The 144,179-nt window shown below is 38.7% G+C and overlaps 1 long non-coding RNA gene across 1 annotated transcript; it reads right to left on the bottom strand.

Moving 5' to 3' along the window:
* Positions 1–39,395: 39,395 nt before the first annotated feature.
* Positions 39,396–110,044, bottom strand: LOC141585287 (uncharacterized). Its single transcript, XR_012518687.1, has 3 exons — positions 109,947–110,044; positions 109,764–109,826; positions 39,396–41,742 (listed from the first exon to the last, which is right to left on the bottom strand). It is a non-coding gene; the product is annotated as an uncharacterized LOC141585287 (long non-coding RNA).
* Between the last annotated feature and the right edge of the window lie 34,135 nt (positions 110,045–144,179).

Here is a 144,179-nt window from a genome sequence, read left to right as displayed (position 1 = left end):
CACACCACCGGAACCTCTATTTTCTTCTTTAGAAATTCCAGTTTGACTTATGTTAACGATTCTCAAAGTAATCAGTACGTCTCTAAAGGTCCACCCTACTTTCTATTTCTTGAGTGCACTGTGATTTGTCCTTGGTAACTTCTTCAGATTTGTCTAGATTCTCTAGTTTTCTAATTCTACTTTCAGGTCTAATTTGTTATCTAGGTCATTCATTTCATTTAAAAAAAATCAATTTATTATAATTATTATATTTTTTATTTTTCAGATTTTTTTGTTCTTAAGTTCTATTTTGTTCAGTTACGTTTTCCAGTTTTATGTTGCTCTATATTATCCAGAACTGTGTGATTAGATTTATATTTATATTTATATTTTATCACCTCTTTATTTTATTTTTATATTTTTATTTCAAAACATATATTTTGAATATTTTTATTTCAAAACATATATATTGTATACACACTTTTCTGGAATTTTGACTGTTTTAATATCAGTAGTTATGGGAGGAGGGTCCATTTATAATGTTTTACTCTCTGCTCTGTTTTTTGCTTTTTTTTTTAAGATGGAGTTTTGCTTTGTCACCCAGGCTGGAGTGTAGTGGCAGGATCCCAGCTCTTACTGCAACCTCTGCCTCCCAGGTTCAAGCAATTTGCCTGCCTCAACCTCCCAAGTAGCTGGGATTACAAGCACTTACCACCACACCCATCTTATTTTTGTATTTTAGTAGAGATGGGGTTTCCCCATGTTGGCCAGGCTGGTCTCAAACTCCTGACTTCAAGTAATCCACCCACCTCAGCCTTCCAAAGTGCTGAGATTATAGGTGTGAACCTCCGTGCCCAGCCTGCTGACTTATTTATATTGTCTTGTGTGCTCATGTTCTTTGTAATTTTTCTAAGAAACTTCTTAAGATGATTGATGGTGGTGATATTGTCCTCATGGTAGTTGCTACTGTAATACTAGATTTGTAGTAGTGTACAAGGAAATATTAGAACGGTGGTAGTAGTAAGACTCAGTGTTGTAGCTGTGGTCATAGTAGCGACAGCATTAATGGCAGTGTTTATTTGCTTTACTTTAGGTCAGAGAAAACTTGATTTCCATTACTCTTTCTACAGAGATTTTTCTCTCACCCCAACTTCACTGAGAATGTAGACATTTCAAGAATCCCAGCTTTATGTAGGATCCTCCAGCCCTGAGTTCCCGTGTTGCACATGCATGAGGTCTGGATGTCCATTTTCTTCAATCTTTGTTAAGCCCTCACAATAGTCATTTATGGTACCGTATTTTGCGCTAGAGACAGCAATAGTTTCATTGTTTGTGTTTGTGCTGATGTCATTTTGTGACATCAGTGTATTTTTTTATCTATTTTTAACCCTTAGGTTCTTCTCCTGCTTGTGAGCCCTAAAACTCTATTTTAAAGTATGTCTATTTACAGTATTAAATATATTTGACTTTAAAGTATGCTTGCTGAAATTTATCAGGCATCTGGCTTGATAATGTGGTAGCACATTTTGCTTTGGGAATCCACCATTTTGCTGGATTCTTTGTAAATCTAACGTATTTTATATTAGAGAAGAACATTAGATTAAAAAGAAATTCAGAAATATTTTGTAGGTTCTTTGATGAAATCAAAATTCATAAAATGTTACTATTACTTCATAAAAATATTATTGCAGCAGAAGGCAGAAAATCTAAGAAACTTTTAAGGTCTACATAAAAATAATATACTGATTCTTACGTGTGGGACTGTGTATAAAGCACACAGAGAGAATATCATATGAAAACAACAACAACAATATTTCTAATGTTTGGGAATTAGTGCTTGTGAATCAGGGTGCAATTTTTAGAAATAAGCTTATGCAGTGTTAGAAAAGTGTTACATTTTGAACAATGAACATATAATTGACAGTGTTGGAGCAGGTAAAGCTATTAAATGACAAAAACTGGCTGCACGTCAGTGAGAACAGTGATATTGAAATGCACGTGAAAGCTTTGAAAACATTTGTTTTATACAGTGTAAGTGGGAAAGGCACTATTTTAATTACTTTACATCACATACTGTAAAATGTTAACAGGTAAATTTATTAAATAAATATTATAATTGAATAGTTGCCTTTTTTTTCAATGTACCAAATGGCTTATATTTCCAAGTAGGCAAAACTGTCTTTTATTGATCATATCACTGGGATGGTTATGTATTTAAAGATATGTAGAAAGATTTACATTAAGTTATTTTCTATGAAATATGAGTAGAAAATGTAATTTTCCCAAATTAATGTATTTGCGTAATATGTGATTTTAAGTATGCATGTGAAAAGTAATTAATTGATTGACTATGAATGGACAATCTTTTCAACATCCTTTAATGTTTGTATATTCAGATTGGCTAAAATATTCCCTGATTTTCCTTTTTGTTGGGGTCTCATTATGTCTGTGCACATATAGTATTTGTTTTAAAGTAATATTCAGGTTGTTTAATTAACTGCATATGATGAGAAAGGATTCTTCTCTTAATTGCTGATTTTCCTTTCTGTTAGTTTCTACCATTCACCTTAGGATTTTAGATTGAAATTCTTCTTTCAATTGACAAAGAAGTGCTTTCTTTCGCTATGCATTCACCATTTCCTAATAGGGTTTGGTTTCTTTTTTTTTTTTTTTTTTTTTTTTTTGAGACGGAGTTTCGCTCTTGTTACCCAGGCTGGAGTGCAATGGCGCGATCTCGGCTCACCGCAACCTCCGCCTCCTGGGTTCAGGCAATTCTCCTGCCTCAGCTTCCTGAGTAGTTGGGATTACAGGCACGCACCACCACGCCCAGCTAGTTTTTTGTATTTTTAGTAGAGACGGGGTTTCACCATGTTGACCAGGATGGTCTCGATCTCTCGACCTCGTGATCCACCCGCCTCGGCCTCCCAAAGTGCTGGGATTACAGGCTTGAGCCACCGCGCCCGGCCGGGTTTGGTTTCTTTACCCGGCCACCTGCAGCACACAAGGAGGCCAGTACAACACACCTGGGTTTCTGTGTGGTAGATACTTGATGAAGGTCACAGAGATGGTCACTGGGCATGGAAGGTGCATGGCTGAAGTGTTGTGGATTGGATGACGTTTCTGTGCCTCACAACTTTATCAACTCTACAGTGTAGAGGAGAAAGCACATACAATTTTGTGTTTGGGAGGTCAAGGCGGGCGATCACTTGAAGTCAGGAGTTTGCGACCAGCCTGGCCAACATGACAAAACCCCATCTCTATTAAAAATACAAAAATTGGCCAGGCGGGGTGGCTCATGCTTGTAATCCCAACACTTTGGGAGGCCGAGGCGGGCGGATCACCTGATGTCAGAAGTTCGAGACCAGCCAGGCCAGCATGGTGAAATCCTGTCTCTACTAAAAACACAAAAATTAGCTGGGCTTATTGGCAGGTGCCTGTAATCCCAGCTACTCGGAGGGCTGAGACAGGAGAATCACTTGAACCCAGAAGGCAGAGGTTGTAGTGAGCCGAGATCAGAACACTGCACTCTAGCCTGGGCAGCAAAGAGTGAAATGCCATCTCAAAAACAAAAATTGTGGTTTTTCAAGGCCTGGAAAGTTAACTTCAAACTCCTTATTTTGTGTGGTTGGTTTTCTTTGCCCTCTTTCCAACACCACAACTAGGGTACCTCCGGCTACGTTAGCTCTCCAGGAGGCGTATTATCGGCCTGCCTTTCTTGTTTCTAATTAGCTGCTCAAACTTAATGCCCCTTGTCTCCATGTAAACTTCTTTCACTTTTGATCCAAAGAGATCTTAATCTTATATTTATTTATTGTATGTCATTTCATTAAAAAAATATTCTACTTATCATTACTATGTATTCAGCACAGAGAAAAATTTTAAAACTAAACTTATACTTTTTTTTTTTAAGAGAAAAAGAATAATAAGAAAAAGAATAAAGAAGAGGAAGAAAGAGAAAGAGGAAGAGGGAGAGAGAATAGGGGTATTGCTTTGTCACCCGGGCTAGAATGCAGTCTAAACATGGGTATGCCTATAATTGTCCTTAATAATGGAGACATGAAAGAAAATGAGGGAAGAGAGTAACAAACAAGGAGCCGACCAACATTTCGTTTAAACTTCTAAGTTGATATGATGTGGTACTGATAAGAGTGTATATTTTGTGTAAAGTGGAGAGTTCTATAAATGTTAATTACGTTTACTTGTTCCAGATCTGAGTTCAAGTCCTGGATATCGTTGTTAATTTTCTGTCTCATTGATCTGTCTAATATTAATGTTGAAGTCTCCCACTATTATTATGTGGGAGTCTAAGTCTCTTTATAAGTCTTGTATGTCTGGGTATACCTATATTGGGTGTGTATATATTTAGGACCTTTAACTCTTCTTGTTGCATTGATTCTTTTATCATTATATAATGTCCTTCTTTGCTTCTTTTGATCTTTGTTGCTTTAAATACTATTTTATCAGAGGCAAAAATTGTAACTTCTGCTTTTTATTTATTTATTTTTGCTCTCTGGTTAGTTGGTAAGTCTCTCTCCATCCTTTGTTTTGAGTCTTTGTGTATCCTTGAATGTGAGATGGGTCTGGATGCAGCATACAGTTTTAGTTTTTTGTCCAAATTGGCTGTCTGTCTTTGAATTGGGGAATTTAGTCAATTTAAATTTAGAATTAATAATAATATATGTGAGTTTAATACTGCCATTTGCCCACTAGTTGATAAAAATTCTTCATTATATTAATGTTCTTTACTTTTTGGTATTTTTTAGAAAGGCTGATACTGTTTGTTCCTTTCTATGTGTAGTGGTTCTTTCAGAAGCTCTTGTAAAGCAGGCCTAGTGGTGATGAATTCTCTGAGTGCTTGCTTGTTTACAAAAAAACTTTATTTTTCCTTCACTTATGAAGCTTAGTTTGGCTGGATGTGAAATTCTTGGTTGAAAATTCTTTTCTTTAAGGATGTTGAATATTGGTCCCCACTCTCTTCTGGCTTGTAGGGTTTCTGCTGAGAGATCTGCTGTAAGTCTGATAGACTGGGTCTCACGATGTTGCCTAGGCTGTTCTTAAACTCCTAGACTCAAGCAATCTTCCTGGCTTGGCCTCCCAAAGTGCTAGGATTACAGGCATGAGCCACTGTGCCTGGCCTTTTGACAGCAGTGTGAGATATTTGAACATTTGGACTAAAATAATGAGATTTTGAAAATTTCGTGATTTTAATTCATTCTTATAGCCTTCATCAACAGATTATTTGGATTTGCAAAGCTTGTAACAGAAGGAGAATATTTGCTTCCCACTCTCAGAGAATGGCCTGAATTAAACTAAAATGGAGTGTTATTATTTCTTTATTGAACAAATGTTCTCTGTGTATTAAACTTTTCTTTAGTAATTTGAAAATACTGAAAACCAAAAAGAAAGAAAATAAATTCAGTATGTTCTTTCTCTATTGTATTTTATCTAACAATAAAGAAATGATGATACTTCAGATAGAAAGATACCATGTATTGGAAATAAGTAAATTGAATTACAAAATTCTCTACTTCAAGAATTCATTGGAAAATGGGTCATCAATCATGTTTTAAGATAGAAACTGGGCACAGAAAATGTTCTGGAGAAAATCTGTTTTTCCACATTATTGTTTTGTGTTTTACTGGTGGCATATTGCCTTTTATTCACTTTCATTTATAACCAAAAAATGTATCCTGCTAAAAGCAGGACCACTGTATTTTAACTGAGCATATATTGGATATCAGATAGCAGGCTACCAAGAACTCTGTTCAATATCTATATAGATGAAGACAGTAATGTTGTTTCCTATAGATTGCATTTTATCTATTTGTTTATTCATCCACTCATTTGTTTATTTAGTTTTCGGTGTAACAAGTATTTTCAGCTTTTACTTTGTGCCAGACTCTTGGTTAGGTACTGAGTATTGAAAGATGAATAAAATGCTACACTTTCTTCAGGGAGATTAAATTTTCCAATCCCAGTCACTTTTCATACAAAGGGCTATACCCAATGCCAAATGAAAAAGTTACCACAGTTCCAATTATCCATAAAGAACAACACGTTGCTATTCCCGCAATGTGTCTAACTTAATCGGCCCTGAAGTCTTAAAGCTGTCAGGCGATATTAATTTCAATGAGAGTTAAAAGGGGCATGGATCCAAAATCCTGCCGAATGTTAAAAATTCTGTATTTTGCCACTCTACTCTTGGAAACTGCTTTGTTATTGTTGGAAAATGCATTGGCCTCTTAAAAAAAAACAAACATCTATTGCCATTATGAAGCCCTAATGGGCTTTCCATTAATTCTCACTATGGACTCGTAATAAAATTAGGGGAAAAAGGACAGAGGTGAGTGGATGAGAACTGGGTTTTTGTCTTCTGATTGTCAAGGAGAAATGCTGTATTTTTGTTGGGGGACTATTTCTAAATCACAGGGCTATTTTGAAAGTATAACTGAGGCTGCAGCATGAGGTGATGCCAAGATTCTATGCTGGGCACACAGAGAAGAGTGACTTAGGTGGTTCTGTAGGTTTTTTTTTTTTTTCCCCCGAGACGGAGTTTCGCTCTTGTTACCCAGGCTGGAGTGCAATGGCGCGATCTTGGCTCACCGCAACCTCCGCCTCCTGGGTTCAGGCAATTCTCCTGCCTCAGCCTCCTGAGTAGCTGGGACTACAGGCACGCGCCACCATGCCCAGCTAATTTTTTGTATTTTTAGTAGAGACGGGGTGTCACCATGTTGACCAGGATGGTCTCGATCTCTTGACCTCGTGATCCACCCGCCTCAGCCCCCCAAAGCGCTGGGATTACAGGCTTGAGCCACCGCCCCCGGCCGGTTCTGTAGGTTTTTATTTCCTGGTTACCATGCATACATTTGGCACATTTCAGCAGATTTATTCTGAAGCATTGGGATACTCAGAAAAAAAGACCTTTGCACTACGCAAGATGGCCTAGTTAGTCGTAGGTATACTTTGAAATTGTGTCAAATATTTCTCTTTAACAAGTTGTGTTTCCTCTTGTGGAAATGCCATCAAGTCCTAATTATTGTCTACAAATAAGAGAGCAATGGTATTTAAAACATGCTATCTCTAGTCTGATAAACAGCTTTGGTCAAATGTGTAAGTCTAACTTTTGAACGGACTGAAGTAAATAACACTTTTTTAAATAAAGAATAATAGGAAGATGGTGAATATTAACAGACAAGGAAACAGTGATGGCAGAACTGAAAACCTACAAATAACATTTCCAACAAAACAAAACCCAGGTCACAAGTAGTTCCCAAATTATAAAGTACAAACAACCACAAGATCATTTAGTGTCACCATTTGTATGGGTGTGGGGGGAAAAAGTAGAAAAATTTTATTAAAATGCCTGTGTTTCCTATGGCTCGGGGAGTACAAGGGCAATAAAATTGCTAACATGTGTCACTGAAAAGCACAAAGAGCCAATCTGAAAACACAGCGAGAAGTAGAAGGGGCTTCAGTAGTATCTGAATTTCAGGTTAGGTTAAAGCAGCAGTGGTAGGATGCCTGATGTCGCTGGAGGAGTCTGGATTTAGAAATCCTCAAACTCAATCTCCCTTCCAAGACAATGCCATGCAATGAATAGAAACTGCTGAGAGCTGCATACACATTGCTCAAGATAGGAATGATATTCACAGGTAAAAGAAGTTTCAGATAAAAGTGTGACGATAGGAGTCAAATTTCACGAAGGCTGATGATGTATTTTCAACCCGTGTTTATAGAGAGAGCATTCGAAACATAAAGGTAGAAGATGCCTCTTGGCTCATTCCTGCTTTCCAAAAGTAGAGACGAATTCATTTCATTGAACAATGGTTCACAGTAAATTATCTCAGTTAAGTTCTGCTTAAAGTTATTATATAAGAAAAGAAAGCAAGGAGTGAAAGCATGTCTCTGTAGACAAACAAGAAAAGCATATTTTTAAAAAACGGTGAAAATTGTAACCAATGATTTTACAGTGATCTCAAAGAAATCAATAAAATGTTGGACTGCTAAAAATTACAATTAGAAATACTCATCAATAATCTGCTTTAACAGAAAGGAAACCTGTAAAAAATAGTAGCAAAATTAAGAAGTTCCAAGAATGGAAGGTAAAAATAAATTTGGAAACAGCGGCAGCAAAGCAAGAAAGGGCATATGAACAAATAACACAACACATAATACACTAAGAGAGACATAAAAAGAACGAAAAGTTTCAAAATTAAAATAACAAAGTTGATATAACAAAGCATTAGACATATAAGTTAGATTAAGAGGATTTTTCACATTAAGTAAGCAAAGTCTTCAGATAACATGTGATGGATGGAACAGCTTATGTAAAGTAGCAAAGTAACAGGAAAAGAATGTAAGTTACACAATGAGTGTGATTGTGGCAGCAAGATGAGCCCATCATTGCTGCTGGAGTAGTTGAGTCAAGATCACAAAAGGAATTGAGGATATTAAACACCAGGAGCAGTGGCTCATGTCTGTAATTCCAGTGACTCGGGAGGCTGAGACAGGAGGATCTCTTGAGGCCAGAAGTTCAAGAGAAGTTCAAGGCCAGCCTGGGCAAATAGTGAGACCCAATCTCTAAAATAATAATGGTGATATTAAAAATGTTTAGCTGGAAGAGGTTCCAGTGAGCCGTGATATTGCCACTGCAATCCAGCCCGGGTAGCAGAGGGAGATTCTGACTCTTAAAAAACAAAAGATATTAACCAAAATGCTTTGAAAAGTTTCCAAGCAGGACTGCTCAACCTATGGTCATCTTTTCAGGATGATCTTGACAACAGCACAAATGTCAGTCTTCAGGATGCTGGTGATTTTCAAATCTGTAATTCAATGTTAGACCTCTCCTAAATTCTAGATCCAAATGTCCCAACCCTCTACAAACATCTCCACTGGAATGTCCTGCAGGTGTCTTTGTGCTTTTTTTCTCCTGTTTTGTCAAATAACCACACAATTCTTACGTTCTAAGACGGAATACACTTCCTTAACATCTTTAAAATCTGTGCCTTCCTCTGTGCATGGTTTTCTGCACCAAAACAAAAAAATTAGAACTCTTGCTTAAGATATTATGGCGGTTTTCTTCTTGGCTTGTCTATGCCTAATGGTATCATTGTCAAGAAGTTAATGGAGCGATTCATCTAAAATCAAATGTGATGATGTACTCTTCTGCTTAAAAGTGTTTCAGAGTTCCCCACTATAGGATAAAGTCCAAATCTTATTATTTTTTATTTTTTGAGACCGAGTTTCACTCTTGTTACCCAGGCTGCAGTGCAATGTTGTGATCTGGGCTCACTGCAACCTCTGCCTCCTGAGTTCAAGCAATTCTCCTGCCTCAGCCTCCCAAGTAGCTGGGACTACAAGCGCGTGCCACTATGCCCACCTAATTTTTGCATTTTTAGTGCAGATGGGGTTTCACCATGTTGACCAGGATGGTCTCAATCTCTTGACCGTGTGATCCACCCACCTTGGCATCCCAAAGTGCTGGGATTATAGGCATGAGCCATTCCATCTGGCAGTCCAAATCTTATTTAAGTAATCGTAACCATAAGAGAGGAAATGGCCCCTTCCAACATGTTCAAATTATCTGTCATCGCAGACCCTCAGGTACTTGATGGTTCAATCATTTTGAACTATATGCTACTCTATTTGGTTTAAGCATACTCTTCCCAAATCCAAGCTTGCACTGATACTCTCCCTGAAGTACCTGAAATGTTCATCCCTTTTAAGCTCTGTGACCTTTTATATGCCCTTTAACACCTAGATCAATTATTTACTACTCTTTGCCAATGGAGAGGGGTTGATTGCTTTCTACTTGAGATCACATCTATAATTAGTGCATCTTTAAAATATTACACTGTAGTTCTATAACACTGAATTATACTTTCTCTTGCAGACTTCTCCCTGTCTACAGCAGAAGGATCTCAGTGCAGAGATTACATTTTTAAATATTTGCAATATGATGCAAATATTACCACTATATATATATATATATATATATATATATATATACACCAACCACTATATATGGTATATACATATACCATATATATAACCACTATATATATATAGCAAATATTACCACTATATATAGATACCATATATATATATATATACATACACACACCATATATATATATACATGCCATATATATATATAGTGGTAATATTTGCACTATATATATATGTATATATATACCACCATAGCTATATACCACTATATAAAATCACTTATGTAAAATGTGAAGCCATAAAAAATAACATTAAAATTGGAGTCATTTTTGCATTGGTGCTTATTAATCTTTATATTTTTAATTATGCTTGAAATATTTTTGAATACATTATTTAAAGGAATGTGAATGAAATCATATTAAAGTGACAATGTAATATAAATATCATTGTTTGGAATTATAACTTCACAGTATTTTTCAACCCTACCCCCATTTCACTCATTTGTCAGGGAGGAAAGCCAAGAAGCCAAGTCCAAAAGTTTAGTGTGACATCAGTGTCTAGGTCATCTAAATCTGGCCATCTTTCTACCATACCTGATCTAAGTCCTGTAGCAATTAACACAGCAGAGCTACATTGGCATAAGTAACTTTATGGTTTCTATGTATATACAGAGCAGAGCTTTTTCATTTCACACATCATTTGCAACTTATTACAGAACTCCTTCAATACTAATACCCGAACGTGTTGGACAAAGAAAAGAAGACAGACACTTTTGTTTGGTTGGTTGTTTTCTACTGATTTTGTAATACCGTATTTTCAACTTCTTAGTGACATTGGCCCCATATTTTTAATATATCACACACCCTGTTGTGAATAAAAAAGTTTTTTTTGTATAGTTTCCCTTGCAAAGATAAATTTCTATTTGCATTGAAAGTAATGTTATTGCCCTTTTCATATAAAATTGTACTCTTAGGTCATTTTAAAGTAACACTTTTTTTAAAAGAGATGAAATTGGAAAATAAAGTGGTAATAGTGTGTTTAATTTATAAGAAAACCCTGGGAACACAATTTATTTTGTTTTGTTATCACAAATAGTAAAAATGTATATTGTTTTTAACAGAATCCAATTATTAATAAATCCCATTTTTATCCTATTTATTTATTTGTCATATATGTGAAAATCCTTTTTCTTCATGCTAGAGACCTAAATTGTGATGATTTAATTGAACAGTACAAACAAGCAATTAGATGATTAATTTGCTACAACCTACTCTGAAATATGAGATCTATTTTATCCACTTATGTGTATTCAAGGCCAAGGTTATCAATAAAATATAGGCAGAAGTTACTCAAAATGATAAATAAGACATACACCTGTGTAATCCTCAAGTCGTTTTTCTTTTCTTCTTGTTTTCTCACATTACTGAAGTCACCAAAATTGTATTGCTTATTACCTGACAAGAAATATAATGTTAGACATAAAATGAATAAAGGAAAGTTTCTATCTTCAAGAAATTTACAATGTGAAGAAAAAGATGCGGTAATGTAACACTATAATGCAATACAGTCCAGTGAATACCATGTAGCGGAATGAATTCTATGAAAGATTTGTTAACAACGTGCTTGGGAAAACAGAGGAGGTGTAGTGACTCCTGATCCTGGCTTCTGGAGAAGACTAGGAAAGGGTAGAGAGGAGGAAACATATTTACTGACCTTGAGGAATAAGGAAGATACATTCTGTGGGAAAGAGGTGGGCTGCGTGCAGTGACTGACACCTGTAACCTCAGCACTTTGAGAAGCCAAGGCCATAGGATTGCTTGTGCCCAGGAGTTTGAGGCTGCAGTGAGTTATGATCACACCACTGCACTCCAGCCTGGGCAGTAGAGCAAGATCCCATCACTACCCACACCGACAAAAGTTGGGCATTTCACATAGACCGGGTGCAAAGGCAGAGGCGGAATTGAGTTTTGGGAGCCAAAGAGGATTTAGAAGAAACAGAATGTGTGACAAAAATTAGTGAGATAAAAGTCTGGAAGAAAAATTGGAGTCACCTTGCCAGAAATTCAGACATTATCATGAAGGCTTTAGGGAGTCATTGCCATTGCATACATTTAAATGGGGCTGTGGTAATAATTTTTTTCTAAAAAAAGGCAACACAACATAATTGAGAGCATTTTGGTAGTATAATTTGGGAATGGCAGAATCACCGTAAAGGTGGAAAATACTTATGTTAAACTAAATTGCTAATTGAGGTACGTTAAATAGCGAATTCATGAGTGGGTATGTTTTTTAATAGAGTTTAAGCTTCTTGAATTGTTATTCACTTTAGTTAGAATCACAGCAGTCCTGTGCATACAATTAAGAATTAAAGACAAAACATATGTTGAAAGTTAAGAGTATTGAACAAGTAGATAGGTCTATCCTTCCAGTGTTTTGTAGACTTCTCCAGATGATCAAGAAGTCTATGTGTTACTGTCAGTGCACAATATATGATATAATATACTAATGGTTCATAAATCCATGTAGATTTCAATAAAAATATATATAGTCTTAATTCATTTACAATTAACTCATAAACTATGGTCTTATAAGAAGTAACTGATATCCAGGATAGGTTCTGAACATTAATTCAGGAAATATCCTTTATTAACTTTTTATAGTTAGATTAGAATTTAAAGCAAATTTTTAAAAGAACAAAAGAGGTTATGTTGCTATGGAAAGATCTGAAGTTAATTCAAAACTTTAAATCCATTAATCATCATCAAACTTGGCAATAAGTGTCTATGAATCCTTCCTTGTAGGATCCAGGAAAGTTGCTTAAAGGTACACTAAAAAGCAGAAATTGTTTGGAATAGCTTATTCTTTCTTTACTATAGTGAGATAACAATGTCTAGAATACATGTGCTTCCAATGTTCAAATTATGTTGCCCAAATTATGTTGCATTGAAAATTATTAACAAATGAAGTTTAATGCAACATTTTGTTTATTTGTTTGTTTTTTGAGACGGAGTCTCTCTGTCACCCACACTGGAGTGCAGTGGTGTGATCTTGGCTCACTGCAACCTCCGCCTCCTAGATTCAAGGGATTCTGTTGCCTCAGCCTTCTGAGGAGCTGGAATTACAGGTGTGTGCCACAACATCTGGCTAATTTTTGTATTTTTAGTAGAGACAGGGTTTTGCCATGTTGGCTAGGTTGGTCTCGAACTCCGGACCTCAAGTGATCTGCCCACCTTGGCCTTCCAAAGTGATGGGATTACAGATATGAGCCACTGCACCCGGCCAATGCAATGGTTTTGACAGAAAGAAAAAAAAAATGTGCTGCTGGAGGATAGAGGTAAAATGGAAATAATAAAGTATTTTAATGAACAATCAAAAGTTTTTACAGAAAACACAGATTTCATTGTATTTAGAAAGTAAAAAAAAATGAGAATTTGGCATAAAATGATTATAAAGTCATATGAGCAAGTTCTTTGTGCATGCATGAGATGTTCCACCTAGTTATTTAACAAATCTGTTTGACTTTCGAAATAAGCATGAGTTTTACATTTCAAGTGTAGCAATAACAAAACACACAAACCACTTGGAAGCAAACTGCTTTAATCCAAACAAAGTAAACTGATTTTTAAACCACTAGTTATTTGTGTTGTCTATTAAATTGTTCTGTCAAGTGTATCAGTTTTCTAACAGCAGTGTGTTCATATAGCTATTTACACATCTGTGCACTCAAAAGCTGTGTATGAAGCATTTATTAGGTGCCAGGAATTGCACAATTCACCAGATACAATGGCAAGTAAGACAAGTTCTGATCTTGCCTTCATGGATTTCAGTCAAGTAAGCAAGGGAAGCCAGCAATGCAAATGAAGAAAACAGCCTGGCTGAACACATTATGACACCGATATTTACAGAATGGAGAGAAGTTGGATGTGATTAAGTTATAGCTTGTGGAGGAGACTGGCGGGACATGAAACTGAAAACGTAGAGTAATTCAATCATATTAACTGAGTGGCTCATATGTCCTGGGCACTGGGCTGAGATTATAGTGTATACCAATTAGGAGGTTATATTATTGGTCCTTGAGAGCTCTAAAGGTAAGCTGGGTGGTGGAAAAGGTGTGGAAAACAGAAGAGAGAGCAAACGTTTTTGATCATATTCTAGATTAAGAAATAATTTTTACATTTCAACCCAATGCAAGCTGGCTTGGGCACACAAGCAAACACACACACACACACACACACACACACACACAATTTATAATGAAAATAAATATTTTGTGATTCATAATACACTGTGTGTAATGAACTTTTATCGCTTTCATTTTCACTTTTGTTAAATTCATTTTCATTAAAAAAAAAATGATGGGCTGGGTGTGGTGGCTCAAGCCTATAATCCTAGCACTTTGGGAGGCCGAGGCGGGTGGATCACGAGGTCAAGAGATCGAGACCATCCTGGTCAACAAGGCGAAACCTCACTGCAACCTCTACCTCCCAGGTTCAAGCTATTCTCCTGCCTCAGCCTCCTGAGCAGCTGGGATTATAGGTGTACACCACCACACCCAGCTAATTATATGTATTTTTAGTAGAGTTTTGGTTTCACTATGTTGCCCAGGCTTATCTCGAACTCCTGACCTCCAGGGATCCACCCACCTCAGCCTCCCAAAGTGTTAGGATTGCAGCCTGAGCAACTGTGCCTGGCCCTTTATTGTTCTCTCTGTTTGACACTTGTCCTCTCATAGGAACATCTCAGCCAAAGGAAACCCCCTCTCCAACTCCCATTGCTTGTGTGCTGCTCAGGCACTACCACTGTCAGCTTCGATCCTTGGTAGGCTGACATGGCTTAGGATCATGTGGAAAACTTCAATAGCTTCTGTGGAAAACCCAAGATCTCCCCAAACTGTCTCCTTTAATACCTTTCTCTCCCATCCCCTCTGCTCCTTCCCCCCATCCCCTCTGCTCCTTCCCCCCCAATCCCCTCTCCTCCTTCCCCCATCCCCTCTCCTCCTTCCCCCCATCCCCTCTGCTCCTTCCCCCCATCCTCTCTGCTCCTTCCCCCCATCCCCTCTGCTCCTTCCCCCCATCCCCTCTCCTCCTTCCCCCCATCCCCTCTGCTCCTTCCCCCCATCCCCTCTGCTCCTTCCCCCCATCCCCTCTCCTTCCCCCCCATCCCCTCTGCTCCTTCCCCCATCCCCTCTGCTCCTTCCCCCCCATCCCCTCTGCTCCTTCCCCCATCCCCTCTGCTCCTTCCCCCCCAATCCCCTCTGCTCCTTTCCCCCCATCCCCTCTGCTCCTTCCCCCCCATCCCCTCTGCTCCTTCCCCGCCAATCCCCTCTCCTCCTTCCCCCCCATCCCCTCTGCTCCTTCCCCCCATCCCCTCTGCTCCTTCCCCCCATCCCCTCTGCTCCTTCCCCTCTCGTTGCCTTGATCGTTCCCCCAGCTCCCGCGGATCCTTTCACATGGCCCCGTTCAAGCCCCTTCCTCTTCTGCCCTTTGCCGATCCATGCCAGACAGTTTTCTTCTTACCCCAGCTCCTCACATTCTGCAGTCACTGGAACTTTAATTTCCCTAGCCTATCAGGGCTCTCAAGGGACTCAGGAACCCCATTCCCTCACCCCCCCCCCCCCAAAAAAAAAGCCACCTGAGGCTTCAAAGGAAAAAGGCTGATTTGAAGCAAACTGGGTATTTTATCCACTCAGATGAACTCTGGAGACACTCCGACAGCTTCTTGATGTCCCCTCCATCTCTTGTCTCCGTAAAATAACACATCAGGACCAAAGAAAAGCTTCCAAGTCTCCTTCAAATACGTTGGTAAAACTCACTAACCTGACATTCAGTAGATAACCTTAACTATGCTATAGTTTTTTAAATGAAAACCATAGTATCTCTATTTGCATCTGTCTTCCTGTTCAAGCATGTATACACATGTATTATATATAATAATAATTTCCTGTGATATAGTACTTTCCATACGTTATAAGGCCTGGATAGAATTACCAAACCAATTTATACTAATAAAGTTACTTTTTAAAGTTCTGTCCTAATTGGCTTAGAAATAAATAGGAACACAAAGAAATTAAATCTTCCTAAATTTCCACTCAACTATCTATCAAGTTCACATGGGTTGAATAAAGCTTTGATAAAATGCCTGCCTGAGAAACTCAGAGCTACAGAAATGATCTATTGTTGTTCTAGCCAACACCTGAAGATAGGGCCCCTGTCTTGTCTTCTAGTCTCTGTGGGAGGGTAGGTGTCCTAGTTAACCTCAGTAAGTGCTAGTTAACCCAGATGCTAGTTAACTCCACCTTCCTGCTTTTAGTGATTTTTGAATTCGCTGGTTCCACTGAGCCCCACCCATTCCCCTCATAATTCCTTCATTCTCCCTTTCAAATATTCACTTACCTCTGTACAAATTGCAGTTGGGGTCAGTTCATGCTGGACTCTTTGAAATAGTATATTACTGTTCTGATCCTTCTAACTAGCGTTCAGCTTTGTTTATTTTTCACGATCCTGTCCTATTTAAGTCATATTAAAACTTAATGTCTTAGGACATGCTGATTACAAAGCCACAGATAGATAATTAAACATAGCTTAAAAATTCCTAATTTACTGGGGAGGAAGTAGGGAATAATGAGAAAGAGTTTCAAGACTGACTGTGATGGATTTTGCTTCTTCAAATGCAAATGTAATATTTACTGGGCAGATCGGGTTTTTGGGAGAAGTTTATGAGTTTGGTTGTATGAAAGTTGAGTTTGAGGTTCTTTTGAGATATTCAAGGATATGTGTCCAGAGGGCTGTTGGATTCATCAGGTTCAGTGCCGGGTGCAATGGCCTAACATGTAGGTAGTAAGCTACAAGTCATCTGGGTAAACCTGGCCATTGCATTGTAGATGTGGATGCAATCTCCTGGGAAGAGACTAGAGAATAACATGAGGAGAAGGTTTAGCACTAAACGCTGAGAAGCTCCTGACATTTAAAGATTGCTTAGAACTGGATCAACATTCAGGAGTCAGAGAAAAAGCATCTAAAGGGGGCAGGAGAAAAATCAGACAGAAATTGTGTCAATGAAGTCAGTAGCAGAAGAGAGTGCTCTAGGAAGAAAAGTGTTCATTCTATTAAATGACGAGGAGGTCACTGGTGGCCCTGGGGTAGGGTGATGAAGGTGAAAGCCAATTGAAAGAGGGCAGTGAGGCAGGAGACTTAAGAAGACATTGTCCATGGCCTTGCTTGTTTCACTGGGAAAACTGGAATTGGTTCCGTCGGCATTGGGAGCTAACAAATTTTCACCTACCAGCATGATATAGTTATTTTTTTAATACAAAGACTTAACTTAGCAGAAATGTGTGAGGTAGATGGGCCGTGTTTGGAAGAAGACCGGCAATATGAATGCAATTTAGAAGTCTATGGCCATAATCCAGGTAATAGAGGGCTATCATTGAATAGCATCTAAGCAAGATATATAAAGGAAACTGACCCAGCCTGTTTCTCTCATGCGTCACTTCCACATGTATGTTAAATCATCATCTTTCTTCATTTCTATTTTATGTAAGGTAACACATTAAAAAAAAAAATCCCTATAGAGAAGAAGGTTTCCCCTACCCTCAACGGCTTTGAAAATAAAATATAATGTTCCCAGTAAAATAATTGTGGAAAGAAGTCTAGCCTTTTTAAAAAGAACTACTAGGAAATAAAAATATTCAACTTTTCAAAACTCGAGGCAGGAAAACACCTGACAGGTTCACAATCTACTCAGTATGGAAGTTCATTTCCTAGTAATAAGACATTTACTGAAGAAACACAATTGTGATACATTTTAATATATTTTTAAATTAATTTTGTCATGCAATTAAGTAGGACAATAAAATGCTTTCTTTTAATTGACATTGAAAGCAAAACCCTTAGGATGCTTCATGTATTACTCATTTTAAAAAAGAGTGGAGCAACCGAAACCATAGACTAGATAAAAATCATGCTTTCCTGTTGGATGAAAGTGTGAAAACTTGGAAATGATTAACTATAATAAGTAATAAAAATATCCACTCCAGTCTGTGTTTTCTGTTTTTTTTTTTTTTTTTTTTTTTTTTTTTTTTTTTAGCTTTCCCCTAGACAATTTTTCTATAACAGGAGCACATGTCAAAAACACTTTTGAAATTTGACAGTGTTTTAGAATTAATGAACAGCATTCCAGAAATATAAATTTGACTTAGCTAAAGGGCATAAAAGTAAAACTTTCAAGACAAGCCTAAATGATCTATAATGTTGTTAAAACAAAAGCGGATAGATAATAAATGTATACATTGTCAATTAAAATGTGCAGGTTATTATATATTTAGTAGTTTTACCTTTTAATATAAATACATGAAGTTACCTTTTAATATAAACACATGATGCCAGTTCCTGTCAATAAGGTATTGAATTTTATGCCAGTAGTGGAAATGGACTTTTGCTAACACTAATTATAAAGGTAAAGGGAAAAATAAACATTGTTATATTACTCAAGAGATGGCTTAAGAGTAAGGGAAGGTGTGATGGAAAAGGAATAGACTTTCTGAGTTTTTTTTTTGTGTGTGTGTGTGCTTAATAAGATCTTAGGCTATAACATTGAAATGAATTTTGATTAAAAAATATCTACTGCTTCCCTTGGGAGTCACTAAAAATGAAATAAATCAATCATATGAAAGTAGATGCTGGAATATTTGGATGGTTTCTACAGCCAATTGACAGCTGTGAAATTGGCAAGAGCAAAAAAAATTAAGTACTTGAACAAATTTTCATGTGTTAATAGGACTAAATGTTCTATTTTATATTTTTGTTGGTTTGTTTGAATGTTCTATGCATGCATGATGTTAGAAAGAGTAGAAGATGGAGAATAAGACCTGTGAATTTGGACACGTTAAAATTAAAATTGTAATTATACCTACAAACACGGCTGCTCTGTTTATGTTTATTTGCTGTTTAAAAAAAAATAGTTCAGCTGGGTGAAATCCCAGCACTTCAGGAGGAAGAGGCAGGTGGGTCACCTGAGGTCAGAAGTTTGAGACCAGCCTGAACAACAAGCAATTGGCTTTGAACTCAAATTTGGAAAGATTAACCTGTAGGCCTCCTGCATAGCTCTTTTTTTTTTTTTTTTTTTAAATGAGACTCTTGGGCAATTCCAGAATTTCTTGTATCCAACATCTCTTCCTTTCTTGGTTTTCACCCTTGTTTTGCTGGCGTACAGTTTTAAACTTTTTTCATGGAAGAGAAACTTGCTTGGAAGATAACATTTATGAGTTCTTAATCTGAAAGAATTTTATTTATACTAATCCATGATGCTTTCAGTTTCTAAAATACATCCACTGGTCCTTTAAAAAATTCTATGCCCCAAAAACTCTGGGAAGCATTGTTATTGGGAAAAAAATTAGATGCAAGACCAATTCTTGTTTCTTTATAGGAAATTTTTGTTCTGCTACTTTCTTATATGAGACATTTTAGAATCCTGTTTTGATATATTTAAAGTTTCTAAGTCTCCAAGATCTTTTTATATTATAGATTTCTTCTTGTTAGTTCTTATTGTTGATTTTTCTTTGCTCACCTAACACTTACTGAAACTTCCTGATACTAAGTAGAGGGAGTTTTTACTGAGTTTTTTATAGTCCTTTCGTTTTCATGAATATTTGTTTTTTAGGGGGGGCAACTTTATCTAGATTTTTATCTTTCATATGGAGACTTTCTTCAAATATCTAGTGTCTTTAATTGTTCCTTTTCTATTTTATTCAGAGATTCAATTGACAGACAGAGGCTCGCCGACAGGCACGACATGCCGAGTGAGCCCAGAGTTGGTCATTGCCCTAGAGGCTCTCAAAAATTCCACCAGCATTAGTGCTTTGCCCTAGGATGGCACTATCCATCTTATGTCCAATACTTTTCCCAATATATATATGCATATATATAATTTATTTATTTTTCTTTTTTTGAGACGGAGTTTCGCTCTTGTTACCCAGGCTGGAGTGTAATGGCGCGATCTCGGCTCACCGCAACCTCTGCCTCCTGGGTTCAGGCAATTCTCCTGCCTCAGCCTCCCGAGTAGCTGAGACTACAGGCGTGCACCACCATGCCCACCTAATTTTTGTATTTTTAGTAGAGACGGGGTTTCACCATGTTGACCAGGATGGTCTCAATCTCTTGACCTCGTGATCCACCTGCCTGGGCCGCCCAAAGTGCTGGGATTACAGACATGAGCCACCACGCCCCGCCTCATGCCTGCCTTTTCCATCTCCATCCTTTTTATCTACTTTCCACCTTCTCCACGAATCCCTTCTCTCTTGTGTTTTGTTGTTGTTCTGGTTACACCTTTATAACTTTTAATTCACTGACGGTCACTTTAATAGGCTCTCAAAAGAGTTGAGAAAAATGAATGCCCTGAGTCAAACGTCTTGAGGCAGAACACTTCAACTCTGCAGCTACTTGGGGCATGTTGTTTAAACAATTTTTAATCTCATAATGTCTTTATATTTCTTTCTGATGGTCCTGAGACCTTAATTTCATCTGGGAGCATAAATTCAATCTGCTCTTATTAGACTCTAGTCACTCAACCATTTCTTACTCGTCTAGTTAGCTGACTTCAACTTTAGCTTCTCTTTGCAGAACTTTGGAAGAGAGAAAGGCATTCCAAACCCGGTGATGCTAGAAGAGGTGTGATTCTTATTTAATCCCTATGAATGTAATCCCGCACTGCAGGCCTGGAGGGAAGTCATTTCTCAGCGACAGAGCCCGCTACAGCTCCTAACCCAAGCGAGACCCAGCAGTATCTCCTTTCCAGACAGCAGCAGCTGTGCCCAGAGGTGACGGTCTGGAATTGGAATGTACTTGCCCATGGCCGCATGGTTGACGGTGGCAGAGATGCTGTCCGTGGTGTTTCCACTGTATACACACAAGCCTACCCCAGTGGCTGTCAGCCATGAAGGACACAGCCCCCTTTCACACTGGCCCTCATCCGACTGTAATCCCCCACGCCAGAAGGAGAGGAGGAAGGCTTGGTGGAGGGAGGTAGTCAGACTGGCTTTCTCTCCCTGGCTGCTTCTTAAAGTAGCATATGTTCAGCACATTTACTAAAGCAGTAACTAAGTAAGCAAGTGCACGGAGGACTTTGCCTCCACCCCTCCCTCCCAGCCCCTTTCTCATGAAGGGAGAGCCGCATGCACAGAAGTGTGTAGCTGGACAGAGGCCCGGAAATCTGGAAAGCGTATTCCGTGGGATCCCCGCGGAGCAGCACTTGGCCGCCGGCTGCTCTGGCGCTGGCTTTCCGCAGGCCATCAATCTGGGGTCTGGCACTCACCACCCCCCGTCACCTCACCTCATGCAGAGAGCAGGCCAGCGCAACTCTGCTTCTCACATGGCGGCAGCCAGACCATTTGAGGAAGGGGAAAGGCGGGGAGATAACGGGCGCTGGGGGCAGGGAAACATACAACTTACACCTCCGTGATTCTGTCAGATTTCTCATCGTCAGCTTTAACAGGGACTTTGGACGGAGACCCCGGGAGGGAGAAACGAGGGCTGACACACCGTGGAAGGGCTCACATCTTGATCAGTCTTCAAGAGCCCTTTCACCGTAGAATTCAGTGAAACTTCTGTTGTTTCACAAAGGAGGTTGGATTTGGAAAACAGTGACTGACCTTCCTTTGCAAGGGAGAACAGGAGCTAAACCCCTGTGGCTTGATTTACACCCTTCATGCAGAACAGGAAACTGAGGCTTGCTGAGGTCAATTCAGCCCTGCCCACACCATGAGGCCCGGTGAAATATATGTTACCTATCCCACTGTTAGAATAAAATGTATGTGTTTTTTTTTTTTTCTTAGCCTTCTGAAGCCAGCTTGACAGTCTCCAAAAAAGCAGTAGGGAGAATGGTATTTCTGTAAGAGACAGAACTTTCTCAGACTTCATGTTGTCTATGATCTGAAAAGTTCTTACTTCTGATTTTTCCAGGATAGTACTCTTAGCCTTGAGTCTTTTTGACTGTTCCATCAACAGTGGCAGGAAAAATGCCAGGCTGTGACTCAGAGGTCGTGGGGATGGCAAAACCTTCACTCTCTCCAGCTTCAACTCTGACCTCAGCCACAGGACTCATATTTTACTGTAATAAGAAGGGACTCAAACTTGCCTGATCAAGTTTTCTACATCTGGTTTAAGGTCCGAGACCCAAATCATATTTGATTAGTAAGTAGAATTTTTTGTCTGCCATAATATATGAGTAAAAATTAGAATAATAAGAAAAATTTGTAATAAGTACCGGATCTTTTAATAATAAAATAGAAATATTTCTATATTTTTTAATTTTTTACCCAAATTGGAGGGTTGTATAGAGAGGATATAATATTTTTAATGACTGTAAGAAATACACAGAAACATTGATTTATCATTTAAAATACACGGTCTCAAGTAGATGGATACTGTAATTTTTTTTCCCCCTAAAACTCTAGAGTTTGAGGTTTCTGAGCACCTGAGTGCTCATCCTCTTCTCAAAACACTCATGACACTTCTTACTCCTCCATGAATACAAACACCACCTTCCACCCTGGAGACTCTCATTTTATATTGATAGACTTGGGTAAAATTTCACTTTTAGCAGAAAACAGCTTTATTCAGCCCATGGTTACTTAGAATCTCATGAGATTAAAAGAATTGTAATACCTGACTTAAACATATAAACGCTCAACTCGCCGAGTTCACAGTGTCTTTGGTTTCCAAGAATATTACAGAAGGTTTATTATACTTTCCAGCTTGGCGAGGCTTTACACACAGGAGCTTTCAAACTGGCAGTGGCTCTGGAGCAAATGAAATGGTAAGAATAACACATAGCAGGAAATGGTTCACCGGTTTTGACGCTTCATTTATTCCAAAGAAAAGAGCGATGTTATTGTAAAAGTTTAGCAGTATTTGTGTTAGAGCAATTGTAAAAAACTGTATCTTTTACATATCCATAAAATGAGGATGAAAATTAGTTTAACTCTTAAATGTAAAGAAAGGTCATTTAGCCAGAAAGGTTGTTTTACTTCTTTAAAAAAGATATTTTAATGCAGTCATTTTTATAGTTCTTTACCCTGAAACAATCATAGTCTACATGTTTAGTCTTAATCAGTTAAGTAATACAATGATTTCATTCTTTGTTATCAGAGGATTGAGGAGGTTGGTGATTCACAAATCATGATTTTACCTATTCCCAATAAAATTAGCACAGCTCCTCCCTTCAAATCCTAGTATGACATCATTTTTCCTTCAAATTTTCCCCAAATCTTAGCCTTTTTAAATATTTTGTCTCACATATTAATTTTTAAAAATTCTTTCCTCATTCAAGAGAGTATTTTGAAGACTACCACCAAAGAATTTCCCTCCTCTATCGTACCTGTTGGACTTTACACAAATCAGACTTGGAAAACATAACTAGAAATCATTTTAATTTTTAATTAGGGAAGAAATGGTAAAAAGTATATTGAAATAAAAATAGGTCCTAGCTCTGCAAAGTTAGCTCTTGGAAATTTGTCAATGCCAGAATATTTCTTCCTAGATAATTCTGTAAGCTTGATTCCAAGTAACTGTAAGTACTTTGAGGTCAAAGACATGGCTCTTATAGACTGTCTTTTTTGTTTCTGAATGACTAATGCCTAGATCAGGCCCTGTTACATTTTCAACCCTCAATGACCACTAAGTCATCTTTCTCTGACTTGGTACATGTGCACATTTTTCACTGACCTTTGTTGCCCAGAGCTAAAGTGTGGTCAGCCAGTAAATATTTATGAATTTTATTTTATTTTATTATTTTCGAGATGGAGTCCTGCATGCTGTCCCGGCTGAGGTGCGCAATCCCCGCACACCGTAACCTCCACCTCCCGGGTTCCAGTGATTCTCCTGCCTCAGCCTTTCATCTCAGCCTCTAATCTCAGCCTCAGCTGGGATTACTAGCACCTGCCACCACACCCAGCTAATTGCTTTTTTAGTAGAGTCTGGGTTTCACCATGTTGGCCAGGCTTGTCTGGAACTCCTGACTGTATGATTCATCCGTCTCAGCCTCCCAAAGTGCTGGGATTACAGGCATGAGCCACGGCGCCTGACCGAGTTTTATTATATATTGGAAACTCTTGCAGTATATTGGCAAATCAGCAATATTAGAATTAACTTCATAGAGTACATTGTGTAAAATCTGCCCCAACTTAACCTTGAGTTGATAAATTTGGTGTGGTAGTCTCTAAGAGAAGCTGTTGAATCACAAAGTGGTGTTTTCAACACTATTTTTGGAATTTCTACCTGGAATTAATTCCATTTCAGAGGACAGGGAAAAAAATGTGTTTAAGAAGTTTGCTGCAAGTGTTCATATTGATTTAAGGAGGTTAATGGTTAGAAGTAATAGGAGAAGCTTTTCATTGATCCCTAAATGAAGTAATTTAATCTTTTGAGAATGCGTCATAGTATTAATTGCTTTTTATTATTAGCTTAAATTATTTATTTGAGGCAATTGCATTTTCCAAGCACAAGTTTGTTCTTTGGCTAATTGCTGAACTTAGCAAGGGAAAGATGAATGAGATCATCAGCCTGCCCAATAGGCAGGTGTTAGCTTTGGTCAGTAGAAATATCTGCTTTGATTTGGGAAGATAGGTTCCTTGATTTGGAGGATCTAACGAAGAAAGTTGAACTCTTTCCTCAGCTGCATTCGATATCCTTTTTATTGAAGCAAAATTTCAATCATTGAGCACTTGAGTTTCATACTGAACGTTTATAGAGTGGTGATTCTAGGTGACATGGAGAAGAGGTCTCGGGATATACTGCAAGACTTTAAATTAGTTTTATTGACTTGCGTGGAAGCCTGTGAAATAAAGAATTTCAGTGGTAATAGCTGTACTTAATACAATGATATTTGTCATTAATATTTGTGCCAAATTTGTGTATTGAAAGTTTGAAAGTAAGAACAAAACAGATTCCTGTGAGGTGAGGATTGCTATTGCATAGCAATATTGCCCAAATTCTCCATTTGCCCAGAAAATCAGTCTTAGAGTTACATGTATGCCCATAGAAGGTTGAGCTGTCATATTGCGATATTTAGCACTTTAAAAAAATTTTAGTAAGTCAAGCCAAGAAGAAAACTGCACAGCCACTAATAGAGAATAAAGTTTATATCAAGTTTAGTTCATAAGCCTTCCATGAATAGACCCAGTGGTTCTCAGGTGGTTAGACTCCCCTGAGAAGATGTGATTTATCATGTTAGGCTTAGGGAAGCCTCAATTTCCATATAGGTCAACTTTTAAAATTTGAAATCAGAAATAAATATGCATGTTTCATTCACTGAGTCATTCCCTCATTCATTTATTCATTCACTCTATTGTCCATTTGACTCATAGTTCCTGAGTATGCAAATATTGTGTCAGATACTCTGACAGGCACTGGAGATATATGTGAATATCATGCCATCTTTCTTCAAGGAGATTAAATTCTAGTGAGAGGAGCAAAAAATCAAATAAAATATTACAGAGGGATAAATGAAATGGAGAAGACATTTAAAATCCCCCTGTTTTATATGATTGAGGAGGTCTGTTCTGACAGTGGTAACATTTGAAGTGATTTTTTAAGAATTTGCAGAAAATTTTCAGGCTTTTATGGCTAGAAGGGCCTTTTGAGCAGAGGAGGAAGTATTTAATGTTGATTAATTTGCAAGGTGATATATCTGAAAAATGCAAATAGTTTGATTTGCATTCATGGACAATGGTTGAGTCTGAATATGAATCTGGAAAGGTAAAAATAAGCCAAGGGAAGTCCATATACATCAAAATAAAGGTTAATATTATATCCTCTCTTCTCGAGGAAGAGAGTTAGTTACAAAATCTTTTAAGCTAGGGAGGGAGCACAGGAGGTTTTTAGGAAGATAAAACTATTCTGTATGGTACCTTATTTTTGAATACATAACATTATGCATTTGTCAAAACATACTGATATTGATAATAAACCTTAATTAATGCAAATGTTGAGAATTATTTAGCAGCTCTTGAGGAAATTCAGAACATAACAAAACAATTCAACTGTATTAAAACCATAGGACGCAACCTCACTGACAACAGTGGGAAAAAGTTGCTCACTTAAGTAACTTTGGAAATGAGCGAAGTTTGTAAAACTCAAGGCAAAAGGAACTGTAGGTAATACTGTGTTCTAGTTGAAAAAGATGTTTCTTACAGGAGTACAGGCTAACAATTCTGATACTGCTATGCATGTACACTGGAATCAAACAGTTAAATCAATATGTATGTATCTCAATCAAATATCAAGGGAGAATTTTGTACATTTATTATCTTTTTTCAATGGTTTTTTTCTCACAGAATTTTCAGAACTTAAAAAACTTATCAATACTTAAAGCTTAAAAACAAAAGTGAAGGCTGGGCATGGTGGCTCATACCTGTAAATCCCAGCACTTTGGGAAGCCAAGGTGAGTGGCTCACCTGAGGTCAGCAGTTAGCGACCAGCCTGGCCAACATGGCGAAACGCTGTTTTTACTAAAAGTACAAAAGTTAGCCGGTGTGGAGGTGGGAGCCTGCAATTCCAGCTATTCAGGAGTCTGAGGCAGAAGAATCCCTTGAACCCAGTAAGCAGAGGTTGCAGCAAGTTGAGATAGGGTCCTTGTACTCCAGCCGGGCGACAAGAGCAAAACTCCACCTCACACACACACCAAAAAAAAAAAAAAAAAGAATGAAAACAAGCAAACAGAAAACCCACACAGACGAAGACAAGACCAGGACCAGAACAGCTAAATGCTGAAGGTATTTTGAAGAATTTTGGTGGATTCATAGATGAGAGCCTGAATCATAAGTTTTCTATCTATGAACGTTTCTTAATTCAGATTCCAATTTACTAAGATTTTAAAGCACTCGAAACAATAATCTTCTGATAAATTTCAGATGGAGTTTAAATTAAAAGTCTGTTTCAAACTGAAAAGCTTTATCACTATTTTTGATTAGAGAGTGAGTAGATAGGAAGAAAAATCTAAACACAGCTAATTTTCTTATTTAGCAAGTATGAAAAGGTAGTGAGAAATTTCACAGCATAGGCAAGAAATTTAGTCAGATATGAGAGAGACCATTGGGAAAACAGACCCACCTTCTATGGATCCAACTAGTATTTTTACCATGTTTCCTTTTCAACTGGATTTTCTTGTACCTTCTGCCGTATTTAGCAGAGATTTTATGATTAATTGACTGAGATGTGACGATCAAGTATCAAAATAAATGCTATAAAATGATAATAATATATTTTGTATGCTTTAATTTTTCACAGTGCTTCTACATTTTCATTAGAAGATGTATTCTTTATATGTTCTTTTTGAGATAAAAAAATATATGAGTTGCCATACTTGGTCTAATTAGTAGGAATCCTAAAACATGGTCATACCAGTTGGCATAAAAATCTAGTAGAAGACAGGAGATATAGGAAAGGGTGAATTTTGAAAGGGTGAGCTAATCAAATGGAAAAATGTATAGATGGAAACACAAAATTTCCACTGAGAGATGACTCTTGTCACCCACTGGATTATCCTAGACTAACCAATCATAGCTTACATCATGAGAATGAAGTCATTTCTTAAGGAAGCTTAATCAATTTCAGTGAAGACAAAACGGCTTGGAAAAATTATTCTGTTGAGCCTCACAAGTTTTATTCTTCATTTTCCATTTTTCAGCATTCTTAGAGGATATTCAAGTGACAGGTAGTGACATTCTCTTCACTATGTGGTGTTTCATGAATTAGGGGGCTTTACTGTGGTTCATTATGCCTGTTACGATCATGGGATACCCTCTTTATCCCGTGTCCTGTGTCTTCCAGCTACCATCATTTGTATTCTTCTCCTCCTTGTGCCAACTCTTCTAGTCCAGCCCTATGGCCACTTTTCAGCCCATCCCAATGAGACGTCGTTATATAACACCCAGCACGGTTGACTACCCTCTGAAGTTGTGTTCTGAAATTAGGGTAGGCATCTTTAAGTCCTTGTTCAACCACATGATAACCACAACTCTTGTGACCTTGAAAAAGTGACTTAATCTGCATAAACCTCAGTTGTGATGTCTGTATAATGGGTGGAATAACCTCATGAAATTGTCTCAGTATTAAACAAGGTAATGCCTGTATACTTCCTATCAGGTAGGTAGTAAGTGCTTAATCAATGTAGTTGCCATCAATCTGACACACACTTAACAGCACTTTTACAGCTGCTTCTCCTCTCTTCACTCCTTTCTGCTCCCTGAGTGGCTCGTGTTTATTCCCAGGTTTCACTTTTCATCATTCTGCAAATTCCTACCAGAAAACGTGCAAATTCCACCTGCTTGCTTATTACTTCCAAGTGTGTATCTTCAACCCAAGTATGGTCCACAGACTTGTTTATTCAATTTGCACAACATGCTTACTGCGTCTTCAAATACAGAAATGATATTTTCTTTCTTTTTGTATTTCCATGCAAAGTGCTTCATGCAGGACTGGCTACTCAGGAGTGTTAATTTAGTATCTACAGAATGAACAGGACCATGGAACTCATTGCTTTATATTTTCTCTCTAGCTTTTGTCTTTACTTAGGCTTATTGTTCTGGGTAAATTCTTAGGGAAGAGAAACTATTTCTGGATTAGTATTTTGTTTCCTACACAATTTAGAACTAGTACAAGATCTTTATAAATATCTATTACCAAAGAGAAAAGTTTTTTTTTTTCCTCAAAAAGAAGTATTTAATAGGGACTTGTGAAAAGGAGTGATATCCCTGGTGGCTGAGAGATGGTGGAACCCTCTATCCACCCTCTAGAAAGTGCCCTTTAGATAGCAAGCTCTTAGGGTACCAACATACGCATCTGGTCATGCCTCAGATGTTCTTGTAAAACTTGTGACCACCGGGGAGGTTAGATAAGCATGTTTAGAGAGGTGGAATATGCTATAGGAATTGTTTCAAGACCTTGCCACGTGTAAAGTTGCACCATGTGAGGGTGTAACATTATTCATCACGGTGGTTTCACTTCAAGATGGCGTCAGTCTCGCCATGCAACAGGCTGCTTTCCTACTCTCACCCCTTGAAACTGGGCCCTACAATCTCACACACCCATCTCTTCTATGGTAGTCCCTGGGTCTAGAGGGAGGGTGCTCGATATTGTGTAGCTTCAGCAACAGTGCACCGGGAATGAAAAACAGATCTGGGCCCAGTGGGAACCCAGTCAGGGAGATTTACAGGCTTGGTTGAATCATCTCTGGTCTTCTGAATACCATGACTTTGGTTTTATGGGAAGGTGTAAAACACTGAGGGGTACAGAACATTAATAATTTGAGTAGTAGAAATGTAATGTGCACAAGAATTACAATCAAAAAGAATTCACATGCCAGAGTTAAAAAAAAAAAAAAAGAAAGAAAACCCTATTCCATTAGAGAACATCATGAAGATTAAAACCCCTTTTCTTCCTTGGAGACTTTTTATTGCCAAGAAGTAATTCAGGATTCAGTTCAAGTTGTAGGAGAAGTGTAAAATCTCAAAAACAATAGTCTGGACTAGAATCTAGCAACAGGTGTGCTATAGTTTCCTTCTGAAACATTTTTTCTGTCTCCCAGTCCCCTTTTCTACAAAAGAAAATTCACAGTAAGGCAAATTTATTTGAAAAATAAGCTTTAGTCTTATTACACTTGGCCTGATTATTTGCATAAAGTGCAGCAACAATAGTGATTGGCTATATAGGCTCCTTTCAAGTTAGCTTTGCTGATACTTTGATAAGGAAGTTCAGGCTAGACCTTTAAAAACTTTGAGGCCAGGAAGCCAAATCAAGGACTAGCCATCAGACCGCACCTACAATATCTGTACAAATTGGGTGAATTCCTGTTTACTCTGGGTTTCAAAATACCCTAATGTTCCTGACATGCCAGAAAGTGACGTCTTTACTTACCACAAGGACAGAACGTTTCTAAGGGAATCATATGGACAGGTACCAGGCTAGTCTTTCCAAGGGGCTTTAAATTTAAATATATATATATTTTAAAATATATATATATATTAAATTATGGTTATGTAATAGTCATATATATTTATGGGGTACATGTGGTGTTTTGATACAGACATATAATGTGTAACGCTGTAATCAGAATAATTGGAGTATCCATTCCCTTATGCATTTATAGTTGCTTTGTGTTAGGAACATTTCAATTCTATTCTTTTCATTCTTTTAAAATATGCAATGGGCCAGGTGCGATGGCTCACGCCTCTCATCCCAGCACTTTGGGAGACTGAGGTGGGTGGAACACTTGACGTCAGGAATCGAGACCACCCTGGCCACTCCAGCTACTCAGGAGTCTGAGGCAGGAGAATTGCTTGAACCCTAGAGGCGGAGCTTGCAGTGAGCAGAGATCGCACCACTGCACTCCAGTCTGTGCGACAGAGCAAGACTCTGTTTAAAAATAAATAAATAAAATAAAATTACATAATGAATTACTGCTAGCTGTAGTCACCCTATTGGGTTACTTAATACTAGGTCGAATTGATTCTATGTAACTGTATTTTTATTTTTGAGACGAAGTTTCACTTTTGTTGTCCAGTCTGGAGTGCAATGGCACCATCTCAGCTCACTGCAACCTCTACCTCCTGGGTTCAAGCAACTCTCCTGTCTCAGCCTCCCTAGTAGCTGGAATTATAGGCGGCCCCTGGTTAATTTTTTATTTTTTAATTAATTCTGTATTTTAAAATTTTTCAATTCTCCCTGTTGGTCAGGCTGGTCTTGAACTCCCGACCTCAGGTGATCCACCCTGCTCGGCCTCCCAAAGTGTTGGGATTATAGGCGTGAGCCACCACACCCAGCCTGTAACTGTGTTTTTTACCCAGTAACAATTCTCACTTTATCCCCTCCTCTTTGTTACCCTTCCCAGTATCTGGTAACTATTATTTTATTCTTTATCTCCATGAATTCACTTTTTTCCTTTTAGCTCCCACATTTGATTAAGGACATGTGTTATTAAAAACAAAAACATTTTAATCTGGAAGTTTATCCAGAGCTTTTGAGATGTATACTGAGATGGAACCATAAAAAATTAATGTTCAGAAATATGAAGTGTTAATAAAATGAACATGAAAAAAGGAGTAAAAACCACAAAATGATTGCATTTGAGACAAGAGCCATATTAAAATGAAAGTTAGGCATCCGCCGGGCGCAGTGGCTCAAGCCTGTAATCCCAGCACTTTGGGAGGCCGAGGCGGGTGGATCACAAGGTCGAGAGATCGAGACCAACCTGGTCAACATGGTGAAACCCCGTCTCTACTAAAAATACAAAAAATTTAGCTGGGCATGGTGGTGCGTGCCTATAATCCCAGCTACTCAGGAGGCTGAGGCAGGAGAATTGCCTGAGCCCAGGAGGCGGAGGTTGCGGTGAGCCGAGATCGCGCCATTGCACTCCAGCCTGGGTAACAAGAGTGAAACTCCGTCTCACAAAAAAAAAAAAAAAAAAAAAGAAAGTTAGGCATCCTTGAAATAGTATTGTTGGTGTCAATGAAAAAATTAGCAAAAAGTGCAAATTTTAAAAAAAGAACAAAAAGAAATGAATCAGAATAAATAACTGCTTTACATTCTCCACCTGAATCCACAAATAATTAATATTACACTCTTTCCTCTTTGTTTTGAAATGTTCACACAAAAATATATTAAGATGGCAAACAAAGGTACTGATATTCTGAATCCTTAGCTAGGAAGTTCATACATCCATGGAGAATCTTAACAAACTGAAGCAACATTGCCTCCTATGTAAAGATTAAATTTTCCTTACCTTCTCGTTTATTTCTGAATTCCTGATTAAACATTTCTGGACTCTTAGAAGGTCATCGCCTCACTGCACATGTGTGCAGATGTTCTTGACATATTGCTCAAGGGACATTGCGCCCTGACATCCCCTGGCATTACAGTCGCAGGCAAAGAAATGAACGTTGTGACGTCTTGCCAAAAGGCTTAAAAATAAACTGAAAACGACGACTCGGTCTTGGGTTTTCGATCTTGGTGCCAAGTTTCAGTACCAAAACCAATTTTGCAGCCAATTTCTAAACCTCTAAAAATTAGGGTCGATGGAAGGGCGAGGAACTAGAATGTGAACTCAGTTTTCATCCTCCTGGGGAATGCTGCACATGTAGATTGAAAGGCAAAAGCTCATTTGTTTATCTTCCTTCAGAAAATATTTTTTAATAATTAGGCTTGCAAAATATAATCTCGGGATACCTAAACAACGTAGCCTGCCTAACCCCATACTCTTTAAATTTTTAAAAATAATTTAAAAAAATAAAATAGGCTGTTTCAAGGATATGTAGATAAACAATTTTTCTTTAATTGTAATTTAAATATTTAAATATAATTGTAAAAAAGTTAGAGGGAAAAATTTAAACAATTTTAAATGAATTTACAGTATTCCTAAATTCAATTCTACCAGCACCATTGAATAGTACTTGCTTTAGCATGCTATTTTCTATCCATGGATTGATTCATCTTCTTTTATTCATTTCTGTGTAAATAATCTGCAAACATTCATACATATTCCCCTAAATATTTAACATACATATCATTAAGAAGTATTCTATAATGGTTTGTAATTTATTTTTAGCTTAAATTTACATACAATGAAATGCATGAATTTCATTTGATGAGTTTGACATATGCATATCCCTGAACCCAAATCCTATCAGGATATAAGAATATAATATTACTCCAGAATGTTCTGTTATAACTTAATCATAACTTTAAATTGATGAGATTTTAAGTAAATGTTTCATATTGAGGGATCAGAATTCTCTCTTGCTAACTTACTGACCTTCTTAAAATAGCAATTCAAACATCATTTTGCTGATTCAGCAAATAACACCAGCTGTGCTTAAGGAAGATCTTATTGAACAAAAAAGCTTGATTCACTCTGTGCTGGGAATAGAGAAAATGTAATTGAACAAAGAATGGCAAGTATGCCCTTTTCTAAAGAGAAATGCTTGATATCGGGTAATCATTAGATAATGAATTACCTATTTTTTTTTCACAGATTTATTCTAGTTTTTTTAAAAAAATAGGTCAGGCATGGTGGCTCATATCTGAAACTCTAGGATTTTGGGAGCCAAGGTGCATGGATCACTTGAGCCCAGGAGCTGGAGATGAGCCTGAGAATCATAAAGAAACCCCATCTCTGCTAAAAATATAAAAATTAGCCAGGGTGGTGGCAGATGCCTATAGTCTCAGCTACTTGGGACGCTAAGGCAGGAGGGTCGTTCGAGCTGGGAAAGTGGAGGCTGCAGTGAGCCAAGATCATGCCACTGCATCCAGCCTGGGTGACAGAGTAAAACTCTGTCTCAAGACAATAAATAAATAAATAAATAAATAAATATTGGTTATTCATGAAAAAGTGTTTAAAGTATTTTGAATTGGCCATTGTTGATAAATTCAAAATTGAAAGCGTTCTTCCCTGACTTGGAAAATCAGACATGAATAATATCTTGCCAACAGCTAGCCAGTGTTTAAAAACTTAATCACTATTAATGGCATACTACTAATTCATCGATACGCTTCAAAATCAAAGGCTTCATTTAGATTTAATTCAAATGCTAGAAAAGCTATTGCAAAAAGAAAGCCAAGTACGTTTTACTAGCACCTCAACTTTTAAGTGTATTGGAAGATAAAGTGTGATGTTACTGAGTGGATATCAATGTTACAAGTTTTATGCAATTTATTCAGGCTTAAGAATGGTGGGTAACAACTTTTAGGTTTGGAGATACTTAGCCATTTGGATCTAACTCCCAGATTTCTTGAATTGTATCTGTTAGTTAAGGAAGACAATGTACCAATACTGTCAGGAAGTTTGTTAGCGGGGCACCCTGTAAAAGAAATTGGCTGATTATTCCTGTATCTGAACAATTGTTAAAAGAACAAAGTTTTCACCTTGATGTTCTCTGGATTGTCAGATAACTAGATTTTTTAACAGATATCAATTGTTCTCACCAAAATCTGCATTACTTCATACAGCTATTAAATCCTTGCTCTTACAATTATGTTAAATGTATATGCAAATGCTGTAAATCACTGTTTAGTTTTCCTTTAGTTTTCCATTTGTTTAAAAAAATAATTACTCACTGGCACTGCAGAGAGAGACCATTCTGTTAGAAACACATAAATCTGAGTATTATTTTTTCTGGCAATTGGTGATGGCTTGAAATAAAAGAAAGAAAATTTCCCTAAAAAACAAGTTCTATAACTCAGACTTTCTTTATTAACCACTATTTGGGATTAAATTATTTTTGAAAAAAACCAAAATACTCAAATTCAAGACAGAAGAACTAATAGGTTGACATAATTTAAATGTATGTTTGTTAAAAGAAAATACAAACATTCATTGAGTTCATCTGTTCCTCTATAGTATATAGGGCGCGGTGGCTCAAGCCTGTAATCCCAGCACTTTGGGAGGCCGAGGCGGGTGGATCATGAGGTCAAGAGATCGAGACCATCCTGGTCAACATGGTGAAACTCCGTCTCTACTAAAAATACAAAAAATTAGCTGGGCATGGTGGTGTGTGCCTGTAATCCCAGCTACTCAGGAGGCTGAGGCAGGAGAATTGCCTGAACCCAGGAGGCGGAGGTTGCGGTGAGCCGAGATCGCGCCATTGCACTCCAGCCTGGGTAACAAGAGCGAAACTCTGTCTCAAAAAAATAAAAATAAAAATAAAAAATAAAAGAAATAAAAGAATATTTTGGGACTGAGCTTAAATCTAGGATTAACTTTTCTCATATTTCAGACTATTTGTGTGTCTTCACTGAAATTCCTAGGTCACTAATGTCAAGAATGGAAAGTTCAGGTGATGCTGAAATAAAATCTTGTTAATATATTCCACTTTACGCTGTTTTTCAGAATTATGAATTCATTTTACACATATGAATTTTAAACAGATATATAATTTTTTTTAGATGAATAACAGGCGTATGCCACTGCACCTGGCTAATTTTTGTATTTTTAGTAGAGAGGGGGGTTCCCCATGTTGGTCAGGCTGGTCTCGAACAACTCACCTCAAGTGATCTGCCCACCTCAGCCTCCCAAAGTGCTTAGATTACAGGTGTGAGACACCACACTGGCCTAGAGAACCTACTTTTTATTATCAAATGCCATCACTTAAGTGGCAAAAATAAAAAGATTCCATGTCCCTCACTTACACAAAAGCTAAATGTACTGAACTCTCATTCATAATCTTTTTTTTTGCATTTGCTTCCCCACACCTCTTCAGCCTATCCCCTCACCAAGGACAAAATAAGAAAGAGCGCAGGCTAGAAGTAGCAGAATGAATTACAGTCTTTAACAGCGAGTGTTTACAATATATGCTTTTGTGATTTTTGATCTATAGAGATAAATTATTTTAAGATTACCCTCTTGAATGGAAAGTTATACAGATCTGGTAGGTAGACTTTATCTACCCCTGGAAATAACCACTTAGCAACTTTAAGTTAGCAAACAGTGGTTCCAGAACTGTAACCTGTAAATTAAAACAAGCTCCTATTTTGAGCACTGTGCCTAGGTAGTTTCAAATTTATGGACTTCTAAGCTATACAGTCTAATTTTACAACTACTTAAAGACAACTCATTTCAGATGATTTCTGTTCACTTTCATTGACATCTACTAATTTTTTCTACAAAAGTCTCTAAAACACATAGAGGCAGAAATTAATCACTGCAGTCAGGGTCAACTTACATGGTGGTCAAATAGGTGTCTCATTATATTTGTGTTGGAATATAGAACACAAGAAACGTCCAGATGAATGCTGCCATTGTTATTTCCTACTATCTCTGAGAATAAGACCAGAAGAACAGAGCGTCTCCCTTTATAGTAAGTCAAACTTTTGAAGGCTCCATTTACTTTCTGCAGCTAATGGACTCCCAGTAGATGTCACAGCAGAAAAAACAGGTAACTTCACAGGTTACCATAAGATGTTCTAAGTATAGTGCACTTGAATGCTTCTTACAATCATAGCCCTTTTAATTACTGCATTATATAAATGGAACACCTGGGAAAGTGCTTTAGTATCAGTCAGGATTCATTAAAGAAAATTGAAACCACGCTAAGTATTTCATTCAACAGAAATAATTTAATTCAGGGAGCTGCTTCTGTGGGTGGTACAAACGTGAGGAGTGAATCTTTCAGTTGTGAGGAAGTCCAGAGATGAGAGCTGCAAGGACTCAGACAGAAAACAGCATCACCAGAGCCAGAAGCTGCTGCTATCTAGCAGAAGGGAAACCTCTCACAGGTGCTGCCTGCTGGGAGCAAAGCTCCGGCCGCAATGTGAAAAGATGTTTCAGAGACCCCAGGCAGAAGAGAAGTGATAAACATTATCAGAAAATGCCCCCTGGTGCAGAGAGAAGGAGTGAGCAACTCACGGTCCTGAGCTCCTGCAGCCTCCAGGAGCTCCCAAGCCTCTCCTGCCTCCTCCTGGGACTGCGCACACCTGGAGACCTGGCTCACCACGCTTACCCCAGCTCCAGTTGCCCAATATGCAGAGCACACTAACTTAGAAGCCAAATTTGCTTTCTTTATCTGCTAAAAGAGCATATGGTTAAATTTAAATTCTTCAAATGTATTGCTTTCAATAATTATATTTATTACATACTAATGATAGTCTCAACAAACTAACTTTCCAGCAGGAGATTTCAGGAAGTCACTGACATAGAGGTCTGATGAAGAAACCAGACAACATAATGAAAGATCCCAATTTTAAGATTTAATTAGAAAGTTAAAAAACATCCTATTTCTACTGAAATCTATTTGCTAATGATTAATAACATGTCCAGAACACAGTGTGTTACAGTGGCCAGTAGTTGTGTCTCAGAATCAATCAGAAGTGGGTTTGAATCTCAGCACTACCAATTGAAAACCATCCGAACGTGGGTAAGTTTCTCTACCCTGCTGAGCTTCAATTTCCTTTCCTGTTATCTGTCTTGGAATAATTTTGTAAAGATGAAGTAAATAATTCATTCTCTAAGTACAATATATGTTTGATGCCGAGTAGTCCTGGTGCACGACATTTAGTAAATTAAACAATTATTATTATTAATACTTTAGTGATAGCAACAAGAAGTCGTTTATCAACCATTCTAATGTTTTTCTCACTGTGTCTTTCTGTTTTATAAGGATGTCCCCACTAAGTAAAGGGCACTAAGATGCTATCAACAATTAACTAAAATTTCTTGCAAAGATGAAAGCAATCTCTTAGATACTTTTATGCAGAAATTCCGTCACTTAAGTGGCAAAACTAAAAGGTTCCATCTGCCCCACTTACACAAAAGTTATTATTTAACATTTGTGTAAGTTAAAGATAAAATTTATAAAGAATTTACCAAATCTACATTTTCTCCTTGAAAATATTTTCTTTGTTTTTGTTTGTTTGTTTGTTTTTTGTTTTTGAGATGGACTTTTGCTCTTTGCCCACGCTGGAGCGCAATGCCAGGATCTCTGCTCACTGCAACCTTTGCCTCCCAGGTTCAAGTGATTATCCTGCCTCAGCCTCCCGTGTAGCTGGAATTACAGGCACTGGCCACCACCCCCAGCTAATTTTTTTTTTTTTTTGTATTTTTACTAGAGACGGGATTTCGCCATGTTGGCCAGTCTGGTCTTGAACGCCTGACCTCAGGTGATCTGCCCATCTTGGCCTCCCAAAGTGCTGGGATTACAGGCGTGAGCTACCACGCTTGGCCTTTTTTTCTTCTTCTTTTCTTTTTTATAAAGGACTCTCGCTCTTGTTGCCTCGGCTGGAGTGCAACGGCGTGATCTTCTTGTTGCCGGGGTCGGAGTGCAGTGGCGCCATCTCAGCTCACTGCAACCTCCATCTCCTGGGTTCAAGCGATTGTTCTGCTCGGCCTCCCAAGTAGCTGGGATTACAGGGGCCTGCCACCATGCCCGGCTCATATTTTTTTTTTTTTTTTTTTAATTGAGACGGAGTTTCGCCCTTGTTACCCAGGCTGGAGTGCAATGGCGCCATCTCGGCTCACCGCAACCTCCGCCTCCTGGGTTCAGGCAATTCTCCTGCCTCAGCCTCCTGAGTAGCTGGGATTACAGGCACGCGCCACCATGCCCAGCTAATTTTTTGTATTTTTAGTAGAGACGAGGGTTCACCATGTTGACCAGGATGGTCTCGATCTCTCGACCTCGTGATCCGCCCGCCTCGGCCTCCCAAAGTGCTGGGATTATAAGCGTGAGCCACCGCGCCCCGCCGAAAATATTTTCTATCTCTCTTTCTACTATGATAAACTAAAAACTTGAATAAGAGCTTAAAAATAAAATTGGAACATAAATAACGTGGATGCGGGAGGCTGAGGCATGAACTTCACTTGAACCCGGGAGGTAGAGGTCGCAGTTAGCCGAGATCATGTCTCTGCACCTAAGCCTGAGCGACACAGTGAGACGGTCTCAAAAAAGAAAAGAAAGCAAAGAGAAACAGACAGGATACCGTGTATCCGTGCACTTGTAATATCTCTCCCCTCCATGCCAGCCCTGTGCTATGCAGCTTCGACAATACAGTGCGCTCATGTGATGGGTACTCTGCCCTTAACTTTCTTCTGTTTTTCTCCCCCCACATCTGTATTGCTGGTGCCTGGCACCAGGCCCCCAAACACATTTTTCCAGCATTACAGAACGTGGGAAGGCCAATAAGTTCTCAAAATCGTCTCTTCTGAGCTCCTCTCAAGTAAAAGAGGTGCCAGCAGCAATTAGAGGAGAACTGACAGAAATATCTGCACCTCCACAGCTGTACTTTGTTTTTAAAAAACAATTTCTTAATGAAAATGTGTTCTCCAATTTCAGGGCAGAAAAGACGTATAGATCAGTTAGCATTTGCCATTTATCAAAAAATTGAGGGTATCGATCTGAGCTTTGCGTGGTAACGGAAATCATTAATTTAATCATATACTTTATATTTTCTTCCTCCAAATATCCTCTTCATGTCTGTGCAACAGAAAATCTTCTGACAGAAAACCTAGGCAAACGTTGCTTAACAATGTTTTGTCATATCATGTTCTCTTCATTCATTACGCCCTTGGTGAATCACATTCTACCTCCTGTAACTATCACTATAGCAATTTCATTCTCTGGGATTTTCAGTAGATTTCCGATTAGCAAGCCCGCATCACTTCAGTCTTTTCCCTTCACGTTCCTCTGCAGCCTTTTGTGCTAGCCATTCCCTTGAAACTTTTTCCTGATGGCTTCTCTAATAACATTGTGGTTCCATTTCTCCTTTTTAGACCTCTTCATCTTTATTTATTACACAATCTTTACGTATGCCTAATAACCATGAGCATATAAGAAGATCACTGTCATTCAAAGCGAAGGTGGAAATTAACTTTTAGAGAACATATGTTAAATGCATGATCCCAATTAGTAAAAAAAAAGAGCAAGACAGTAATGATCATTATCATTTCTTAGTACATATCACAAGATCATTTATAAGCATTTCTGTATTATTTGCTTTAGGCATCCTATTTTACATCTTTAATGTCCACAACAACCATATAAAGATTATCGCACTATGCTTAGAGATGAAGAAAATAAGGCTTGAAAAATTTACAAAACATGGCCACGCTTGTATGTGGCAAAGCTCAAACTGAAGCTCTTCTGTCCCTTAGTTTTTCCATTGAAGCCCATTTCTATCAAGTATTCTCTAGGCCAGAAAGGGTAGCAGCCGATATGTACGCCCCAATTCCTTCACCTTTGTGCACAAGGCCAGCCTTGCTATTCAAAGATAGAACTACCCACTGAGCCAGAGCATGACCTCAGATCCTTAGAGGCATAGTACTCAAGGCAGCTATTGCCAATTAATTAGAGTTGGCATTGGATGGGGCAGACAATTTAAATTTCACACAGGTCTTCCTCAAGTGTAAAATTTACTTCTTGTAATTTGCTAAAATGGTTAATCCCCATAGGTACTACCTGTTAATCAAAGAATAAATTGACCCCGTTTTTTATTAAAGGCCTGAAAACGTTGATAAACACATAATATAACTAATATGTATCGACACTTTTCTGCATCAAACATCTCTTGTTCCTCCGACCACTCATACTATGACAAAATAGATTAAATAATTGTGCAAACCTTACTGCTATATATCTGTTAGCTTTGCTGTTTATGGCAATGACTCATCATGTTATCTAGTTCCAGGGACTCTTTTTTTAAAGAATTGAGTTAAAGACATTTGAATTGACATTGAGTTGTAATTTTTTTTTTTTGAGATCCTCATAAGTGGGGGAAAAAAAGGAAGGAATGAAAGAAGGAAAAAAGAAATGAAAGGAAGAAGGGAGAGAAGGAGGGAGAAAGGAAGAGAGGGAGGAAGAGAAATCTCTTCTTTGGAAATGGTTTATATAATAAATAAACAAATAAATAATTCAACCACTTTTTATTTGATTAATATTTGCTAAGCCCCTTTCAATGAACAGGCATCTTTCAAAAAGATAAGATATATAGCAAATAAATAAGCTTATTTTCAATGTAGTGTATGAAATGCTTCTTATAAAATGTTACGAATTCCATTCTAATTGCATGTGCCCTCTTGGCGAACTTTCTCTCTTTGCTGCTGGTTCATATTTTCAGTAAGTGATTTAAGGCAAATTTAGGGAAAAAATAGGTGAGTTACTTGAAAAGCTGATTTGTTTCCAGTTGTTTCAGGTTAGGCTCTTTTGAGGAGAGCATGTTACCTCATGGGGTAGCTGTGTTCTATTTTATTCCACATGGTGTCACTCTGTCCCTACTAAGGACACAGTTATCTTCTAGTTTCTGAACTTCCACTGGATCTTACGAAGATAAGCATTTCTGAAGCAAAGTAATGGGGAAAAAAATGCCAATTTTCACTGTAAGTTTCTTAACTTTTTCCAATCTTCTTACTTCTTTCAAATTTTAAACCAAATAGCACCTTGTAACATAAACAGGATTGCATTACTTTGTCGTCAAATTATTAGAGTAAAAATGCATTATTTCCAAAATGCATTTGCAACAAATTCACTGCAAATATTCATACATGCACACACTACACACACACACACACACACACACACACACACAATTATATATGATAATTAGAAACCAATAAAATATTTTTGTGAGTAAGCACAACAGGCAAAAATATGTTAGAAGAAAAAAATCTATTGTGGTAATATATACACTTGTATATGATTCCAAAAAGTCAACCCCACAAATGGACTAATGCTTGTCTAGATCAGGGATTTTTAAATAGCAGTAAAAAACAAAGATTCAGAGGTAACAAAACAGCAATCTTCAGACAGTCACTGGTCCATAGAGGAAGAATTGTGCTTATTCTTGATAATGTGATTTGAAAACAAATGTATTTTGTTTTTGAAAACAATGTGATTTGAAAACAAAGAGGCACCAAGTGGGAAACTTTTGAGAAGCACTGACTTTCTGTAACTGAAGGCGTTCAAGTCTGGAAAATGTAGCTGCTTGGTAATAATGTTGAAGAAGACCTTCAAGCAAACAATGGTTGACGACCTTCCTGAAGTCCTTTAAGAGTCTTTTTAAGCCGGGCGCGGTGGCTCAAGCCTGTAATCCCAGCACTTTGGGAGGCCAAGGCGGGTGCATAACAAGGTCAAGAGATCGAGATCATCCTGGCCAACATGGTGAAACCCCGTCTCTAATTAAAAATACAACAAAAATTAGCTGGGCGTGGTGGCTCTCACCTGTAGTCTCAGCTACCCGGGAGGCTGAGGCAGGAGAATTGCTTGAACCCGGGAGGCAGAGGTTGCAGTGAGCTGAGATCGTGCCACTGCACTCCAGCCTGGCGCCTGGCGACAAACCAAGACTCTGTCTGAAAAAAAAAAAAAAAAAAAAAAAGAGTCTTTTTAAGTGTGGGATTATATGCCCCAAAATAACTACTACATTACGTCAGAAGAGATTGGTGCAGGGTAAGCAGCAGAATGGGCGAGGCATTAAAAATATAAAGTCCAACTTCCTAATATTTTACCTAAAACTGTATGCAGCTCCTGGTAGAAAATTCTAAATCTTGTCTATCTATTAATATTATTTCTCTCCAAAAGTTTGCAAGCAATTCAAAAATAGTTGCAAAATCATTTCTTTTTAGTGCATCACCTAGTCAAATGCTAAGAACATGATAGTAACTTAACATTTATTGTAGAATGGAAATTATAAAATCTAATTAAGGCTCAAATCCCAGTAGTACAATGCCACTTCAGAAAGCACCTGAAATTCCGGGTAATACAAAAGTAAAAGGTAATATAGACACAGATGTGATTGGGAGCAGTATTTATAATCTACTTCATTTGATTGATTGAATTGTACAGTTGACTTATATTTTTATTATAACTACGCTAACTAGTGTGATATATAGTCTTCCAATTCTCTTGTGTTTATGTATGTTTTCATGTACGTGCTTAAGATTTCTTTGCATATAATTAGGTGACACTATGGGTATTTTGCTGCACATTTATTTTCATACCACCCACTTAATAGTCATTTACCAAATGAACATTCAATGACGGTCTTCTACATGCCATGCTGATTGTGAAGTATAATGGTGAACGGGACACAACTGAAGTGAATAGGAAGGAAGACGAAAACACTCAGTGAGCTGGTGATACGGACTGCTCAGAGAACTAGGGCAGCCTGTAGAAGTCATCCAATCTTGCCTTTGGTTATTAGAAAAATCTTCTAGGAGGAAGTCATGCCTAAGTGGATACTAAAAATAGAAGGCATTGGCCGGGCATGGTGGCTCACACCTGTAATCCCAGCACTTTGGGAGGCAGAGGCAGGCAGATCACGAGGTCAGGAGATGGAGACCATCCTGGCTAACACCGAGAAAGCCCATCTCTACTAAAAATACAAAAAATTAGCTGGGCGTGGTGGCATATGCCTGTGGTCCCAACTACTCGGGAGGCTGAGGCAGTAGAATCACTTGAATCTAGGAGGCACAAGTTGCAGTGAGCCAAGATTGAGCTACTGCACTCTAGCCTGGGTGACAGAGTGAGACTCTATCTCAAAAAAAAAAAAAAAAGTAGAAGGCATTACCCAAGACAGAATGTGAGGAGACAAACACCTTTTATTTATATAGAGAGAACAGTATGTAAAAAGACAAAATAAAATTAGGAGGAGAACAGGGCACTATTGAAAATGTAGCAAGAGAGATGGTGTAGGCTGTGACATACCTTCCGGTCCCTGCTAAGGGTTATCCTGAGGGATATGTAAAGCCGCCGAATTGGCGCACAGGTGGCATCATCCAAGGTTTGCCTTTTAGAAAGGTTAATGTGACTGCAGCTGGGAGAATGAATTGGGATTGGACAGACCTGCAACCAGGGACACGTTTAGGAGGCGGATGTAGTTCCAGACAAACCATAAGAGCAGCTGAACTAAAGTAGGGGAAGAGAGGAGGGCAAAAAGTGGACGGATACCCGGCAAGTCGGGGCGGTGGGAGACGAGAGGGGAGGGACACATGACAGGGTTCTTGGTGGGGAAGGGCGAGGTGCTGGGACAGACGTGGGGCTGTGCAGCAGCTCTGGCCTCCCTTCTCCTGATTCATCAGACAGCCCGAGGGTCATGATGGGGCCGCCCGTACCCATGCGCTGTTCTGGCTGGTCAGAGTCTAGGCTGAAAATGTCTTCAGACAACATCTTCTCCTTAGATGTCATAAAGAAAGGGGAAGAAAAGGAAGGGAAAGGGGAGGTGGGACCGAAAGACTGAGAGACGAGACAAAGTGAAAAAGAAAAAGACGGGAGAGAATTAGTATAAAAAAGAAAAGAAGATCACATTCTCGTTTTTAATCTCAGCCATCCTATTGAACACAAGCAAATTTTGATGAGTTGCTTGTGGTCTCCGTGTTTATTTTCCTCATTTGTAATTTTAATATCAGAGGGGTTTTACTAAATAATATGGTAATATCTGTAAGGTACTAGCATAGAGCAGACGATGAATACATTGTGAAAGAGGAAAGAAATACATTTTTAAAGAACATATCATTTTTCATTTTTCAGGCACACTCTTCACAATGCTTTGTCTATTCCATGCCAGGCACCATCAAGCATTGAAAAATAAAAATTAAGTATATTAATTAGAAACACAGGTCAAGATGCAGAAGCGTGAGAGAGAGAAAGAGAGAGAGAGAGAGAGAAAGAGAGAGAAACCACTCAAAAACTACTAAGTAAACAAACATTTGGTGAGTTGTAGGGATGACATTTTGAAGTTCAACTCAGAGATGGGATCCCTATATTCCGGGTTGCCTTTCACCTTAAGAATTTTTATTTTCAAGGAGACTGCTGAAAGGCTGATATGTTGGCAGAGCTTTCAAAATTCTTATGGAAATCTGAGGGGAAAAAAACAACTGGATTTCACAACTCAGGAAGAAGCAGAAAAACACTCAGCACCCCAGGCTGTCAGCTGGGACCCAACAAAGGTCTCTGTGAATAATGAGGGTGAATCAGAAATAGACCAGCTCTTCAAAATTCCAAAGCCCTGATATGGATCAGCCCCGATTAGCATGCAGGCTATCTGCCCCTATCCTAACTGTTTGCCAGAAGTAACAGTAAATCCTCTTTGGAAGAAGAAAACATTATTGAGATCTGCATATTAGAGTTTTTTATATTGCAATGTCCAGAATTTGATAAAATTTTAATCATATGAGGACATGACTTCACACAATTGAAAACCAAGGGAAAAAACAGGTAATAGAAACAAGCCTGAAACAGACCCACAGGAAATTCATGTGTTAGAATGTATTGCAGAGACTTGAAAATAACTATGATTACTATGTTGAAGGAATTAGATGCCAAGGTAAGGAGAAGTAGAAAACGAGAAAGTGTTAAAAAGAATCAAATAGACATTTTGGAACTTGTACATGCAACAACTGAACTTATTAACTCAGTAGGCAAGTTTAATAGGAAATCATATACGATTAAAGAAAAGACTAATCAAGTTGAAGATAGCTCAGAAAAATAAATCCAGATTGAGATATAGAAAGCCTAAAAGACCAAAACATTTGGAAAAAATGTAAGAGATACATGAGAAATGGGGAAAAGGTTTTGCATATGTTTCATTGAACTAAAGAAAAAAAAGGAATGAGAAAAAATAATGAGTCAGAAAAAAATCTGAAAAAATAGTGGCCAAGAAATTTGCAAAATAAATTAAAAACAAGAATCCACAAGTTCAAGGAGAACTTCACGACTGAAAGAGAATAAGTATAAAGAAAATCATACCTAGACACATCATAGTGATGTTAGATTAATTGAGTAATTAAGGTAAAATACTAAAATAATGCTTGGAAAAAGAACCACCCAATCATTGTAATAATAATAATTATTATTATTTATACATTATTATTACTTATAATGAAGTTCCTCTTACATAGAGCAACTGGATAATCTGGTGAACTAATGTAGAAAGAGTACATGATGCTGTATCATTCTTCTAAAATATTAATTTTAAATAATAGCCTCTTACACTTACATACTGTTACATGTTCAGATTTTCATTCAGGTCATGTATGTCTTTTTAAAGTTCTTTAAAGAAAACTACTTAATTAGATTATTTTTAGTAGAAAAAAATATTACTATTCTCCTTACACAGATTAGGCAATAGAGCTCAAAGCATGCAAATGCTATCTGTTGGAAAACATTTCCAAATGTGTCACCACTCAACTCCATGGATTAGAATTAACTAAATATGAGCTCCCCAAACTGCATCACAAGGAAAAGTACCACTGTGTGTGAAAGAAAGTAGAAGCAACAAACAGCAGATTTAGACTGCTAAATATTCCATATATTGGAAATATTAGGCAGAAAATATAAATAACCACGTAGGGGCTGGGTGGGGTGGCCCACCCCTGTAATCCCAGCACTTTGGGAGGTTGAGGCGGGCGGATCACCTGAGGTCAGGAGTTCAAGACCAGCCTGGCCAACATGGTGAAACCCCATCTCTACTAAAAATACAAAAATTAGCCAGGTATGGTGGCAAGCATCTATAATCCCAGTTACTCGTGAGGCTGAGGCAGGAGAATCACTTGAACCCGGGAGGCGGAAGTTGCAGTGAGCTGAGATCCTGCCACTGCACTCCAGCCTGGGGCACAAGAGCAAGACTTCAAATCAAAAAAACCCCAAACCAACAACAACAAAAAACAAACAAAAAAACAAACCATGTAGGAAATGTTTTTTTTAAAAAACTATAATTTTCAAGAGTGAGAAGCCATTAGCAACCAGACATATTCGGTTAGATAAGGTTTATTTCTAGAAGCACAATGTCTAGAAATAAAAAATAAAAGTTGAAATTAATAACGTGGTGGTTGGATAAATAGCAGATTAGACTCTACTGGATAGAGAATTAGTGAACCAATTTTGTATCTAAAGATAGTATCCAGAATACAGCACAAATGTTCAAAGAGATGGTAGAAAGATGAAAGAGAGAGTAAGGGCTATCAAGGAGAGAATGAGGCATATTAGTGTGTCTCCCAGAATGAGAAGATGGGTAGAATGGAAGAAAGAGAATATCTGAGATTTTCTTAACTAAAAAAAAAAAAATCACAGGTAGACCAGGCATGGTGGCTTATGCCTGTAATCCTGGCACTTTGGGAGGCCTAGGCAGGCCAATCTCTTGAGGTCAGGAGTTCATGACCAGGCTGGCCCATATAGTGAAACCCGATCTCTACAAAAATACAAAAATTAGCCTGGCATGATGATGGGGTCCTGTAATCCCAGCTACTCGGGAGGCTGAGGCAGGAGAATTGCTTTAACTGAGAGAAAGAAGTTTCAGTGAGCCGAGATCGCACCACTGCACTTCAGCTTGGGTGACTGAACGAGACTCCATCTCCAAAAAAAAAAAAAAAAAGTCACAAGTAAAGAAAATTTAACCTGTATTAAGTAGATAAATTTAAAAATATATACACCTGAACACATTTCAATGAAAATGCAGAATCCCAAAATAAGAAAATACAAAAATATAAAAGGAAAACATAAATTGATGACAGAAGGGCAATTGGACTGATAGCATGCTTCTCTATAAGAACAGTACAAATGAGAACACAATGGGATAGTAAAACTGAGTATGTTTATCATCCACAGACAAACACTACCAGAAATTCTGAATGAGGTATTTCAGAAAGAAAGAAACTTGGAAGGAAATTCTGAGATGTAAGGAGGAACAGAGAGAAAAGCAAATGGTAAACATAAATAAATCCAAATAAATATTATTCACATAAAAGTATTAAAAATCGCAATACCTGCATTACTGATGATGTGATCTTATATCTGGAAAAACCTAGAAACTCCTTCAAAAACTCTTAGATTTTACAAATGAATTCAGTAAAGTTTCAGGATTCAAAATCTACCTACAAAATCAGTAGCATTTCAATAACCCAATAATAATCTAACTGAGAAAGAATCAAGGAGGTAATCCTGCTTACAATAGGTACGAAAAACAAATTAAAAAACCCAAATAATCTTATTTAAACAAACATCAAAAAAAAACCTAGGAATAAATTTAAACAGGTGAAAAGCCTCTGCAAGGGAAACCGTAAGACACTGATGAAATTGAAGATGACTCACGTAAATCATTAGGTTTTAAAGACAGTGAAATACAAATGCAAGTAAGCAGGGTTCAAGAAAGAACAAAGCAAGACATATGTTAAATTTAAAGTAGGACGATAAAAAATCAAAATATATCACTAACCACCAAACGGGTTAATGACTGAATTTGCCAGTTCAAATACAAATACTATCAAATTGTTTTTAAAGATCCTGTAATATACTATTTATACAAGATATATCTAAAACAAGAACAAAGAAATGTTGTATATTAAAGGATGAAAAAGAGCAAATACAAGTAAAATAAAACGGAATGAAGTTCCTTAATTTGGTACAAAACAAATACATAGGAGATAAATAAAACATCTGGATTAAAAACTCCAAACTTTTTTTTAAGAGACAGGATCTCACTCTGTCACCAAGGCTGGAGTGCGGCGGCATGGTCGTGATATTCCTAAACGCAGGTGATCCTCGTGTCTCAGACTCCTGAGTTCAGGAGCGTACTGCCATGCCTGACTAATTTTTAATATCTGTTTTTGTAAAAATGGGGTCTCACTCTATTGCCAAGGCCGGTCTCATACTCCGGAAAAACTAAGAACTTTTGAGTTCCGCTACTTGATTTTAAATTCTGGTCATATGATGCAGGAGCTTTGTACCTTGAATAAGTTGCTTACAATTTTTAACCCATTGTTTAAGATTTATCTGTAAAACTTGCATAAACACATGGCCGGGCGCAGTGGCTCACGCCTGTAACCCCAGCACTTTGGGAGGTCGAGGCGGGCGAATCATGAGGTCAAGAGATCAACACCATCCTGGCCAACATGCTGAAACCCCGTCTCTACTGAAAATGCAAAAATCGGCCGGCCGGGGTCACAGGCGCCTGTTGTCCCAGCTGCTCGGGAGGCGGAAGCGGGAGCATCGCTCGAACCCGAACCCGACAGGCAGAGGATGCAGCCGGGGGTTCGCGCCCCCGAGCTCCAGGCCGGGGGAAATGTACGCAAGCACAGCTTCTATCTGAAGCATGTTTTATTAGGATTAATTAACATGCAAAGCCCTTAGAACCACGCTTAGAAGAGGCCAACCCGCACGCTTTTTGGTTTTGTCTTGTTTTTGTTTTTGAGAGTCTCGGTCTGTCACCAGCTGGAGTGCAGTGCTGACATCTCGGCTCTCCCGGGTCAGGCGATTCTCCTGCCTCGGCCTCCCGAGTAGCTGGGACTACGGTCGCATGCCACCATGCCCAGCTATGTTTTTGTTTTTGTTCTTTAATTTTAATTTAATTTAATTTTTGTATTTTTGTAGACACGAGGTTTCGCCATGTTGTCCGATGGTCTCTATCTCCTGACCTTGTGATCCGCCCGGCTCGGCCTCCCAGAGTTATGGGATCACAGGCATGAGCCACTGTACCCGGCCACACACATGGGTTTTTTCAAAGGAATAAGACCATTAGTAAAGTGAATCGACTGATGTAAAATTCTCATTTTAGAGTACTTTTCAAATTAGTTAATCATCAGTAATTTGAGCAATACAGACAATCCAACAATTTTTTTTCTGTTCCATTTTATCTTCTAAAAAAATGGCCTAATGAATAGCTGACAAGAACACATTGCATATATAATAAAAAGCTAAATAAACAAGAGTTGCATAGTAGGATATTGTTTTATGAGAAAAAATGTTTAGAGATTAATTTGAAGCTGCCATTTTAGAGGCTGTTTATTTTGTATAGAAATATTTAAAACTATATTGCCAACAAGTGCTCGAATTTAGAGGTTCTCATTCTTCATCTCCACATCTTTGTGGATGACATCATTGAATTAATTGAATATCCAGATAAAAGCATTAATAGTTGCTGTTATCCTAATTGTTTTCACATAGACACATGGCTGCCATGACCAATATTGATTAATATTTTCTGCTTAAAACAAAATAAGAAAAACAGCATTTTTTTTTTTTTTGGTAGAAAGAATGTGAATAACATTGCCCTTCCTTCCTGAAAGAGCTATTTGTTGCCCGAATGGAGGGAAACAATTAAATACTGTCTTTAAAGATGACAAGTTAAATTCACAGTTAAACATCTGCTGTTAGGCCAGAGTTTGCTGAAGCTTTTGAGGTGGTTTAAGGGACCCGTATTTCCCTGGCATGGGGAGTTAATATGCCCATAATGACAGTGTTGTGTGATTCGTTCCTGTTTTTTTCCTCCATGTTTTTAAAGAGGACGATTTTCAGCTGTTCTTTGTTAGTCTTCAAATAAAGTTTAAATAGGCCAGAAGATCAGTTTTTGACGCAAGTTAAATCAGACTCATATCTGTGCTCCACGGTAAGAAAAGACATTGAGTCTTCATTCTCGGTGGCACTTCTGTGCCGTCTCAAAAGTGTAAACGCAAATACTTGAAATCACTCATGAATTATCATCGACTTATAGAAGGCTCCTGAGTTTAGTAACTTTTCTCTTTATTTGACCAGGTGTGAGAAAAAGGTCAAGGACACTCCCTTCCTGCAAATGCACATAGGCAAACCTCACATAATTTTGTTTTAAAGGAACTTATCAAATCTGGGTGGAAATTTGTTAGTTTTCATGGTGATAGTATTTTCGGTTCCTCTGGGAAATCGAAACTGAAGAAGTCACATGCAGCACACAGCAATTTAGCACCAATGTTCTTGATACTCTGCAAACAGTGATGTTTAAACTCTTGAGTTGAGACAGGGTCTTGCTCTGTAACCCAGTCTGAAGTGCAATGGTGCAATCACAACTCACTGCAGCCTTGAACTCCTGGGCTCAAGTGCTCCTTCCACCGCAGCCTTTCAAAGTTCAGAGATTAGAATGAGCCATCACACCTGGACAAAGTCATTATTGTTATTACTTCCAGAGACAGGATCTTACTCTGTCACCCAAGCTCGAGTGCAGTGGTGTGATCATGGTTCACTGTAGCCTCAATCTCGATCCTCCCACCTCAGCCTATTTAGTAGCTGGGACTACAGGCGTATGCCGCACACCTGACTAATTTCTGTATTCTTTGTAGAGAAGGGGTTTGCTCATGTTGTCAGGCTGGTCTCAGACTCCCGGACTCAAGTGATCCACCCACCTGGGCCTCCCACAGTGCTGGGATTAAAGGAGTATGCCACCACTCTTGGCCCCATTACATATTTTTTAAATTTGCAATCTAATCCAAGAGACTTTGTTTTCCAGAGAGAAAGGGCCTTTAGAAGACCTATGGATAGACACAACTTAGTTTTTTAAGCACCATTATACAGCCACAAGCACATCTTCTCAACTAACCATTGAAGTCAGCTTGCCTCAGGCATTGTAACACTTTTTTCCAATAACTTTTCCCTGTGCTTCTTCCTTCATAGGCTACTTCTAATTATTTAACATAAACCTTTATTTTTCTATTTAGAAACATTACAAAAAAAAAGAATTGCTTGCAATTCATGGATTTTACAAATATTTTTCATAGTACAATTACTCTTCCTCTCCCTCTCCCCCAAGAGATACAATTACACACGGAAGTGAGCTTGGCACTCACTGAACACAGGTTTTTCCAGGTTATCTCAGAAGTAGAGAGCTCCATGGTAGGTTTTAGTTCCATGGAGATAGAGGCTTGAAAACAAGTAAACAAAGTTGAGGTCTTGATGCGAGCCTTGAATGGAGGCCTGGCCATTGCCAGCCCTCTGACAGTGAGGTGCCCTGTGCCTCTGCCCAGTGCTGGATGTTTTTGAGTCCTTGCCTTGAAATGATATTGCCAGGCTTTAATGGAAGTCACTAAAAGTATCATTTTCTACCCCTCTTCAAAAGAAAGCCATCAACAGTTCATCTAGCAGGTCCAAACTTTCAGAAGTAATAGTGGCAGCCCCCCACCTCAATCTCTGCATCAAACAATGCTTTTTCACAAGGAAACATCAGAGGCCAGCTCTGATACATGAAGAAAATGACCTTTTGCCCTGTACATTTCAGCAACTGCAGGTTGTCAACCCTAAGGAGCCTAAACATTAAAGAAAAGTAGAAGAATGAATAAAAAAGAATTTTAAGACCTTTGTCAACCATCTGAAATACTATCATTCTAGTGTAATTTAAATTTCTGAAAAGATTTGGGGCAATTCATTCAGAATCCAAATCTATTACAAGTCTCATTTCTTTATAGATTATTTTACAGCACACCAATCAAAACTGAAGAAAAGTCAATTCTTGTGAAATTACTGCAGAGTCAAAAAATCAGAAACTTTCTGTAGACCAATGAGGGACCTCTCAAATAACTCACTTGGATTAAAGCATATTATGTAATCATCATTGTGTAATTTCCTGATGCACATGCATTTCTAGGCATGCTCATATTTCAAACAGGACTAAGTTGTAATGGAGAACCATGATTGTTAGCAAATTTATTTGGATTATTTTTCGGGGACCAGTTCAGTAGACATAAATAAGAATGTCCTTATTTATTTATTTATTTAGATTCACGGTTTTCGTTGGGTTGCTCAGGCTGGAGGGCACTGGCATGGTCTCGGCTCACTGCAGCCTTGACCTCCCAGGGTGAAGCCATCCTTCCATCTCAGTCTCCCGAGTAGCTGGGACCACAGGTGTGGTCCACACACCTGGCTAATTTTGTGTCTTTTGTAGAGACAGGGTTTCACCATGTTTCCCAGGCTGGTCTCAAACTCCTGGGCTCAAGCAATCCACCCCTGTCAGCCTCCCAAAGTGTTGGGATTACAGGCAGGAGCCATGGTGCCAGGCCAGGATGATCTCTTAAAAAGTTAAATGTAACAGAAGAAATACTGATATGCTTAGATGTACACTTGCGATATTAAATGTGAAATTTGAAGGGTGTTTTAGTGCATCTCCAAACAAATTGTTCATGATATTTTAACACATAAAGCCCACCACTAGAATAAAAAATACTATCTTAATTAAAAATATGGAAATAGAAATGTTGTTTTGCATATACTGTGCCCCAAGATGATTTTCCTGAATTTTCTGAGTCACTTATCTAAAAATTCACGTGAACATGGCAGGTGGTCATCTTGATTCTCCCAACCAAATAGCATGAAATAGTTTGCAGGGCCTTATGCCACCTTTTCTTGTTCTATTTTTGTCTTTCAAATAACTATGGCCTGCTTTACTGACACTTAAACATACACATCAAATTGTAACTTTAGACTACAGAAAGATAATTTTTTGTCCTGTGCATTGTTACGGGAAACTTTATCATTCACTCTTTTCTGTACCTGAAATTTGAAGGATGTTAAAGATAAGAAAAATGTAACTTTACAGAAAGTGGTAGCTCCAACGTGTCAGTAAAAAGTCTGATGTTAAATTTTATTTCATAGTAAAATGCAGTAATACCCTTAGTGTATCGAATGTGTTTCCAAATGCGAAGCCAAAACCTACACGAACTCTGTTGCCAACCAATTTTTTGCCATGGTTCTCACTGTTGATGTGGAGTCCAAGCGAAGGCTTCAGAGGAGGAGGGAGGTACATCTTCACATCCAGCCTTCTTGGCAACAGAAGAAAGTGCTATATTGTTCTTCACACAAACCATCCCCATTAGAGCTCAAGATGTTCTTTTCCTTCTAATCCTCATTTGTACCCCTTAGCCATTTGTTTAGAATTAAATTAACTGCAATTTGGAAAATGTGGATGAAAGGTAGTGCATTGAGTAGATATCACATGTTTCCTGAATGGTGCCTGTTCGGCCTCTTTCACGGCCATTCATTGTGCTTGAAAGGGTGTAGTGTGTGAATTGTTGGACTGTCACTCTGCAGAGAAGTCTGGCTGCCAGTATTACCATGGAAACAGCAGGAAAAAGACAATTAACAAAATGGTTCTGATGTTTTTTTCCTATTTCTTTTTCTACTCTTTAGACTTAGGGAGGATATCCCCCCACCTTTAAAACACACACTCCTACAAGCACACATACACGCATGCACCAATTGGGAAGAAAATATATTTGAACTGCTCACTAAATCAGATTCTTCTATTGAGAGCATCCATGAATTAAAACAAAACTCTACTTTTAATATAAAATATTTCTAAATGACTCTCTCAACTTATTCCTCCCTCCCCCTCTTCAGGTTCTGTTCTTTTCAGACTTTGAAGGAATTCTTTGGAAATATCCTTAGGTAAACGACTGTTAATGAGCAGAGCCTGTGATTTTAACCCTGGCACATTCACTGGACTTTTAATTAGTCCCTCTTACCATCACTCCCGTGACAGAAACACAATGTGGCCCCAAGAGCTTAAACCAAAAGGGGCTCCCTTTAGATTCTCAGCCTTAGTGCAAGTTAGGTCATCAGGAAGAGCTAGTTACGCACAGCCACTAGGGTAAGAATTGGTGACTGAAGAGTTAACAGAGCATAATGAGTACATGTTTGATGTCATCATTAATGCTAAAAATGCATGGCGATCCAAACTTTGTCAGACTTTGATTTCCTTTAAAAAGGCTATTTATAAATAAAGGAAATGATTGTACATTGTAAGTATAATAATTAAAGTAAAATATGAGTGGGGGATCTATTGAGCCTATGTGTCAAATATTCCATTGAAATGAAACATTGTGCTTTGCAGATAAGGACTCCTAAGTGCAAAGAGATACTTGGGAGTGAGCAAATGAAGCCTTCTTTTGCAAGTTGTATTTAAACTCTGTTCTCTTTCCCAAGTCTACGGAAAAATTGGAGGCCTAAGTCCAGAAGCGACCTTGAGCTTGTTCTGACTTTAGTACAGATTTGTAAAAAGTTTTCTGCCAGAATGAAATGTACGTAGTGCCTATTATTTTACAGATCATTTATTGGCATTCCTGAAATCCTAGACAAACATACAGAAATCACTCTTAAAATTTACCAAACCAAGAAAGGCTGAACCAGTGCTGAATTATGTGTCTTTTACTTTTCTCCTACATTCTTTGACCCACTCAGAGAATTCTGTTCTCTTCTTTTTGGCAATATTAATTGAAAAAAAAAAAAAAAGGTCGTTTTTAGAATAGAATTCCGGGAAAGATATTCAGGCAAAAAAAAGTAATGTGTTTTTCCAAATTTTAGAATACGTGTGAATTAAAAGAACCTTTAAATATCTGCTAAAACATTTACTTTATAATTTAATTATGCTGGACCAGTAACTGTCTTTATAACATACTTTAAAACAGATCCTTAGAAAATGAGAGGGTGTCCTTGACTTAGACATTCCCATATTTTTGAAGAATACTAGACATTCATACTATGAAACAACTAAAGAAAGTGTTGGTGTATTAGGCAGGGGAAAATTTTTTTTAAAGTATGTGGTTTTAAATCAAAGTCAAGCAAAACTTGACATTTTTAACAAGAGAAAATCACAAACCTAGTAGAGATTTTTGCAGCTCTACTGTTAGCTATAGCTGACTTATTGTGAACTGTGTCTTTGAGTTGGGCAGAAATCACTGCCACAAAATTATCTACAAGGCATGTGAGATCATTGTTTTTTATTCACAGTGCAGGATTTTAGAGTAAAAAAGTTGAAACCTGATATTCTAAAATAAAAACTTGAAATAGGCCAGGAGGCGGTGGCTCACACCTGTCATCCCGCCACTTTGGGAGGCTGAAGCAGGCGGATTACGAGGTCAGGAGATCGAGATCATCCTGGCCAACACGGTGAAACACCCTCTCTACTAAAATACCAAAAAAAAAAATTAGCTGACTACGTCTCTGTAGTCCCAGCTACTCTGGAGGCTGAGGCAGGGGAATCACTTAAACCCGGGAGGCAGAGGTTGCAGTGAGCTGAGATGGTGCCACTACACTACAGCCTGGCGACAGAGCATTACTCCATCTCAAAAAAAAAAAAAAAAAACACCAAAAAATTGAAATAACTTCTCAAGCTATAATTATGACATATATTTTATTAACAAATCCAGTATGGCATCAATTGTGCCGGATAGTTCTAGTATGGCAGATGTTGGTAATGGCTAGTAAACAGCTGAGATTCATGAGACTCCCTGTGTTATCAGCTACCTCAGCATGCTCACAATCATCCCAAAGAAGGTGCACTTAATGAGGACAGGGGCTTTGCTCACTACCCTACTGTCAGTGCCTGTAAACCCGAAGTAGGCACCTCGAGAAGCACTTGCTTAGTCAGTGTCTCCGTGTTTGTCATTACGATGCAGCACGTTCTGAGACATTCATTCTTCTTCACGTCCTCTCATCAGTGCAATGTCTTGTTCTAGATTTCTCTTCCACTAAGGTTCATACAAGGTTGTTTAGATTATGGATTTGTATATCTCTGGAACTTGCCTAACAGATATTTCTAATTTTTGCTTATTTCCTTATGTTTCCTATATTTCAACACTTATAACCAGTATAATATAATAGTAAGTTATACCTGGTATAATTACATATGTACAGGAAATATAACTAAATATGTTAATCTTATTTCCCTTGAACTTTACTTATTTTCAATTTTAAAGAAATTCTTATATTCTCACAATATTTCCATTAAATAAGTAGAAAAGGTACATATGATTAATGACTACCATATTGAACAGTGCAGATAACAGAACTTTTCCATCACCGTGGAAAGTTTCTTAGACCATCGCTGTTCTAGGTCCTATTCACGCCAATGATGCCGTCTTACACACATTGCCTTGTTACCAAAGTTTTCTACTTAAAAGTATACTGAATAAACTATGGCATTTAATAACATATTAATAATGGAGCTATCTTAATTATCTCAATGAACAGACTAAAAACAAATTTTATTTTTAATAACAAAAAGTGAACGTGACAATTGCCACACACTGTAGCCACTTTCACTTTTTGTTATTAAAAATAAAGTTTGTTATAAATATATTATTGAACTATTGCTGCATACAAGATTTTAATTCTGGATTCTAGTAAAAACAATAGGCAGTCATGCAAGTAATGAGCAGTTCCGTAACACCACACATTTAGTGGTAAAGCTTTTCTATCATGCATTGCATTTTAAGTGTAGGCAGCATTTTACAGTATTTTATATAGTGGTTTGCTGGTGACGTAATATTTTTATATAAAATAAATATTTTATTTTTGCTAAAAATCCATAGAATTACACAGTTCTCCAGATTTCTGAAATGATACCTATTATCTCACCATTGTCCAGTTCTTATTTCTCCTGTATACAGTGCATTGTTTCTTATTTAGATGCTTTCAGTGAAAATAGAATTATCGTTAAATACTATCCAGTCTAGCATTCTATTTTACTCAGAGGTTAGCCATTCAAGATTCCCGTTCCATTTCCTTTCTTTTTCTTTTCTTTCTTTTAGCAATTTAAACTGTCTCAACTGCATTCACTCTTGTAAACGATTTGACTTCCATTATTGATTAGGTTAATTACAGTTTTCACCAAACCCACTTAATTTTTCTCAGATCATAGACTTACTCCAAATAATTTTGTATTCAAACATCCTTGTTCCCTATCTTAACATCTTAGTGTCTAGTTTCATTAAGAATTTAGAGGCTGGGCGCTGTGACTCACACCTGTAACCCCAGCACTTTGGGAGGCCGAGGCAGGTGGATCACAGAGTCAAGAGACCCAGACCATTGTGGCCAACATGGTGAAGGCTCATGGCTCCCTCGTGTAGTCCCAGCTACTTGGGAGTCTGAAGCAGGAGAATCACTTGAACCTGGGAGGCAGAGGTTGTAGTGAGCCGAGATCACGCCACCGCACTCCAGCCTGGGTGACAGAGCAATATATTCCGTCTCAACAACAACAACAGCAGCAACAAAAGAATTTAGAGTAGTTATTTATACAACTTTGTCAGTAAGGTTTATAATGCAAAATGTTAATCTTTCAGTTCTGAGGAAAAATATTAATAAAATGAAAATATTTTAACACATTCCAGAACCTTGAAATATTAAATTAGATTTTTTTCTAGTAGTGACAATATCCTAAGATAGTGAAAAGCATTCTCAAAAAGTCTTAGGTTTTGACAAATGGTTACAGGAACAGAAATTACTCCTTTAAAACTAAATCCTAGAATTTAAAATCGCCAACTGTTAGAAGTATTTCGTAAGTACAAGAAGAGCAGTCAACTTCCTCCCAAACGATACAGATTCCAACGGCTGTAGCTTGCTTGTTTTCACTGTGTAAATATTAGCAACAAATCCATATATGAACATGGTGTTGCATACACAAGCACTTAGCACATCAACAATGACAATAACAAAGTTTTGAACTTTCACGCCTCCTGGCGCATATTGGAGTATGATCTAACATTCTTTTCAGATGTTAGGCACTAACATTGAATCAGTACATTTTAAATGGCAGTTTTTGCCCTATGACTGCATTTGCCAACTTCACAGGGAATTAAAATGAGGAAAAGTGAGACCTCTAATTTGTGTGATTCAGCCTTATGCATTTAGTTCCCAGTCTATCCCTGCACCAACAAACATCGGCTCTCCAGTCCTTCACTTCTTCAGTATTGTTTGTCTCCATTGATTACAGTCCATGCTTTTCTGACATTTTCCTGGCTCCCGGGCTCCAATTTTTTCTCATCTCAGGCTGGTGGGAAGACCTTGCTGATCCAGCGTGGTTCCAGTAGGTTAGAGTAGGACCTATCCTCAGCCATTTCTACCCCTCCTTTTCATTTTTTTTATTATTATTATTATTTTTGGAGACATAGTAGCACTCTGTCTCCCAGGCTGGAGTACAGTGGCATGATCCCGGCTCACCCTCTGCCTCCCGGGTTCAAGCGATTCTCCTACCTCAGCCTCCAGAATAGCTGGGACTACAGGCATGTGCCACCACGCCAGCCTAATTTTTTGTATTTTTAGTAGAGACGGGGTTTCACCGTTTTAGCCAGGATGGTCTTGATCTCCTGACCTCCTGATCCCGCCTTGGCCTCCCAAAGTGCTGGGATTGCATTTGTGAGCCACCGCACTCAACCCTCTTTCTTTTTTTTTTTTTGAGACGGAGTTTTGCTATCGTTGCCCAGGCTGGAGTGCAATGATGCGATCTAGCTCAGCTCGCAGCAACCTCCACCTCCCCGGTTCAAGCGGATTCTCCTGCCTCAGCCTCCCAAGTAGCTGGGATTACAGGCATGCACCACCACGCTTGGCTAATTTTTGTATTTTTGGTACAGACAGGGTTTCACCGTGTTGGCCGGGCTGGTCTGGATCATTGTCTCCTGACCTCAAGCGATCTACTTGCCTGGGCCTCCCAAAGTGCTGGGATTATAAGCATGAACCACCACGCCCAGCCCCCGGTTCTATTCTTAATTACAAGTGTAAGGCTGTAAAGAAGGTCTTGATTCAGGTAAGAGGAAATAACTAATTAAGCCATTGTTTTGTGGTGATATATAACATATGCCCTAGGCTCTCCATCTCTTGAGAACAGTTTTATTTCAAATCTTAACTGTCTTTCTCTGACACTATACCATTACATGTACTTTGGGGTACCCTACAAGCTTGAATTTTAGGAGACTGGTATTGGAGATTTAGCCTTTTACACAGAAAACTGTCCTAGTCTAAGTTGGGGGAGCAGGTAGCATGCATAATCCATCTTCTGTGGTTTTATTAAGGCTACTGCTCCTGGAGGCCACTGGAATGCAATAATAGATGCAGGCTGAGGGAACAGTTGTATCGATTTATTATAGAAGATTTATTCTATCTGCCTGGTCCTTGGAGTGCTTTTCTAAAATTAATTAATTAATTAAAAGCTCCTAATATCAATCCTCTATTGAAAGCTAACAGTGGTTTTCTAAGGCCAGCAGGATACAATTTAAACTTCTTTACATGTATATAAGACCAAAACACACTTTAGCTGCTAATTCCTTCTGCCATACGTTGAGTTAGTGAGGAAGAAAATTTTTTTTAAAGGTAAGTATAGGACACTTAAAAGAATACATCATTTAGTTTCATCTAATTAAGCCGATGATTTTTTTTCCCCTCTGAAATATCTTTCTGTTGACTGAGAATCATCTCAATGCCTTGGAAGGTTTGCATGATGTTTATCATATTTCCATGGTGCATCCAAGATCAGAGCAGCACAGGGAAATGGGAAGGGCCGAGGGTTAGACAGCCAAGAAACCTGAGTTTTCCAGCACTTCTACGTCCAAGTAAAATTAGCATTGTACCAAAAAAATTGGTGCTAGAACACTTCACAACTCAAACAACTACAGCAGTACTTTTCCTCTAGAAAACTACTCTAATTGGGCATCCAGCAGTGCTTTATGCATATGTCTTCCAAAGGGGTCTCTTTTGGTTCAGATATCACCGAATTCTACTGCATGATAGTGCTCTGGATGGTGCATTATGAACAACCACAGATGGGCCCTCCTGCAACATCTTCAAAGGGCTTGGAATTCTCCCTCCTTCAAAATCTTCAAGATTAAGACCTTGTCTCTTCAATAAATGAAGTTCACAGAATGCCCTTGCTTGAAATCCCACGCAAACCTCCCTCTGGTTGGGATCTACATGCTCCCCAGCTGCCCAGGGTCAATGTCAGCCTGAAAGAAAAGAGCCAGCTGCCACTCCCTGCCTCCAGCCACCTCACTCTGGCTCGCTGTTGTATCTACACAACGTTAGATACAAATTGAGAAAGTTGTGTGCCGAGCCTGCACAAACAACCTCACAGTCTCTAACTTACCATTTTCCCTGATTTTTAACCTAGCTAGCCAGCTTAGCATAAGGAGATGCTTAGAAAAAGAGAGTAACAGAAAATGTAAAATGTTTGATTATCTTTTATACGACAGTGCGATGCCACAGAACGTGTAATAGCTTTGGAGTCAGACACATGCGCATTCCAAAGCTGTGAACATTGGCTATGTGATCTTGGACAGATTTTCTTTTTATTTTTTGGGACCCTGGTTACTCATGTAAAGTATTGAAGCAGAATTTGAAATGTTGTAAAGTAGGCAACATGAATAGTGCTGTACGTGGCTCATAAATAATCTCACATAAATTGAGTTTGTCACTGGTTATTGTTATTATAAAATAAGTAAAAATTTAATTTATTCATCCTCATTGTCAATTTAGTGGCGTGGTTCTATTAAAGATCTAGACAATTTTTGCACTGTGTGAGACTATAGACATTTCCTATTGTAGGTTTCATTGGAGAAAGTAATAATCTCTGATATCATTATTGTAAGAGGCTGCTGGAGAAAGTGATATTTTAATAGTTGCCTCAATAAAAAAGAAACAGTGCATATTAAATGTATGATTTATCAGAGACACTGAAATTTGAGAGAAACGTACTACTAGAATTTGTGAGATTAGATTACATACATATTTAAAACATTTTAAATACAAAGAGTTATGCTTTGCATTTTATATGCTTATATAGAGAAAAATAATTGTTAATATAGGCAAATTGATACTTTAAACTTAGGCATTACAAAGGCTGACATGTTGATGGAATATTGAATTTGGGCATGTAAATACAATATATATATAAAATTTTACTGGTCTGGCACAATGGCCTATGTCTGTAATCCCAGCACTTTGAGAGGCCGAGGTGGGCGATCACCTAAGGTCAATAGTTCGAGACCAGCCTGGCCAACATGGTGAAACCCCGTCTCTACTAAAAATACAAAAATTAGCCAGGCATGGTGGCAGGCACCTGCAACCCTGGCTACTCAGGAAGCTGAGGCAGAAGAATAGCTTAAACCCGGGCGGTGGAGGTTGCAGTGAATGGAGATCATGCCATTGCACTCCAGCCTGGGTCCACAAGAGCAAGACTCCTTCTCTAAAATCCTTAGGAAAAACGAACTCATGATATTGTGAAAATAAATGAAATTTAAAAGCTGTTGGACCCCCTAATAACACATTAAAAGAGAAATGACTGTAATGGGAGTCACATATGGTTACTCAATGACATCAGGGAGAAAAACCTCTTGCCTTTTGAATTAATGGTTTTTGCTAGTGATTAACTTTCCTTTTGTTGTTTTCCTTAGACCAGAAGACAGAAAATCCATGACTACTACACTTTCTGTTAAAAAAAAAACAATTGTAAATGTATCTTTCCCCAAGAGAAACACTGTAACCAACCTGTAACCAACCATAGTTACCACACAGAGGTGGTAACTGTGCCACCCTTGTGTGAATGATGCTGATTCTGCTAAAAACTCCTCTCTCTCTCTCTCTCTCTCTCTCTCTCTCTCTCTCTGCCTACATAAATGTAATCTTAACTTCCCTGCTTCAAAACATTGCCTCCATTTCTTTCATGCTGGAGTTTCCCGGTGATCCAACTCACACTTGAATAGACTCTCTTTAAATTGGATTTTAACCCTTTTGATTCTATTAGGTTGACAATGTATTTAGAGAAATAGTAGAACAAATTACCCCTAAATGCATTTTTAACAAACGTTTTAAGAAAAGTTTTCAATGTACATAAATATTATGAAGATAATAACCCTTCCCCCTCCCCCAGTTTCCTTTGTTTTTAGTGTTGATGCATTTGTTACATTACCAGGTTTTTTTTTTTTTGAGACGGAGTTTCGCCCTTGTTACCCAGGCTGGGTGCAATGGCGCGATCTCGGCTCACCGCAACCTCCGCCTCCTGGGCTCAGGCAATTCTCCTGCCTCAGCCTCCTGAGTAGCTGGGATTACAGGCACACGCCACCATGCCCAGCTAATTTTTTGCACTTTTAGTAGAGACGGGGTTTCACCATGTTGACCAGGATGGTCTCGATCTCTTGACCTCATGATCCACCCGCCTCGGCCTCCCAAAGTGCTGGGATTACAGGCTTGAGCCACCGCGCCCGGCCACATTACCAGTTTTGATACCTTATTAACCAAACGCCCTGCTTTAGTCAGACTTCCTTAGCCTGTATCTAACCTTCTTCTGTCCCAGGGTTCCACCTAGGACACCACACTACATTTAGCCATCATCTCAGGCTCCTCTTGATAATGAGAATTTCTCAAACTTTCTTTGTTTTCATGACCTTGAAACTTTTGAGGAGCACTGGTAATTTAAATAAAACTGACATTTTATTTAAATGTGTTGGATTTTTTTTTCTTCATGTTTAAACTGCAGTTTGGAGTTTTGAGGAAAAAGACTGCAGAGGTGAAGTGCGATTTTCACCATCTCATATCAGGGCTCAGACTCATCAACATGACTTAACGCTGGTTCATGTTGACCTTGATCACTGGACGAAGGTAGTGCTTGTCAAGTTTTCCCCTTAAAGCTACAGTTTTTATCCCTTCTTCACACTGCATTTTTTGGAAAGAACACTTAAGGAGCAGGAAATTATGCTCTACTTCCTTGAAAGCCAAGCATCCACATAAATAATTTGGAATTCTGCATGGAATATTTGTCCCTTCTCTCTCAATTATTTGTTTATTTAAAAATATACTTATATGACAATTTGCTCACAGATATTTATTTTAAATTTTGGATTATAATCCATTACTTCTTTATTTATTTTGTTGCTCAAATTGTTCTAACCTTGGCAACTGGGAGTGTTTACATTGTGGGTTTTGGTGGTGGTGGTGTTTTTATATTTTCTTACTTTCTGGCCTAACTAGATGTTCCAGGCAGATCATGTATTACTTCCTGTTTTATTTCCATTTCTAAAATCAGTCATTCCTCCTAAGAGCCTGTTTTGCTTGACTGGAATATTAAAAACCAAGACTTGGGCTGGACATGGTGGCTCATGCCTGTAATCCCAACACTTTGAGAGGCCAAGGCAAGTGGATCACCTGAGTTCAGGAGTTGCCCAACCTGGGCAACGTGGTGAAACCCTGTTTCAACTGAAAATACAAAAATTAGCTGGGTGTGGTGACAGGCGCCTGTAATCCCAGCTACTTGGGAGGTTGAGGCAGGAGAATTGCTTGAATTCAGAAGTTGGAGGTTGTAGTGAGCTGAGATTGTGGCGCTGCACTCCAGCCTGGGTGACAAGAATGAAACTCTGTCTCAAAACAAACACACAAACAAACAAAAACCCAAGAATTGAAGACTTGGGTGTTAAAGACATGCTCATTTATGCGGGGATATTATTGGTTCTAGACCATCTTAGCCTACAGAGCAAGGAAATAAATGTGTATATACAAAGCAGTGTATATACACGTAACTAAATATGTCTATAGGTAATATGTGTGTCAGTAAGATCCTACTGATGTCTATGACTTAATTCCTTTATCACATGATCATTCTGCCTCCTCCCCTTGCTTACGTGTGACCTCCCACTTTAACAGTGAGAAACCTGGGATTTACCTTCCATTTACTAAACTGTCTAGTTGCAGTGTACGTTCATTTTCTATCAATATCAGAATCGCTATCCCATTTCCTGTAGGAACCAACTATACCACCCAGAGCACATGGGTTGTCTGCAGTTCCTCTTGCTTTCAGTCTTCATGCTCGCTCTTTCTTTCTTCCTTCTCTTTCTTTCTTTCCAGTCTTTCTTTCTTTTCTCTCTCTCCCTCTTTTTCTTTCTCTCCTTCTTCCTCCCTCCTTCTTTCCTCCTTCCCTCCCTCCCTCCTTCTTCCTTCCTTCCTTCCTACCTTTTTCCTTCCTTCTTCCCTTCCCTTCTCTCCCCTCCCCTCCCCTCCCCTTCCCTTCTTCCCTTCCCTTCTTCCCTTCCCTTTCCTCCCCTCCCCTCCCCTCCTCTCCCCTCCCCTCCCCTCCCCTCCCTTTCCCTTCCCTTCCCTTCCCTTCCCTTCCCTTCGCGCTGGAATGCAGTGGTGCAGTCTTGGCTTACTGCAACTTCCTGGGTTCAAGTGATTCTCCTGCCTCGGCCTCCTGAACAGCTGAGATTACAGGCACCTGCCACCACACCCAGCTAAATTTTGTCGTTTTAGTAAAGATGGGATATCACCATGTTAGCCAGGCTGTTTTCGAACTCCCAACCTCAGGTAATCTGCCCACCTTGGCCTCCCAAAGTGCTGGAATTACAGGTGTGAGCCACCGTGGAAGGCCCACGCATTTTCTAAGATGCTTAGGCCACCACCTTTTTCCTACTCCCTAGAGTGAGGTGGCTTTATACATTTGTAGTGCTTTAGATTTTTTATCACAGTCTGCATTCCATCCCAGGATCCCCAGAACACCTATGTTTTTGCGGTTGTTGTTTTAAAATTTGCATGTATTAAGTGACACTCTTTGTGCTCTTATGCATAGTATCATGTTTCCAGTTACGGTATCATACGGAATAGTTTGACTGGTCCAAACGATGCCCATGTGCTTCACCTAGTAAAACACCTCACTGAGTCTTTTGACAGATCATTTATTTTTAGTTGAAATAATATTCCCTTATATGACGTACAAGAGTGTTTTTGTTTGTTTGTTTTGTTAAATCCATTCATTGATTATAAGACATCTTGGTTTCTTCCAGTTTGGGGAATTATGAACAAAGCTACTATATAGATTCATGTAGTCGTTTTGGTGTGGACATAGTTTTCAAGTAAGATGAATAAACACCTAAAAACACAGTTGCTGTGCTACAAGACTTTTGTTTTACATATAGTATAGCAACTATGGCCAGTGGGAAACTGCCCATCTGTCTTCCAAAGTGGTGGTTTCACTTTGCAAGTGGTGGAATAAAAAAAAGAAGAAAACTCTTTTTGCTCCTAATGAGAAAAAGCATCCCATTTTTCATCGAATATGATCATTTTAGGGGTTTTGTAGATGTTCTTTGTCAAGTTAAGAAAATTCACCTCAGTTCCTGGTTTGCTGAGTTTCTCAAATTATAAATGGGTGACAGATTTTGCCATAAGCTTTTTCATTGCTGATAAAGTCACATGATTTTTCTTACTTAACCTGTTGATTTGGGAAATTCTGCAGATAATTTTCTAATATTGAACCAGTCTTGCATACCTAGAATAAATATATGCTTAGATTAAATTGGATAGTATTTTGTAAAGGATTATTGAAACTCAGTTCATGAAAGATATTGATATATAGATTTTATTTCTTGTTATGTTTATTGGGTTTGGTAAGAAGGTAATAATTAACTCATGGAATAAATTAGGGAGTGTTCTCTCTGCTTCTATTTTCTTGAAAAGTCTGTGGAAAATTGTTATAATTTATTCTTTAAATGCTTGATAAAATTCACCACTAAACCCATTTGGGCCTGGAATCATTGGAGGATATTTATTGATTATCTATTCAATGCCTTTTATAAACATAAGAGTACTCATGTTAGCTATTTTTTTTTTTTTTTTTGAGACGGAATCTCACTCTGCCACCCAGGCTGGTGTGCACTGGTGCAATCTCACCTCACTGCAACCTCTGCCACCTCTGTTCAAGCAGTTCTCCTGCCTCAGACTTCCAAGTAGCTGGGACTATAGGCACCTGCCATCACTCCCGGCTACTTTTTTGTTTTCAGTAGAGACAGGGTTTCGCCATATTGGCCAGGCTGGCCTTGAACTCCTGACCTCATAATCCACTCACTTTGGCCTCCCAAAGTGCTGGGATTACAGGCATGAGCCACTGTGCCTGGCCTATCTATTCGTAATTTGTGAATTTTGGCATATTGTGTCTTTCAAGGTATTTGTCCATTTTATATAGGTTATTAAATTTGTGAGCATAGAGTTTTTAATGTATTTATTATCCTTTTAATGTCCACAAAATCAGTAGTCATAACCCATACCCTTTTTCATTTCCAGTGTTTGTAAGTTGTGCATTTTCTCTTTTGTTCTTTATTGGTTTGACTAAACGTTAGCAAGTTTACGGGTCTTTTTAAAGAAACAGCTTCCTGTTTCATTGATTTTTCCATTGTTTCTCTGGTTTCTACTTTAATGATGTCTGCTATATTTTATATATTCTTTTCTCTACTTTGGATTTTCTTTTTCTAGTTTCTTAAGGCAAAAGCTTAAGTTATTGATTTTACATCTTTTTTCCTAATATAGACATTTAATGCTATAAATTTATTTTTATGTACTGTTTCTACTGTATCTCATGTATTTTAATAAGCTGTGATTCCACTTTCATTTAATTCCAAATATTTTAATTATTCTTTAGTCTTCTCTTGGGATACATTTAAAAGTTTTGTTAAGTCTTCAAATATTTGAAAAATGTTTGGCTCTTCCTGTTATTTATTTCTACTTGATTTTTATTCTGGTCTGAGTGCATACTTTGTATGAACTTTATTCTTTGAAAAATTTTAAGACATTTATGGCTCTTAATGTAGTGTGTCTTGTACAAACTAGAGAAGAATACTTTTTCTGTATTCTACTTTTCTTGAAGTATAATATAAACATCAATTATATTAATTAGTTTTTATTTTATTTTATTTCATTTTATTTGAGATGGAGCCTCTCTCTGTCACCCAGGTTAGAGTGCAGTGCTGCAGTCTTGGCACCCTGAAACCTCCACTTACCAGTTTAGCATCCAGAGTAGCTGGGATTACAGCTGTATGCCACTACACCTGGCTAATTTTTGTATTTTTAGTAGAAATGGGGTTTCATCATGTTGGTCACTCTGGTCTCAAACTCCTAGCCTTAGGTGATCTGCCAACTTCGGCCTCCCAAAGTGCTGGGATTGTTGGCATGAGCCACTGTGCCTGGCCTACCTCCTCTTATTTTAATTAAGCATCTTCTATTATTGCATTTTCTCTCAGCTCTTGGCATATCTCATCATCTCATGAGACCTGATCTCAACACTTCTTTTAAAAACTTGTGGTGGTTTTCCTAGAATTGATGATATAATTTTTTTTTTTTTTTTTTTTTTTTTTAGATGGAGTTTTGCTCTTGTTGCCCAGGCTGGAGTGCAATGGTGTGATCTCAGCTCACCACAACCTGACCCTCCAGGGTTCAAGCAATTCTCCTATCTCAGTCTCCCGAGTAACTGGGATTACAGGTGCCTGCCACCATGCCTGGCTAATTTTGTATTCTTAGTACAGAACGGGGTTTCTTCATGTTGGTCAGGCTGGTCTCAAACTCCCGACCTCAAGTGATCCACCTGTCTCGGCCTCCCAAAGTGCTGAGATTACAGATGTGAGCCACCGTGCCCAGCTGTGAATTGATTATATGCATTTTAAGTATACCTTTAAATAGGTTAGAATTGATTATATGCATTTTACGTCTATTTTCAAATAAAACTGTTACTTCACATGTAGTGTAGGTATACCATAAAAATACTACCAGATCATACTTCTTGTACCTTATGACATTGCTACTGTTCATTTCACCTAACCACATTCTATAATTACTCAATATTTTGTTGTTACTAAACAGTTGTCTTATAGATCAATAAGAATAAGAAAAATGTTTCTGACTTTAATTTCTTTTTCATCTATTGCTTCTTTGCTGTGAACCTGCATTTTTCACTTGTGTCATTTTCTCTCCCCTGGAAGAACTTTGTTTGGTATTTCTTGCAAGACAGGTCAGCTGACCATGTAACACTTCAGTTTTGTTTTTCTAAGAAAGTTTTCTATTTACTTTCTTTGTTAAAGGAAATTTTAACATGTAGAATCGCTTTATCCCTCTAAAGTCATATGTTGTTGAATATATTTTCAAATACCTATTTGCCATTTTTATGTTTTATTTGGTGACTTATCCATTTATATTGTTTCCTCATTTTTTTTTTTTAATGGAGTCTTTCTCTGTCACCAGGCTGGAGTGCAGTGGCACGATCTTGGCTCACTGCAATCTCCACTTCCTGGGCTCAGGCGATTCTCCTGCTTCAGCCTCCTGAGTAACTGGGACTACAGGTGTATGCCACCAGCTGTAGCCAGGCTAATTTTTTGTATTGTTAGTAGAGACAAGGTTTCATTGTGTTAGCCAGGATGGTCTTGATCTCCTGACCTCATGATCTGTCTGCCTTGGCCTCCCAAAGTGCTGAGATTATAGGCATAAGCCACTGTGCCCCACCCTGTTTCCTCATTTTTTAATTGAATTGTTTGCTTTCTTATGAAATTTGAAGGGTTTTTTTGTGTTATTTGGAATAATAGCCTTTATTACAGATGAGTAGATGAAGAAAATGTGGCATATACATACAATGGAATATTACTCAGCCTTAAAAGGGAAGGAAATCCTACCATTTGCGACAGCAGTGATGGACCAGAAGAACATAATGCTAAGTGAAATAAGCCAGACACTAAAGGACAGATATACTGCACAATCTGACTCATCTGTGAAATCTAAATAATTTAAACTCATTAGATGCTAGGGATTAGGAGGCAGGAAAAATAGAGAGCTGCTGGCCAAAGTATACTTTTTGACCAACACCTTTTGCTTTTAGTTAAAACATGAATAAATTCTGGTGACCTAATACGGATAGCATGGTGTCTACAGCTGATAAGAATGTATTGTATATTTCAGCTTTGCGAAGAGGGTAGGTCTTAAGTATTTCCATACAGACACACATGGAGAAAGAGCAACTTCATAAGTTGATGGAAATGTTCATTGACTCTGGCTATTACTTCACAATGTATACATAGATCACATCGTATTATATACCTTAAATATGTACAGGTTTTATTGATCAATCATACTTCAATAAAGCTAGAAAGAAAAATAAAGGAAAAACATGTTTGTACAGAGTAAGTAATTCATTATGAAAGGGATGCTTTTTCTAAGAATTATGATATCTTTTTCTTTTTTTTCTTTCTTTTTTTTTTTTGAGACGGAGTTTTGCTCTTGTTACCCAGGCTGGAGTGCAATGGCTCGATCTCAGCTCACCGCAACCTCCGCCTCCTGGGTTCAGGCAATTCTCCTGCCTCAGCCTCCTGAGTGGCTGGGATTACAGGCACGTGCCACCATGCCCAGCTAATTTTTTGTATTTTTAGTTGAGACGGGGTTTCACTATGTTGACCGGGATGGTCTCGATCTCTTGACCTCGTGATCCACCCGCCTCGGCCTCCCAAAGTGCTGGGATTACCAGGCTTGAGCCACCGTGCCCGGCTCTGATATCTTTTTCAATGCTTCTTTTAGAATATTGTATTGTCATTGCGATTATTGCCACCAGTTTCTTCTCTACAACTGCATTCCTGCCTTAATCATGGTGACCACATCTCCTCTGATAACGCTTTTTATTTTTTGCCCATCTTAAATTTTATCTTAAACTCCAAAAAGTAAGTATTTTCTGAGTTTTGAAGAAAAAGAAGTATTGTTTTAGATTTCCTAGGTGATCTCTAGAAATATCATGACAATTTTTGCCTTATAAAATGAGTGATGCTAAAAAAAAAATTAGGCTCTTTTGGTGTGGTCCATATTTCTTCATTAGCTCCTCACATCTTTGTGAGTTGTGTGAGGTGAGCTGTCAAATCTAAAGGTCCCAGCGATCTCGGTTCATTTTACATAGGGAAAGTGTTACCAAGATAAACAGTTTAGGAATTGTAGACATTTACCTAATAGATGAGAGATTGTAATAGGAAATTAGAGAGGTACACGCCCTCAGGTGAAACACTGGTCAAGTCTTTATGAAACAGTATTGAACCCTAATGTAGAATTTTATTCTTCTCCATGTTTATATTATTGTTTTCTATAATAAATTAAACACCGCCATTCAGTTGCATCTCTGGGTGGTTTTGGCTTTCCTCTAACAGTTACTTGAATGTTCTCTAAAGTACTGAGCATATCAACTTACTTTTAAGTCTCATTGTTTCAAGAGTTTCTCTTTGCCTCATTGGCAGATGATTTTATCAAAGCAAAAAGCTGACTCATTATCAAGTAGACAGAGTGTTAATTACATAGTTTCTTTTTCTATCTCTGATCTTCAATTTGATAGACTACACTTGGTAAGTAAAATACATCATTCAAAAAGTATCTAATTTCTATTTTTCTCTGAGAATTCAGACCAATACACTTTTATTAACTCTCCATGCTTATAGGACATGGTATTATTATTGTAGGGCTTTCTCCTTAGTTCAGCTAAAAGCTGGATTCTTGTCACACAGCCATCAAATATTAGGCTCACAGACACTTTGAAGGGCGAGAAAAATGGAAATTATTGGGCAAAAGGAACAAAAAAAGGGAAACAGAGACTCAGTAAAGTGAGTCCTGCTAGCCAGCTTCCTGCCTCACAGATCGCATCCCAGCCTCCACCCTGGAACAGAAGAGGCTCCTGGCTGGAGGTTCTGCCCGGGAGCCCTTTTTACTTGCTGTCTCATTATTCACACAGTTTCATCAAGCATCTGTCCTTTTATCTTGGGATTTAATTGGACATCCAAGGCCATACATCATTTATAAGGTATGAAAATACCTCTTAAGGAACAAACTTATACTTTAAATGTTGAGCCAATTACCTACTAAGTCCTCCATGGAAAAGCACCTGTTCTATAGTTTCAGCCTCACACTGGTAAGGGAGTCTTTTCAGAAAGTCATGATTCCTGCTGTATTTTAGAACCTGGTGGAGGGAAGACTTCACCTACATGTTTAACTCCTCTTTCTGAAGCTACATGAATAATCAGTCAAATATAGTAAGATAAACCTTTCCCTTTTTTTTTTTTTTTTTTTTTTTGATTAAGAACAACACTTAGCCAGGAGCACGCTGGCTCACGCCTGTAATCCCAGCACTTTGGGAGGCTGAGACGGGTGGATCATGAGGTCAGGAGATCAAGACCACCCTGGCCAACATGGCAAAATCCCGTCTCTACTAAAAATACAAAAATTAGCTGGGCATGGTGGCGCGCGCCTGTAGTCCCAGCTACTCAGGAAGCTCTGGCAGGAGAATCGCTTGAACCTGGGAGGCCGAGGTTGCAGTGAGCTGAGATCGCGCCATTGCACTCCAGCCTAGTGACAAAGGGAGACCTTGTCTCAAAATAAATAAACAAACAAATAACACTTGTAGACTACTGATATCAAAATAAGGAACGGACTTAGTTACAGATAAGCACTAACCGAGACATTTTTGTGCTAGGAGGCTGATAAGGAAAAGTATCTGAAACTCTGACATATATTTTTAGTATAATATCACATTATTAAAAGCTATCATCTAACAGGCCAACCCAAAGATTGCTTCATTTTCTTTGGACTTGTCTATGTATTAATTGATTTGATCCTAGACACCATACGATTGTGTGTTAACTTGTAGGTTTCTCTCTAATAGAAAAAGAAAATGCCAGATATTACGGATCTGTTTCCATGAGGGATATTAATCAGCTTTAATGCACAACTGATGGGAGTATATCAGGCATCAGAAAAATTGTTCTGGAGTGCATTTACTGTACGCATTATTGTGACAATTTCCGCATTATATCACATTTCCAATTCCCTTTTTCAAATAAGTTTAATAAAATTGAAAATTTATACTTAATAACCAAAAATATAGTACAATTGGGAAGACATAATTTTTTTCTTTCAATCTTCTTTTTTGTTTTTAAAATTGTGGTAAAATACACATATTATAAAATTTATTACTTTAATAATTTTTAAACGTGCAATTCAGAGGGCATTACATTCACCATGTTGCTCAATCTTTGCCACTGTGCATTTCCAGAACTCTGTAACCATCCCAAACAGAAACTCTTTACCCATTAAACAGTAACTTTTCACCCACACTAGTCTCTGGTAATGACTCTTCTTTCTGTCTCTATCATTTTCTTATTCTAAGTACTTCAGGCAATATTTATCCTTTTGCGTCTGGCTTATTTCACTAAGCATAATGTTTTCAAGGTTTATGCATGTTGTAGTGACGGACATTCTGTAGCACATATCAGAATTTCATTCCTTAATAATGCTGAATAATTTTCTATTATGTGAATAAACTGTATTTTGTTTATCCATTTGTCTATTGATGAACATTTGAATCGCTTCCTTCTTTTGGCTACTGTAAATAGTGCTACTATGAACATCGGTGGTCACTTTCTGTTGGAGTGTCTATTTTCAGTTACTTTGGGCATGCATGTAGGCATAGAATTGCTGGATCACATATTAGTTCTGTGTTTAACTTCTGAGGAGCCACCTAACTGCTGTCTGCAGCAGCTACACCACCTTACACTGCCACCAGCCATGCACAAGGGTTCCCATTTGCTCTAAATCCTCACTAACACTTGTTATTTTCTGGATTTTTTTTTTTTTTTTTGTAATCATCCTACTTAATGGGTATGAAACGGTATCTCATCATGATTTTGATTTGCATTTTGCTAATGGCTAGTGATATTGAGCCTCTTTTCACGTGCTTCTTGGCCATTCGTATATCTTCTTTAGATAATTATCTGCAAGTCCTTTGTTTAAGAAATTGGGCCATTTATTATTTGTTGTTGAGTTGTGGGAGTCCTTTATGCATCCTATTACGCATATGATATCTGCATCTATTGATGTCATGTCACATATGTGACTTGCAAATATCTTCTCCCATTCTTTGAGTTGTCGTTCCGCTATCTTGACAGTGACTTTTAATGCACAAAACTTTTAATTTTGATAAAAACAAAGCTATTTGTTGTTTTTTTCATTCTCTGTACCTTTGGTGTCATATCTAAGAAATCATCGCTAAATCTAATTTAAAGAATATTTTCTTCTATTTTTTTCTAAGCATTTGAGAGTTGTAGCTCTTACTTTTAAGTATTTGATCCATTTTAGTTTATTTTTGTAAATTATGTAAGTTAAGAGCCAAAACTTCATATTTTGCCTATGGATACCCAGGTTTCCCAGTACCATGTGTCGTTATTAATCAGCATTGCTTCTAACATAGTTATCTTATTTTAAGATTTCTTGTTTTGGGGAAAGAATATGTGTAATTTTTTTAAACTTGCTCTTGGAACCAGCTTTCCGACCTACTGATTTCCTCAGGAATAAGGAAAATAAATTTTGACAGAGGTTTACTTTGTATTTGTATAAGAGTTTTATTATTAATCTTATTATAAAGTTTTATTATTAAGCAAAGAAAATTATACTCTGGCCATGTAAATATCCACAGTGTATTACTTTCAGAATGTCCTGATTTCTTCTCATGCTATAGAGAAGACTCAGGAAATTTAGGATAACACACCTGAATGTTAGAGTCTGGCTGCCATTGTCAATTGGTGGGTCACGACTGTACATAGATTTTGAAACAAACAACAGCTACAATGACAATTTCTTATAGACAGAGAATGTACACCCATGCTTTCTTTACTCCTCTCCCAAGGAACATAGCTACACCCATTTTTTATCCTGAGACTTCTCTAAAGGGGTCTTTCATTTGTTCTATACAGGCAAGCTGATGGATCTCATGTGGCTTAAAACTAAAATAATACAGTGTGAGAAGCCCAGTTACATCTTTGTAAGCATTATATGCTGACATTTGCAGTAGGCTTTCATGAAATAATTTAAGACTTCGAGATCCTGGAACAAACTTAGAACCACTGTATTTAGAGTGGGTACAAACTAGTGTTAGCCAGAGGGCTTTTGAAAGATTATGTTGATTTCTTAGATATATTTGTGTCAGCAAGGCAGCTGCAAGTTAATCTCTGCTCTCAATGAAAGGTTTAATGTACTCCGGGTGTGGTGACTCACGCCTATAATCCCAGCACTTTGGGAGGCTGAGGCGAGTGGATCATGAGGTCAGGAGTTTGAGACCAGCCTGGCCAAGATGTTGAAACACCCATCTCTACTAAAAATACAAAAAATTGGCTGGGCATGGTGGCATGCACCTGTAATCCCAGCTACTCAGGAGGCTGAGGCAAGAGAATTGCTTGAACCTGAGAGGCGGAGGTTGCAGTGAGCCGAGATTGCGCCATTGCACTCCAGGCTGGGTGACAGAGTGAAACTCCATCTCAAAAAAAAAAAAAAAAAGGTTTAATGTAGACACCTATAAAATCTCCAACTGTGATAACTTGCAGAAATCTCCCCAAAAGGACAGCATCATACTCAGTAAGGCAACATTAATTTCTTCAGGACAGATAAGCAATTAAAAAAAAATACAGGACTAGGCATGAGTCAACTTCTCCCTTAATATTCTATTTCTCACTGGTCATGGTGGCTCATGCCTGTGATCCCAGCACTTTGGGAGGCTGAGGCCGGTGGATCATGAGGTCAGGAGTTCGAGACCAGCCTGACCAAGATGGCAAAACCCCATCTCTATTAAAAATACAAAAATTAGCTTGATGTGGTGGTGGGTGCCTATAATCCCAGCTACTCCAGAGGCTGAGGCAGGAGAATCTCATGAACACAGGACTTGGAGGTTGCAGTGAGCTGAGATCACACCACTGCACTCTAGCCTGGGCAACAGAGCAAGACTCTGTCTCAAAAAAAACCTGTATTTCTTACCTAAATGAAAGCACACTTTTGAGAAAGATGTGTACGAATATAGAAATATTAAAATAAGAGCTACAGTACATATAATACAAAGCAAATTAAGAGGATACTAAATATGAAAGTTGTGGGTGGTAAGTTACACTCAGCTACTTCATTTGACAATTTAAGAAGTCAGATCTAAGAAAAAAGGAGTAATTTCTATGTCTTTGGAAAAGTGAATTGATAGTATGCTGTTGCCAATAACTGAAGATGACATCAGTGTTCTCTAGATGTTTAAAATACTGTAAGACATTTGTTCACATAAAAACTTAATCATCTTGTTTGCCATGGGCTTTTTAAAAAGAATTAAGGGCCACTCCTTTTAGTCAACAGGTATACTCTGTATGGAAAAAATCAGATTGTGAATTGACTTGCTGTCTTTTCCTTCAATCCAAGTTTAGGCTCAAATGGAAAAGAGGCATGGGATTAAGAGTGAATTAAATGAAAATAGAAATGATTGTTAGCAACAAACGAAAACTAGTACTAATAACTCAGTTTTAGAAAGCAACATATTGACCAGGCATGGTGACTCATGCCTGTGATCCCAGCATGTTGGCAGGCAGAGGTAGGTGGATCATTTGAGGTCAAGTGATCCAGACCAGCCTGGCCAACATGGTGAAACCCCGTCCTGAGCCAGGCGTGGCTGGTGCTCCTCTGTGATCCCAGATACTTGGGAGGCTGAGGCAGTTGAATTGTTTGAACCCAGGAGGCAGGGGTTGCGGTGATTCAAGATGGGTACCACTGTACTCCAGCCTGGGGTACAGAGTGAGACCCTGTATTAAAAACAAAAACAAAAACAAAAACAAAAACAAAAACAAAAACAAACAAACAAAAAAAAACAAGAAAGAAAGAAAAGGAAAAGAAGCATATTATGCTTATGTTTAGGATTTAGACTGAATTACCATTTAAATTGTCTTTATTGCTTCCTTTCACTCTTCCTTTCTCAAGATTCCACACAGATTTTGTAGAGAAGTCCAAACTCAACACCATTTCTTACTAAGGTCTTTAAACTTTTGAATAGATTTAAGTATTTATTGTAACCAAAATTAAATGCCCAGATACTTTCTTGTCTCCACAGAGAATGAGCTTAATTCATATTATCATCAAACACTTGCCAAAACCTTAAACTTAATCCCATTTTGCAATGCACATAAAGGGTAACCTTTTTTGTCCATGTCTTTTGGCTTTTTTTTTTTTTTTTTTTTTTTTGCCATTTCCTTAGCCAGACATATCTAAAGTTTTAAGAGCAAAGGTTTATCCAAAATAAAGAGAAACTACAGGATTTTGTTCTGAGATTCGGTCAAGACCTGGTAAGACAATTTAGAGCAAGCTTCGATCTGATCAATGTTTCTATCAGCTGAAAGGAACACCTACACACTCAGAGTCTTTCCTGGTGATTAAAAAAATTTAATTTTCATTCAAAAATCACAGCAAGGAATTGTAAGAAAATGCTGGATTTCAATATACCATTTTCTCCTTTGTTCTGTTGTTTTAACAGCATAATATGCGATAAAGTCAACACGAAGAGGGACAAAGGAGCAAGTTTATAGTGGTGATGACATCGTGCCCTAACACAGGGAAAAACGACAATACTGACATTAAAATTGTGCATTGCATATAATTTCCTCTGCTTTTAGTCATACTATTATCTGAGATCTTTTTTTTTTTTGCCTCTGGCTTTCATGGGAATTTTTTTTTTTTTTTTACAATCCGTGTACCATTTTTAATGTTACCCATAACCAGAATTAGAATTGTATGGGAGTTTTCACTTCTTTTATTTTTGGAAGATGTGATTCTAAAAGTGAAATTAATTTTTTAGAACATAAAAATTATCGAGGCAAGGACATTTCTTTTATAAATACTTGAAAAGAACAGTTGATAGGTGAATTCATCAGTAATTCTAACTCAATTTAAAATTAACTTAGCAAATGACATGTTCATAACACTCTGCGGACTAGCAGGGTAAACAAAAATGAAAAAATCCTGACATGGTTTATCAGTGGAGAGAGACAGGTCACTAACTTACTAAAATGTAAGGCAAGGTAATGTAAGTGCTAAATTATTACATATACAATAAAGCCTGTGGGAATCACAGGACACAGGATAAGTCAATGAGTTTCAGTAAAGGTTTAGGGACATCTTCAGGGAAAACAGAACGCTGGAATTTTTTAATTTAAATTTTATGGGGGATGGTAGGAAATTCCAGGTGGCCAGATGGTTTGAGTAAATGCATGGTAGTTAGAATGTGTTGGCTCTATTCATGAAACAATGAATTCCATGTGCCTGGGACATTAGGTAGTGGTGTGAACATGGAAGAAAACATGTGAGGGCAATGGAGAAAAGGGAGCAATGGGAATTTCTGTCTACATTAAGCCAAACATTATCAGTTTACTTTCTAGACCAAGACAAGACTTTATGCTTTTTTTGAGCAGACAAGCGAAAAAATGAGATATTTATGCTTTAGAAAGATTAACTATAACAAAATGTAGAAAATATTTTAAGAAATAAGAAATAGGCCGGGCGTGATGGCTCATGTCTATAATCCCAGCACTTTGGGAGGCCGAGGAGGGTGGATCACGAGGGCAAGAGATCGAGACCATCCTGGTCAACATGGTGAAACCCTGTCTCTGCTAAAAATACAAAAAAAATTAGCTGGGTGTGGTGGTGCACACCTGTAGTCCCAGCTACTTGGGAGGCTGAGGCAGGAGAATTGCTTGAACCCAGGAGGCAGAGGTTGCGGTGAGCCAAGATCCCACCACTGCACTCCAGCCTGGGTAACAAGAGCAAAGTCTGTCTCAGATAATAATAATAATAATAATAACTATATGGTAAACTTTGAGATATTTTAAAAACAGGCTAAATTAAGAGCCTAAACTAGGAAATTATTTATTCAAAGAGAAATAGTGTGTTGCTACCAATAAATATGATGGGGAAAACTGACGAGAATCAGTGAGTAATTAAACATCAGAGGAAAGGAAATAAAATAATTTGACAGAATTGTGAGGTTGTAAGCCTGAGTAACTGGGAGGATGGCGATGCCTTTTGCAGAGGTAGGAAATGTTGAAGATACAACTGCTTTTTGAGGACTAGTAATTTTACATAGTCACGCACTGTGTAAATACATTTCAGTCAACAGTGGACCACATATTGGACCTGTAAGACTGTAATGGAGCTGAAAAATACCTGTTTCCTAGTGATGTCATTGTCAATTAACATCATCGCACAATGCATTACTCCCATGTCTGTGCTGATGCTGGAGTTATTGTACTGTCAGGCCTGTAAAAGTATGGCACAGGGCCAGGCACAGTGGCTTACGCCTGTAATCCCAGCCCTTTGGGAGGCGGGGGTAGGGGATCACCTGAAGTCAGGAGTTCCAGACCAGCCTGGCCAACTTGGTGAAACTCTGTCTCTAGTAGAAATACAACAAATTAGCTGGGCATGGTGGTGAGTGTCTATAATCCTAGCTACTAGGGAGGCTGAGGCAGGAGGGTCTCTTGAACAAGGGAGGCGGAGGTTGCAGTGAGCTAAAATTGTGCCATTGCACTCCGGCCTGGACAAGAGTAAGACTCTGTCTCAAAAAAAAAAAAAAAAAAAAAAGTCTGGCACATACAATTCCTAACAGGACTTGCTAATGACAATAGGTGACTATATTACTGGTCTATATATTTACCATATATTTACTACTGTATTCTATTTATCTATTTATCTGTGCATCTTTCTTTCTTTCTTTTTTTTTTTTTTTTTTTTTTTTTTGAGACAAAGTCTCCCTCTGTCATGCAGGCTGGAGTTTCAATGGTGTGATCTCGGCTCATTGGAACTACTGTCTCCCGTGTTCAAGAGATTCTTCTGCCTCGACCCCCCAAGTAGCTGAGACTATAGGTGCCCACTATCATGCCTGGCTAATTTTTGTATTTTTATTAGAGATGGGGTTTCACAATGTTGGTTAGGCTCTTTCGAACACCTGACCTCAGGTGATCTGCCTGCCTCAGCCTCCCAAAGTGCTGGGATTACAGGCGTAAACCACTGGGCCTGGCCCTGTTTATTACTTTTTAAGAGTGTTACTCCCACTTATTAAAAAAGAAAAAATCTGAACAGTAGAGCAACTTCAGGCAGGTCCTTCAGGAGGCATCCGGAAGGAGGGGTTGTTATCGTAGGAGAGGACAGCCTCTGCACGTTCTGCCCCGAAGAGCTTTCAGTGGGACAGAACATGAAGGGGGAAGACGTCGATGATCTCGATGCTGAATAGGCCCAAACTAATGTGTGTGTGTGTGTGTGTGTGTGTTTGCAAGAGAGTTAAAAAAGAACACAGAAATTAAAAATAGAAGAAAGCTTATAGATTGGGATATAAAGAAAAAAACATTTTTTTTACAGCTGTGCAATGTATTTGTGTTTTAAGCTAAGAGTTGTGACAAAAGAGCCAAAAAGGTAAAAAAAAAAAAAGTTTATAAAGTCAGAAATCATAGTGAGCCAAAGCTAATTTACTATTGATAAAAAATTTAAAACTCAAGTTGGTGTAGCCTCAGTGTACACGCAGTGTTGCTGAAGTCTCCAGCAGTGCCGTAATGTCCCGACCTTCATATTCACCACTCACTCACCCAGAGCAGCCTCAGCTCTGCAAACCCTATTCATGGTAAGTGCCCTCTGCAAATGTACCTTTATTTTTAACTGCACCTTTTCTATGATTAGATGCAAAAATACCTACCATCGTGTTACAGTTGCCTGCAGTATTTTTTTTTTTTTTTTTTTTTTTTTTTTTTTTGAGATAGAGTTTCACTGTTGTTACCCAGGCTGGAGTGCAATGGCGCGATCTTGGCTCATCGCAACCTCCACCTCCTGGGTTCAAGCAATTCTCCTGCCTCAGCCTCCTGAGTAGCTGGGATTACAGGCATGTGCCACCATGCCCAGCCAATTTTTTGTATTTTTAGTAGAGACGGGGTTTCACCATGTTGACCAGGATGGTCTCGATCTCTTGACCTTGTGATCCACCCGCCTCGGCCTCCCAAAGTGCTGGGATTACAGGCGTGAGCCACCGCGCCTGGCCGCCTGCAGTATTTAGTACAGTAACGTGCTGTACAGATTTGTAGCCTAGAAGCAATAGGCTATACCATATACCGTAGGAGTGTAGTAGGCTATTCCATCTAGGTTTGCGTAAGTACACTCTAAGATGCTTACACAATGACAAAACTGCCTAATGATACATTTCCCCAAACACATCTTGTCATCACGTGATGCATGCCTGTATGCACACATACGCAGGGACATGCAGAGAGGGCAACTCCTGTGTCCCAGGCACTGCTTTATGCTTGCTACACCTGTCATTCACCCTCACTACAATCTTATCCCAGAGACAGGCACCATTATTGCTCCCATTTCACAAATAAATACACTGAACACAGGTAATTTATGTAACTTGCCTAATATCACGTAACTAGAAAAGAGAGCAAAGAACTTTAAGCTGATTTTAGAGCTCTTTGTATTAATGATTATGCTATATATATATATTTTTTGAGACGAAGTTTTGCTCTGCAGCACAGGCTGGACTGCAGTGGCACGATCTGAGCTCACTGCAACCTCTGCCTCCAGGGTTCAAATGATTCTTATACCTCAGCCTCCCGAGGAGCTGGGACCCATCAAGACATGTGGTGAATTTTTTTGTATTTTTACTAGAAATGGGGTTTCGCCATATTGGCCAGGCTGGTCTCGAACTCCTGACCTCAGGTGATTCACCCGCCTTGGCCTCCCAAAGTGCTGGGATTGCAGGCATGAACCACCACGCCCAGCCAGTACTTTCTAAGGTACTTTCTAGCTTTGATAGTTTATGATTTTATGAAGAAAAACAAAATTGATTAACAAATTTAAAAACCTTTTACATAAAATTTAAAAAACTTGCTTCAGGTTATAAAGTGAGGGATAAATGGGGCTGGGTGCAGTGGCTGACACCTGTAATCTCAGCACTTTGGGAGGCCAAGTTGGGCAGATTGCCTGAGCTGAGGAGTTCGAGACCAATCTGGGCGACATAGCAAAATGCTGTCTGTACTAAAATTACAAAGAATTGGTTAGGTGTGGTGGTGCGTGCCTGTAATCTCAGCTACTCAAGAGGATGAGGCACGAGAATAGGTTGAACCTGGGAGGCAGAGGTTCCGGTGAGTGGAGATCGTGCCAGTCCACTCCAAACTGGGCAGCAGAGCAAGACTCTGTCTCAAAAAAAAAAAAAAAAAAAAAAAAAAAAGGAAAGAAAAGAAGAGAAAAGGAAAAGAAAAGAAAGTGAAGGATAAATGGAAAGAATAATAGAGGTTCCCCTTAACTTCTGCTACTGAAAGCACATGCACACGAAGTATGACAAAGTTAAAGGAAAATCTCTTTACATATAAATCCTTCCATTTACTGCTTTACTAACCCTGGAGGCCACATCTAAGAACAACACTTTTAAAAAGCTACAGTCTGTAAATGGATATGTATCCTGTATATATTCAGTATATTCCAGATAAATGGTTGTTTTATTAAAATAAGGAGAGAAAAATAGTGGGACTTCATCTCTCATGAAGAACATGACAAGATGAATTCTTTGCATCCAATTTTAGGAAGACCAATTTAACGATAAAGTAAGTTACAAAGATTTGTGAATTTGTATGCAGTTGTCTTGCCTGACCCATAAATAAATATGAATGAGTAAAATGGAAGCTCAGCTTAACAATGAGTAATCACACAACATGAAGAAATAACTAGGAATGGATACAAATTGAAAGAAGAATAAATGCAATGCATGGCATGCTAGCTTTGTATCTTGAACCATAAGTCTAAAAACATCTGAAAAGACCAGATGATTAAAACAACAGTAACTTTAATTGTTAAAAATTATCTTTTATTTTTCCTCAGGCAGTGGCTTGGTGTTCTCCCTAAAAATGAAAAAGACCCCATTCTTGTGGAAAAGTTCTACTGATATGTGAAGTTACCATTTATTCACTGAATTCTCTCCCTGAGTGAATGACCTAGAAACCCTAATAGGTAAGTTGTTATGTTAAAATTAAAAAATTATCTAATAAATAAACAACTTTCCTGTTTTAATGCAATTGTAATTTGATATATTTGAAATATTTTATTGCAGTGAAAAAATATATAAAGAAAAAATAACAATGTTGTATAATACCATAAATAATTTCTAAGGTAGAAGGCTCGATTGTTTAGAAACATCTTTGAGAGTCTTTTCTCCTGAGGCACTAAATTCCTTAGCATAATAGCGTACCCCAGACAAAGCAGCTCTGGTTTCTTAAACGATCTCTTTTAGAATATTTAATGCTTCATAAATATGACAGAAAAGAAGGTTGAGCTGTAACGTTAAATAGTAACTAAGAGGAGCAGCAGGTTACCACTAGGCAGTTTGCAGGAGGGGGGAAGGGCAGTCCCAGATGTAGAGTCAAAATGTGGGAGAGACTGAGATTACAAGAAATTGGTAGGGTGGGGCTGGAGAAATTCCTTCTGAAGGGAATGAAGGAGGAGCTTCAGGATAGTGGTGGCAATATACGCATGTATAGATGTGTGTATGTACATATGTGTATATATGTGTGTATATGTGTATATACATGTACACGTGTGTATGTATGTGCCTGTGTATGAACTTGGCTACTCTTGGTGGGAGGTTAATTCTCCCTCATCTCCTCCAAATGGTGGGCCTGAATTAATGGTGCTTGGTGCTGTGGTGGGGTGAAAGTGGGATGAGTCGCCTCACGAGAGGGAACTGAGTGGTAAAAAAACATGAGCTGCCCCGGAGCCCAGAGGGCAGGCACTAACAGTGAGTGAGGACAGGCCAAGCCTGATCAACCAAGAAACTCCCAGGAAATATTGAAGACTTTGAATGCGATGAAGCACATGGGATAAAGGAATCAAGATTTTTTTTTTTTTTTTTTTTTAACTTTTAAGTTCAGGGATACATGTGCAGGTTTGTTACACAGATGAATTGGTGTCATGGGGGTTTATTGTACAGATTCTTCCCTCACCCAGGTATTAAGCCTAATGTCCATTAGTTATTTTTCCTGATCCTCTCCCCACTCCTCCCTCCACACTCTGATAGGTCTCAGTGTGCATTGTTCCCCTCTATGTGTTCATTCGTTCTCATCATTTAGCTCCCACTTCTGAGTAAGAACATGTGGTACTTGGTTTTCTCTTCCTGTGTTAGTTTGCTAAGAATAACAACTTCCAGCTCCATCCATGTCCCTGCAGGAAACATGATCTTGTTCATTTTTATGGCTGCATATTATTCCACAATGTATTATGTACCACATTTTATTTATCCCTCTATCATTAATGGGCTTAAAAAAAAATAGATTAAAAGAATGATCCTGGAATAAAGAGTGATCTTGGAAGCCTGTAGGAATTAAAGGCAAACTGCCTGAGGCTAAATGTTTTGTTTTCAGTGAATTTCCCAATCACACAAACATGATGGTTTTAGGAAGAACATTCATTCTTTTACCCTGGTCATACAGAGCATTTCTGCTATGCACAGGAATGAACCTCCAAGCACTCATTCCTGCCTGGCGTGCAGGAGATAGGATTTGCTGCTTGAATAAAGGGAGAACATGGGGCTAAGAATAAGATGATAGCTTACATTGTCATCCCTGCTGCTAAGACAAACCAGCTTTTTTAAGACCCATTTATGCATTGCCCAATTATTCTACACTCTTTAAAATTTACCCACTGCTGTGACAAAGAGAACTGCTTCTAGCAAGTTCACTTAATTAAAATAGGTTTTACAATTCCACTGAGAATTTCTAACATTAATTGAAGATTGTATACTTTTATTTCATGTCTTGTTCATCCCATAAAAATAATTATTTAAAAAATAATTATATTGAATACAAGGTTTTCCTGAACGATTCTTTATCTGTTTTTTTGTTCTTTACTACCTGGCATCTATGCTAACTTAACTCCCTTTAGAAACATTTTTGAAATCGATTTTATGTATTTTCTTACACGTGCGATGGTTTCCATCACAAAATTCTCTTGTAAATCAGGTGAATTTTTATTCATTATTCTTAACTCAGCTCAGCATCAAACAATCCAGAAGCCCTTTCTAATTTCAGTGACTGTTCCCTCATCTGGGATACTATTTTATCTCCAGAAAATTCTATTATTGACCTCAGTATGTAGAACTTTATTTATGTGTCTGGTTTGTGAGCAGAGATTATACTGAGTCCTCAAAACCTGAAGTAATGCAGTAGTGAAGGCTTTGACTGAGGTCTTAACAAATATTTGTTAAATTGAATTTTGTAGAAATGTTCCAGACTTTAGCATGGAACACATAACTTACACATTCTTGTGATCTTCAAACAATAATAATATCACCAGCATTTAATATCACCAAGAAAATGGTAAAAGAATGTTATGGATTAAGTCTGAATGACAAATTTAACTTTAATGTTAAAAGTTTCCATAAGTTATCCTCAAGTCTGGAGATAAATCTGAAATTAATCTTAGTTATGTATGTGTACAATGCATATTCATAGGAAGAATTAAATGCATCATCCTGTATCTTCCATACTTTTTTTCTGATTTTGTGACCTAGATTTGTTTTTTTACCAAAATTCAGGGATTCCCCTCTAATCCCAATAAGAAGAATGTCTTAAAGACTTCAGTAACAGGAATGAAGAAGCTTCGAAACTGACTTTTTTTTTTTTTTAGACCGAGTCTTTCTCTGTTGCCAGGCTGGAGTGCAGTGGCATGATCTTGGCTCACGGGAAACTCTGCCTCCTGGGTTAAAGTGATTCTCCTGCTTCAGCCTCCCGAGTAGCCGGCACTGCAGGTTCATGCCACCATGCCCGGCAATTTTTTTTTGTATTTTAGTAGACACAAGGTTTCGCCATGTTGGCCAGGATTGTCTCCATCTCCTGACCTTCTGATCCACATGCCTCAGCCTCCCAAAGTGCTGGGATTACAGGCATGAGCCACCACGCTCAGCCGAAACTCTTTAAACTACTCAACCTAACATAGGTCTAGTAGGTGTTTCTCAACTCCTCTTCTCAAAACATGAGATCTTGTTACTTTAATGCTGAAGATGATTAATTATTTTATGCAGAGAACATAGAAGAAAGCTGGACTGTGCTCTGTGTCCCTCAACTCTACTTCCACACCTCTCAGCAATTCTCAAGTCTCACCACCAGACAGAAGGAAGTACCTACCTGAGTACTGCCTGACCTGGCTTTCTTGGCTATCTGAGCCACGCACTGCAGGAGGCCTTTTCGTTTTTGCTGTTTTATTTTTTCTCCCCCAGCACTATTTTTTCTAATTAGAATAATTGAGGAGAAATACAAGATTTTCATGGAACAAAAGCAAAAGTTTTCCAAACATGAGAAAAATAGAACAAAGGCTGTATGTGTCCATATTGATTGGCATGGGAAGGCATTCTTGTAATAAATGTGATGGTTATTAAAGATAGCCTTGATTTTATGAAAATGTTTTATCCTGGGCTGTGACAGGAGATTATGTGGTATTCATGAGATGATCATGCTGTCTTTGTCCAGGTCTCTCTAACACGTAGAACACAGCAAAGGTAGAGCCTCAGCCTCATTTCATTTACAGAAACAGCTTGTTCTTCAGTAGTATTCCATATATAAAAGTAAACACACACACTATGGTTCATAGAGAGAACACATTCACATGGATTATTATGATAACTAAAGTATCTTTTTAAAATAACAAAAAAGAGCCAGGCACAGTGGCTCATGCCTGTAATCCCAGCACTTGGGGACGCCAAGGAGGGTAGATCACTTGCGATCAGGACTTTGAGACCAGCCTGGCAAACATGGGGAAACCCGGTCTCTACTAAAAATACAAAAATTAGCCTGATGTGGTGGCGTGTGACTGCCATCCCACCTGCTCTGGAGGCTGAGGCAGGAGAATCACCTGAACCTGGGAGGTGGAGGTTGCAGTGAGCTAAGATCAGGCCACTGCACTCCAGCCTGGTTGACAGAGCAAGACTTTGTCTCAAAATAAATAAACAAATAAAAATAATAAAAAAGGCTTTCTTCTCAAAAAAAACTATCTTTCTATTATTTCATCATCTCAAAACACAATAGGTAAGTTTTGAAATAACTCATAATGAGAAGAAATACAAGAAAAGAATAAGAAAAACAGTAAATAGTACATAACTAGAACTGTTAATTTCTTGAAACGTAAGGTTTGTTTTCATGATATGTTGGCAGGATCTGTAAATCTAATGGCATTCAAACAACATGAAGTGAGAACAAAAGAGGCCAGTATTGAACATGTACATATTTACTCTATTCTAATAACAGTCAAGTTGTTTAATTTCTGCATGAATGTCTAGGCTTCATTATGAGTCTTCAGCTAAAATTCTGCCCATTTTGGTGAAGGAACTATGTATGGCACATAAGGAGAGCTTAATGTTACTATTTACTATAGCTTTATTAATATAATCCTGTAATATTGTACTCGATGCTCCTAAAATTAAAAAAGTAGTAATTCTACGTATGAACTCAAAATAGAGGTATATTTGTGTTTCAATTCAAAATAATTAGGACTAAACACAGGTCTTACTTTCTCACACATACTGAGTGTGTAATTACTATTACTATTGTTTTCTCTATTACTATTGTTTTCGTTTCTTTGATTAGAGTGGGGTGAAACCTGGTAATATAGTCACTGACTGAAGGACATTGTTTGCCAAAGTTTGTTAAGTTAAAAAATATCCTGGATCAATGAATGTCTTTCATTAAAATATTCACATAGCTAAAATAAGTATTCAGAATTGCACAGGATATATGAATGTCATCTTTCTTCTGCTGTTCATTTACCCAAGTTTTTTTTTTTTCTCTTTTTGAGACAGAGTCTTGCTCTGTCACCCCACCTGGATTGCAGTGGCCCAATCTTGGCTCACTGAAACCTCAGCCTCCTGGGTTCAAGCAATTCTCCTACCTCAGCCTCCAGAATAGCTGAGATTACAGGTGCACACCGCCATGCCTGGCTAAGTTTTTGTATTTTAGTAGACACACGGTTTCACCATGTTACCTAGGCTGGTCTTGAACTCCTGAGCTCAGGCAATCCTCCTGCCTCTGCCTCCCAAGGTGCAAGGATTACAGGCATGAGCCACCGCTCCTGGCCCAAGTCACTGAGCCCGGTCCATTTTTTTTTATGTTTATATGTGCCTTTTTCAACCTTTATAGGTTGAAAATTGTCATCCAATGCTCTCTTCAACTAAAAATATCTCTGTGTCGGGAATATCTTGAATTTCCCTGAAGGCTTGATTGTGGGGAACATTTCCGTGTGAGACCCCCCAAAAGGCGTGAGTCTCACTATACGGTGAGTTTGATCCCAAACACAGTTTCCTACTGGAGGCAGTGGAGCTATGGGGGGGTGGGGGAGGAACTTAAAGATGGATGATCAGTTTCTAATATCAACCACAGTATCGTTTGGGCCTAAAACTATGCGGTGCTGCTAGACCAAGTGACCCCCTGCAGCAACCAGTTCCTGCTTTTAACTTTTTTATGACTCTTTCTTTAAGAATAAGCTTTAACCTTTTCTTTACTTGCCTGACTGCCTTATACCCTAGATAATGGTTTAACTGTCGGGATATTTGCAAAGCAAATGCCACCATAAGGGATGGCTTTGATTCCTGACTCAGGGACTCCTGAATGGGGAAGTTGAGATAAGTTGAGTCAGGAGCAGACAAAGGCAAATCCGGTTAAAAGATACTCTGAGGAGGAAAACCAGAAATACCTGCAGCCAGGACGAATAATGTTTGGATGTAAACAAGCTTTGTGATCACAGGAAATTCTGTTACAACCACTGATTGCATATCTGACATCTCTATTGTATAGGCCATGGAAGGTATAGATTTGCATTTCCTCTTGCAATGACTAAACCAGAGCAAAGAAAGTGTATTTATTCCTGGCTTTTGAAAAATAAAATTTGCTGTGTAGGCACAGCCTATTCAGTCCTCCAGACGCCTCGCTTTCTCTCTGTCTCTTTCATATTTCTCCAAGCGCACGCTCTCTTTCAGGTATTGGGACCCTCTTGCAGGTCGAGAGACCCCCGGCAGACGTGCCTACCCGTCCTGGACGGTCCCCGACACTTGATGATATTGCCAATAAAGACTTTAGGTAATTTTTTTTTTTTTTTTTTTTTTTTTTTTGAGACGGAGTTTCACTCTTGTTACGCAGGCTGGAGTGCAATGGCGCGATCTCGGCTCACCGCAACCTCCGCCTCCTGGGTTCAGGCAATTCTCCTGCCTCAGCCTCCTGAGACTTTAGGTAATTTTAATGGCCAGAATGAAAACAGGCAGCTAAGATATTTATTTTTAAAAGAAAAGAATAGAAAACTTTGTAAGAATGCATTGTAGGAAGTATTTTTTTAATTTTTTTTAAATTTTTTTTGAGAGTTGGAGTCTTGTTCTGTAGCCCAGGCTGGAGTGCAATGGCGTGATCTCGGCTCACTGCAACTTCCACCTCCTGGGTTCAAGCAATTCTCCTGCCTCGGCCTCTGGAGTGGATCGGATTACAGACGTGCACCACCACGCCCGGCTAATTTTTGCATTTTTAGTAGAGACGGGGCTTAGCCATGTTGGACAGGCTGGTCTCGAACTCCTGACTTCAGGTGGTCTGCGGGTCTCCACCTCCTGAAGTGCTGGGATTACAAATGTAAGTCACATGCCCGGCTGGAAGTAATTATTAATAGTGTGGTTTCTCCCTCCAATTCTTCCGTTTGTTAAGTGCAACTGTTGAAAATGTTTATTTGTCCCAGGAGATGACAGGAAAAAATTAAGTGAAACTACTTAAACATAAAATACCCAATTATAGAGTAGATTCAGATTTTTATTAGGAATGTCATTTAGGTAATTTAAAGTATTCCTATAGCATAGTTCATATTTTCTGTGCTATTAAGTATTTCCTATATGCCTGATTTATGTTGGAGAATACTATCTCCTTGGATGCAGGGGGCATACCGTGAGCATCTACACCACAGCAAATGGCTTTGCTTTTGCACTCTATACTCATTGCCAAAAAAAATGTTTGATCATCCTACTAAAAACCGGACATGAATCAATGAACACCAAAAGCCAATAATTTTAGAATCTCAAAATAGCGGAAGTTTTAGAATTATGATATTTGAGATTATTTATTTTCTCCATCAATTTTCATTAGAAAACTAGTAAGGAAAAAAGGTTAGAATTTAGGAGTTAAAAAACGAAATTAACACCTTGCTTAAATATTGCTTATTATAATAAAGAACTACAAAGTAATCCAATACCTGCAACCTAGAGAATGAGGGTCACATCAATTAAAATGCCATTATATATGAAAGCAAAGATTGGTTGTGCTACATACAACGGGCTTATTAAGTCACAAGACAACTGAGATTGCCTAACATGTCATTGCCCTGGACTTGCAAGAGCCTCCAACAACAGTTAAGGGGGTAAGATAAAGTGAAAAAGAGCAACCTAGCAATTTTCACAGACCTCAGAAAGCTGGGGCCACATCGAACTCAATCACAGGTTAAACCAATTTGATTTATAACAATGAAAGAACCATCTGCTTATACTTGAGTTACAGCACATCCCTTTGTGGACATCCACACAATAGAAAGCCCAGGCAGGTGATTCACAGTGGAACAAAGTGTTCATATCAAGCAAAGGAAATTCTGCACTTAGATGAAATTTTATCAGCGCATTTAATTAAAAGGGGGTAGATAGGCGTAAGTAAGAAAACCACAAGCAGACATAGTCAATATACTAGGTAAGTAAATCCAAATCCGGGAGGTTGTATTTAGTAACACTCATTTCAGATTTCCTTGGATAATTGTGGTTTGGCTTATGTCTTCTGCATATGACACAGAGATTTTATTTGCTGTTTAAAGTATCTCCTAGGATGTAGTTTGAGTCAGTCAAACAGGAAAACATTTCAAATTCTTTTACCTCCCCAAAGCACTGTCATATGGCTTTTAGAAGTATTTCCTCATTGTCTTTTAGTTTTTGGAATGATACCTGACATAGTGGTGTATGTAAATACAGTGATATTCAGTATTTCCTGTAAGTTTGTCTATTCAGAAAGCTGCATTTACATACATGCTCTAACTCACCATCCCTGATGATAGAGCAACCGGAAATTTTATGTCTGAACCTAAAAGGAAGTATTGAGTCTTTATATTTCTCTGCTTAAATAATTAGAAATTAAAAGTGCCTCTTCCGCATTCTACAGTTTACATAATATTAAAAGAAGAAATTTTGGCAAAGTAACTGAGGTTATCGGTTCAGTTCAATTTATAAATGCAGTGATACACACTTGTCCAGGCAAAATAATCAGTAGATACTTCATATAGTATATGTAATCACCACTGTTTCTGTTTGCAAGCAGAGAGAAAAAATAATTTAATTGTATAAATAATTATATGATAATTGTACAAATAAATTGTTACTACCTTTGGTAACTTCTTTTCTAAATTGGTGGGAAGAACATAGCAAATCAAAGGTTGACGATATAAAATAGTGGACTAAACTTCAGCTCCAGAAAGTTAGCAATCTTGGACTCTTCTTGCTCAGTTGTATAATATTCTCACCTATGAGTATCTTACACAGTTGCTGTAGGATTTATTTGAGAAAAATATGCATAAAGATGCTTTGGAGATTATAAAACTGCATCCTAATACAGAGCAAAATGATAAAATTAGATTTGAAAGATAACAATTATTTGGGGGTAAAATATGCTGGATAAGAACTCCCAGAAAAAGGCAACACATATGTCATGTCATGTTTGTCATCAAGGATGACAAGGTTTCAATGTGCCTGTGTCAAAGAGGCTGTGGTTCTATTCCTTCAATAGACTAGTTACTTCTGCTTCCAGGACGTGTTTTCCAAAAGCTAGAAACCTCCAGTCAAAAGCTTACTTTCCAAACATAAAAAAAACTTATTTACTTCAACACATTGTGTCTGTAGGAAAAGTCAAATGAAACAGAACTATTGAATAATTTCCCAGAATAGAGACATAGTATTCAAAATTAGGAACATAATTGGATGACAGTTGTAGTTTGAGTCCCTTTCCAGGTGTAAATCCCCCCTTTAAAGTGGAAGAGTATGGAAATTGCATAATACAGGTATTATAGACTACACATGACTGGAATTTCAGAGGCATGTATGCAATATGAGTTTAGCATGGAGAGATAGCCAACAGGGTAAACAAAATTGGTCCATGCCACTATGAAAGAGAATCAAAGCTGAAGTTGATTGCTAGTTATACATTCAGATCTTTTGTGCAGTGAATTATGATAAGCAGATGCATATTTCCTTGTTTTAGACATTTCCCCTAAAAATCATCCCACCTAAGGAAATTTCCTTCATGAATGTGTCAGTTGTTGTGTCTATTACAGGTGTTCCAAAGCATACTATTATAGGATTTGTGAATAAATATAATGATGGAAGCAAATTATTTAGAATGTAATAAATTTTAAAAATCAACTTGAAGTTTACTTTCAATACAATAAAATACATCCAAATTAAGTACAAACATATAGTTACGTGGCTACCACCACAATCAAGATATTGAAGCTGTCTATCACCTCAAAAGTTCTTTTTACTCCTTACCCAAACTTCTGGCTGCAAGCAACCATTGATCTGCAACCTGCCACTGCAAATTCAGTTTCTAGAATTTCACAAAAATAAACTTGTATAATATGCCTACTGTTGTTCCATTCTCTCGATACATTTTAGGCTCGCCCATGTTTCAAAAATCAGTGGTTCTTTCCATTTTATTCATTGTATGGAAATGCCACAATATGTTTATTCTTTAGCTTGTTGGTAAACCATTTACAAATGTTTCTGTTCCTTGATTATTACAGATAAAGCTGCTACATTCATTTGTATACACACGTTTTCATTTCTCTTAAGTATCTAAGAATGGAATATTCTGGGTCAAATGGTAGGTGTGTGTTTAAATTCACTAAAGTATTTGACAAACTTCAATCCAAATTGATTATCCATTTTATACCCCTACATAAATGTGATAATTCAGGGTATTGTATGTCCTCTCAAATATTAAGCATTGAAATTTTTGGATCCGTTATAGGTTCTGTGCAGCGTTGTTGCATTTTGATTTTATGTTCCATTCCCAAGTGGTTATTAATGCATTTTTTAGTGTTTATTGATCATTTATACACCTTTTGCTGTTGTTGTCTACTCAGTTATCTTGCCCATTTTGTTATTGGGTTGTTTGACTTCTTACTCTGGAGTTTAATACGTTTTTGTATATTCTCAATAAAGTCTTCTATCAAATTCTTTTTCTTTCTCTTTTTCTCTTCCTCTCTGACCATATCTATATCTATCCATCTATAGCTACACAATTATAAAAACACAAACTCATGTAACTCAAGAAATCCTAAGCAACATAACATAAGCAAGCCACAAGAGAAGTCAGGGAGCTAGGAAGGCTGCAGGGTTTGAAGAGTGCAGAGCAGGACCGAGCTCTGTAGCAGGTCCAGGCTGCGGTGTGAGCAACCCTGCTGCTCAGGCCATATGCTCTGGCAGGACCTGTATTCTTGAAGGTGTCAGTGGTGGGAGCAGTATGGCACACACAGTAATTCTCAGTGGAAGAATGACACCACCAGCTCCTGGGATTCTGAAACAAAGCCATGCCCTTCATAGCAGAAAATTCTATGTTGGACCTGGAAGAGATGCTGTGCTTGACAACTGACCACACATCCAGCACGACCTCTGGCAGGCTGAGCTCTAATGGAAACACCAAGGTGTGACACGAGAAGGGCCAGGAAGTAGTTCATCGTGAGGTGGAAATAGTAAATACGAGACAAAGGCCAAGTAAAATGAGAGCAAGTGAGTAAATTGGTGACCCGGATCCTCATGTCACCCACCATGCTTGCACCAACAACCTTCCCTCAGCTCACACGGGTGACTATATTTGGGTCCCCGTGGCCATCTGAAGGAGGGAGAAAGGGGCAATCTCTGTTTAAAGGTGTAGTTGCATTACAGCTCAATGCAAGAGTGACTCTGAAAGACAGAAAGAAATGAAAATCTTCCCAATTAGCAGCACTGGGAGCAGCGGCCGTGGCCATTTACTTTACGTAGAAGAAAATGTGGCCTGAGGCAGGAACATAAACAGATTTCTTTGCCCTGGTCAGTGGGTGAATCATCTGATGGGAGGCTTAGATAGAAAAGAACTATATCTGAGACAAGAAAGCCGGGTTAGAAGCAAATCAGTGGACATGCAGGAGCCAGCAGGGAGTACACCATTGCATCGCCATCGGCACTCACAAGAAAGCACTTGCCACAGAAGAGGCACTCATTAACCAACTGGACAAAATGACCCTATAAGCTGCCAGCCTTGGAGATTGGCTTTCCCACAACAAGCCCCACAGTCAGACGTATGCAGCCACACATACGACCACGTTGGCAGAGATGCACGATACGTATGGACCCCACAGCTTGGACTTCTATATATCAAGGTTGACCTAACTACTGTTGCCTCTGACTGTTGGACTTCTCACCTACATAAATCAATTTCGAGACTCTTCCGTGGCAAGTCTTTTGATTTTGAATGACCTCCTGCTCATCCTCAGGGGGATCCATCCTTATTCCAGAACTGGGTATGGCGCTTCTGCTCACAGAGCCTGAGCCAGGACCACTTTTCTGAGGCCTCCGGAATCTCCAGAATTCCTGATCCACAGGTATAAAATCCCACATGATACAGCATCTGACCAGGGTTTCCTGTTCACAGTGAAGGACGTGCAGAAGTGGGACCGTAGCCACGTAATCTACTGTTCGTTTATATACACATTTCAAGAAGCAGCTGGACTCATGGGGCCCTGGAGAAACATTCTGAAGGTGCAGCTGAGGCGCTCTGCCAAATGAGACATTCTGAATGTAGGGGGAACCATCTTTTATACATGCGCAGTCACAGATCTTTACATAGTAGTTCTTCCTCCATAGGAAGAACCTAGAGGTTCAAAAAATAAGAGGTAGAAACAGAAGTGTCTCCAGTTACAAATGTTCCCAGTAATCTTCTAAGGTGTTCCTGTGCTTCTCATAACCGCGGCTCTGGGATCTGGAAGGCACGCAAGCCCTGCTCTCTAAAGAAGGTTATCTGTTGAATGCTTTAGATTCCTTGGGTCCAGTAACCAAAAGACAAGAAACGCATCACCACTGGGGCAGGATTAATATACCCTGATCAGCAGGGGGAGTTAGGGCTGCTTTTCCACAAAAGAAGCAGAGATAATTCTCTCTCTCTCTCTCTCTCTCTCTCTCTCTCTCACACACACACACACACACACACACACACGCACACACACAAAACTGAACATTTGAAGACAGTTCTGAGACCAATTGCTATAGCAGGGGCTAGAGTTGGTCTCATTCACCTTCCTTTTCTAAGATTCCCATTAGGAAAGAGGCCCGTGGGAATTTTGGAGGAGCTGGTATGAAGAGCCTGCTTGGACACATCTATCTGTCTGTGCAGTGCTGTGGTTTGGAGTGGGGGGCAATAATGGATCTTAACGATGATGGAAATTTGCAATGCAGATATCCTGACTCGGACAGCAGAAGTAAATGACAGCCTCGCTTTAGTCCTCTCTCTCTGGAAGCACTTCTGCACCCACCTGCAAAGCAGGCACGTTTCCACCAGTCAGAGAGCATTGTATGTCAGGACCTTTCCGGTAAGTTGTGAGATTCTCCAATGCCTAACTTTAATTTGAAGACTCTCCACTGATGTAGCCAAAGCACTCTTGGAACCATGCTGCCGTTTCTTCCTACCCCAATCGGCCTTCCTTCCCCCGTCCCTCTGCAGGTATAAGATCTGCACCCTAGTCTGAAGACTCTTCCCCGCTTCTCGTTCTTCCTTCTCCTTCCCTCTAGCAAATGTGATTCCATGGTGGCGTTTGCTCTCAGCAGATCTAAACCTTACTTTAAGTCATACGATCAGATAAGATGAAAACTAACTAAAAAGGTCATTTATAACACGTGAGTGGCGAGGTTTGCATGGTGGCAGGGAGGAGAGAATTCGGATAGAAATTAATTGGGAAAAAACGATGCTGTGCATGCCAGCAAATACCATCCATCTTATTTCTATGAATATTTTTTGTATTTCTATGACTATTTTTTGAAACATGCATATAATTCACTTTGGCTTTATAAAGCAAATTTATATTTTCAGAATACAACAGCAATTTGAGTGCTGTTCACAGCTAGTGTGGACTGAAATTTGAGGTTGGCCACAGAAGGCGGCCAGTGACAGATGGGTTAGTAGAACAAGAAAGACAGAAATAAGAAAAAGTGAAAAATCAATACAATAATACATTGGAAAGGAGTACAGTGGTTGAAAGAATTAATGCTTCACCATTTCTAGCAAGAGTCCCCCATTTAGATGATTCAAAAAGAGAATCCATGAAGAACTGCACATCTTATGGAGTATGTGGAAGTGTGATTAGCAAGGAAACAGGGCAAATTCTGCCTGTGATGTGACTAAGACATGCAGAGAACTCCCCCTTCTGGGTGAGTGTGCAAAAACACCACAAAACCTGCAGAATAGACTATTAGATAATTAAATGATTATACAAAGAACTACTCTAGAGATGAATCTGCAAATATGAGAAATATTACAGCAAACTGAAATTTCCTTTTAAGTGAGTATGCTTAGAATTCTCAGAGGGCTTTTTAAGAAGAATAAAATCCGGGGCCAGGCACGGTGATCAAGCCTGATATCCCAGCACCCTGGGAGGCTGAGTTGGGCAGATCGCCTGAGGTCAAGAGTTCGAGACCAGCCTGGCCAACATGGTGAAACCCCATCTCTACTAAAAATACAAAAATTAGCAGGGCATGGTGGCGGGTGCCTGAGAGCCCAGCTACTCGGGAGGCTGAGGCAGGAGAATTGCTTGACCCTGGGAGAAGGAGGTTACAGTGAGCCTAGATCACACCACCCCAGAAACAGAGTGAGCCTCTGTCTCAAAAATAAATAAAATAAAATAAAATAAAATAAAATTTTAAAAATAAAAACAGGCAAAACAGAACAAAGTAAAGATTGATATAAAAAATTAAAAGCTTTAGAAATGAAAATTATATAAGAAAGGAGCAGTAGGCTGGATGAAGTGGCTCACGCCTGCACTTTGGGAGGCTGAGGTGGGCAGATCACGAGGTCAGGAGATGGAGACCATCCTGGCTAACACGATGAAACACCATCTCTACTAAAAACATGAAAAATTAGCTGGGCATGGTGGCGCATGCCTGTAATCCCAGCTACTTGGGAGGCTGAAGCTTACTTGAACCTGGAGGTCAGAAGTTCCAGACAAGCCTGAGTTCCAGACCAACACAGAGAAACTCCATCTCTACTACAAATACAAAAGTTAGCCAGGGATAGTGGCACATGCCTGTAATCCCAGCTACTCAGGAGGCTGAAACAGGAGAATTGCTTGAACCTGGGAGGTGGAGGCTGTGGTGAGCCAAGATCACACCATGGCACTCCAGCCTGGGCAACAAGAGCGAAACTCCATCTCAAAAAAAAAAAAAAAAAAAAAAAAAGAAGCAGAAGACTAAATACAATAAACTCAAAGACAGAATTAGTCAATTAGAAGATGATGTTTAAGTTATCCAGATAAATGGATTAAAAAGTCAGAAAGACCAGTCAGGAAAGCCTTCAATACAGGTCTGATAGGAGTTTCCAAAGAAGGAGGCCAAAGAGAATGGAGAAGCCATATTTGAGGACAGTATTCATTCACTCAGCAAAACACTCACTAAGAGCTCACTTTGATGACGTTTCCATTCTAATAGCAGCGAATACTTACACAAGAAAACACTGCCAATGCCTTCACTATTTGTATACTTTACATTATGCTATAAAATTTCCATAACAGAAGAAAGACGTAAGGACTCTGATTTAAAGTATGAAACAATTACTGAGCAGAAAAAAATAAAGACGAATCCATGCCCAGACACATTGATGACACTGATTTTTAGTGTTTACAAAGCAGTTCTTTAAAATTAATTTTTCACTAAGAGAATTTGTATATTACCTTCACTCTTTTTCCTTTTTGTTTTCTTCCATTTCTCTTGCTTATTCTAGTTTGAAATGATTGCTTCAAAAATGTTTTAAAAGTCTCACCCATTTATGAATCAATTTATATTTTTCATTGTTTAGATTATAATTTTTACTTTATTGTTATTAATTTCCTTCCCTTAGATATGTTTTTTGATCTTGTATTTACCTTTTGACATGAATGATTAACTCATTTATCTTGTCTGGCTCAGTAAATAAATATTAAAAATCTTGAAATTATACGTGTTTCTTATTATCATTTTATTGTGGTGTGTTGAGAGGTTTGTTAACTTTTCCAAATAGTAGATTATTTATTTATAGGCTAGTCATATCTTCTTATAGTAATTTCACTTAGAGGATAAATTTTAAAATTCGAACCACAGTAATTTTTTGTAGACCTTTAAAAAAGAAGTATATTTTTAATTTGAATGGTACAGTGTTAGATATTTTTCCTAAAATAACATAATTATTTCCATACTCTCCAATCTAATTACTCTGTTTTACTTCCTATGAACCTTATTATAAGCCAGCAATATTTCTTTTGGCCTATTTATAAGCCTTTATTTTTATATTTAAATAAAGAGATTTAATGAAAAAATACCATTGTGTATTTTAAAATTATAGACTGTACATGTACTCAAATAAAAACTTCTTCTGTCTTCTAATTGATATATCTATTTCTGGCTAGCATTTCTCTAGTTTATATAACTATAATCAAAGCTGCTTCCTATTCTTGTTTTTTTTTTTGAGTGAGAGCCTTGCTTTGTGGCTCAGGCTGGAGTGCAGTGGCATGACCTCAGCTTACTGCAAACTCCACCTGCCGGGTTCAGGCAATTCTCCTGCTTCAGTCTCCCAAGCAGCTGGGACTACAAGCATGTGCCACCATATCTGGCTAATTTTTGTGTTTTTAGTAGAGACAGGGTTCCACCATGTTGGCCAGGCTGGTTTCGAACTCCTGAACTCAGGTGGTCTGCCCGCCTCGGCCTCCTAAAATGCTGGGATTACAGGCACGAGCCACCATACCCGCCCTGTTGATGAGTTTTTAAAAAAGATACTTAACTCTTAAACATTTTAAGTGACAGTTTTTATTAAAAAATTGTTTTAATCAATGCCACGAGTAAGGTAAGATATATTAATGACCACTATGGAAGACTAGAGTCAGTTACTTCTTTCCAACACTGTATTTTCTATAAATGACTCGTTTGTACGCTCTTGGAATTTAAACCTATTGTTTCATTCTTAAATTACATTTTTGGTCAGTTATAAATTACTTTTAGAACAATTTATTTTTATAATTCCCAAATTCACAGATTGAAAGGCATCACCCTGTAGCACACAGGATTATTGCTGCTGTGTATGGGAGACCGCAGTCCTTTTTTTTTTTTTAGATGGAGTCTTGATCCGTCCCCCAGGCTGGAGTGCAATGGCACAATCTTGGCTCACTGCAACCTCCACCTCCTGGTTTAAATGTCTCCTGACTCAGCTTTCCGAGTAGCTGGGATTACAGGTGCCTGTCACCACTCCCGGCTAACTTTTGTACTTTTAGTAGAGACAGGGTTTCACCATGTTGGCCAGGCTGGTCTCAAACTCCTGATCTCAGGTGATCAGCCCACCTGGGCCTCCCAAATTGCTGGGATTACAGGCCTAACCCACTACCCCTGGCCCAGTCCTGTATTTTTAAGATTTCATTTGTGTAATTTCTTTAGGAAAATATTTCAACATTTTATCACTGCAATTAGCTGAATTGATGGAATCTCTTCTGGATTTGAGATTATACCTGCACATGGCGAAAGATTAGAAATAATAGCTAATTTGGGTGCGTGGGAGGCTCACGCCTTTAATCCCAGCACTGTGAGAGGCCGAGGGGGGCGAATCACCTGAAGTCGGGAGTTCGAGCCCGGCCAGACCAACATGGATCAACTCCGTCTCTACTAAAAATACCAAATTAGCCAGGCGTGGTGACGCACGCGTGTGCCCAGCTACTCGGGAGGCTGAGGCGCCGGGAGGCGGAGACGGCGTGGGCAACAAGAGCAAAGCTCCGAGGCAAAATAATAATAATAATAATAATAATAATAATAATAGCTAACTCTGTCTATCTGCCAGGCGCTGTGCTAAATACTTTGCATGAAGATGATAACTTCAAAACTAAACACAGAAAAGCAAATGTAAAAGAAGTAATTTTTTTTTTTTTTTTTTTTTTTGAGACACAGTCTCGCTTCTGTCACCCAGGCTGGAGCGCAGTGGGCCATCTGGGCTCACTGCAACCTCCGCCTCCTGGGTTCAAGCGATTCTCCGGCCTCAGCCTCCCGAGTAGCTGAGACCGCAGGCTCCCGCCACCACGCCTTGCTAATTTTTTTTCTTTTTTTAAATTTTTAGTAGAGACGGGGTTTCACCATGTTGGCCAGGCTGCTAGAAGTAATTTCTTTAAATAGATCCGATCTCCATTCACTCTAGAGTGTAGATTTTTACCTCTGGCTGATGTCCTTCTAATGCAAGCATTTTACTAAATGACCTTCTTTAAATTCAAATGTTTAATACATGTTGTATACATTTATTTGATTTGACTAGGATATTTGTTTATTAGTTGTACTTTTGTATCTATGGGATTGTTGCATAAAATAAATGATTTAAATATATAGGATATTTTAAAAGTTGTTCGTTCTGCATTTGAGATTTTGAGCCTTTAAATAAGACATTATAAAATGTCCCATGGAAAGAAATCTTATTTTAACAATTATTAAAGTAAAATAAAAAGTTGTGACTCATAAAGATGCACTCCATTTTTATCCTGTATGATGTTTTTTTACAAATGGGACTTGACTATTTTAAGGTAGTCCTTTTAAAATATCAAATAGTTTTAATTGGAAATTTCAAAAACTCAAAGCCTCAATCCAATTCCAATTTAACTTACTTGAAAATTCTCACTGATATAAATTTATTTACGTAAAAGTGATATTTACAATCAATAAATACAATAGAGTCACTGTTTAAGTTGGGTAAAAAAATTTTTAAGAAACAATGCGAGGCCGGGTGCGGTGGCTCAAGCCTGTAATCCCAGCACTTTGGGAGGCCGAGGCGGGTGGATCACGAGGTCAAGAGATCGAGACCATCCTGGTCAACATGGTGAAACCCCGTCTCTATTAAAAATACAAAAAATTAGCTGGGCATGGTGGCGTGTGCCTGTAATCCCAGCTACTCCGGAGGCTGAGGCAGGAGAATTGCCTGAACCCAGGAGGCGGAGGTTGCGGTGAGCCGAGATCGTGCCATTGCACTCCAGCCTGGATAACAAGAGCGAAACTCCATCTCAAAAAAAAAAAAAAAAAAAAGAAACAATGCGAACTTATATTACCTCTATATGTATGTATGTACACATGTACACACACATATGAATATTTATACATATATTTGCATACACACACCATATTTATACCTGTCTATAAATTAATAACAATGGAATATCAATTGGACTCTTATGTCATTTGAAGACCCATTGCACAATGACCAGGACAGAGAGGTTACGAAAATGCAACTTCAAATTTCCAAGATGACTTGAATTGTATCTGAATTTCTTACAGGGTATAGAGAAATTAAAATCTTGTTTAATTGTGCTTTTTTGTTTATTACTGGGAGAGTCTCACATGCAAAGCAGATCAGGATATTCTCTTACCAAATGTGATAATTAGCAGTCGATTGATACTGTAAGGGTGATTCAGATGGCAGATTCAAGATCAAACAGGAGGAGCTTTTGTAGTCCATTCTGTTTTCAATCAACCACAAACCACCCACACCTGCTGAAATAAAAACTAACAAGGCAGGTGGAGGAAAAGATGTTCTAGACCAAGGAGTAGGTACCAGGTCTGCTAAAGACAGCATGCCACCCACAAACACACAAGTTCAACAAGCATGGCTTAGTCCTTCAGAAAATTAGTTCTAACTTTCCAATCATTAGGTATCTTCTTTTTAAAAGACACAGCACACATAAACACAAAATATACCCCTCTAAGGTTATTAGGAAGTTAAAAAAAAGTGACTTGTAACTTTTAATAAATAACTAGGGAGGAAAACTTATTCATTTCTGAAATTTACAACTTTTATAAGGAAAGCCAGTAAAGGGGCTGTACTAATAATTTAATTGTGCTGTGTTCAATAGAAGCAATGAGCCATAATCCATACTGTGAGGAGAAAAGCAAGAGAAAGATTTAGTACAGTAACAAGAAACTCTGACTACCGCATTTAATTTCTCTAAATATTTATTAATTTCTGAATGCTATGTGATCGCTTTCATATTAATTTTTCAGTAGAGAAAATGAGTACAATTTCTTGGTTGCGAAGTTGAACATGATGGATTTTAGTCTGATGAGGTACTTGACAGGATAATTTTAAAATCATTATTTTAATTAGATATAATACTTTTAGGTAGAATAATAAAAATAAAGGAAAACAGATTTTCTTTAAGTTCTATCAGTTACGTCTTTCTCATTATAATTTGTATGTTATTTACCAATGTCTTAGTAGATTAATAGCAAATTCTCTTAGTTTCAGTTTCATCGAAGAATGATGAGCATTTCTCTCTGATAGATGTCTGATTACTTTCACATGGATTGTAATCATGTATTTTCAACCTGGAAGATACCTTTTCACATATTGATACCAATCATTTTATGATATATCTAATTTTATAATTATGTATTCCCTGCTTTCAAATGAGAGTTACGGTTGTATATAGGAAGAATTATAATAGAGGAAGTTATCTGGTGCTCCAGGAATTTAGTTAAGAGAAGATACAAAGATTTCAGCCTTTGTATCAGGTAATGCTTCATACAAATGAAAATATTTTACCTTGATCCTGAAGAATGAATGAAGATAGAGAATAAGTAAAAAATCATCTAAGCAGGTGGAATAGAAGGAGTAAAAGGGGAGTAATATAAAATTGTGTCTGTCTTGGAAGGAACGTAACCTGGTCTGTGTGTGGCTACAACACAGTTTTGTCAATAAAAATGTAGACAATTGAGGAGACTGTCTCTCAATATCAGAGATTTTGTATTTTACCCTTCGATGATGGGACATAGGCAAACAATTTTTACAAGTGTTTTGTGTGTGTATAAATATAAAGCATATATATATATATAGTGTATGTGCATATATATGTAATATATATATACACATTTTCATTCTAGATAGAGATCAAATTCAAAGAAAGAGTCAGAAAGAAGAGCCAAGGTTTTTCCAATAGTACAGTCATGATGTGATGAATAACTAAATTAAAACCTCAGCAGCGACACAGAAGAGAAATGACAGAATAGAAAGATAATTCAAGGTAGAAACAGCTGAACTTAATCATTCATTTAGAAGGAAGCGTCAAGGTATTGTCTCAGTTTTCTTGGTGACTGGCTTGATACTGTCATCATTAGCTGAGTCGGGCAATGCTATAAAAGAGGTAGATTTATTTGCCAAAATATAAAATCTGTTTAGGGATATGTCAAATTTGAGATGCAGGTGGTGAAGACAGAGGGAGAAAATCAGTGGGCATTTAAAAATATATGTTTGGGGCGGGGCACAGTGGCTCACGCCTATAATCCCAGCAGTTTGGGAGGCCGAGGTGGGTGGATCACGAGGTCAAGAGATCAAGACCATCCTGGTCAACATGGTGAAACCCCGTGTCTACTAAAAATACAAAAAAAATTAGCTGGGCATGGTGGCGCACGCCTGTAATCCCAGCTACTCAGGAGGCTGAGGCAGGAGAATTGCCTGAACCCAGGAGGCGGAGGTTGCAGTGCTGAGATTGCACCATTGCACTCCAGCCTGGGTAACAAGAGTGAAACTCCGTCTTAAATATATATATATATCTCATATATACATATATGATATATCATATATATATCTCATATATACATATATATCATATATACGTATATCATATATATGTATATCATGTGTATATATATCATGTATATATCATATATACATATGTATATATGATATATTATATATATAGGTTTGGAACCTACAGGAAAAATTTGGAGCGAAAAAAAGAAAGAAAATCAAAGGTCAAAGAAATGTTGGAAATGTGGCAATGGATAAAAGGAGCCCAGGAAAAACGAATGTGCAGAACATTGTTACCCAAAGTGCTGTGGAATTTTTATACACATATGAATACAACTCGCAAAACACACAAATATTTTTGCTTCCCTGCAGCATTTATTGGAGTTTTTTACCTATACATTGATAAGTATGTGGTGTGCAGGATTTTCCAAGCTTACCATAGAATTGCACTTCAAGAATACATTTCAGAAAAACTATTCTCAGTTTGGGAAACATTGGTGCAGAATAGTAAAATAGGAAATACCTATTAAGACCGGTACTTATGCCGTAGGCATGAAAATACAAGGCAGCAAGGAGAGAAAGGAGTTGTTAGAGAGGAAGCATGGCCCAATACTGTGTGGTCTTAAGGAAGTCAAGGTAGAAGGAAATTGGAAGAAGGAAATGAGAAGCAATGAGGAATGTTTATCAAGGTCAATTAGGAATCTCTCATAAAAATTCTCACTATATATTATAGGGAATTCATTGATGACTTCAAAAATACCACTCAGAAAAGGTGACTGTTGTTGAAATGAGCTTGCAATGGGTTAAAGATTTTAGAAAGAGGCCAGGCATGGTGGCTCTTGTTTGTAATCTCAGCACTTTGAGAGGCTGAGGCCAGCAGAGGTCAGAAGTTCAAGACCAGACCGGCCAAGATGGTGAAACCCTTTCTCTAATAAAAATACAAAGTTTAGCCGGGTGTGGTGTTGGGCACCTGTAATCCTAGCTACTCAAGAGGCTGAGGCAGAATTGTTTGAACCCAGGAGGCGCAGGTTGCAGTGAGCAGAGATCACGCCACTGCACTCCAACCTAGGTGATAGAGTGAGACTCCATCTACATATTAAAAAAAAATTTTTTTTTTAAAGAGATGAGAAGACAGTGAACTGTTTTGGAGGAAGTGTGATTTATGAGTCATTTATGATTGTGACTATAACTTGCTATGAATGGAAAAAACAACACACCACTGGATTTCAACTTTTGAGTGGTTAAGAAGGTGGAGACTGTGATTAAAAAATAATAATAGTAACTTAGTTGCTAAGTGCATGGTGTCTGAACCCAGGATGTCAGGATGTCTGGACCTGGCATTGGATCCCAGCTCTTCCACTTTCTGGCTATGTGAGTGACTGTAGGCAAGTTACTTAATCTTTTAATGCTCCAGTGTCCCGTGTGTAAACATGTGTAAAATGAGAATCATAACAGTAAACTACTTCGTTGCTTGTGAGGATAAAGTGTATGTAGAGTACTTAGTGAGATCTTGTTGTCTATTACATATTAGTTTCACAATGCAGATTCTAGAACCCTTAGATTCTCATTCAGCAGGTTTGTGACAAGCAAGGGCCAGGAATCTGCATTTTTTTTTTTGAGATGGATTCTCACTCTGTTGCCAGGCTAGAGTGCAGTGGCATGATCTCAACTCACTGCAACCTCCACCTCCTGGGTTCAAGTGATTCTCCTGCCTCAGCCTCCCGAGTAGCTGGGACTACAGGCACATACCACCACGCCCGGCTAATTTTTTGTATTTTTTGTAAAGACGGGGTTTCACCGTGTTAGCCAGGATGGTCTTGATCTCCTGACCTTGTGATCTGCCCGCCTTGGCCTCCCAGAGTGCTGGGATTACAGGCATGAGCCACAGCACCTGGCCAGGAATTTGCATTGTTAAGATGTCGCTTCCTACATTTGCTGTGACAAAGTGGATCCCATTAGGTCGCTTAAAACAAGATACATGTATTCTTCGGCAGTTCAGGAGGCTAGAAATCTGCAATGAAGGTGTTGCCAGTGCTGCATTTTTCTCTGAAGGGCCTGAGAAGGGCTCCTTCCTTGCTTCTTGTAATACGAGGTGATCACTGAGCTTCCTTGACATTGCTTGGCTGGAAGATACCTCACTTTACTCTCTGCTCCATCCTCACACGACCCTCTCCTTCCTGTGTCTCTGTCTCCTCTTCCCTTCTTATAAGGATATCAGCCATGTTGAATTATGACGCACTGTAATCCGCTATCAGCTCATCTAACACATCATACTTACACAGTATCCACAAAGAATTTGATTTCAAATCAAGTCATACTTACAGAGTTCAGGGGCTAGCACTGTAATATGTCTGTTCTCCTTTTGAAGACACTAACCCACCAAAGGAGGGAAGGTCATGAAGTTCATAAAAATAACTCAAGTGGCAAGACTGTCTTTAAAATACCACTTAAATCTCTCCGAATGGCAGACAGCTTAATTCAGATCAACACAAATCAGGAGATAAACAAGTGTTTGTCTCCTGATTGGCATTTACCTGAGATTAAACAATTATGGTCAAACACATGATCTTCAGTGGTCTTTGCCTTTGGGTGAGCATTCACCCGGCACACAGGTATTTTCACTTCAGCCCTCTCTCTAACAGCTCTTTTCTAATCTGCTGGCCAACAATATCACATTCTTTCAAATCTCTGACTATTGGACCAAACCATAAGGTCTCTCCACGTGAACTGGTAGAAATATTTTTTAAAAAGGTAAATGAACTTACTTGAAGGATTTCTCTTCTCCTCTGCACAAAGGGGTGACCCTTTGACACCTTTGACATGATAGAAATAGAGTTTCAGAAGGAAGAGCCTTCCATAACATGGAGGGCCATCTGTAATCCAGACTTCTTCCTTCTCAGGCATCTAGTCATAGGCAAATCTCTATGAGTCACACATAAATAGAAAGAAGGGTGGGAGTGTGTTAGGAGCAGGAGGCTGAAAATGTGAGTAGCCTGCTCATTTAACGGTGCCTTGAGAACTGAGAAGGCCAGGTGCCATGCATGCGATTTCCATGGAGTGACGGAAGACGGGTTGTAGCTGGTATGATCCTATGATGCTCAGATCATAATGGGTCATCCTTATTCATGACTGAGTGTTCCTTCTCTTTTTTTTCTTTGAGATTTTTAAATTTTTATTCTTTCTTTAAATTGTACTTTGGGCTCTGGAGTCCATGTATACCTCCTGTATCCTGCAGGATTGTTGCATAGGTACATACACGCCGTGGTGGTTTCCTGTCCCCATACCCACCGCCCTGTGTCACTTACCCCAATCCCCTGTACTAAAATATCTCTGTTGTAAGTATACGTCATAAATACCCCAATCACTTGTGGATTTCTGTTTAGTCCACAGCTGATCCTGGACTAAATGATCAATCAAGCCGTTCCCAGTTCTTCTGTAGATGAGACACTTTGTACTGTGATGCTGGGCCTTAGCCACACCCAGCATGCTTCTGTCAGTCTCTCCCACCCGCTCTCCAGGGTCACCAAAATCAGGTGGGCCACTTCCTCATTAGCACTTTCAGAAAACAGCCACTAAAGCACTTTTGAAAGGTATTGGACATTTCCTTACCAATCTGTTTCTTAAGGCTTTAATAATAAAAGAATTCTATTCCCAAACGACACTGTCAGTATGAACGATGTGTCAATGAGAAGATCACATATGACAAATCTATTTTAATATTTCTATCTCCCCACTATTTGGGGTGCTCTTCTCTACATGACACCAAGGAAAACTAAACATCTCAATTTCATTTAGAGTGAACCACTGAAATTGTTTAAATTTTAGTTAACCAACCAGGCAAATAATGAAAATCCCCACAGATGCCTAAGAACCACTTGAACCTGGACTCTCTTGCAGTTGGATTCTATCAATTAATTGAAGCAAATCTAAAAGTGTGTCCCTTTCTCCTTGGTCTATCCACCCGTAGCATCCATTCCAATACAGTTTTCAGATTTCTGTTTATATAAATTGCCAAAATCTTGCAATTCTTTTGGGGCAAAAAGTTTTGATTCCAAGCTTTGCACAGAGCTGTCAGTGGTTATAAATCTGAGAATCATAAGCAGTAGGAAGTGATAGAGGAGAAAATTGCCTTCCCCTTGTAAGCTAATTCCCTAAGGTAAGGTCACTACAGAGTCTTCAAGCAAGACAGGATCAATATCAAACAATAGGCTGATTGTCTGCTTCAGCTGGTGAGGCAAGCTCAACGGGCTCCGAGGTCAGCATACCCCAAGTCCCCCGAATAGTTTTCCATAACCCCTTCCCCCATATTTCTCATTTGCCCAGTTGCGCCAAGACGTTCACACACATGATTTGAAAAGGTTTTCAATTCAAGTCAATTGAGATTTCAACATTGAACAGGACTGATAATTCTATCTGGCTTTTGGAAAGCCCACTCTTTATTTGCAATAGACAAAATATGTCTAATACAGCCATGCAACATTTCTTGTTTCCAGTTCACATTTTGAACTGAGAACTGGGGAATTTGAGCCAGTCCTTTTGTTTTGTTTTGCAGTGCTACAAAGAATTAGGTTTCAGGCAGCAGGCCCTTAGGGAAATGAAGGATATAGAATCAATTACTTGACCAATTTGAGGCTAATGGAAGTGAACATATTTATTTGGAGATGGGATTCTGCCAGCTCACAGCGCACAGTCATGAATGTAGGTCACAATATCACCTATGAACATCGCTTATGAAGTGCCCATTGAAGGCAAGGCTAGGGGCCAAGCAGCAAGAGGAGGTCAGGGACAGTTTAAAACAAGAAAGAGACTACCTGACATTCTAAGAGGATTTAGGAGTCCCAGACAAGCAAAGACAATGTGCACTATTGTAGAGACTGCCACAGTGAGATCATGAATATCAAGAGCAATCATTGTATCAGGGATTAAGATTGATTCAGAATGGGAAGCTTTTTCCCAATCTTGGGAGAGATCAAACTTCCAGAATTTAGTTATACAGTTCGTTGTAAATGGACTAGTGCTGAATTTATCTTTGACTATGACGAGTGACATGGTTCAAGTACATGTGACCGGAAATAGGTAAGTCAAGAAATATGTTAGTCCTTCCCTCTGGTCACGGAGATAATCAGAAAAGATTTAGAGCAAAGGAATTTATTTTCCCTTCTTCTTGTCATATATTGGACTTGGAGACATACACCAAATAGTTCATTGTACTTCTGAAATTTTGTTTTTGTTTCCCTGACCCCTCCCTACAAAGTACTTCAAGGTGCTGGGAGTTGAGCATCTCCTATCTGACTGAATACAATGTTTCAGGCTGCTTTGCGTTTAGTATACATGCTTTCGCCTTTACCTGTCAACAGCCATATCTTGGTTCTGCTTTTGTGAAACGCTGGATAAAGAAGAAAACAGTGTTTTCTGAGTTCTGCATTATCAGCCCAATTGAAAAACTCCTCCCTCCCCTGAACTGAGGGCCGTGTCTAAGGGGTTGAAACAAGGCCAGTTACATTCTATGTTCCCAACATAATTGTCCATGCACAGATCCAATCAAGTTAAAAGGGCAAAGGATATTTATTTTAAAAACAAGTTATTGCTACAATGATAATAATAATATAGTAATATTATTCTAATAATGATATATTAGAATATTAACTGGTTATTAGAATACTAAATAATTGAAAACAACCTAAATGCCTCTCACGAGGTAACTTGTCAACTGCAACAAGTATCTTTAAGATTTGCTATTAGCCAAGCATTAAAATTATATTCAGAAAAGTAATGCTATAGGAAAACAGTTTATTGACGCAGAGATAATATAACAGAAATATAACTAAACCATGCTAAAACTCATTTTAACATAAAATATGTCAAAATATTATTGCTGGTAATTTTGAATGATGGGATTACTACTAAGGTTTCAAATTTCCTTTGCTTTTTAGTTTTGTAGTACTTTTCTAAATTTTTAAGTAATAAAATTAATGTGTTAAAAATTTCATGTAAAGTCTAGAAATCAGAAAAAGGCATATTGCCAAAGGAGTACTGAGTAGTAGATTTGGGGCTCCCTTAATTTTGTTTGTGATCAAAAACAAAAACCAAAATCAGACCACAGCAGGAAAAAAACGTCTCACTTTTCCTGGAAAAGTAAATGAAACGGCAAAGAATTTTGAAACTTAAAAAAACTACACATTTCAAGTTGATTCATAACTAGTGAAGTCACAGTTTCTAAAACAAAGGTAAAGTTTTAGTTGGTATTTAATTAACATTTATTTATTTAAAAAAAACTATCAATATTGAAAGACAAATTTCATGGAAAAAGCACTGAATCATTAAGTTTTGCAGTCACAAAGGTAAATATAATTCGCTTAATGCTCCTCTCAGTTTACAATGAGTCTTTAATATTTTCTAAGCTGTAATGTGAGTTTGCCAAAATATGGCATTGGTTTGCTACGTGGAATCTGCTCAGTGACAAAACACAAAGGAGTTACTTAATGTGAAGATGTAAATGATAAATTTATGCAAAATTTATGAAAGCGTAAATTGTAAAGACAATAAATCTTTCCATTAAATTAATGGGAAAGGAGCTCAAAACCCAGCCGGGTGATTCATTATTTTAATGACTTCCTGCTTGACTGCAAAACCTCTCTCTTCCTTCGGTGTTGGCAGTTTGAGCCCCTGTTAAGGATTTAGGCTCACAATGAGGCTTCTATAAATTTCTGGATCTCTGTCATGCTGGCATGTAGGTCATTCTCCTTTAGGAATGATGAGGAGGCCGGAAAGCAGTTGCCCAGGGGAAGGGGAAATTTTTCAAACCTGAGCTGTCCAAGCTCAGCACGAAATGGAGTGGGCTGCTGACTCAGGGGCTGGCAGAGGCGGCCAGGAAACAAGCAAACCTGCAAGCCCTCTGCCAGGTCTGTCCCAGCAGGTGTCACTAAAAGGCAGCCCTGTGCTTCTGTCACGGTGGCAGCCGTGAGAAGGAAGGCGGAAGGAAAACGAGACCCAGTGCTGAACTCCACGCAGAGATGGGGCTTCTCCCTCCGCATCTCCCCCCGCCCCCACCTCCCCGCTCCCAGCCTGCATTCCCAATAAATAACATACTGATTTGTATTTGTCTTATCAAACAAAAATGATCGTGAGCAACTGTTCTTTCCTTTTACACGCAAGATGTTAGCTCGTATTTACATTCTTAGCTGAGCAATGTCTAAAGAGGTGCTTAAACTGACAAAAAACGCGGATGATCTTAGTCTGACCAAATGCTTAGTGCAAGAAAAAAAAAACTTAAAATTGCAAAACGAGTCCCTCCAAATACAGAAAGAACCGGTATTTTAAGAGGTACGTGAACTAAAATGTGGTAAGGTAAGGAGCAGTCTGAAACTTACAAGTCAGTTTCCTCCGCTCAGTGTCCGTGGTCTTTCCGCGGCAACCTCTGGCATCTGCTTTCTCTGCAACGGAGGAAGTAGTAGTAGCTATTTCAGTGTATGAAAAGGCTTAGAGCAGGGCTAGAATATGGAGAACGTGGTCGTGGCCATATCCAGTTTAGCTGTGTGTATGCTGTAACATACCTACAATGTATTTTTCTTATTGGTAGTCAGTAATAGATTTCTTCTGGAAAAGTAGCAGCCTTCTGCCCGGGGAATATCTGCAGTTCCCTCTAAGTGAACGTTGGTGTCTGCTAACTGCAGCCTCTATTTCTCTCAATAATACACTGTCAAGCTGTTCCTTGATTTGGCAATTTCCAATTTTGTTTACTTTCTTTATCTTTTTTTTTCTTTCTTTCTTTGAGACAGACTCGCTCTCGCCCAGGCTGGAGTGCAGCAGGGCCATCATAGCTCACTGCAACCTCGACCTCCTGGGTTCAAGTGATCCTCCTACTTCAGCCTTCGGAGGAGCCCACCATGCCCGGCTAGTTTCGGTGGGGTTTGTCTTGTTTTCCTGTTAACAGACCGGGTTTCACCGCGTTGCCCAGGCGGGTCTGGAACTCCTAGGCTCAAGCGATCCGCCCCGCTCAGCGTTCCAACGTCCTGGGATTACAGGCATGAGTCGCTACGCCAGGCCGATTTATTTGTTTCTGATTAATAAATTGACCAGGCGCCAATTTATTATTAGAAAATATGGATTACCTCACTAAACCACCTCTGAAGCCTCTCCTCTCGATTTCCTGCATTGTTACTTTCTAATTTTTGTTTTTGACGTGGAGTCCTGCTCTGTCGCCAGGCTGCAGTGCAGTGGCGCGATTTCGGCTCACTGCAACCCCTGCCTCTTGGATTCAAGCGATGCTTCTGCCTCAGCCTCCCAAGTAGCTGGGATTACAGGTACCCACCACCATGGCCGGTTACTTTTATGTGTGTATATATATATATATATATATATATATATATATATATATACACACACATATATTTATATATATATATATATACACACACATATATTTATATATATGTATATATATATACATACAAATATATATATATATATATATATATTTTTTTTTTTTTTTTTCTTTTTTTTGAGACAGTCCCGCTCTGCCACCAGGCACCAGCCTGGAGTGCAGTGGCTCAGTCTTGGCTCACTGCAACCTCCGCCTCCCGGGTTCAAGCAGTTCTCCTGCTTCAGCCTCCCAAGTAGTTGGGGCTACAGGCGCGTGCCACCATGCCCAGCTAATGTTTATATTTTTTTAGTAGAGACGGGGTTTCACCGTGTTGGCCAGGATGGTCTCCATCTCTTGACCTCGTGATCCGCCCACCTCGGCCTCCCAAAGTGCTGGGATTACAGGCTTGAGCCACCGCGCCCGCCCTCTTTTTTATATTTTTAGTAGTGATGGTATTTCATTATGTTGGTGAGGCTGGTCTTGAACTCCTGACCTCAGGTGATCCACCCGCCTCGGTCTCCCAAAACGCTGTGATTACAGGCATGAGCCACAGTGCCCAGCCACCTCTTTACATCTATTTTGAAATTTCTCTTGGCTAATTACCTCTTTTTAGTGTTACCAATATGGATTCTTACACTGCCTTTTGGTTTATCTACTCTCTTTGCCTCTTAAAGCTCCATTTTTATCCAGCCTTCTGGATTGGCATTTCAACTTCAAATTTTTTCATAAACTCATTGTTGGCGTTTGTTCTAGTAGAAGGTTAAACTTTTGGGTTATATATAAAATTTTGGGGAGCATGGAACCAATTTTTGTAATGTTTTCTCTCTTATCCTCTTATCCCTAGAGAAATGCTGCTTTTCATGGACCCTCTTCTTCAGCTGACAGAGAAAATAGGCTTATGGATCTTACCTATTACTTACAATTGAATACCAAGAATCCTCCAAATTCTAGTATTTGCCACACACAAGATTTATGTCTTGTCTTTGCATTCAACAATGATCCTGAACAAATCTCATTTTCAGTCTTAACTGTAGATGTTATGTAGAATGTCTCTGTTCCTGCATTTCCCCCATTCAGGAGAGATTCATTCCTTGTGCCTTTAAGGGACTAGCAGAGGTTTTCCACAGGATCCATTTCTTGGCTCCCTGACATTGGATGAGACAGATTAAATATTGCAGTTACCAATTGGAATCTCTCTACAGGGTCTTATGTTCCTCAGTCCTTTATTTATGCCTCCGTCCATAAGCTCATATCTTCCAGGCTGCACGGTCATTTTCTATATCCTCTGGTGGTTATATGAGGCACCACGGAAGCAGAAGCATTAATGTACTTCTAAAGTGCAAACGGTTATTTATCGAGTGTTGATTGCGTACCTGGCACTGACATTATCAGTTTTAAAGCCCACAGTTATCCTACATGATGTATACTATTACATCCTTGTATCACAAAGGAAAAATAGAGCTTGGAGAGAGGTTAAGTGTTTAGCTCAAAGACACACTGCCGCTAAGAGACAGAAAAATGAAACCAAGTCAGGTCTGTTTGATTTCCAGAGCAATGTTCTTACGTTCTTTTTTTTTTTTTTTTTTTTTTTAAGACAGAGTCTTACTCTGTCACCCAGGCTGGAGTGCAGTCGGGCAATCTCAGCTCACTGCAATCTCTGCCCCCCAGGTTCAAGCGATTCTCCCTGCCTCAGGCTCCCAAGTATCTGGGATTACAGGCACCCGCCACCACACCCAGCTAATTTTTTGGTATTTTTAGTAGAGATGAAATTTTGTATGTCAGCCAGGCTGGCCTCAAACTCCTGACCTCAGGTGATCTGCCCACCTCAGCCTCCCAAAGTGTTGGGATTACGGGACTGAGCCACCGTGCCCAGCTGTGATGTTCTTAATTGTTATCTTTCTTTGTATCTCTGGCAGAGGGGTTGCCCAATTTCTGTCTGTTAGAATGTGTACCTCACAGCAGGAGTATGAAGTCAGCTGCAAGGTACCTCCTCCCACTTAAGGGATGGCAGTTGGCAAATCATGCATAGTTTATAACAGTGCAGAGCAGTGCAGATGTATCAGCCTTGAAGATAGTGAAACATACTCCTGCCTCTAAAAATACTCTGACATGTGTCCTTGGTTTTCAATGCTATTTGGGGTTTTATCTCTTTTAAGTCATCTTCTGTATTTTAGCGGAGTGGTGCGTTAGGAACTTGCCAGGTGATGACGTTTTAACCTGGAAATTAACCCTTGACGGATGCATATTTTACAAAATGGAGAAAATGCTATTTAGGTCGCTGGCAAAAGAATTCTCCTTTGAGACCTGATTTTGTTTGGAACAAGATTTGATGAGACAGTTTGGGTTAGAAGCCGAGCCTCCAGGAGTTGGGGGGAGTCAGGAGGTAGGCTACAGAAAGAGTGAGAAGGTTTGCTTAATAATAGAAGAAGGAGAAAAATTGTACAGAGAAATGTGTGCCGAGAATTGTGGACAAAAGAGAAAAGACAGAGAATGCTGATGAAATTATATGCAACTTGTTTTCATCAACGCCCGAGTCATCTAGTGTTTTTAAAAATCACAAGGCATTGAGTATAATCGCGTTATTGAAAACAAACGGTGAAGGAACTACATTTTGCAACTCTGGGAGTGGTTAAAACAGAGGGAAAACAGCATGGAACAAAGCCTGCATGCTCTTCTTCAAGTGCTTCAGGACAGCCACCGCGGTGGATCTAGAGGCAGCAGCGGCCCATCTGGAGTACAGTCATCATTTTTTTTATCTCTTTGTCAAAGGCAATAGCCTTGATTCTCCTGGAACGAGAGATAACTGACATGTTGGATGGCAACATCACTTTTATTAGGTTACCAGTTGAGCGCCAAGTCAAATACCGTCCCAGACTGCTCAAAGGACAGGGCAGTGACCAACACATGCTATGATCCTCCAGAGCTCATGCACGGGACTGGGGGTCCATTATAACGGAAAGAAGAGCTTGCCTTTCTGACAAAGCCCACCCCTGTAGCTACACTCCGCTCCCCTCACAGCCGAACTTCCTCACACTAGCTACAGTCATTTTTTCTACTTACTCGAAGCATGCTCACGGCAACACAGGACCAAGTCATGGAAGGCTTTGTAAACATGGAGATGTATTTTTATTAAACTCCTTAAAATACACTTTTTCATTTTGAAAACCACCAACATACACCATTTTGTTTTTTCTGGAGAGTAATGCTACACTCTCTTTATCCCACCCACTCTGCTTTAAAAACTGAGAGAGAACTTAAGCGATTATTAAATCATCTTAAACATTTATTTCTTTGTGATGAGAACATTCAGAAATCTCTCTTCTAGCAGCTTTGAAGTATACATTGGTATTAATTCATCATCCTGCTCTACAATAGAGCATCATAATTTATTCCTTCTATTTTAACTGTAACTTTGTACCTGTTGACCACTGTCTCCCCATCTGCCTCTCCCACCTACCCCTTCCAACTTCTAGTAACCACTATCCAATTGTCCACTTCCATGAAAACAACATTTTAGATTTCAACACCTGAGGGAGACCTTGTAGTATGTGTTTTTCTGTGCCTGTCTTATGTTACTCACTGTGACCCTCCTCCAAGAGGAGTATTATTCACAATATCCAGGATATGAAAACAACTTAAGTGTCTATCCGTGGTTAAAAACGAAGGAAACTGGTGTATATATTCACAGTGGAATACTATGCAGTCATGAAAAATCAATGAACTTGACAAACACCTTGAAGGAGAAACTATCCTTGGATTGAGGACTCTTAAGTTTCCAACTTGTGTACTGTGTGACTATCGCAACTGTTGGTGTTTTGTTTCTTTCCCGATAAGTCCCATCTTCCGGTGGCTAATCTGGGATTCTGAGTCTCTAAATATTTAAAATCAGAAAGCGCCCCCACAGCACACAGCACACAACTTCAGATGACCATGCAGGTTCACAGCTCCTCTGCAGCCCTTTCAGCTGTGGCCTGGTGCATCCTCAGCTGGCTGTCCACTGGGTGAATCTGTTTCTCCTGCATCCTTGGACTCTGAGAAGTTACCTACCGATTTCCAGAGGTTTTGGTTTAGCTCTTTACCTTCCAGCCCCCATAGCTTCAGGCTGCCGTAAGTGCTGAGAGGGGAACGTCAGATGCATGCTGGGGACGTTGGGTCTCTAGTTTTTTCATCACAAACCCCCCACAACAACCCACAGCTCTGCTGGTGCCTCAGCAACACTCTCTGCCTGGACCAAGCCCAAAATCTCAGCCCAGAATCGCAAGTGAACTGACAGGAAAAAACAACAAATGATATCCAGCTCACTTCTGTGGGGCTTTCCACCATCTGGAATTCACCTCCTCTAGTCTGTGCGGACTCTGCATTTTTCTGAGGCGTCTCACAGTACAACTTTGCATGCTGTCTGACTTTTCGAGTCGTTAGTGGGGCTTTGGCTTGCCTGAATCCATCCCATCCTCCCCTGGTTGTCAAATTTTTCTCAGATAGATTGATAGCCAAACATTCTTCTACTGATTGCCTTGGGGATTCAAATATAAATAAATGACTGACTACAACCAGATATAAATGAGCAACCTTGCCATTTCACACACTGTGCTGGAAATGTAAAATGCTAGCTCAACGCCCTCTTGCCCTGACTTTGTATAATCTTCACGTTGTCTCATTCTGCATGTATTTTAAATCTCACAAGGCATTGTCGTGATTGTTGTACAGTCAATTTTGATTTAGTTTCAACCGCATATTGATGGGTCCTGGTATTCTTCCTTCTTTCCTGAATTTTTGGGTTTTTTTTTTTTTTTTTTTTTTTGCTGTTACTTTTTCTTCTGCGTAGGGAATCTTTCTATTTTTATTTTACACAGGCCCGGCGGTGAAAATCCTCTTAGTCATTTTCCTCGTCTTTCCCCTGTTTGTGTTCATTGTACTTTTTGGATTTGTGGCTTGAGGTCTGTTTTAGTTTTCAAAAAATATGGGCCATTAACTCTTCCAATACTGCTACTAAAGAATTCTCTCCTCCTGTCTTTATGGGACTTTGCTTACAAGAATGTCACCATCTCCTGTCTATCTCATATGCTCTTTTCTGTGTGTGCATATGCACTGGCACATCTGTTTTAAAGGCTTTCTCAGCTGCAAGCTTCTACCCGTTTATTTATTTTACTGTATTTTATTTCATTTTATTCATTTTTGAGATGGAGTTTCACTCTCGTCACCCAGGCTGGAGTGCAATGGCGCAAACTAGGCTCACCGCAACCTCTGCCTCCCGGGTTCAAGCAATTCTCCTGCCTCATCCTCCCAAGTAGCTGGGATTAGAGGCACGTGCCACCACGCCTGGCTAATTTCGGTGTTTTTAATAGAGATGGGGTTTCACCATGTTGGCCAGGCTGGTCTCAAAACTCCTGACCTTAGGTGACCCGCCCACCTCGGCCTCCCAAAGTGCTGGGATTACAGGTGTGAGCCACCGCTCCCGGCCCATAGATCTTCTACTGATCTAACTTTTCTACTGACCAGTAATCCTGTCTTCAGTTTGTCCCATTTCCTAGATAATTTCTTCAATATCTTTTCATTTTAAAATATATAAATTTTTAGTTCTTCATTTTCACTTTATTTTTTAAAGATCCCTGTTCATTGGTATAATTATACCTTTTGTCTTTTTTCTTATTAAAACTGTTTTTATAGATTTACAGGGTACAAGTGGAGTTTTGTTACATGGATACGTAGCATAATGGTGAAGTCTGGGCTTTCATGCAGCCATCACCCAGGAAGAGTGAACATTGTCACCAGGAGCTAATTTTTCAACTCTCATCCTTCCTATCCTCCCACTTTCTCGAGTCTTTAGAGTCTATTATTCCGCTCTGTGTGTCCATATGTGCCCACGGTTTACCTCCCACTTACAAATGAGAACACGTGGTGTTTGACTTTCTGTTTCTGAATTATTTCACTTAAGATAATGACCTCTGAGCACAGTAGCTCATGCCTGTAATCCCAGCATTTTGGGAGGCTGAGGCTGGTGGATCACGAGGTCAGGAGATGGAGACCAGCCTGGGTAACATGGTGAAATCCCATCTCTACTAAAACACAAAAAATTAGCTGGGCGTCCCAGGTACTATAGTACGCCTATAGTCCCAGGTACTCAGGAGGCTGAGGCAGGCGGATTGCTTGAATCCGAGAGGCAGAGATTGCAGTGAGCCAAGATTGTGCCACTGTACTTCCAGCCGGGCAACAGAGTGAGACTCCATCCAAAAAAAAAGAAAATGGCCTCAAGTTCCATTCATGTTGCTGTAAAAGGCATGATTTCATTCCTTTTTATGGCTGAGTAGAAGTCCTTGGTTGTGTGTGTGTGTGTGTGTGTGTGTGTGTGTGTGTGTATATACACATACACATTATATATATATGAATTTATATAATATGAATATATAATTATGTTATATATAAAGTATATATAACATATAATGCAAATTGAATATATGTATATATATAATCTTTTCCTTATCTGGTCCACCTTTTTGGGTGTTTAGGTTTATTCTATATCTTTGTTATTGTGAATAGCGTAGCAATAAACATACAAGTGCAGATGTCTTTTGACATAATTTTTCTTTGCTTTTGGGTAGATATGTAGTAGTCAGATCGCTGTGGGGGTAGATCTATGTTAGGTCTTTGAAAAATATCCATACTCTTCCTGTAGAGGTGGCACTCATTTACATCCCCACCAACAGTATGTGCTTCCTCTTCTCTGCATTCTCACAAGCATCGTTATTTTTTGGCTTTTTGATGATAGCGATTCTTACTGGTGTGAGATACTATCTCAATCTCACTGTGTTTTTAATTTACATTTCTCTGATGATCAGTGATGCTGAGCATGTTTTCATGTGCTTGTTGGCTGCTTGTATGACTTCTTTCGAAAAAATGTCTGCTCATTTTCTGTGCTCACTTTTCAATCTACAGATTCAATGCAATCCCCATCAAAATACAAACATCATTTTTCATAGACTTAAAAAAAAAAACCCAATCTTAAGCCAACAGAGCAAAGCTGGGGCGGTGCATTCAAATTACATTACAAATTAGTTTCAAATTATATTACAAAGCTATAGTAACCCAAACAACCTGGTACTGGCATATAAATAGACACGTAGATGAATGGAACAGAGAGAATCCAGAGATAAAGCCACATGCCTACAGTGAACGGATCTTTGCCAAAGCAGACAAAACACACCCTGCGAAGGGACACCCTAATCAATACATTATACGGGGAAAGCTGGCTAGCTACATGAAGAAGAATAAAACTGGATCCATATCCCTCATCACAAACAAAAATTAACTCAAGATGAATTGAAGACTTAAATGTAGCACCTGAAACTATAAAAGTCCTAAAAGAAAATGTGGGAAAAATTATTTTGGATATTAGCCTAGGCAAAATAATTCATGACTATTACCTCAAAAGCGAATGCAACATAAGCAAAAGTTGACAAATACATGAGACTTAATTAAATGAAAAAGCTTCGGAACCGAAAAAGATGTAATCAACAGAGTGAACAATCTACACAATGGGACAGAATATTTGTAACCTATGCATCCAACAAAGGTCTAATATCCAGAATCTACAAAGAACTGAAACAACTCTACAAGAAACAAATAATCCCTTTTGTCATCTTTCTAACTGAACATATTTAACGGTGTTTTTAAAGTCTGTATCTGGTAACTGCAATATTTCATTCACTTGTGTTCCCATTCATATTTTTTAATTTTTATTTCTATTTATTAAATTCTAGAAATTGCTATGAAGACTTGTAGGCCCTCTGAATAATGCTTTTTTCTTCCACAAAATTTTCACCTCATCTTCTGGTAGGCAACTCAGCCAGGGGAGTCGATCACCATAATCCACTCAAAGACTGAGCTCACTCAAGCTGGTTTCCAGCTTATGTAAGGTTTCATTTTCCTCTCTCCATCCCTTCTCCTGTTACTGGTGTCCTAACTTAGAGCTTTGGGTATTACCTGTGGTCTTTAACCCCTTGCTTATTCTCAAACTTCACTTTATTTTTTTTCCACATCAGGACTGTGGACAGCTGGATACTCTGATTTTCCCTGACTCATCGCTTATTTTCTTATGTTTTTTGCCTACAGAACTTAAAAATGCAGCAAATGCTTTAATATCAGGCAAGACTGCCTTCTCTCCAGGATCTTGACTTCACAGATTCTGAATTCCCTGATAGTCCTGCCATGTGATTTTTATTTCTTCAAAATGGTCAGACTGATGAATCTCCGATCATTGCTTTCCTCTTGGCAGTAGCCTTCAATAACAATTCTCAGCTGCTTTGCCCTATACACAAATTTGACAAGTGTCCCCAAAATTTTAAAAAAGAAAGAAAAACCATATCGAATATTAATTGATTTCTCTGTTTCATATCCTGGCTGCCTCAGTAGCTCTCAGATGTCTTCACACATCTGTATGTTTAAATTTATTCTGCTTTTCCAGCTGTTCTTGGTAGTGATGCTGCTTGCTGCAAAGACTTCACTGGTGCCCAAGTGGAAAACTCCCACTGAATACTTTTAAAAACGAGATATGTCTAGAAATGCCAGATTGGTAGCAGAGTTTACATTCTCTGACTGGCGCATGGGTTTATAAATGGTCTAAAGGCCAAAATGTTTTTTAAAGGCATACACAGATATTACTTCCTCACACTGCTTTCTCCTACATTTCAGGGCAGTGCAGTTCTCACTGGGTGATGTGTTTTGAGAGGGAATATGGATTTCCAAAGGGTCCGTAGTGCTCTGAGCTTCACTGGGAGAACCAGTCGTGTGTTTGCAGGGTGCTCCCGAGAAAGAAAATGCAAGTCTTTTGTCAAAATTTATTAAGAATTTCACGACACTCCCAGAAAGCATATAGGAAATGCAAAGACCTTCTAAGTATGGAGTCCTCTGCAACCGCACAGGCCACACTTCCTTGTCCCTGGCCATGGTCTGTGAACTGCTAGACTCAGGAAACATGGAGAGGCAGAAAAACTCACTCCAGCTTTTCTTTCTTTAACTTTTTAAAAATTACGACTTGTTGATGAGGTCCAGGATATCACAGATGGTTGTAAAGACATAATCACATATTTCTTTCTCCTTGGTGAATACACGCACTTGTAGTTGAACCTCACCTTTTGCAAGAGTACAGCTGTTGATACAATGATAAAGGATAAGTTTTTTTTTTTTGAGATAGAGTCTCACTCAGTCACCAGGCACCAGGCTGGAGTTCAGTGGTGCGACCTCGGCTCACTGCAACCTCCGCCTCCCAGGTTCAAGCAATTCTCCTGCCTCAGCTTCCCAAGTATCTGGGACTACAGGTGCATGCCACCACGCCCAGCTAAATTTTTTGTGTTTTTAGTAGAGACAGGGTTCCACCATGTTGGCCAGGATGGTCTCAATCTCTTGACCTCGTGATCCACCTGCCTCAGCCTCCCAAAGAAGGGTAAATTTTTAATGTAATATTTTAAATAATTCATATCTGGGATTACCATCTCTAGCTGCTGTCTGAGGGAGTGTTAAAAGTGTTATTTCCCAAAAGAATGAAAATAAAATCTTCAAAATATCGTAAGGAACAGCCATGAAATTATACACATATGTGGGGACATTAGACATCTGTGTTCCATCAAATCTTTGTCTTTCTCTGTAAGGCTTTCCTTAGTAATTTCTCTAATTTATGGTTATAGTTGTCCATATTTTGTGGGCTGCTACTGTCAGCATTCTGCCTACAAATGCCTCATGTTTTTAACAACTCTGACAGAGGTTTTCACTGCCCCTGTGCTAAATGGTACTAATCTGTGAAATAATAAAATGTGCTAAATGGCACACAGCATGCTTCATTTGCATAATTCTTTAAAATCCTTCACGTCTCCTAAAAATATTATTAGAAAATGTTCATGTCCTCCTAGCAGGGTTTTCTCCATGTTTGTACTAAGCATGGGAACTGTAGCTTCCCTGTGATTTGCACGAATTGTGTGCCAATTGAAGAAAACAAAAGCCTTCATGAGCTTCTCCAACTAAGAATAAAGAGGACTCAACCCTAATCATCCTATGATTGCAGCTATGATGTTCAGTAGTTCCCGAATGTTTGACACTGAAATAGACGTGATTGAGGTTTTGCATCTCTAATACCTCAAAGCCACTGCTTGTTTATTATCACAGTATAAAATTTTGTGATTAACGATTTTAAACACTCCAGGCTTCTCATGACAATTCTAATTGAGTCAAGCTTAAAGAAAGCTGTAGCCACCTCCTCTGTGGATCCTGGGATGATGGTTGCTTCTCTGAAGTGTTGTTGAAATGACAGAGTTCCCTGGATTTCCCTGGCTCAACAGAGACGCACACACCTGATGCACGATGTACATGATGTAGAACGGGGGTGTGCTTCTCTGTTGAGTCTGGAGCTCAAAACCCTTACAGGAAGGGGAGCATGCAAATGGGCAGGTACAGGAACCAAGGAGAGCTCTCTGGGCTCTGGCCCCACAGTAATGTCTAGGGATGTGTGTCTGTGACTTCGTAAGCCCAAGTGGGCATGTGTTAGAGTGGTCTTTTCCCTCTGCTGTCTGCAAATGGCTTAAGTGTTTAAGTGTTTACCAGCTCAGTGCCCTCTTAGCACCCAGGTTCTTGTCTGGAGTCCAGAAAGAATCAGGTCACACACGGACTTGAGGAGTGAATGTGAGTTTTTAAGTGAATGGTGGAGATGGCTCTCAGTGGGATGGGTGGAGAGCTGGAAGGGGGATGGAGTGGGAAGATGATCTTCCCCTGGAGTCTGGCTGTCCAGTGGCAGATCTCCTCTCCAATTGTCCCCAGCTGGACTCCTCTCCCGTTCAGATGCTCCTTCTCTTCTCTCCTTGGCTGCGCAATTTTGTTGTTTGTCTGCTCATCTCCTTCTGGAGCTTGATGCTCAAGGTTTATGTGGGTACAGGATAGCGAGGTGTGGTGAGTCAAAAGGCAACTTTTGGGGCATGAAAACAGGAATGCCTGTTCTCATTTATAGTTTCTGATGTTCAGGCCTGAGGGTGGGGTCTTTGCCAGGGAACTACTCTCTTCTACCCAGTAAGTCTCTGTCTCCTGTCCATATCATTGTGAATTGTCAAGATAGACAAGAGAACTGCTATAATTCGGCTTCTCTTTCAAGGCAGTTTTCCAACACCAAAAATCATAACATCACCCTACATGAAAATCTTCAGTTGACCAAAGCCCAATCATCTTAGCACATGAGATTGAAATATGTTGTTTGAAAATAAAATAACATCTGCTATGCACTCCTACAGAATTGAACAAAGATTATTAATTTTCGTTATGCATTTTATTCTTTTTTAAGTTTTACTCAGTATTTTAAAATATCTATGGTGGGAGGATGAGAGGATGAGGATATATATCCAGATATTGATGTTGATACATATGAAATGCATTTTATAAACTAAAGCACAATTATTTTTATGAAACTTATGGCATTCTTTTTATATTGATTTTAGATAATAAGAGATGCACTATATATAATTAATTAAATAACATATAATTTCTATTCTTTGGATAATAATTTTAGCCCTTAAATATTTATATACTACTAAAAATCATAAATCTGAATGCATTTAACAGGTTAAACATTTTGTTAACATGTATATAATTTATTAAAAATGTAATTAAACACATTTAAAATTTTTAATTAAAATCACAATTCCAACAGAACAATTCTTTAAAATGCTTTAACATCTTAAAAGCCAATAAATTATAAACATACTATGATTACAAAACTGATTGGAATTCTTGTCTTATCATAATCTGAAAATACTATTTATAAATAGCTTTTATAAGTACCATTGTTTTAAATTGCTTCTTTTCACTATTGTTTTCATTTCTTTCCAAGTTTATCTTTCTATGATCATCATAAATATACCAGGTTATAATGAAAAATAAATGTTCTCTTAGATGAGTCAAGATCTTAAGATCTGGAATCAATGATTTCTTATCAAGGCACAGGTCTAATTTATGGTTGAGCCTAAACTGTGCCAAAGCAATAATGTTTAATGTCCACACCTTCATTGTAGCTTTTGATTCACACAATTCATGGTTCACCCTGAAATGATGTACCATACTGTTATCATTACTCATGTTCTTGTAAGTATATTGTCACTACTAAAATTGTATACTTTTTTATCTCATTATAATTTTTAGATATAGCTAGGGAATTTTTCTCCTAGGAAGGAAGTCTACTCTGCATTGAAGACATTCGACTAATTTGTTTCCTTGGAATATTGTTACATGCTTTTTTTCTACTTATTTTTTTCTGTATCACGACCAGTGCTAATTCACATTAGGTCTCTCCTTCTCGCAAGTTAATATGTGTGTCAACCATTGTAAATGTTGTCCCGCATTTAGGGTAGACATTGGTGAACTATCCTGGGCTTGCCACTGGTGTTTATAAATAAAGTAAATAAAGATTTGTTTAGACACAGCCATAACTATTCATTTAGGTGTTGATTATGGCTGTTTTGTAAGACAATAGCTGACTTAGGTAGTTGTGACAGATACCATATGGTCTGTGACAGCTAAAATGTTTACTACCCCACCCCTTACTGAAAAATTTTACCAAATCCTGCTTTAGAAATAGTATTTATTTTCTTCTATATTGACTTTTGTTACTCCGAAGTCCTTGGTTAATTTTTTTCTTACCGAGATAGAGTTTGACTAATTATGAACAGTGATTTCAATTTCCTTCTAAGACACAAAGATATAGTTCTCATCTTCCTTACAGTTAGTTGTGGTCATTTGACTTATTCCAGGAAATAGAGTATGAGTGGAACGAAGATTTGAACTATATAATGAAGAATATAACATAATCCTTTATTAAATTTCTGAGTTCCAGGAGTTGTTTCATGCGTTCATACTGTTAGAAATTGACAGTAGAACAGTCTTTAAGTTGAAACTTTCCATACTTCCCTTTAAATTTGGAAAGTATCTTTGATCCTTTGTAACAAAATGTTTCAGATTCATTGTAATTTTTTTTTTTTTTCACTTCAAGACATGGAACTAAGTAGCCTGAGAAGCCTGGGTTCCTTTACCAAAGGACAGCAGTAGTATTGATATACAGGTGTTAGGATTACACTAAGAATTAGTTTTGGTTAAAAGTTCTCCTGCTGCTACTGACAGAGATAGAAAATACGTTTTGAATTCACATTTATTTTTCCAATCTATTAGATAATCTTGTATTCCCACTGCTTCTCGTGTATAGATATCCACTGGTGCTCTGTTATAATGACCCTGCTGTTTAGTAATCAACACTACAGTACCATTTAAGATATGATCAAATAACTTGTTAAATTTAGTTTTTTTCTTCTTCTTACTAGCCAATAATGGCATCAGTACTTTGTTTGCAAATAAATGTTGCAACAGTATCCAGTGACTTAATTTTAATGATATAGATGTGACTTTGATTTTGAAAGTTGTACAAACAGGGACAAAGCAACATAATGTCTGAACAGTTGTCCAGTGGAAGCCCTGTACTCACTGACAGGATAGACTGCTGAGTACACGACAGGAAGGGTGCTGGGAGTCCATACCCAGTCGTGCAGAAATGTGCAGTGCCCTATTTTGCCTCCTCTGGCCTGTCTTTCCTTCTGATCACATGGCTTTTGAGGACAATAGATGTCAAACACACAGAATGACTGTTTGTGATCTTCCGCTACCAAAGGACATACCCACAAATCTCCCATTATCAGATTGTACAGTGAGGATATGATCAACATCTGGATGTGCGGGTGACCTTCTGCAATTTGAGCCAAACCAGTCACGAAATAAATTTCCTCATTTAGTATACAAAGAGAACATTGAAGGGTTGATTTTTTTTTTTACCGAAAATTTGTAAACCTGAGTGTGTCTGTTCATCACAATTCTGGAATGCCTTGCAATGCCAGGGTAAATAAGGAGTCTAAGTGTCTGCTTTCAGTAATTACAGTTCTACCACTCCAGAAGGAAGAGCAATACCAGTGCTCTTCACACATCCTAAATGCATGCAGCACAGATACGGAAGTTGAGAATCATAAACTGTATTGTGCCTAAATTGTACTGTGTAGTGAGAAACTATCTCTATAAAAATTGTGAGGATCCAGTTACACAAGACGGCTCAAAATGGTGGGAAGCTTCCCAAATAACCATTTGAAATCGAGAATGGTGCTGAATCATTACTTGTTTCACAAACATCCATTATTAATCTCTTAATTTAAACAAGTAGTGCCTCCCAATGAACATCCTTAATATACCGATTGATGATAATTTCAAGTTATGATTGGATCATTACATCCTAGAGTTTCAAAAAGGAAAACAAAATGTCTTCATTTGAATTGATATTGACATAATCTAACCTGTATCCCTTCATTTTCCTCTTTATTGAAAATAAGAACACAATGATCAACTCCCTGAACACTAGGCTTTTAAAATACGGATGAACCTGAATGGAAAACATAGTTTTATCACATTTGGAAATAGTGTTCATCTTATTATTTTTTTCTTCTTTTCAATTTTTATTGTTGACCTAAATTAACCCTTTGTTTCCTTTTATTTACATGGATTACCTTTCAGTTAACAGACCCGTAACAGGTGATCAAACAAAATGTTATTTCTTAGGAAGGTTTAAGGAACAGGAAACAGAAAAAGGCTGTATTCTAGAATGTATCATATTTTGAGGTAAGCAGAAAATTCTTGGACAAATTCTATAATAAAAAATGAGATACCATTTCTAAGACTTTATTCTTATAAATAATGTTTTAAAAACAGAAAATTTGCAGAGGTAAGCAATATGGAAAATTGCTTTCACCTCTTCTGATCACCTTTTCAAATACACTCACACACTTGCAAACATGCACACACACATACACACACACACACACACACACACACAGAAGACTTTAATGTTGTGAAAGCACTGCAAAGGAAAAGTAATGTAGATGGAAATGAGACCTGGGGAGGTCATTGCATTTTTGTTTTATCATAGATAAAATATAGAGTCTTTCCAATAGTCCTTCAGACGCTTCTCTTGTGAGCATTTGAATATCACTCCAATGTGTGGAACAAAGCATCCACCTACTTGGATGAAAGTTCATCCTGTAGAAAAAGCGAATGTCACAACTGCAGATGTGCCTTTGCAGCACACACACTTCAGAGGTCTTAGCGTGACAGAAGCTAGAAGGCCGTCAAAATGGTTGATTTTGACATCACAATTCTCAGCCAAAATAAAATTCCAAAAAGAGACCGGAAAATATTCCATCGGTAATTTAAATATAAGCTGTACGTATTTTCATTTTACACCCAACCACTTCACGGCAAAAAGACATTTTTTATTGCACAGACAGAAATAATACATCTTGAAAGCCAAAATTCTGATGTCAGTTTAATACATTTATAGGATATTGCTTGGCAAAATGTTACTTTCATATACCTATCTGTAAATCTTTCCTCATACTAACTGCATCTTGTCTATATCATCGTTCATTCTTTCCTGATTCTAAAAATAGCAAGGCTATTTTTGCTGTAAAATATACATTTCAAATTTAATTTCGTATAAAATGCCAATTCTAATTCTCATTTTTTTTTCTTAACAAGCAAGTATTCCAGCCTCATAATTTTTGCCAAGTCTTGACCAAGAAATGTTGTATTTAAAAATCAAATAACACAGACTTGTTCGAACTCTCAGAATGTTTGAGCCTGCAACTCCAGGAAAGCCTTTATCTAAAACCAATGAACTTTTCAGGGTTGTTGAAAAATGACCAGAGGGGCCAATTAGCTGTTGCACAATTGGAATCTTCCTGACGCTTTGTCAATAATTTATAAAATGGAGAGGGCAGAAGGGGTCACTGTCACTGAGGGGAAGTTAAAATTAAAATGTTCTTCTTACATTTTGTGCTGTAGAAAGCAAGAGGATAATTTTTTTTCAGAACAAACTCATTTCGATGTCAAACAGACACTAAATTGTGCTTTATCAAAAGCTAACAATTCTGCAGTAGTTATCATCTGTTTTTACATACTCTCTTACCTGCCTTGGATTTCAAATCGTTGGTAGATGCAAATACATTGTTTCAATTTTTTTCCTCTATTGACATTTCTATCCATTCTTTAATTCTACTCATTTCCATTGCTTCACTTCCTTGAAGAGAAGAATAACCAATCTTTTTTTTTTCTTTTTTCAAACAGTAAATGAGGAAGCTCATGAGACAGAAATATGTATCACTTACATTTGGATATTAGGCTTCAATTTCATATTATTCACAAAGAAATGAATGTGAATTTCTTCTTCTACTTCCTTTTTTAGCATACCCTGAAACTTAGAGTCCTATCACGGAAGTCCAATTTAATTCTTGAACTTTTTGACAAATATGAGAAAAATTATGTGAAGGTTTTGTCATTTGGTAAGCTCATAAAAAGGCAGGATCAATTGAAAATGGCTGTATTTAAAGAATAGGAGCTGACAGGGAATGCGGGATAACCAGGTACATTCGCTTTGTGAAGTCTGCATTTAGGAACTTTTGATGACATTTCATGGTCATGAGAACCCTGAGTTAACTAAAGACAATCCTTGATGAAAAGATATTAATAGAATGAAGTGACAACAGATGAAGCTGAAAATGATCAGATCAAACTGATGTGTCCATTTATTTAATTTTTGTTTGTTTGTTTTGGCTTTTGAGATGGAGTTTCATTCTTGTTGCCCAGGCTGCAAGGCAGTGGTATGATCTTGGCTCACTGCAACTTCCATCTTCCGGGTTCAAGTGATTCTCCTGCCTCAGCCTCCCCAGTAGCTGAGATTACAGGCACGTGCCACCATGCCCAGCTAATTTTTGTAATTTTAGTAGAGAAGGAGTTGTACCACGTTGGTCAGGCTGGTCTTGAACTTGTGACCCCAGATGATCCCCCCGCCTTGGCCTTCCAAAGTGCTGGGATCACAGGTGTGAGCCACTGTGCCCTGCTTGAACATAAAATTCTTTAGTTGAAAATACATTTACCGCATTAGCATCCAGAAGAGTCTTTTAAAACCTGGTTCTCTTTTGGTTTTTGAACAGAAATAACATGAATGATTTCTTCTCAGCCTCTGTCTTAAGTTTGGTTAAAATCATTTCCCCAGGCCATGGAATGAGAGGCCAAATTCTGAAGGAAGGAACGGGGAGATAAAAGAATGGTAGTGCATATTAAGTACCCAAAATTCATTTGGAGACAAGTAAAAGATGCAGATCAATACATGTGATCACTCAGAAAAGTGATGTAACTCACAAACTTTACCAGATGGATTCATCTTAAGAGCCTCTGAACTGTTCCAGAGTCATCTCAGCACCCGAAAATCTTGGCATTAGGGCACGGGCTCCTGGGTCTTTTATGTGCTGTCCAAGTAGTCCCTCTATTCAATCCATGATGCTACCTGCTTTCCTCTGTACATACGTAACCATGGTTCCACCTCTTAATTTTTTTGCTTTTATCCTGTACTTTGGGCAGTCCCGCCCAACTTCCTTACCTTAAATTGCAACTTGACATAGAGGACTCTGAAACCTTGATCTGATCTCAATTCCGACCCATCAAGACTGAGTCACTTAGGCAACTCTTCCTGTATCAAACTGTGTCTGGGTACATCATTCTCAGCCACCTCCAAATCACTTGGGCCTCTGAAATACTTCTGTAGACAGTGCTTCAGTGACGCCTAGATTCCTCCCTGTTCTTTTTTTACCCTCAGCATAGACCTCTCTCGTGGTTATTCACTAACTTCTTCCCTGAATGCTCACCTTTAGAGTAACAAAGCCTTTTGAAAGTCTACCTAACTGTTGTCTTGGCAATTTGCAAAATTATAAAATAGATAAATCTCACCTTACCTTTTTCTGCCATCCATTAAATGACATTGAAATGGGGAAGGTTCCCTTCTGTCTCTCATATGGCGTGCAGTGAAGGCACGACTCACTTCTTCCGTGCCCTGCTGTTCAAGCCTCTAGGGGAGCCTACAGACGGGCAGGCTGTGGGGCTCTGACCCCACGGCAGTGTCTAGGGGTGAATGTTTATAGCTCCCGAAGCTCCCGTGGGCATGTGTTACAGGGTGCGCTTTGAGAGTAGCCGTCCATCGGTGGCCTGTTTGAGTCGGCTCAATGAGACCCCTGCGTTACGGCAAGGGCAGAGGCTTTCTGCAGCCAGGGGTTCTTGCCTCGAGGTACCAGAAGAATCAGATCACACGTGGGTTCAGAGAATCAGTGCAAGGTTTCACGGAGTGAAGCAGCTCTCAGCAGATGGGGAGCCAGGAGGGAGACGGCTTTCCCCTGGAGTCGCGCGGCTCCGTAGCCCAGGATCTGCTCCGACTGCCCTGACCGAGCGCCATGCTGCTCCGCTGGGCAGCGGCCCGCGGGCCCACCCGCGCCTGCCGACGGGCTCCGCTGGACGCGCGGCTGCCTGGGCGTTCCTCCGGCCACGGGCTTCTCTCCACCTCCAGCCATCTGTGTGCCTGCTGGGGTCCGATATCATTATTATTATTATTATTATTATTATTTGAGGCGGAGCCTCGCACTGTTGCCAGGCTGGAGCGCACGGGCGCGATCTCCGCTCACCGCAACCTCGGCCTCCCGCGTTTAAGGGATTCTCCTGCCTCAGCCTCCCAGTAGCTGGGACTGCAGGCCCGCGACACCACGCCCGGCCAACTTTTCGTATTTTGAGTAGAGACGGGGTCTCGCGATTGCGGCCTGGCCTGGTGCTCCACCAGCCTTGGCCTCCCCAAGTGCTGGGATTACAGGCTTGAGCCTAGGCGCCGGTCTTGGGAGGTTTTTTAATAGGTACAGGATGGGGCATGGCAGGTCAGGGCGGTCTGGGGAAATGCCTGTCCTCACTTAGGTCTGCGGGGGTACAGGATGGGGCATGGCAGGTCAGGGCGGTCTCGGGAAATGCCTGTCCTCACTTGGGTCTGCGGGGGTACAGGATGGGGCATGGCAGGTCAGGGCGGTCTGGGGAAATGCCTGTCCTCACTTGGGTCTGCGGGGGTACAGGATGGGGCATGGCAGGTCAGGGCGGTCTGGGGAAATGCCTGTCCTCACTTGGGTCTGCGGGGGTACAGGATGGGGCATGGCAGGTCAGGGCGGTCTGGGGAAATGCCTGTCCTCACTTGGGTCTGCGGGGGTACAGGATGGGGCATGGCAGGTCAGGGCGGTCTGGGGAAATGCCTGTCCTCACTTGGGTCTGCGGGGGTACAGGATGGGGCATGGCAGGTCAGGGCGGTCTGGGGAAATGCCTGTCCTCACTTGGGTCTGCGGGGGTACAGGATGGGGCATGGCAGGTCAGGGCGGTCTGGGGAAATGCCTGTCCTCACTTGGGTCTGCGGGGACGGAGCCCTAGCCAGGGACCTCGCCCTCCTCTACCAGCACTTCCCTTCGTCCCTTCCATATCATTTAGAGAGACCATGCTCTCTCCTTCCCAGCACTTCCGTATCCACATCAAAACAAATTAGCTGAGCAATTTCACCTGAATAGCAATATCGGTCAGTTGAATCAAACAGACATTCACTGTACAGCCAACAACCACAGCATACCCATTCCCGCAAGGACCCATGAAGTATTCATTAAGATAGACCGCATTCTGTGCCATTAATCACATCGGAACAAACTTAAAAGGATAGAAATCACACGAAGTATGTTCTCACACCACAATGAAACTAACCTAGAAATCAGTAACAGAAAAAGTTAGCTATGAAGTTCCTAATATATGGAAATTAAACAGCATACTTCTGAATAATCCACCAGTCAGAGACCTCTCAAGCTAAAAATTTTAAATATGTTGAATATATTAAAAAGCAATTTCAGTTTCCTGAATACTTGCTCCTGGAGATGACCCTGCTTTTATGGGATGGGGTCATTGGGCATGTCAACCCAAGTGGTCTTTGTCTCTCAACATTTCCCATTAATATGAGGGTAAAATTCAGTTTGTTTTTTTTTTTCCTAGTAAATGTCCCCTGGGTTTTTCTTCTTCTTCATATTTTCTTGGCTAGCCTGGTTAGGGTGTTATCAATTTTATTTATCTTTTTAAAGAACCTACTTTTAGTAGCATTTCTTTTATCTATTGTTTCATACCTTTCGTTTTTATGATTTTTTTCTATCTTTCTATTTTTTGCATTGCTCTTTATCCTCTAGTCTCCTAAAATAGAAACTTACTGATTTTAGATTTATCCTTTTTCTAATAAATGCTTTTAATGTTATTCATTATCCTCTAAACAATACTTTTGCTATATCTCACAAATTTAGATAAGTTGTATTTTTATTTTACTTTATTTATTTGAGAAAGAGTCTCACTCTGTTGCCCAGGCTGGAGTGCAGTGGGGCAATCATGGTTCGCTGCAACTTCAGCCTCCTGGATTCAAGTGATTTTCATGCCTCAGCCTTTTATGTAGCTGGGACTAATTTTGGTATCTTTATTAGAAATGGGGTTTCACCATGTTGCCCAGGCTGGCCTCAAACTCCTGGCCTGCAGTGATCTGCCTACCTCAGCCTCCCAAAGTGCTGGGATTACAAGGGTGAACCACTGTGCCTGGCCTGTATTTTTATTTTCAGTTAGCTTGATATATTTAAAAGTTTTAACTTGATAAGTCTTTGACTAGTGGATATTTAGAAGTATGCTGTTTAATTTCCATATATTAGGAACTTCATGGCTAACTTTCTGTTACTGATTTCTAGGTTAGTCTCATTGTGGTCTGAGAACATACTTTGTATAATTTCTGTCCTTTTAAGTTTGTTCAGGTGTGATTGATGACATAGCATGTTATCTTAATGAATACTTCATGGGTCCTTGAGAGAATGCATGCTGTTTGTTGGATGGACTATTGTATGAATGTTAATTTGACTCAGTTGATTGGTATTGCTGTTCGGGTCAAATGTCTTATTGATTCTCTGCTTGCTTGATCTATCAGTCACTGACGGGAGGTTGCTGAGGTCTCTAATTACAAAAGTGAATTTCTCTATTTCTTCTGCTAGTTTTTAAAATTTTTGCCTTATGTATGCTTTATGCACTTTTACCCTCAGTTACTAGGTCTATTAAAATTAAGACTATTGTGTCTTCTTGGAGAATTAGCATCTTTGTCATTATCCCTCTTTATTCCTGAAAATTGTCCAGACTGCTTTCTCCAAAATAAAGTTGCATACTCTAGCTTTCTTTTGATGAGTATTAATGTGGCTGGGTCTTTATACTTAAAGTGAGTATCTTGTAGACAACATATTTTGAGAGTTACTTCTTTATCCACTAATAAGTAGCTTATGCCTTTTGTGTATTTAGATCATGAACATTTAGAGTGATTGTCTATAAGTTAGGTTAATATCTACATGTTTACTTCTTTTCTATTTGTTGCATTTGTTGTTTGTTCCTCTTTTCTCTTTTTCTGCTTTGGATTTTAACAGAACATTTTATAAAATTGCGTTGTTCCCTTAGTATATCAATTGCATTTCTCTATAAAAACTTTTTTCGGGCCAGGTGCAGTGACTCATGCCTGTAATCCCAGCACTTTGGGAGGCCGAGGCAGGTGCATCAATTGAGGCCAGGAGTTTGAGATCAGCCTGGCCAACATGACAAAAACCTAACCCTATTAGAAAATACCAAAATTAGCTGAATGTAATGGCATGTGCCAGCTGCTCAGGAGGCTGAGAAAGCTCTTTCCCCTGGAAGGTAAGCCTTTGTTGTGGAAAAGTCTCTGGTGACTTTCATAAGAATTCCTTTTTCCTTTTCCATGCCAGAGCGAAGAGGGCATCATTCCTGGCTCTTCTCCTGAGAGCCTGATTGAGTACGTGGAGGTAAAGCATAGAAGGTCCTGGGGGAGCCCAGTTAAAGCTGCAGATCTAGAAGAATTTTGCTCTCACACTCGTCCACACAGCCTCTAACAATTCTTAACAAGGACCATTCGTGTGTTTCTATCAATTTAAGTCTCCACTGACTTCTTTCTCTCCCGATCAGCAGATCTCACCTGCCTATGGCTTTGGGGATGGCCTTGTCTCTAAATTTTGGGGTGGTAGTTTGTGCTGTGGCTTCTGTCCTCTAATGGGTCCTAGAAAAGTGGTTGATATTCATTTTGTTCAACTTTTTTGTTTTACAGTTAATTTTTGAGTGTAGGTCTATATTTAAAATCTATTTTGGTGCTCCCTGGTAGAGATTTTAAAATGGCAATGATGAAAGTAATATAGAAATAGAAAACCAAAACACAGACACATGTCAAATATAAGGCAAATATCTTTACAGAAAAGAAATGTATCTGAAGCACAAAAAATGGAGAAAAAGCTAAAATTTCTGTCTTGCTGAGGCTGGGTTCTGAATAACTTTTTTTGTTTTTATTTTTTTAAATTTTAAGTTCTGGGATACATGTACTGAACATACAGTTTTGTTACACAGGTGTACGTGTGCCATGGTGGTTTGCTGCACCTATCAACCGTCATCTAGGTCTTAAGCAGTATAACTTTGAAAAGTATTTTCCCAAAGATTGTTGCTCAGTATGTATTAATGCTTCGAACTTCATTCTACATTTATCTAGATGTGTATGTGTAAAAATTTCTCTAGAGAATACAGCTAGCAAAGGAATTGCTGAGTCACAGAGACAATGTACCTTTGGAACTTTTCTGGCTTTTGTCCAATTGGTTTCCAAGTTTTAACAATCTATACTCCACAAGTACAGTTACGAGGATTTCTGTTTCTCCACATCTTCCCGAAACCAGGTTGTCAGTCACTCCCCACCTCATGTAATGAAAGTAATGTGGTATTTTGTCATTCTCATTTGCTTATTCTTGATCACAGAGATTGAACCATTTTTTAAAATAGAGATTTTGTATTTTGTAAACTTGCTTGTTTATACCTGTTGCCCATTTTTAAAATTGGGTTTCTTTTATGCTTATGGCTTTAGGAGTTCCCTGCAGCTTCTTCATCCTGGCTACAATCTAAGTTTGCTTCTGAGCACTTTACTGACACTCTGTGCCAAGGTCACGTGCATAATTCCAAATCCCACACATACTATGGGTTCTCAACCCACCCAATGCATCCGTGTTGTTCATGAAGTTGATTAGCTCCTTTGTCAATTTATTCTCTCTTAAGATTTGTGGCTTCTTACTTTTTTTCCATTCCCTATTTATTCCCCTAGAGATTTATTTTTAAATCTATGAATTATCAGTGCCAAGAACATTGTGCAGCATGTATTGAATAATTAACCAATAGATTTAAGTGCATAGTTTCCAGTGAATCATTTCCAATAGGATAAAAAAAAAATAGGCTTTTGGGAAAATACACATTGCGGCTCTTGTCCTGGCTGTCTCCTCAACTAGAAGGGGCACCCATCCAAGCATCTAGGGTTCCATCCAGGTTTGACATCCTATTAATTTCCACAAAGCTTGATTCTTCCCTTTGCCCGAAGTGTATTCATCAGGTGTTGTAATCAGTGGACTTTTTAAATGAACTTTGATCCTGACACTTGGTAACGTTTATTCTAACAAGCTTGGATACAGGCACCAGCAATTCTGTTAAATTATGAAGTGAGTATGTGATGTACTAAAATAGGATCTAGAAGAGGTCATCACACTCTCGTTCCCTGGTAACTAAGATAGAATTTAAGGCCAGCTATCCACAGGAAAAGAGTGATTATTTTACCTGCTGAGGTGTCTCAAATTCCTGAGCTAAAATGGTTCACTTTTCCTTTATTTATTTTCCTTTTTTCTCCTTCCTCCTCCTTCTCTTATTCTTCTTCTTTGATGTGCAGAATTCTGAAAATAAAACAAAAACATTTAACACGCTTCCAATTTTAAAATATGTTAAAGGGCTAAGCTCTTTTTATTCCAAAATATTAGAACATATGTGAAAATGTTTTTCATATTTTATTAAATAATTACAATTTATTGATATCAGAGATTTAAAAATTACTTTAATAGCAGAGAAACTAAAAATTTCAAGTTGGTCTTTTATAACTACAAATTAGCAAATGGTCCTATTTTTTGTTTTCTAAAAATTAAATGTGACAAAATCTGATTTAAGAGAAACTAAATAAATGTACAGGTCTACTGTGATGAAAATAAAGATCGATACTTTTTAGAATTTAGAGTACAACTTATTTGTAATTATTTCAATGACATATATATATATATTTTTTTTTTTTTTGAGACAGAGTCTCACTCTGTCACCAGGTGCCAGGCTGGAGTGCAGTGGCACAATCTTGGCTCACTGCAACCTCCGCCTTCTGGGTTCAAGCAATTCTCCTCCCAAGCAGCTGGGACTACAGGCACATGCCACCATGCCCAGCTAATTTTTGTATTTTTAGAAGAGACGGGGTTTCACCATGTTGGCCAGGATGGTCTCGATCTCTTGATCTCGTGATCCGCCTGCCTTGGCCTCCCAAAGTGCTGGGATTACAGGCTTCCGCCACTGCGCCCAGCAAATTACTTCTATATTTTAACCAAGAAGTCACAAGTGTGGTATGAAAATAGAATTAGGAAAGCGCCTTCCTTCCCATCTTCCTTCTCATTTCTCCTCTCACAGTCCACTCAATGGGATAGTAAATGGTAAAATTACTTCTCTTGCATCTTGAAAATTATTATGTATTGGAGATTAAAATAAATTATTTGGATGAACTTCTCTATTATAATTTGAAAAAAGGGTACTCTGACAATAAAGCATTGATTTTCTTTTAGTTTTATTTAAAGAACTGCAAAAGATGATGACAAAATAGAGTGGAAAGGGGTAGCTATATTTTTTATATATAAATTATATATATAATATATATAAAATATGCATATAAAATATGGGGCAGCTATATTATATGTATATAATGGAAATGGATCAATACACATTTATATTTCTATACAAAATTTATATATATTAGAATTTATATATTTTACATAGACAAATATATAAAATATATATATTTAAAATATACATATATATATATATAATATTAGAAGTGCTGCTGACAGTGGGGGAAGGAAAACCAAGTCCACATTTTACATTTTATCTTTTAATCACAAGTGAAATGGGGAAATGGAATGAAGAGGCAGTGGAGCCCACCCTGATGGCCGGGATGGGCTGTTTCCCTCCTGGCCCACACGTCTGTGATGCTCCCAGGATGGTCTTCATTCCTAAATGAGCCATATGCAAATTCCTCCTGTCTACTTACCCCTCACCAAATGCTACCACCACACAACCAGAGCCATGTAAACCACATGCACGAGGGCAAATGAAGAGACAAGCCCTGGATTTCAGTTTTTGAAGGGGCCAGCACCTCAGAACATCGGCTCCTTTGGAGAACAGAGCTCTCTGGTGACTTCCTCCAGGCAGGCAGGAGGAGCAAGAGAAGACCCACCATCCTGGCAGGTAGGGTGGAAGTGGGTAAAGGGGACGTCTTCGTGGTTCTGTGAAAATCTCTGTCTCATTCATACTGTTTCATGTATAGTAGGGACTTAAGTGTCACTCTTTTTGAAAAGCTCTAGTTTTTGCATGTTTCTTAGGGACCACCCACACTGAAAAGGAAGAATAACATGAGAAATTCACTTAGTCTTCAACAAATGTAGTGAAACTCACACATTCCAACAAACTTTTCCCATTTATTGTTTCTTTCTCATTTTTTATTTATTTTGTTTATTTATTTATTTATATTTGAGATGGAGTCTTGCTCTGTGGCCCCAGCTGGAGTGCAGTGCCTCAATCTGGGCTCACTGCACCCCCCTCCTCCCAGATTCAAGGGATTCTTCTGCCTCAGCCTCCTGTGTAGCTGGGATTTCAGGCGCCTACCACCACACCCCTGTAATTTTGCATTTTTGGTATTGACAGGGTTTTGCCATCTTGACCAGGCTGATCTCAAACTCCTGACCTTGTGATCCACCCACCTCAGCCTCCCAAAGTGCTAGGATTACAGGCCTGAGCCACTGTGCCTGGCCTCCCCTTTAAATTAACTACCTAAAATTACAGCTGACCCTAGAACAACCTGGGCTTAGAGGTGCTGACCCCTAGGCAGTGGAATACTCAGGTATAACTTGACTTTCCCCAAACTTAGCTGCTGATAGCCTATGGTTAATCAAAAGCCTCATCCATAACATAAACAATCAATTAACCATATTTGTATGTTATATGCATGCTATATTCTTACAATACAGTAAGCTAGAGGAAAGACAATGTGATTAAGAAAATCAAATCATAAGGAAGAGAAGATAGATTTACAATTCACAAAGTAGACGTGCATCATCATAAAGGTCTTCATCCTCACCTCCACACTGAGTAGTAGGAGGAGAAAGAGGAGGAGTTGGTCTTGCTGCCTCAAACGTGGCACAGGCAGAAGAAAATCTCTGTCTAAGTGAGCTTGTGCGGTACTAACCCGTGTTGTTCAAAGGTCCACTGTAGAGTAATGCTGTTACTCAAAATATTTCTCAAAGTTCTTTTTTGTTTTCACAATATTTTTCAAGAGAATAGTCTCACATTTGCAAATTTTTTTATTCTTTTGGAAATAATTTTATTTTTATAATAATCAATCCTAAATTTTAAGGAGCATCTTATAAATATTGTTAAACAATGTGAATTTTTTTCTAAGTGTTGTACTTACATAATCACGTGGCTTATAGAATGGCAGCAGAAATAATTACCACTATGATCAAGATGCGTTATTGAAATTTGTCAACAGTGGGTAACTACACAGAAGTACAATATTCACTTAAATATATATTTAAATATGGTGTCACTTTATTTTACTATCACAATTCAAAAGAAAAACAATTCACCCAGGTAGTATAAGTTGGTGTTTCCTAGAGACCTGAAGATTGTGAATACAGTGAAGACCCATTACTTTTGCAGTTATCTTTATTATAAATCAAATTAAAAAGCTGATCCAAACTATAAACCATTTCAATTGAACTCTTAGCATTTTCTATTTGTTCTGAGTCTAGGACTGAATAATATCGTTTATAAACCTTCAAAACATATCCCAAAGAAAAATCGGGGGTTCTGATGACTGTAGACCAGTCCTTTTACAAATAAAATTGTTGATGCTGACCCTCTCCTAAATATGGTGTGGTCTCTAAGTTGTTTCGCCAGCGTGGGTGATAGGTTTATCCCATTCCCTTCAAATGCTCTGTCCTGTCCTTTATAAGGACAGCACACTTTTGCCAGACAGCTGCCTGGAGTTTGAAGAATATGTGTTGGAACTGTGAGTCTATGCACAGCAAATTGAACTATACAGTATTATGCAACAGTTTGGCGCTACATTTTTATAAAAGAACTTTGATACCTATTTGAAAATGAAGTGCACCCTTGTTCTGTAAGATCACATACAGGGGGCTGGGAGCGGTGGCTCACACCTGCAATCCCAGCACTTTGGGAAGCCGAGGCGGGCAGATCATGAGGTCAAGAGATCGAGACCATCCTGGCCAACATGGTGAAACCCCGTCTCTACTAAAAATACAAAAATTAGCTGGGTGTGGTGGCTCATGCCTGTGCTCCCAGCTACTAGGGAGAATGAGGCAGGAGAATTGCTTGAACCCGGGAGGCGGAGGTTGCAGTGAGCTGAGATCCTGCCACCCACTGCACTCCAGCCTGGCGCCTGATGACGGACCAAGACTCTGTCTCAAAAAAATAAAGATCACATACAGGAACCTACCCACCTGGAATATTAATCTGATAACCAAGTAAGAGAGATGGAGAGGAGGGTCGTATTACCCTTTACATGACATCCAATGTAATCATGTAAATCATGAGTTCATATATTCATATGTATCTTGTAATTACAAATATTCTTATATTACCTTTTATAAAATGATAAAATTCCCTGAGCATACTCATCCTTATAATTGGTAGCTTAAAACAGAAATCTAATCAACACCATCTCATCACCATCTCATCTGTTCTATTTTCCCTATCATGTATTATTGGGCATTTTTTCCATTGTATCCTTTGGATAATCTTTAATTATAATTTTAGCTTGAAGTATTTGTTTTTCCTCATAAACTTCAAAATTTAATGTAAAATGTCACTTTAGCAAATTTTCAAAATATTGTAGTGGCACAAAATTCCACCATCTAAGAAATAATTTTGAAGACTGCTGCACCATGAAATGGCAATTGCACAGCTTTAATGCTCTCTTAAGAGAGAAGAAAAACCTATGTCAAATCACCTTACCTCTCGATCCTTCAGGCAAAATGTATCCCTTTTTTTGGCACTGTCAAGAACTTAATAAATCAGAGATAACTGAGTGAAAATGTCAGTGCCTGCTAGGACTGAGAAAAACCTACCACTTTTCCACAATTCAGTAATATATTAACCATGGACCCCAGTTCTTTGTGTGTTAATAAGAAAACAATATCTTCCTAATCACTGGGAGACATTGTCAAATTTCCAAGAGACTAGAACTATTGTCACAAGAGATTAAGCTGGGTGATATAAATGTTCTTGCTAAAAGGTTTTAAGTCTTGGCTTATTTATAGAAATAATCCTTTCTCCTCTGTCTCATCACTCACTGTTTTTAAAACACCAACAGTATGGATGGCAATTTAGATTCCTACTGCTTTTAAAACTTGTTTGCTATTTTAAATCACCTAAACGTGACTTGGTGAATTTCAGTAGAAAATTATTTTCTAAGGGCTCTAAGTAAACTCTTTAAAACCGGGAAACTTGCTAAACCCAGAAAGATAGGCTAGGGCTAAGGATAGGCTGGCTCACTGATCTCCAATGACAGCAAGTGGTGACCTCATGCCAACAGAATGTAAACTTCCAAACTCATTGATGGCATTCCTGGCTTGGGGTTAGAATTTATGTCCTCTCCTTATAAACTGTTTGACTTAGATGATGGATGGTGGTAAAGGTAAAAGTACCATTAAACTGCTGAAAATGCAGCTGCATTCAGGTTATTTTAAGTCTGGCTTTCTTTGAAGTTCAATGTAAAGCCTTGAAATAGTATAAAAGGAAAGTTATCAGAATTGCCTTGTCTTTTTTATTTTAGGAAGGAAAATTCATCTTACCAATATAATTTACGCCAAGTGATTTTGTGAAAATAATTTTTAGCTTCCAACTTTGGTTTTCTTTTTAACTTGACAAGATACAGATTTTGCTACCCATATTTCTTTTTTTTTTTCTGTTACATATTCAGACTAATTTTTAAAATGTGATTTTATCTACCATTCATGAAAGAAGCCTAACCAGATTGTGAATTCTATTGCTTGTAGTCATTTTTTTGTTAGGTTGTTTTGGACATAGCAGGAATGTTTCCAAATTGGCTGAATCTTCCAAAATTTTCCAAATAAGTTGTCATTTCAAAACAATATATTTTGCTACCACAAAATATTCTCTCTTTTACTTATTCATGGTTAATTCGTCTCACTAATGTTTACTGAGGATGTGATCCCTGTGTTCAATTACATGATATGTTATAGTAAAGATGGGAAAATTGAACAACGTTCATAAAAATACAAAAGGAGTAAAAAGTAATAATGCATATATTCACAAAATCACTTCTACTTTTTATTGAACAACTGGTGATAACATGTAGTGTTTCACTTATGCTAAAATAACATCTCTGAAAAGCTGAATATTATAAGACTATAGAGCCTGTATTAGGTCCTCTATTTCCTTATAGATGAGAAAACTGAGGCTGAGAGGCCTCTGCAAAGCAGGAACATAATAAGGAGCATATCCAGGATTCAACCAGAGGCCACAGGAGAGTCAGAAAGGAGTAAATATATAAGCTTACTCACTAGAGGGTATGGGAAATCAGCGGGGAAACAGCGCTATGATTAAAGTGACTGCCAAAGGATCAGTGCAAGAGGTGGAATTTAGATGCATCAGAGATTGGATGCATCTAGCCAGATGGAGCGTAAGGCGAGCTGGATGCAATCACACTGGTACCTTATAGTAATCTTACAGAGATTAAGACACCCTGGAATGAGTAGGATACTCTCTTCAGAATTCCTGGAAATTCCCTTACTTGGGCACATGCTGGTTCATCCTATCTCACAAGTTGACTTCTACTCCTGACAGAACAGTCCTATTTCACAAAGTAACTTTCTAAGGCCTCCAGATCCTCTCAACAGAAAGAATCCACTACTTCGGTGGTTTCTTTTTTTCTATTTATTTTTTTAATTGACAGAAATTGTGTGCATATATGTTTACCATGACAACGGAATGTTTTGGTGTAGGCAGGCGTTGTGCGATGCCTCGATTGGGCTAATTAGCATATGCTTTCCCTCACGGGCTTATCATTTGTGTGTGTGTGTGTGTGTGTGTGTGTGTGTGTGTGTGTGTGATGAGAACACTTAAATACCTACCGTCTTTGCAATTTTCAAGAATTCAGCACACTGTTATTAACTATACTGCCATGGTTTCTTTAAATTCTACTAAGTGTGAATAAACTCCACATAAGAAAACGTCGCAGAAGAGGGTCACCTAGAACCACTGGAAGACTCAGTCTCCTTCCGTGGTGACTACTAAGAGGCCGTTTGCTGTCACTGCTGCGCCAACCCCTCCCCTGAGCTCTAGACTGGAGATATCATTGCCTATTTGGGTACCAGAAGCATCTCACACTTGCTATATTCAAAACTACACTCTTGTTTTCCCCCAACAAAACCTCTCATTCCAACCTTTCTCATCCAATAAGTGGCAACTCTGTGTTCATTCAAAACCCAAACCCGGAAGTCCCTTCTGACACTCTTCATTGTCTTACATCAAACTCATTTGATCTTGCTTCAGAATATATTCAGAACAGGAGGGAGTATCACCAATCTCTCCAATATTATCTTAAGCCGAACATCAACCTCTGACTTGGGCACCCTCCACAGCTTCCTTGCAGACCTGCCTGTCCCCTCCTGCCGTTCTGTGCAGTCCATTCTCCCTGTAGTAGCTCAGGGGGACCGTCTACAAGTAAAAACAATGGCATCACTCCTCTGCCCCAACCTGCAGTGGCTTTCCATTTCACGTAACATAAAATCCAAAGGTGTTTCGGTGTCTCTTAGGGATATGGAATTATTTAGGGATTGAATTCTCTGCTCCAGCTCACTCAGGCTCACCCAGACTCCTGGCTCCCTGACTCTGCCAGGAGCAGACGAGGCCCCTGCCCACATGCACACCCCCAAATGTCTTCAGAGCCTGCTTTCTTATCCTGTTTAGGTCTCTGCTTCAATGTCTTCTTATTAAAGAGTCTTTTCCCGAGTACCCTGTATTCAATAATACTTCTAGAGAGATCCTTCTCCCTGGGCCACCACGTGTGGCAGTGCCTTGGGCCCGACACATGGCCGCCTGGGGAGAAGGTGGGCCAGGCACTTTAAATTTTTAAAAGGTTGTCTTTTTAACTTATAGTGGGGTTATGTTCCAAAAAACCCATCATAAGTTGAAAATATCATAAGTTTAAAATGCATTTAATAACCTGATAAATCTATTATAAAAACGAGAAATCATATAAAGAGTCAAACCACAGTGAGTCAGTAGCCATCTGTTTATATATACATGCAAACACATATGCACACACACATTTAAAATATCATCTATACATATGTTTACATAATAATTATACATATGGTTATATATGTAAAAATGAAACCTCTCTCCCACCAGAATACAGCTTAATCTTCACCAGAATATAAGCTTAGCAAAACAAAGTTTATTTTGCTGTATTCTGGGTCACCCAGCTTCCAGAACAGTGCTAGCATTTGGTGAGCAGAAAACAAATATCTGTTCATGAATTAATGGATATGCCAATAAATAAATTGTATGGGTATGGGAAACATGTTCTAAATGGATCTGAGCACAGAAGCTCCAAAACGATTTAAAATAGTAGGAAGCTATTTTAATATTTAAAACAAAACTCAACAAAGAATAAAAGCACGATTGAGATAGTGCATTAAGTTAGAAAGCGTGATGTGTGACGTGCTTGTTGAATGTTTGAACAAGAGGCTTCAGCTTTTGTAGACCTGCACATTTGTTTTGGGGGGGGGTGGTCTTTTCTTTTTTCTTTTTCTTTTTTTGAGACAGAGTCTGGCTCTGTCACCCAGGCTGGAGTGCAATGGCGCAATCTCGGCTCACTGAAATCTCCGCCTCCCAGGTTCAGCTGATTCTCCTGCCTCACCCACCCGAAGAGCTGGGATTACAGGCATGCGCCCCATTATGCCCAGCTAATTTTTGTAGAGATAGGGTGTCACCATGTTGGCCAGGTTGGTCTTGATCTCAGGTGATCCACCCAGCTTGGCCTCCCAAAGTGCTGAGATTGTAGGCATGAGCCACCAGGTCCAGCCTCTGCATGTGTTAATTCAGGGTAATTGCTTTAATTTATGTGTCCCAATGTGGCATCTTATAGAATGGTTGATTTGGTTCAAACACATTTAACCAAAGTCATAAGAAAGGGAAAATTACATTGCATTGTAGGAGTTTTAATAAAAAGTTGATTTCCTTTCTCTCTAGCCTTTACAATCTGCAGGAATCAAATAACTAGCTGATTTTCTTCTTGAAGATCTGGTAGAGCACTTGCATCACATAATAAGCCTAAAGAGTTACACAGATGATAATTCTTATAATATTATATATTACAAGATACATGGCTAAATGGAAACCCAGAGGGTTCAAGTGCTTTGCTACATTGATATAGGAAGCAGGGACACAGGTTGGACCGGACTGGAATCTCCTGCTAGGCCTACTTTGACAGTAGACTGTCTTCCCTTTTCGGAACAGATGTTAACCACTCCTTGTTTGTACAAAATGTTCCACAGCAGCTCTGGAAGCACAACCACCTACTGCATCTGGTTCCTTCCACCTGTGTCCTTTGGAAAAGCAAATGAACATACTACATAATCATTACGAGAGCTGCTTGCTTGGCCTCTGTTCCCATCCCGATGCTATCAGCCAAGAGGGTGCCAGAAAAGCTGCTTCTCCTCCCTATAATTTACTCCTTAGCTTTTATTGTTCATGAAATGCACCTAAATCGAATCTTTACTGTCTGTTATATGTTCATGCAGGTACTAATAACTATTCTTGCCTGGGTCAGCACAGATGCTCAGAACTGGTGGCTCTAACCGTGGTATCATTTTCAAGCTGAATGTGAGCAATAGATATTCTGGCTGGGATTTTTCTAGAGTTGTCCAAAACTTCTCTAATCTGTGAGTTTCTTGCTCTCTTTCTTACACACACACACACACACACACACACACACACACACACACTACACACACCACTCAACATTCGGTAGCACCTGTTGAACAAGGAGATGAAATTGACTCTCATTAGGCTTTATCACAGGAAGAGCCTGCTTGGCTGCAATGGGTTTTCCTAATCTGGTTTTCATTCCTCGGAAACCACACATTGGCCTACCGTGAACAGTCTGCATCAAGCAGCAGGCCGAAGTGTTTTTGGGAGCTGTAATTGAAAGCCTATTTACACCCCACATGCAATTATCAGCTCTCTGTTCCTAGCTCTTAAAGATGCCTGGTTTGAAGAAGCCACTCAG

This window comes from Saimiri boliviensis, chromosome 8 (assembly GCF_048565385.1).
Source record: "Saimiri boliviensis isolate mSaiBol1 chromosome 8, mSaiBol1.pri, whole genome shotgun sequence".
NCBI lineage: Eukaryota > Metazoa > Chordata > Mammalia > Primates > Cebidae > Saimiri > Saimiri boliviensis.
The sequence above is the reverse complement of the archived record's forward strand: the minus strand, read 5'-3'. Positions and strand labels throughout refer to the sequence as shown.